The sequence below is a fragment of the Leuciscus leuciscus genome (genome assembly GCF_965113295.1).
Source record: "Leuciscus leuciscus genome assembly, chromosome: 20".
NCBI lineage: Eukaryota > Metazoa > Chordata > Actinopteri > Cypriniformes > Leuciscidae > Leuciscus > Leuciscus leuciscus.
This window is the reverse complement of record NC_138744.1, coordinates 30,623,482-30,767,660: the sequence shown is the minus strand read 5'-3', so window position 1 is coordinate 30,767,660 and position 144,179 is coordinate 30,623,482. Positions and strand designations below refer to the sequence as shown.

The following is a 144,179-nucleotide window of genomic DNA, read 5'->3' as shown; positions in this document are numbered from 1 at the left end:
AGTGTGTGACTGAGTGTCTGTGGTGCTTATAGGTACTATCTGACCACACAAAGAGCTTCTGTGTGCTGAAGGCCGTCCTGCGACCCTCTCGCCCGTCCCTGGCCTTGTGTTCTCGCTTTTCTTTCTATCTCCACACATTTGTCCTCACATAGTGAGTAGTAATCGTTCATTTAGCAGATGTTTGCATTAGGCCAATTCATCAGGTTCACACATGCAGAGTGAATATCTCGAAGAAGTGATGAGAAGGTGAGGATTTTTAGAAACTCTGATGTAGCTGTCTATTAACCAATGAGAAATTCTCATCCGTCATGCAAAGACTTTATCAGAGCTTTTCTAGTGTGTAACAGCCTGGACGGTACACTCACAGATTCAGCTCAGACAGAGCCTGATTAAACTCTGTCCTAATTCTAGTTATTCTGTGCATGCACAATTCCTTTGTCTACACACACACACAGACACAGACACAGACACACACCAGGACAGCATGGACTGTTCTAGTTGTGATGTCATCTCCTCTGTCACTACGAGAACATTCTCACCCCCTCATCTCCCAGCTTTGTGTGTGTGTGGTTATTCATAAAGTAAGATTTATGTCATGTCATGTATATAGATAAAATTAGTCTCTTCATTTCATTCATTTAAAAGTTTAATTATGTTCTGTCCATCCATCCATCCATGAGACTTGGAGATAAAATTAGTCTAAAGGTCATTTTATATTTATTTATGTATCAAAATCTGCTAATAATGGAACTGTAATAATGGAACAACTGTTTTAAAAAGTGATCTTTCACTATTATTTACAACAGGCATTTTCATGGCTTTAAATAAAAGATTTGTGTTATAAGAGACAATAAAAACAGCTTTGTGCATCAAAACCACTCCTTTCCTGGTAAAATTTAGATTTTCAAATCTCAATGAATTTGCGGCAGCTGAATGTCAGTCCCTGAGTCACGTCATTTATTTAAGCCACGAAATAAACCGTAAAATTAGCATAATGAAGCATCGAAACGTAACATACGCTATGCGATAGCTGTCTTGAAAATAAATATTTTTGATAATTTTGGAGCTTAGGTGTTGCCGACTTTATATTTTATTCTGAACTTCTCTTAATCGAACTTATAATCACTCAAATATCAAACATAGTTCACCCTTCACGCACATTATCACGTCCGTCAAAAACTTAGGCTGGCTGTCGGTTGGAATATTAGAGCTAAAAACAAGGATATAACACATTAATGGGCATCAGTCACTTCACTGAATACTTGCCAGCTAAGAAATAAATTATTATTATCTTACGATTCATCTGTTTTCAAATCCACATCATTTGAATATCAAGGCATCGACGTCTGTCAAAAAATAATGTGCACAATACATGGTATTTCTGTAGGTATTTCAATACCTATTAATGATTAATAGGTATTGAAATTATGTATACTCACATGCGTTATATATTATGCACATTATCGTCTCTGACAGAAATATATTTCTGTCAGAGACGATAATGTACATAATATATAACGCATGTGAGTATACATAAGTTTGATCAGGGAATGATCAGGGAACTGAGTGAAATACGTCACACTGCACGCTAAAGAGAATATACACCAATCCAGTTGAAAAACTTTGTTGGTTATATTTTGACTGACTTTTTTTAATGCACGAACTACGCATTCTGATTCTGACATTTCTGATTTGAATATTTTCAATAATTTTCTATTCTTGACTGAATTTGAATGGTTCACCGCAGGGGGCGATGATCTGTCAACCAATGAATCATGCGGATTCATCGAGATTGCCCCCAGCGGCGAGTCATTGAACAAGTGGCTATGGGGTTTCCCTGATCTCTGTTTAGTTTTATACATTTGTAGATATTTTAATCTGACATTAGTATAATTAAAAGGAAGAATAGTAGTTAATAGTCTCTTATTGGCCTGTTTAGCTGAGCCATTCATGGAATAAACGAAACAAACTATGAAAATTGATAAAAGAACACATTACACAGACGCTTGATATTTAATCTTAGTAGATGATTAGTTAATTGCATTTAATAGATTTTACTTTCAATAAAACATTTGCAGTGGGTTTGTAAAAGCTTTTTTTTTTAAATGTGTTTGGCCTGATTTTTTGTAACATTTACACTGTTCTCACCAGCGTGCGTTTCAAATGCTTTGAAACAGTGAATCATTTTGCGATTTGCGAAGCAATTGATTCAAAGCTTTGAAAAGCTTAATTTCTCCCATGACTACCATGCAGTCGTTCAATTTGACTCTTATATGCTGATGTAATATATTATAATCTTGATAGGGGATTTTTATAAAATGCTGTTTTATCTTCTCAGTTGTTTTAAAGTGTAATGTGCAGGATCGTTTAATAAATAAAGTAGGGATGCACCGAATCCAGATTTTTGGGGTTCGGCCGAATACCGAATCCACTGTTTAAGATTCGGCCGAATCCGAAACCTACTCGCATCCTTACTGCTTAGGGTCCTTGCCACCACGAGACAAATCGGCATTGCAAATTGAACATAAAGCTCGACTTGAATCGCCTTCTTTTGGTTGAAAGTACTGCCAAACAAAACTTTTTTTGCTTACGAGTTCCATTTTCAGATTCTTACAGCCTACTACATTCGAACGGTCCTATGTAAACACCTTCACGTAATCAACGGCCGTGTGACTTCGACCAGCGTAGTGCAAGTCTAGGGTTCGGTTTCGGTGGAAAATAAATCTAAGGTTCGGCCGAAACCGAACCCTGTCAAAAAGCCCAGGATTCGGCCGAATCCGAATCCGAATCCTGGATTCGGTGCATCCCTAAAATAAAGCAATCAAAAACACAGAGGGCACTGGGAAAAGGAACATTACATCAAACTACTGACAAAGTAACAAGGGAAACACCAGGGAAACAAGCTTAACAGGAAAACAAGGGGGAGTGGCTAATAGGAAACACCTGGAAAACTAATAATCAAGAAAGACTACAAACTGACTACAATATAGCACAGGAACCACTTCAACATAAAAGGACAGACACAGAGCACATGTGACACAAAGATTAAGGTAATTATCAAAGTTTGATTAAAAAAAATAATAATAATCATTTTCCAATAAAATATTATACATTTTTACATGATTTGTTACATTTAATGACCCCTTAGCAGATTTTGACTCTCATATATTTTTAGTGATTATTATTATTATTTTACATTTTGTAAAGTGCTGGGTTTTCTAAGATTACATTTGCATTTCAAATTCCAGCATTTGATTGTGATCTCAGACATTTGAGCCACTCATGGATGCTTACACACTCAACCAGGAGTACAGATGGCAATCTTGAGGAATGCAATTATTCCACTTCTGATTTACTGATTGTGGTTAGTTTGTTCTTCATAAAGTGTGATTTCATATGTGTAAAGGGAGATATAGAGATGAAATGAGTTTGAAGCTCATTTAGTTTACGTTTTAAGTGAAAGTGAACATATATTATTATTATCATTATTATTATTTGTTTCATATTCATCTTCTTTTTTTATTACATTTTGTAAAGTGTTTTTTTTTTTTTTTTTTTTTGGATCCTGCTGTAAATGTTTGTGCATCTAGTCTAAGTCACAAACGTTGCAGGGTGTTTCATCAGGATCTGTCAGTTTAAACTGCTCAAGGACAAGTTTGACAGAGCATTTGTGTCCTTTCATACTTCCACACACACACACACACACACACACACACACACACACACACACACACACACACACACACACACACACACACACACACACACACACACACACACACACACACACACACTCACATTAAAGTTGTCCCTTGCTTTATTTGGAATCTAGTCATCCTGCTACTAGAACATGAAGTCAGTGTCGTGTCACATAGCTGACAATCATTTTACCTCCAGAAGTTTCTCATTTGAATAAAGAGCCCTCTTCTGCTGCAGAGTGTGAACCGATAGATCACCCTGAGGAGTGTGTGTGTCCAAGCGTAGCGCCGGGGTGCAGAATCCTCTGAGATCACTGATGACGTTCCCTCATTCTTTCTGTTTACTATTGCTTGAACATCAGTGATTTTTATCAGCTGGTATCAGATGACACATTTGTAACATTTACCGTCAGCTTACTGCAGCCCAGTGGCATGCGAAAGACTCAAACTTGCAGGAATGTCATGGCAGGTCACACACACAGCTGCTGTCACCCGCTCATACACACTCACGCGCTCACTGACACACTCAACCCAGAGGACGGAGGGCAGTCGCTAGGAATTTAATGATTCCACTTCCGATTCCACTTAATAATCCATATTATAACATACAGAAAACTTTTGGTTCTGTTATTAAAAAACAACTAACACACCCCAAATGTTTGAAAGGCAGTACGTATACACACACACACACACACACACACACACACACACACACACACACACACACACACACACACACACACGCACACACACACAGCCGCACAAAAGTTTGAGCTCACGATGGCTGCATTTATTTGTTCAAAAGTACATTATTATTATTATTTAAAATAACTGTTTTCTGTTTGAATTTATTATTCAGTAATTTATTCCTGTAATGCAAAGCTGAATTTTCAGCATAATTTAGTGCTTTGAGTATGAGAAAGTTGCATTACAAATATATTTTTTTAATATTATTATGATTATCATTAGGCTACCCCAAATAATATTCTGATTTACTGCTCAAGAAACATTTCTGATTACTGTCAATGTTGAAAACTGACAGTTTTGCTTCTTCATATTTTTGTGGAAACTGATACATTTTTTGTCAGGATTCTTTGATAAATAGAAAGTTCTAATGAACAGCATTTATTTAAAATTGAAATATTTTGCAACTTTGTACTTGCAACTCTTTACTGTCACATTTGACCAGTTAAACCTATCACTGATAATAAAAGTGTTATGTTTTATAAAAACTACTTGAACTTTCGAACTTGTAGTGTACTTGGGAAATGTCGCTGGTGTTTACTAATATGTTGGTATTGTATCAGCACTAGTTTCAGCAAAAGCTCTGTATGTAATGGAGAGCAAGGTTTGCTGTCAAAAGTCCAAGAAAAAAAATCCTGCTTTCCATGATGTTTGCCTTTTTAACTAATAATAGGCCCTTTTATTGATCTCAGATGTGGATCCCAAAAGCTGTTCTCCACATGATCTTTAAATAACTCTGAAATGGGTTTCCCCTTCCCTATGATTGGCATGACGCCTCTCTCCTCCTCATGTAGGAGCTGCTTTTAGTTTGAGGAGCCTAATGTTTGTTTCTTTAACATGATTCTAGAAGAGTGCCCAGCTCTGTGCTTCCTGTAGTAGTTTATCTGAGGCCCAGTTTGGCAGAGCTTCAGAGGCAAAGCATTGTGGGTGAGGTCAGCAGGAAAAGAGCGCCAGCTCTCGACTGAACTCTGTAATTAATGCGTGTAAGCCTGATTACAGTGATTATTTTTGTTATTTCCCCAGCAGAAGGACCATCCATGCGTCAGCAACACACACTCCACAGGTTTCAGTGTCATAACAGGAATTGGAAAATGAACTTGCTGTGCTGCTCTCCTGTCCCATGCGGCGTCCTTGTGTGTTGAGTGTCATTACTTCTGACTACTTATAACTCTAATGTCTTCTGATTTGCAGTGTATCATACAGTGGCATTGCAGTGTGATTGCAGGACTCTGGAGAGTGAACCACAAATGTGTTATGCTGTAAATAACTATATTTCATGTTTGCTACCACACATAAATAGCAGCTTAGTCATTAGAGCTGTGAAATATTGTATGGTAATGTCTACTATTGCATTTTTAGAAGCCTTCTTTTGAAAATCGAATTAAATTCCTGAATTTTAAGGAAAGACACTACAGGAAAACCCAATGTTTTTTTCATGCGCTGGTCAATTGTGATAATTTTGGGCTATTCTGCTTCTGTAGCATGCACTCTAAATAACACTGGGTTAAAAACAACCCAATTTGGGTTGTTTTCAACCCAAGGGCTGGGTAAATATAGGACAGAACACATTGGGTTAATTTTACTCAGCAAGTTGGGTTGTTTATTTAACCCAGCATAATTGGTTCATTCACTTGTACTATAGTTCCTCTTTGTTTTTTGTTTTTTTACTTCATACATTAATTAATGTTTACGGATTAACTTAAATCCTCTAAAAAAAAAAAAAAAAAACTCCACACAACCACTGGTTTGCATGATATTTCCTTTATTTTTTATCATATTTTACAGTATAGCATATTTTATATAGTTTTGAACACATATTGCATACATTTAAGCTTGTTTAACAAATATTAGAAGTCAAAATTAAACATTTAGAAGTAATCGACCAGACTCTGTTGTCCCGTTTCCACCATAATGGCGCTGGATCTCGTGTCGGCACTTGCATCATGTTTAGCGGGGGAACTTCTAACTTCAGACCGACCGATGCCCTGCGTTTCCCTCGCAGACGAAATATGCTGTGACTTACTCCACGACCTGAACATAGAACATATTTTAACTTTCTAAGCATCTATATTCTGTACCTTTTTTTTTTTATCATAAAATTTTATGCAAGGCATCAGGTGTTATCTTCATGCGAAAAGACAGATGCGACACTCGTTGACTCACATCAAGCCCTTGTATGTTGCTTTGCATAAAATTAAACGATATACACAACAATTACGAATTCACAGTATAGATACAAAAAATGTACACAAACCTGTAATTGTGTTGTTAAATCTGATCCAGGATCTGGGTAACACAAAAACTACCCAAACACTGGGTTGTTACGTCTGACCCAGGATCTGGGTTACACTAAAACTACACAGACACTGGGTTGTTACGTCTGACCTAGGAGCTGGGTTACACTAAAACTACACAGACACTGGGTTGTTACGTCTGACCCAGGAGCTGGGTTACACTAAATCTAACCAAACACTGAAGAAATATCCCCAAAAATGTACCCAAAAGGCTCAACCCAGGATTCGGGTAGAAAAAATAACCCAAGATTTTTTAGAGTGTGTCTTCTTTTAGACTAGTGGAAAGAAAACATCCAAAATACACATTTAAGTGTTTATTTTATTACACTTTATTTGTTTGTGTCTAGTTTTCAGTCCACTCTTACTTCCTGCACAAAACTGTGTGGGTTTGTAACATATTTGTATAATGCCAGCCAATGGTCTACATTGGCTGCCCATGAACAGTATTGGGGAAGTTACTTTGAAACTATTTTATAAGCTTCAAGCTACTCTTAAAGTAGTTAAAATACAGTCAAGCTACCCTTTTGAAAAAGTAGTTAGCTACACTACAAGTTACTAAACATTACAAAACGTAGCTAGCTACATTGAAACTACTTAGATTTTTTTTTTTTTTATAATAACATTGTACATTACAAATAACTGAATAATTGTTAATGGAGAAATGGAGAAAGACTTTGGGTTTAAAACAACGTAATGCAATACAATTGTGATTTCAAAGATTAGCCTATTGTTTTATTCAGTGATAACCTATATATATATATAACCTAATATATATCTCAAACTGAGTGTTTGTCAAAATCAAAGTGCAAAATTGCAACAAATGAAACCCCGCAAGAACAAAATATATGCAACTTAAATTGATATAAAGGAGTAGTAGAAAAAGTACGTTAAACTGTTAAATTTACTGTGAACGGAGCCACTCTGAGACATGAATCATGAGCTGCTTGCGTGAACTCACTGTGCTTCACTCTGAAACCCGCCGCAACAAACTAATCTACATACACATTTAAATAAATCATAGCTTTTGCAGTGTGATAAGCGCACTAAGCTGTATCGTGATTTTGTTTTCTGCTCGATTGACAGATGCTTTGCCAAAGCAATGGCCCAAAACACAACGTTAGTGATCTTTTAGGTTCAATGTGAAATTGTGGTGAGACAGATTAGTCTATGTACAAAATGTGAAACACTGATTCGTCATTGTAATTAAAACAATACAGAGTGCAAAACAGAGTGCAATAAAGCAGGATAATTCATCATTTATGTGATGAATTATAAATGTGCGTAAATCTCCTGTATGTGCGTCCTTATATTTGTGCTGGAAGTCTTGAAATCCTTCTAATATGCTGATTTGCTGCTCAAGAAACATTTACTTTTATTTTCAATGGCAAAAACAGTGGAAACCATTATCAATTTTTGTCAGGATTCTTTGATGAACAGAAAATTAAAAAGAACAGCATCTTTTGTAACGTTTTACATTTCTTTATCACTTTTAACTTAATGCATCCTTGCTGAATAGAAATATAAATTTCTTATAAACGCATTTGAACGGAAGTGTAATCTGAGAGAAGAACAAGGTCGTGTGGTGTAGCATCAACTTGTGTGCGTCGAGTAATGAATCATCAGAGGTGAAGATCATGAACTCTATCCTGGTAGAAGGTTTCATTGGCTGCGTCCGAAAGCTGATAGGGTAGGAAAGCATCAAGACACGTCCGAAATCAAATGTTAGCGTCAATTCCTGTCTCCTGAGATCACTTCATCTGATGGATTTTTGAATGCAGCATAGATGTATCCAGGCCCGGCTGGCGGCTGCAGGATGAAATGACTGAGGGCGCATGTGAAATTGTTAAGGGGGCTTAACTTTATACTGTCAATGAACAGTACACACTGATAACTTAAAAAGATAAGCAAGCGTAATTTATTATGCATATATTACCCTTTCACGTAAGGGCATAAGTAATGCCCTTAATGTTTCCATGGCGACGCGTCATATTTGTCACGTGACACACTGCAGCCACAATAACACTGTATGACAGATGTATCGCTTTTATTTCCTTTTTTATTCAAAATATTCACAAACTTGCCAATTCTCAAAAATGTGTATGTGAGTGTGTTTGGTCATTTAAAAACCTTTATAAATAATCTTGATCTTGATCTATAACATGAGATGGGCGCCACCATGTTTCTTTGCGCCGGAGTTCAGAGAATCCTGTGAGTCATCAGTTTCTCCCGCAAATACATGCAAGAAAGTGGCCGGTGAACTGTGAGAAGAATAGAGTAAACTTTATAGTTACTTCCACTATGTTTGCCTGATATGAAAAACACATGTCGGCAAATTATATTTGAATAGATTGTTATTGCTGCTTCCACTGACATCAGTGTGTATTTTACAAACTCCAAATGTATTGTTTTACTTGTGCTTATGCGTATTTAAATGTCTGAAACCTAAATCAGATCTGAGGGGGCAATATGCCCCCTTTTGCCCCCTTGTGGCGCCGGGCCTGGATGTATCCTTCCCTGCCTTTGATATCCCAGAATCCTGTGCTTTCTATTCTGTGACAGTTGTGCTAAAAAATAAAGATGGCGTCTGAAAGTTGTGGTTGGTGGTCCGTTAGTTTGTAAATGTACATTTTTGACCAACGTTTTCCACTTCTGATGTAATTTCTAGCGAGAAATTACTATTGTAGTGATTAAATATTTGCTTAGTTATCACCAAAGCTCTCTCTATTTTGCTGTAGATCATTAAACTGTTACACTGCCTCCGAAGTCTGTCTGAAATCAGTTTTGTACGCAAACGCTGCCTGCAAAGTCATTACCTGATGGGGCAACAAGTCACTGCCTTAGCTTTGGGACGCAGCCATTGTGTGCGTAAACTGGACCAGTGCCTGAAGAACTGTTGTTAAAGTGAGTTAAGCAGCTGTTTCTGTTGCCTTGTCATTGAACTTTCACTCAGAACTGTATTTAGATATCCGCAGTCAGCCATTTAAAGACAGTTTGTTGATATCCTTAATGTCATTGATGTCATTTGTTGTTTCTTCTGTCTGTCTTTATCACTGAGGATTTGACCTGTTCAGACTGAAAGACGATTAACACAGTCATTTGAACTGTGTGAGCACAGCCTCTAGTGGACTGTTTCCTCCATAACAGCAGCAAAACATGAGGGGAATCTTTTGATATTTCCACTCTTGCAAGCTGTAGTAAAGCATACAGGGTTTCCAGATGTCTGCGTGCGTCACAGTTTGAACTGATAAAGCCCCTGCTAATGTGGCACTTGCCCTTGACCTCGTCTCTAATTCCATGTTTGTGTTTTGAGGTGCTGACGTGAGATGCGAAACAAAGGAAACCTGTGAGTGTTCCTCTTTCCTCCATTCCCAGCATTCCTCAACAGGAAGAAATGGTCTTTCAGGGCCTGGGTTTCCCCAACACATGGTCATTAACATTCATGGGTTTTAAGTGGTTTGAACCCTTAGAAACCTACTGAGCTTAAATCTTCCACTTCCACATCTTGATGTCACAAGGTGAAGAATGTAGGGAATGTGCCACTTTTACAGATTGATTGCAATTATGAGTTTTGACACTTACAGAATATTTTTTTATAGTGCAATGAACTATAAGTAAAAAAAATATGGGCCCTATTTTAACGATCTAAGCGCATGGTCTAAAGCGCACGGCGCAAGTTCACTTAGGGCGTGTCCGAATCCACTTTTGCTAGTTTAACGACGGGAAAAATGGTCAGCGCTCCCGGCGCATGGTCTAAAAGGGTTGTCCCTATTCTCTTAATGAATTATGGGTGTGTTTTGGGATTTACGTGCATTAAACCAATCAGAGTCTCATCTCCCATTCCCTTTAAATGCCAGTTGCGCTCACGCCATGACAGATTCGCTATTTACATGACGGAATTTGATGGTGGAAAGACCAAACGCGTCTCCAGAGCGTTACACACTAATAATCTTTTACATTGTAATCCTTTTATTTTCAATATTTTTTATGTTTGTGTGCTGCTGTGCATCCCTGTGTGTGTAATAAGCAGAGTGTACACGCGTTGTGGATCCTCCTATAGGCACAAATTACTAACGCGCTCATTAAATAACAATACAAATATTGCACCATTGACTTTAGACCAGGTTTCAGTTGTAATTGGCCAACTCTGCAAGACGCCGTTCACATGTTGCGTCTAAAAACGTGTGGAAAGCGCGCCCGTGCCGCTGTTGCGTCTGTCGTTGCTATGCAACCATGAACTGCCGCGCTGTACAGCTACGATCAGAGCCATAGAGAGAGAGAGTTGCGACACTCTTTGATGTCGCCGCTATGGCTGTCACGTGGTTCATGTAAGCCCCAATAGTTCCAAAACGTACGCTGGCTGTCATGTTCTTCTATGGGACAGACAGCAGCGATTGCATTATTGAACGGTAAATATAAAATAAAACACACACCCAAGTACTTTTTCAGCTGTTATTGCATTATTGCATTTTGTTAATGTCAGTTTTGCATTTGGAGATAAGTTTTAAGCTATATTTTTGGAGGGAAAAGCTTAGTGTTCATGTTCGCATGGGTAGTAGCACTGGCTTTAGCGGCTCTAACTTAACTTTTCCATATCATTCATCTGATGATGGACGTCTCATGATATTTATTTGAGCACAACTGGGCTGTATTAGGCTATTGATTCCCGTGATTTTGCTTATAAATTTTGATTCAGCCATTAGCCTACCTTCATGATCACGCAAGAGGTCTGCCGTGGCGGTCCGTTCAGAATTCGCTTAGAAGCTATAGCTCACTTCTTCTGATGAAAGTGGCCACCCCCAGGACCACAACGTGAAACATGATCATGTTAAGACTAAGAATATTATTTTAAGATTAAGGCCATACACATTATCAAAACTATAACAGATTAAAAACGAATTTAAGCATGGCTGATACAAATGAAGGTTTTCAAATAAAATATTTTTTATTAAACAATGACAGACAACAAAAATGTGCTTGTGTGTGTGAACAAGAAAAACAAAAACCAGGGGCAGGTGATCCATGAAACAGACAGGACTGGTGATGGCCATAACAATCCTAAAGGTCCAGCATTGTTCTCACAAGCCGCTTCACTCAAGACAATAATAACATAATGAAAAGTTAGTATATCCCAAAAAATTAAATTAAATAAAAGTTGCTATAAAGGTGGTAGCGATTCATTACCGAACTCTTAGCTGACGAAGTCGCGCTAGCTAGCAGGCAGTGCTTGAAAATTGGCTGAAACAACCAACATAAAATATAAATAATTACGCTGTGCATGTACAAATGAAGACCAGTATAAGCATCGCAAAGGGCCTCTGATACAATATAGACAGTTGACAATTCAAAAGAGGTCGATATTTCGGCAACTTAACTCTGGAACAACTCGACGCGCAGCAATGTAAGTGAATGGTGTCCAACGCCCACATGACAGTGTTTGGAACTATTCCGATCTTCATATCCCGGAAGTAGGCGGTTAAAAGCGCCGCCATTATTTACAACGGAGGTCTATGGGAGTGTCGCAACTCTCTCTCTCTATGGCTCTGGCTACGATCAGCTGTTCGGCCGAGCTTTCGATGATGTTACGGAAAGGCCGACGCTGATTGGTTTTTGTCACATGACCTGCGGTGCGCTTGAGGCATTCTGAAAAGGTGAGATGTTTTCATCTCGCCGCGGCATCGGCGCGCCTGGAAAAACTAGTGCACCACGTTGCTTCCATTATGAGCGCGCTCGCCGCGCGCCTACATTTGAAATATAGACCTTGAGCGTGAAAAAGACGCGATATGTGAACGGCCCCTAGAAGCAGACGTCTGAAATGAAAGGCAAGAACGACTATTTATTTGGCTTTAGACTGTTACATGAAAATTTAAAAATGAAATGTCATAATTATAATGTTTTGAGAGTTTACTTATGTAATTGTTGCATTAGGCTATGAATTAATAAATGTTTATTGATAAGATCTAGCTATTTCATGTCTTTTCATTTACAGTAGCGTGAACCAAGAGTAGTCGAGTAACTCGAGTATTGTTTGATAAGAAATCGACTAGCAGAAATTAGTAGTCGTGCAACCCCTAGAAGAAACTGAAGTAGCACCATCTCTCTTTTCCATATTCTGAGTGTAACTGATTAACGTAGCAGGGGACTTGGTTCTATGCATCGCTTGTTTATTGGATGTTGAGGTGTGGGCGTGGCACTCAAAACTGGATGCAAATGAATGTTAGCTTGCAGGGGCAGGGTTTAAGAGCACTAAATGATGAAGATGTCTTCCATACGTTACCAGAGAAATCTGACATTTCACCGGGAGATTCAGTTATGACATTTGATTAAACAATTATGAGGTCAAAACATTATAAAGGGGACCTATTATGCCCTTCTTTCAAAGTCTTGATCTTTAATGTTCAAAAAACATAATTTTTCTCTTCCCAGTCTATCAGTAATGTTCTGTTTAGTCTCTATGAAGCTCCTCCTCCTGAAAAGCACAATGAGTTCTGATTGGTTGGCTCATGTGTTCGTTCCCGAAGAAAACTCGAGACTACAATGAGGCGTTTCAGGGAGTTCAGAAACAGTGACACTGATATAGAGAATTATAGAACCTTTGCAGTGACTTTGTGCTTTGTAACTTTGCAGAACTTTTACATTTTCAAACGGCAACATTACACATTAAAGAGAGCTGAAAATGTAAAAAAGCATAAGAGGTCCTCGTTAAAAAAAAGAAGCCTATGGATGGATCAATTGATCATAATAAGATCACAAGGTAACACGTATTTAGAAATCAAATATATCGGGTGAATTTACATTTCATGCTGACTTTAAAGAAAATGCTGATGGTGGAAAAATAAACAAGAATAGAGCTTTAAAATAGAAAACACATGAATATCCTGTCAGATCCTGAGGCAAAAGGTCCCAGTGCTCTCTCTCACACACACACACACACACACACACACACACACACACACACACACACACACACACACACACACACACACACACACACACACACACACACACACACACACACACACACACACACACACACACACACACACACACACACACGCCTCCTGTGCAGAGCTCGAATTGAGTCAAGTCTTATGGGGGGTCCCCAAGTTTTTTTTGGGCGGGGGGTTGGTTAGTCTCGCAATATACACTTTATACAAAATATACAGTATATTTGATCATAATATGCGTATATATACTATTTATTAAAAACGCTGGATAAAGAATTGTGTATATATATATAATTCTTCTTTTAAATTACTTACTAAAGTAATATGGATTTAGAGGGTGAAAATTTCTAACCTCCCAAACTCAAAATTTTCTAGTGACTGATAACATCTAAATTTTGCAATTGGCCCAAGTGAAATTCTGTAAATTAAATTTTATAATTTACAGATTTTCACTTGGGCCAATTGAAAAATTTAGATGTTATCAGTCACTAGAAAATTTTGAGTTAGGGAGGTTAGAATTTTTTTACAGTGTACTTAGTATATATATATATATAAACTAGTGGTGGGCCGTTATCGGCGTTAACGTGCTGCGTTAACGCGAGACTCTTATCGCGCGATAAAAAAAATATCGCCGTTAATCTATTCTCCAAGTTGGGTTGGGAGATGGCTCACAAGCTATGATGACGCAATCTACCCGCGGCCGCGAGGTAAACCCGGCTGCAACGCATATTCGTCGTCATCTTAAGTAAACACGGCTGAAAGTGAAAGCTGGTGAAAAAGATCGGTGCAACATCCATTATTTGGACTTGGTTCGGGTTTAAGCCGTCAGACGAGCAGCAGCAAACTATATACAGAGTGTGTGGGGTAACAGTTCGGTAAGTTAACACACAACTAATCCGTTCGACCACCTCAAATTCAAAACGAAACATGATATCACTGAATACCAGCGCGCGCGTATTATTCCCATTCCAATATATCTTAGTGGTGTAGCACATAATCTCGATTTTAAGAATCGTTGTTGTGTTTCTTTTTAACTGAAAAGACATCAGTTAGACAATACCTATTCTAATTTAAAATTTGGGGTTTCATAAGCTCCGAGCCATAATAAACATTAGACCTACTTAAGTCTCTGCAGCTAGTGTACTTAAATTTTATTTATCTGCAAAATTATGTTGTATACTTACAGTTTTGCACAATATATGTTCTCAAAACTACATACACCCTTTAAAAAAAAATACATTTAGCAGTTGTTTAGCATGGGTCTGTGTAATCTGTTCTGAAATGGTTTTATTATAATATACTGTATATCGTTATCGCAAGAGGCTGCAATGTATATCACAATATAGATTTTAGGCCATATCGCCCATCCCTAATTGATAGCCTATAGTAGTTGATAATAACATAGGCCTACCTAATGTTGCCTATGGACGGTAACAGTACAGTAGTAACCTTTTACAGTCTATGAGTAGAACAGCTTTCTCAAGCAGTTTGTGATGCATTTTGGAAACAGGAGATGAGCCCCTGGTCTAATGCGCCACCTGGCTTGAGAAACCCGTTCTCAAAGACTTACTTTTATAGTCATTATTTGGGTAGCACACATATTCTGGATGCCTTCGGCAGAATTCAAATGAGCCATTTTAATCTAGATTAATTTCAAAATTAATCTAGATTAATCTAGATTAAAAAAATTAATCTATGCCCACCTCTAATATAAACTCAGTCTCTTTTGCCACAACTGAAATGGAGAACTGAACATAACTATATATAATGTGTTACATAGAAATGTAGAAAACACGTTTCGGCCCAGATCCGGCCCACATCTGGCACTTGTGGAATGCGGATCTGACCCACATGCAGCGTGGAATGATGACAGTTGGGCGGCTCACTCCTGTTTGCCAGATCTGGGCCACAAGCAGGCCATAGCAATGCCACATGTCAGCCAAGAGCAAAGAAATAAACCAGAACTGGACCTTATCTGAGCCGCAAAACCTGTGTATATTAAATATGGAGTCATTTCAGCCTTAATAAGCCTGTTAACAAGCAGAATCACTGAAGGAAAGAAGAGAACAGAAAAAGAGTCGAGCAGAAACACAAGAACTACAACTGACTTCAGCCACAGTCTAAGATGAACTGAAGCGAAAAGGAGACATTAAATCTGTGAAGATCTCAGCAGAGGAGGATTAAACAACTCCACAAACAGCATCTTAGACTGTGGCTGAAGTCAGTTGTAGTTCTTGTGTTTCTGCTCGACTCTTTTTCTGTTCTCTTCTTTCCTTCAGTGATTCTGCTTGTTAACAGGCTTATTAAGGCTGAAATGACTCTATATTTAATATCAGACTTTGTGGCTCAGATAAGGTCCGTTTATCAATGACAGCCTTTAGATTTCGATTGTAAAACTAATTAAAATATAAACTAATGGTTTAAAAATGTGTTATTTATTAAGTGACCATGGTATAAGCGGGTTAATGCCCTGCGAGGTGTCCATTGTCAGGTATTAATGGACTTCGGCGGAGGCAACCGTCCGACGCGCATTAATACCTGACAATGGACACCTCGTCGGGCATTAACCCTTACTTATCCATCTTCATCGAGATCTCTAGCACTCCTGTAGAACCAGGAGGACTATTAATAATGAAAAATTAGTAACTTAAGCCTAAGTGTTTCCAATTTATGCAAGGAATACAAAAGCCCCGGCATGGAGTGGACAGATATAAAGTAGAAAGATATACAGAGAGAAACAATTACCCCTCAAAAAAGTCAGTAAGAAGCTTTCTTTTCCCGACTGGGAGTGGAGGTTTATTTTTCTCCATTTTTTAAAAAGCTAAAATTAGCTTCACCGGAGCGGCGCCAAACAAACAATCCTGTCAGTCAACGATGTCATGCGCGCGCACAGCGCTCTTTAGATGTGGGGCGGGGCGTTTACATTTTAAAGAGACAACTAGCTATAAACAAACTTAAAATAAATTATTGTAAATAATCAATTCACGAAATGTACTGTATCCATTGCATGCATTTAATCAGATTTGTCATTATTATTTTTACTAAAATAAAAATATCTGAGGGACCCCCCTAATTCTATTTTTTATTTCTTATGGGGGGTCCCTAATACCTTATGGGGGGTCCCGGATCCCCCCAGCCCCCCCTCAATTCGAGCACTGCTCCTGTGCCTTGAGTGCATGTGTATGGTCATTTCTCTTCTGTTCATCCAGTGCCTCATCTGCTCAGATATCAGTGTGTTCGCTTAGCTCTACTTCTGTTCGTCCATGGCCCATAGATAGACGTGGAGTCCAGAGCTCAAACAACAAGATCAGCAGAGTGTTTAGATGCGTTCGTGGATTGGGTGATCTCAGAAGGATGGCATGTGTTCAGGACATCCGTAGAGCTGCTTTTGGACAGACTGATGGGTTCCTCTCTGTGATCATGTACACCGACTCAAATAACCTCTGTTGGTGTCTGTGGCTCCTCTCATACATACAGGATTCATACATACATTCATTGCACATTATTCATAAAACACAAGCAGATTGAATTTCTAGGTAAATCACTCTACATCAATTATTGCATTCAAATCAGTAGGACAGTTTGTGCACAGATGGATTTGCTAATTCACACGTTTGTTCTGCTGGTTAGGGCTGCATGATTTGTGTGTGTGTGTGTGTGTTAATTTGCTGTGTCTATATGTGATTCACTCTGAACACAGGAAGTTCAGTCCTGGCCAGACTCATTGTCAGTACGTTTTGGCATTTTCCCAGATCATTAATCCTGGATAGGAGAGATTCTGTGTAGAGGAATGGACTTCATGAGTTACACTTCATCAATACATGATATATTTTATTCAAAGAGAGGAAAAACAAATGTTTGAAAACGACTTTGTGATGTGACAATGTTGTGTTTCAATACATTTAAACTCATATATGGGTAGTTCAAATGAAATAGCTCTCAAACTTTGTGTGCACATTATAATGCACTGTAAATACTTTTTGTTATTGGCCAATAACTGAGTTTTATTGAGTTTGAAGAGAACTATGCTGAGAATGTGTTTGTCTTTGTGGGATGTTTATTTTTGCAATGTCCAAGGGAGCAATCTTCAGAGATGAGCTCTGCTTTGAACCGCTGGAAAATGCTTTCTCTGATCTGCTTTTGGTCTCCAGGCCTAAAAAATGAATATAGTGAGTTTTATATAGACCTGTTATTTGAGAAACAGGTAATATAACCAATGACTGCATAAGGAGAGCACAAATTATTACTATTAATTATTTTAGACATGTTTTTTACATCAAATGTTTTATTGTTATTAAAGCCCTTTTTGAAATTATGATATATGTTACTTTAAGAATCTTTTCATTCAAGACTGCATACATATTAGTTTATTGACTTCATCTAATGTTCTGTTTTACTTAAAAAAAAGGACTACTAAAGAATGTTAATAAATAAGCTCAGTTGTATTTGCATTTAATATTTTTAATAAATTAATCAAACTTTCAGAGATTTATTGAAATGCAAGAGCTTTAAAGGTAATGTATCTTTTAAAATCCATAAAGTTTGGCATGTGTAAGAATTTTATATTTCTGAAAGAAGTCTCTTCTGCTCACCAAGGCTGCATTTATTTGATCGGGAAAAAAACTTTTTATTTTTATTTTTATATATATTGTGTAGTTTTATTACATTTTAAAATTAAGATTTTCTATTTGAATATGTAATTTATTCCTGTGATCAAAGCTGAATTTTCAGCATCATTACTCCAGTCTTCAGTGTCACATGATCCTTCAGAAATCATTCTAATATGATGATTTGCTGCTCAAGAATTATCCATGTTAAAAACATTCTTAATAAACCGTGATACATTATTATAATTTTTTTCAGGATTCTTTGATGAATAGAGAGTTCAAAAGAACAGCATTTATTTGAAATACATATCTGTTGTAACATTATACATGTCTTTACTGTCACTTTTGATTAAATGCATTCTTGCTGAATAATAATTAAAAAAATTCTTACTGACCCCAAACGGTAGTCTATGTAAAAACTGTGAGAAGGGACATTTTTATTTCATTCAAATTCTTTCAAATTTCCAGACGTGTTTGATTGATGAAGAGTTTTGAGTTCATAAACATGTATTAAGTGTTCTTCCTCTCATATATATATATATTTTTTTTTATATCAGCAGTTTGCTGTGGCAGTTTTTATAAAATGCTTACTTTTAGTTGTATAATTATTGTGAAGATCCATTTCTGTCCATACAGCTTGTTGCTCGTAGCTTTGATCACTAATATATGCGTGCAGCAGTGCAGGGATTGGCTGGGCCTTCATGAATATGAACGCTGGGATTGGGTCAGGCAGGATGCTCGCAGTTCAGGGATGAGTTTGGTAGAGGGATGGGCGGCACACGGACAGATTCCAGCGCAGGGAGAGAGAGAGTGGGTGTGAGACCATATGAGTGTGAGGAAGAGGAGGAATAAGACCAGAGGCCGACCGCATGACCTCAAGCCAAAAGACTGAAGAAAAAGACAGAGAGAGAGAACTTTGTCATCTGGCAGCAGGTGCTCGAGGACAGACAGAGACAGGGAACAGGGACACCTGAAAAATTCACCATCCAGTCATGACGTCCAGATCCATTCAGCGTGAGATTGCAGCTCTGAAAGGTACAACCACTCCAGTCTGATAATAGTAAACTTTGCTCTGTTCTTTTCTGAGTCTGAAACTCTTCAGTCTGAAGTCTTTTTCTAGGAGAATAGTGAAAGTAGATTGGGAGGTTAAGTGAAGGTTTAATTCTAAAGTACACTTAATTTGCTGTCAGGTACTGTGCTGAATAGTTCCATGTTAATGCTGTGAAAGATAAGCAAGAGAAAATGTTGTCATTGTTTTGGCTGTGCAGGGAGGGGCGTCCGGCTGTGGCATTGTTTTCAGAGCGACACGGAAGTTCAGACAGACTGTGCTTCTCAATATGTGTGTTTGTGTGGCTCAACTTGACTATATATTGTGGACAAAACTTTCTCCAGAGATCAACTAATTATGACCGCTATAGAGCCCTTAAAGGGTCATGGTGATGGTAAAAAAGTGGGAGGAACAATTATATTTAAATGCTTTTGTGTAGACTTGCAAAATGTCTAGGGTCAAGACCTGCTAGAAATCAGGAATGGTGATATAATATTGTGCTTTTTCGTCTTCAAACCAAGACATTTTGGGTCTTCAGCCGACAAAGTTTAAATCTCGTCTGGCCAGCGTTCTTCTAATGTTTAAGCATTAGTTCAGTAGACGGAGAGTAGACGGTCTTTTGTGGCTGTTTGAATGCGTTTTCTACCTCTGGAAGTGGTTGAAAGTGGACAAGCTCAAAGCGTTTTAGACCCTGTTTACACCTGTATTTAGTGTCGTCCACTTGTGATTCGATCGACCAAAACGCTTCTTAATACCTGGTGTAAACAGGACCTCTGTATCTGAGGCACATGTACAAATGCCATTCAGTGGCCGACACAGTGCGATGACATTGCAAGGTGCGCCCCAGCGTATAAGAAGAGTGCCTGAGAACCCGTCTTCAGATTTGTATTGTCTGACGGATGGCAGTGCGACACAGTATTTCGTTCCCTTCTCAGGGAAGCAGGGCGGGGCCGAGAGCCGTGAGAACGGTGCAAGACCAGTGCCACGATTGTTAATAAGCGTCATCTGCACGCCACACCGGTCTCGAGTGTCTCACAGAGGAGCTCCACAGAGGAGCCATACTGATGCTATGGGGCCACCATACCAACTATGCCAAGTTCTCAAACTAACAACCTAAGCACTGAGCTCTAAGGCCTTGTCGTCCCTGAGCCATTAAAGTGTCAGTGGGCAAACGTTAGCCTTGCAACACATTGTTCCTATAACAGTGTTAGGAAGGTCTTGAAGCTTCTGTACTCACAAAAAGGAGAGTCTCGACCCCTTAGAGCAGAGCCACCAGTAAATAGACAAAGCCTCAGTTAAGCCCATGACCTGCATCTAACAATATAAGCAATGAGGAGCATAACCTCACTTAATGTCCAAACCTGGAGGAAGTGACTGAGAAGAGAGTATAATGACTGTTATTCAGTCGACTCAAGTCAACTGTCCAGATCTACTTCTAAAATATTTAATCAGGAAGCCGAACAGCAGGCTTCTCAGTCTATAGTAAAGCAAACTCACCTTACTTTTCAGGGTAAAGAGTTGGCCCAAGCTCAGTTTAGCTCACAAATGCAAAGCTTAACCTGATGCCTGTCATCCCCTACTTTTTCCCCCTCTAAAAACAACATCTTGTACCCCAACACACTCCTCAGAAGTAAAGAAGAAGGAAAGGAAGAAGAAGAAAAAGAAAGAAAAAGGGGGCAGCGGCCCAGATCTGTTTGTGTGACTTCTCTATTACAGTTCTGCTTAACTCCCAGTTCCTCTGAAGGAGAGCTAGCTAAAATATTAACTGTTTTCAACATTAATAATAATAATTAGAATGTTACCTTAGGCCCAAATCAGCATATTAGAATGATTTCTGAAGGATCATGTGACACTGAAGACTAATGATGTAATGATGCTGAAAATTCAGCTTTGATCACAGGAATAATGGCATTTTAAAATATATTCAAATAGAAAACAGTGAGCATAAGAGACATTTGTAAAAAAATAAAAATACATTTTTCCAAACTTTTGACAGGTTCTGTCATGGTTTGTTTCACATTGTAAATGTCCTGTCAGAGCTTATACATGCTCAGGGTTAGCAGGTTGGATTGATATTGTCACAAATGCAGGCATTCACCTCCCTTTGGAGTGTGTGAGGATTTTCACGATATTTGCCTCATCCCACAAGCTTACGTGAAAAAGATTTATCACCCGTTTGGTTTATTCTCGTCACAGAGAACAGCCAGAATCAGGTTGCGTGAAACCATCGTGTCACAGTGAAACTTTCAGTTTTCTCCCAGCAGACATTCATTATAGACCGTCTGTGAATACTCGACCCTTACTGTGAATGTCTTCTTGCATATTAAGTCACGTCATATTGCTAAGTTTAACCATGACCGCACATTCCACATGCTTAGAAGTCAACAATGTGCCTTTCTCACTGCCTACGGATATGGATTTCAACCTGAGCGTTAGGACCTCTTGATGGGGAGCAGTGAAGGCTTGGTGAAGACAAAATTAAATATGCAAAATAGGGAAAGTTTAGACCGGCCCACTCAGATGTGTTCACCAATCCTGCGTCTTACAAAAGGCATCTTACAAAATGTTGGCAGAAAGCCTATTTCACTCAATATTTATGCTACTGTTCAATAGTAAAAAAAAAAAAAAAAGAAATTAATACTTTTATTCAGCAAAGAAACTTTTAAATTCTGCAAATGTGTCATTTATAAGGTTGAAAAGGGTTTCTATTTTAAATAAATGCAAAGAACCCTGAAAAAAAATGTATCATGGTTTCCACCCAAATATGAAGCAGCACAACTGTTTTCAACATTGATAATCCATCCATCCATCTTCTTCCGCTTATCCGGGGCCGGGTCGCGGGGGCAGCAGTCTAAGCAGGGATGCCCAGACTTCCCTCTCCCTAGACACTTCCTCCAGGTCCTCCGGGGGAACACCGAGGCGTTCCCAGGCCAGTCGGGAGACATAGTCCCTCCAGCTAGGTCTTCCCCGGGGCCTCCTCCCAGTGGGACATGCCTGGTCTGGTCCTGGTCTGATGGGGCCAGCATGACAACATCATCCGCAAAGAGCAGAGATGATAATACGAAATGTTTCTTGAGCAGTAAATCAGCATATTCGAATGATTTCTGGAGGAATAAATTACGTTAAAATATATTCACATAGAAAACAGTGATTTAAATTGTAATATTTCGCAATATTACGGTTTTACTGAATTGTTGATCAAATAAATGCAACTTTGTTGAGCATAAGAGACTTTTTGCAAAAAACGGTTAGATGGCACACTAGCGTAGATTGATTACAGAAGAAAAACGTATGGATCTCTATGGATATTGAGCTGAAGATATTTATAGGTCAACTATTTTATTTCCGAACCCTCAGTAACATATCTACAGTGATGTCTATAAAGTTTCATAGGGTGTTGCTATTTCTCGCACCTCGCACACACTGGTCAGTCACGTTTCTCGTCATTGGCACTGACGCACACTGCCAGATATAGCAGGGGCTCTTAGACCAGGAGGGAATCCCAGGGCTTTCCTGTAAGTATGCACTGGGAAGTCCACATTCTTCCACTTCCCGTTCAGCTTTCCCTTCATTGGCAGTGCACAGCACTGTTTTCCACTCGGATGAAGCCCACAAGGATGATTGCATTCATGTGGTGTGCCAAAAGATGTATTATGCTCAGCCTAATTGCTTAACAATGCATTGTTTTTCCATCTGAGTCGTCAGACAAAGTCTAATTGTAATTGGGCTTTAAATGGCGCTTTAACCCTATTGACAAACTAAAAGATCTGAAATTAAATTCTTATGAATGAAATATGTAGATCATACTGAATGTCAGCTTGCTTTTTTTCCTCAAGATAGGGATTCATTAAGTCCACGTCATTGTTCCAACCACACAACTTTGCAATGCCATTTGCAAATGTTCGTTGGAACAATGGTATCGGGATACACCGACTCGTTGAACTATGCTGATAACGACGGAACTTGAAACCATAGTTGTCTAACTGTGCTTTTGGGAGAAACACCCGTTTATTTCATTCTCTATGAAGCCCCTCGTTCTGAAAAACACAATGTTCTCTGATTGGTCGGCTGGATCAGCGTGTTGAGATTGGTGAACTCTTTCCAGCGTGTTAGGGAAATGTCCCGTCCCTTGCCATAAACACCAGTTTCAACACACTACTAATGCAACTCAACCAGGTGCGCCCTCCTTTTTTGCTGCCTTGGTGAGGAATTATTTAAATGAGGAATACTGTGACGTGTTCGTTCCCGAAGAAAACTCAAGACTACAATGGAGGCGTTTCAGGGAGTTCAGAAACACTGACACTGATATAGAGAATAGCTACCTTTGGAGAGACTTTGTGCTTTGTAACTTTGCAGAGCCTTTTCATGCTCAAACAGAAACATTACACTAAGAAAGCTGAAAATGTTAAAAAGCATAATACCAAGTCCAGAATGATGCTTATATCATTAGGGTTTAACAGGGCCGTTTTCTCCAAACCCTGACTCCTTTGTTGATCAGTCATTCTGGTGTTCTTGGAACTGAAGCACAAAACCTCTCTTCTTGGTAAACAAGTAATGAGGTAGTGCAGGCTCTCTTGGACAGACGCTGTACCTGTGGTTAGTATTCAGTGGGTATGAGTTGGCAGGCTGTACTTGGCACCAAAGGTTGTGCAAGTAGTCATGCCAGCTTCAAATGGCACACAAATTAACATCAGTATGTCTTTATTTGTTCTCTTGTCCAGTGGCCTAGTTGAGTCTGAGTTTCCTCGTTTGTTGTTACTCTGGTGCAGACCCTTTAGTTCCAGATTGAGATGAATTTTAAACCTTTCATAAATTATTTAATATTATACTCAGCCCGGAGAACACATGCTGTTCTAACCAGGTGTGACGCAATTAAACAAGTGATAATAGCTGAAAAGAATTTAACCAGCCACAAACACAACAAACAATGAACGACAGGATGTTTTATTAGTTAATTCGATTTTTTGTTGCATCACTGGACAACCATTTTTCTTTTTTCTTTTGAATAAGTGTTGATACAGTTTAACCTGTCAGTAAGAACTAACGAGCCAGAAACCATTAAATTGTAGTGGTTTCCAGTTAAAACACCGCCCTCTTCTGCTCAAACACTGCACATTCCCAGCAGCAGCAGTGTTAGAAAGCTCAGTATTCCTTCATACGTGTGTATGAGCATGTGCCTTTGTGTGTGTTTAGTCTGTTGACTCTGAGCTCAAAGAGGTTCATAACAAAGGCAGGAAGACAGCATGGAGTCCATGTGAAGATTTACAGATGTGTTTACTTGTGTGGAATCTGTACTTTCGAGATGAAAGACCGACCGTTGTGTTCGCAGCGTCAGAGGCCGTTGGACTCTCGTACCTTTCTTTGGTTTCTTCAAAAATAAGCAGCACAACTATTTTCAACGTTGATAATAATCAGAGAGTTTCTTAAGCAGCAAATCATCATATTAGAATGATTTCTGAAGGATCATGTGACACTGAAGACTGGAGTAATGATGCTGTATTAAAATTATATTAACATAGAAAACAGTGTTTCACAATATCACTGTTTTAACTGTATTTTTCATCAAATAAATGCAGCCCTGGTGAATGTAAGAGACTTCTTTCAAAAGTTACAAAATTACACTGACATTTTCAGTCTTGTTCAAAGGAAATGTTCTCCTCAAAATGAAAATTCTGTCATCATTCCAATTTTTTTCACTTGCATTGAAAAGAGCTGTTAAGAAATTAAGCAGAACTTCTCTTGTAAAAACGTTTTGGAAGGCAATTTGAGCTATTCCTTTAAAGTGCTATATCAGTGTTTTCTTGACACCTTTAAATTTAGGCTATGGTGTCAAAGTTCACTTACTTTTAACCTTATTGTGAGCCTTCTAAATATTTGTTGTAAGGATACAGTTGAATATGTCAGTTTTAATATGCTATTGTTAATGTGACCTCTGTAAATAAATCACACTAATATATACAGACACAACAACACATTTCTTACACATTTGATCAGCAATGCTCTAGAGAGTCATTCATTTTTTACTGAGTTGGTAATCTGTAGTAAACTGCTTATTCATGAGTGATGTAATTCTTAGATTATAGCTCTAAATTCAGGCAAAGTAATAATTAAAGCTGCATTAAACAAGTACTTTGTGAAAAGAGCCACTGTTTTTAAGTGTGAAGGGAATCAGAGCAGTGTTTTAAGTTAACTGGTGAGTTTGAACTGCTTTAGTCTTGTTTTCACCCCTTTCTCATTGTTTCCGGATGGTCATTGGATGGGACCATTAAAGTGTCTGGCTGTGCTCCAGTGGTGCAGGCTGGGAATTAATGAAGCAGAGAGACATCTTAAAATATGAGCTTTCCATCAGGCCCTCTTAATTTTTTTTTTGAACATGTACATGAATCTAACAGCTAGTTTCTCATTCACTCACCCATGACCGCAGGGATTAAAGTTCTGCGTCACTACAATATATTTCCATCAACTGGTTTGCAGAGAGGCATGAATGAGATCAGTGCAGATCAGGGTCAGAAATGAACGGGCTTGGGGCAAAAACGCCACCAAAATGCCCCCTAAATTCAAGATAGAGGGACAAAAAATTTACCCATTAACAATTAAACTGAATCGATGACTGTCGCGCTTAAAGTGCAATGTGAAATTTACATTTAGATCTGCTCACGTTGCATCAACGATTTTTTTGCGGCATTGACTTACAAGCAATCACACGCGTTTCTGTTGAGCGGATGAATGCAGTGGCCAGTCAGAGGCATTTGAAAAGTGTTGATAAGCTGATAAGTGTTAAGACATTAACTTAAAACATTGTTTTTAACAAGATTATTAAAAAAACTTACTGAAAAGTTAGGTAGATGGTGATTATTTGTATGATTAAAAAGTGTCAAGCGTTGCAAAAAGTATGTTTAATAGATTGAAAACAGCCCTGAAATTATGCAAACTTGCTGTTCTAAAACATCGTATTCCCTTGAAACGCTATTGGTGTCAACCATTGATGGTTAAAGGAATATGCTGAAAAGTTTTCAGCCGTAAGAATGGTTGTTTTTTGTGATTGTGTGCTGTTATTTATTTGTTCAGATTGGTGAGGCCACACATGCTGTAGTTCGGATCAGTGTTTTGTGTGTGGTTGTTCAGTGTTACTGCATTAGTCACTCTGTTGATGAGACAGATCCGTCTGGATTCTCAGCGGCAGACGCCATTAATCACCAGCATATCTATTTTTCAATACTACATTACTGATGATGTGAAGGTGAAAAACTATTTTAATAAGTATTTTATCTTAATCATGGCATTGCTTTGTTTAAAAGAAAAGAAAGAGAAGTTTTAATAACATTTCATGTTTTGATGTTATTTATGGGATAACTTGATCATTCAAATACACAGTTAAGATGTTTAAAATATCATTAAACATGATCAGTTAATAAAAACATATTAGTGTATATGTTTTTATTAACTGATTTTTATATATATATATATATTCTAATATATCCCATTCAAAGTTTTTTGATCAAATGTTTTTTTTTTTACTGTAATATTGGGAAATATTATTACATTTAAAATAGCTGTTTTCTATGTGAATATATTTTAAAATGTAATTTATTCCTGTGATCAAAGCTGAATTTTCAGCATCATTACTCCAGTCTTCAGTGTCACATGATCCTTCAGAAATAATTTGAATATGATGATTTACTGCTCAAGAAATATTTCGTATTATTATCAATGTTAAACACAGTTGTGCCGCTTCTTATTCATGTGGATTCTTCGATGAATAGAAAGTTCAAAAGAACAGCATTTATTTGAAATAGAAACCTTTTGTAACATTATATCTTTACTGTATTAATTTCTTTAAAATATAAAGTTTAATGTAACTGAAGCAGCATCTGTGATGTCAAGTCAGCTTTATTTATATAGTGCTTTTTACAATACAAATTGTTTCAAAGCAGCTTTACAGTGATAACAGGAAAATAATGCAACAGTTTGTTTCGGCTGTACAGCAGATCTAGAAGAGAATAGCATCATGGTCCAGCTGAAGTAAGTTCAGAAATGGTTAATTTTTGTTGTAAAAAAAAGTTATTAATTTAGTTCATTTATATATATATATATATATATATATATATATATATATATATATATATATAGCCGCTCTGGAGAAAACAGTGATGTCATCGTCCAGGGCCGGGTTTCCCGATAACGATGTATCTTAGCTCTTAAGAGCGCTTTCTACGTGCAAGGTTACGAACGCTCGCAGCAATTCCACGAGCGTTTCCCAAAAATGCACTTAACATGAACGCGCGAGAATGCGCTCTACGTGCTACTTAAGAGTCGCTGTCCATTCGTGAAGTGCTGAAACATAACCTTATATGGAACGTTTAACCTAATAATTGTCATCTGTTGTGGATTAGCAATCAAGACAAGTCTATATAAAGCACCTACAGGCGGAGGCACTGACAAAATAGCTAAAAAATAAAATAAAAAATAAAGATTCCTTTCAAAAAGATGAAATTAATGTCCTTTTAGAGGAGATAGAGTGAAACAAAGATGTAATTTTTAACAGATTAAAAGGATTTCTTTTATTTATTTTTTGTTCATTCTTTTAATTTTGATTAAAATTATTAGATTAAATTATTTCTATTTTTTGTTTTGTTTTCTGACCTTTTTAATTATTTAATTTATACATTAATTTAACCAACAACAAAAAAAGAGTAATAAAGTGTACAATAAAGTACAATCAAACCTTATATTATAATCACATTGCATTTGAATAAAGTTAAAGGTGTAATCTGTCGGTTGTCCTGCAGGTGTCCTCATAAATCTGTCTTCTTACGATGAACTTGGTGATGTACGATTACTTCAGAGCACTCGTAGATCTACGAAGATTTTCAAGTGCTACTTAAGCTACGATGCTTTTGGGAAACAGACCGTAATATTAAGATCAGTCGTACGATCGTTTTTACGATCAACTTAGGCTTACGATGCTTTTGGGAAACGCAGCCCTGCTCAGTTTAGTTCTCATATAATGGTGTGAGTGCAGGCAGATCAATAATATTGATGAATAATAAGTGTCCCCAACTAATCAAGCCAAAAGCCAAAGGCGACAGGAATGTTGTCGATTACCAACTGGAAATAATGTAGGCTTGTTTCTGGATCTGTAAAGACAAACCATGTTTACTGTAATGCACTAACTATAGGAGTCGTGGTAAATGTTAAAATCTCTTATTGCTTTCCCCGTGTGCTGTGGTATAGCATCCGATCTGCCTTCTGCATGTAACAGAAGCTGTTGGCTGAGCGCTGATTGTGATGGCAGTAAACTAGTGTTTATTGTTTTATTAAATGATTATGGCATCGGCAGTAAACCTCTCCATTCATTCCTCTGATAATGTTACTCAGTCACAGGTTTAATGATCTATTTTATAGTCTTTCTCCCTCACATCACCTGCGCTGTGTCTTAAATCAGCGATGTTAGGAAACCTTGTTAAACAGTCATTATTGTGTAATTATGTACTGATGCAGAACTGCGTGTAATGGCTCTCAGATATCATTTCTGGCTGTGTGTGAGATGGGATATGCGCTCTCCTTTAAACCAGTTAGATTTCAACAAAAGACGCAGCGCCGGACTGGGAGTTTATTGCTGTTTTGCTGATACACCCTCTTTTCTACAAAGAAACTCTCAGCCACTGGTAGTGTGGGAATATCTGCACTCACCTGAGCGGGAGGGGGGACGCTTTTCAACACACGAGACCGAGACGTGAGCGAGGAAAACCCTGCGTTCGACTAGCGCCAAACAAAAGTCATTAAAACACTGGAATACTGTTGCTGTAGGCAGTTCCTCTTCACCGCACGGCATGATGGACCTGTACTCCTCCAGTAAAGGTAGGAGATGAGTGTGTTCGGAGGAATAACAGATGGAGAGGGTGGATCTTAGAGAGCAGGTGTAAGACGTTCACTGGACAGTGAACTACAGAAGCTGATCATGTGAGAGTCGCGGTGAACTGGATTGGCTTTAGTTTCGAACGAATCCATTGTCAGAAGATACTTTCATTGACTAGACTAGCTACAGTACAGTAACTTACTGTAATTCGTCAACACTGTATACTTACAATAATATAAGTGTTAAATTGATATCTGTATATATTGGTTCAGTTTAAAGGGTTAAAAAAAAAAATAAATAAAATTAATGACATTTAAAATTCTAATTAGATAAGAACATGCAGGCATGACGGGATTTGTAGGGCTCCGGTTGGATAGATAGTGAGGTTATTGATTTTAGATTAAAAAGCTTCAACTCTAGTGTCTGAACTATTTCAACTTGTATTTAGGTCTGTTGACACCAATTGACTCTTGTAAGACATTTGCAAATAACACTTCATTTGAAGGTGACATAGTTACATTGAGTAATATTAATTAACTACATAGGGTTAGGGTTACACTGTAAAAAATTTGCTGTAGTTATGCAGCTGTTTGCCAGTAACTTACTGTAGATTTAAATTTATGTTATTTACTGGCAACAGTTTGTTCAAAGTTAAATGAACATTAAACATGAACAAGTCTTTGTCTTTACAGAATAAAATAATAAAATAAAAATCTAATGCAAAGCATTCTGGGAACCAGAAATCTTCATCAACCTTTTTCTGTTTTTTTTCCTTTAGATTTTGGTTCCCAGAATGCTTTGCATGAGGCTGTTATTTTAGTTTTATTCTGTAAAGATAAAGACTTGTTAATGTTTAATGTTCATTTAATTTTGAACAAATTGTTGCCAGTAAATAACATCAATTTAAATCTACAGTAAGTTACTGGCAAGTAGCTGCCAGTAATACTGTAATTTCTACAGATTTTTTCTAACAGTGTAGGGTTTGGTTTAGGCTTAGTGACTTGTAATTATGCATACTTTACAGTTATTACTATAGTAAGTACATGGAGTAACCTGTAACTAATTCACCTTAAAATAAAGTGTTATGCATTATGCATTCAACATCTTGTAACGTATTTTTGAGACTTTTTGTGCACATAATATAAACTGTTTAAAAGTACCTGAAAACAGTACACTGCCATTTAAGTATTTGCAGAAGTTTAGAAATTATATGATTTTTTTAAAACCCTTTTTTCATGTTTTTTAGTGTTGTTCATTTCTTTAAAACAATTGCATTTTAATAAATTAATTAGCCTAATTTGCTTTATTTTTGGTAACACTTTACAATACGGTTCAATGTGTTAATATGAACTAGAGAATATATGCAAAATATTTCTAAAGCGTGTATTAATCTTTACGAAATTAAGCAAGGTCTTGTACCACTCAGATGAACATTGGGTCAAAATGACCTGAACAGAGTATTGTTAAGTTCAACATTTACTAATACATTTATAGAATAAAAAAAAATGTATTTTTTAATATTGTTTAATAGACGTGAGCTAATATGAACTAACAATGTTAAAAAAAGGCTACATCTTATATTAATCCGTTTTTTGTAAAAAACCTTCTCTGTCCACACTAACATTTTCCAGAAGTTTCTTGTCCACCCTGAAATGTTGAAAAGTGCTACAACTCAATTTTACTGCATGCGTAAAATGTAATAAAAGCTCGCTGGGATGAAACCGAGAGACCAGATAAGATCTTACGATATTCTTCCACATGATCATTTTATTAGTGAAATATCTGTGCGTCAATCGCCGTTCCATACCTGGTCTAAACTGACGCAGGACAGCAACTGCGAGTACATTTTCTGTCATCTTTTCAGGAATGTAATATGATTGTACAGAGTAACATTTATCTTCAGCAACACTGAAAGTGAATAGCACATAGCAGGCACACACTGGTATAAACTTTGATATCTAAAATATGCGTCACATGACTATGCATGTTTCATTGTTTTCAAATACCTATTTTTTCATAGTCCAGACTACTACATGAAATAAACGTATTCAGATCAGTGTAGATGTATACTACTACTTGTATACTACTACTATAATACTTGAATACTGTAACAAATGCATGACTCATTATTAGTTAATGCATTATCTATCATTAACTAAAGGGATCTATTGTAATGATTTGGAGCGAATCATGAAGTAAAAGCATGACGTTTTTTTTTTGCTCACTACATTATGCTCATACTTAATATATGTGTGTAGTTTTGATGACTTTATCATTGTGTGTACAGTCTTTGACTGCTAGTGATCTCCAGTGATCCTTTAAAACAGGTGGACAGACTCATGCAGATATTAATGAAGAAGCACGCACGCATGCGCACACACACACACACACACACACACACACACACACACACACACACACACACACACACACACACACATGCCGCTTATAACAAAATGACCAGAGTCATTAGGATTAAATGACTGTCTGTTTTGTGGTTGTGTGGCATTTCTGAAATGAATCATCCATCCAAACACACTTCATGACTCTGATCAGTCTCGCTGAGTCTCTGTTACTGACTAAAGCTCTCTGTTCTGGAAATGACATCTCACTCCGAGCCCAGACCGCTCTGGCATTTACTGGATGTCATGTAAAGCTCGATGAGCTTATGGAAATACTCAGATGAAAGTTCTCTGAGCTCAATGCCAATGCCAGCTCACCGTTCAGAGAGCTTGCTCACATGTGTCCATCTGTGACCTTACACACACACACACACACACACACACACACACACATACATAAAGATCGTCTTCTGTCCACGGTGTGATTGGGGACAGAGATTCTGAGGGTGTTTGTGTTCATACTAATGTACATGAAGGAAGATTACAGTATGTAGAGGATAATGTACCGTCACAGACTGGGATTGAGGTCTGGTCTTTTATCACTTTGAGGGGTTTTATTTCTGGATAATGTCCCGCTGACTCTTTATCCTTCTTATTTCATGGCCAACAAAAGTAAATAAATAGACATGAAATATGAAGTGTAGACGATCTGTGAGAATACAGCAGATTTTATCTAGGCTTTTATCTAACATTGTTCTTATGATGTACATTAAATAAGCTCATATATTGTTTAGGATATGTTTGTAAAATATATTGTACTATTTTATGTACATACACTACTGCTTAAAATGTGTTTTTTATTAATACTTTTATTTAGTAAGGATGCAAATCAAAAGTGTTCTTTTAACTTTCCATTCATCAAAGAACCCTAAATAATAAAATGTAACACAGTTTCTACAAAAATATGAACCAGCACAACCGTTTTCAACATTGATAATAATCATAAATGTTTCTTGTGCATCAAATCATCATATTAGAATGATTTCTGAAGGATCATGTGACTCTGAAGACTGGAGTAATGATGCTGAAAATTCAGCTTTGATCACAGGAATAAATTACATTTAAAATAACATATAAAACAGTTATTTTAGATTTCAATACTACAGTATTTCACAATATTAGTGTTTTTACAGGATCCTTGATCAAATAAATGCAGCCTTGAGACTTCTTTCAAAAACATTTTTCAAATTCTTACTGACCAAAAACTTTTGTTAGCACTTTATTTTACAGTCCTGTTCCCCATGTGCACACTATGTACTTATTATAGTAATTACAATAACTGGGTAATAACTAGGTACTAACCTTGAACCTATACACCTAAACCTAACCTTAACCCATGTAGTTACCTTTATATTACAGTACTTTCTTAGGTAAGCACACGTAAGTGCATCTACTGTAAAATAACGGTAGTGTAAATGCATTAGGTGATTGTTTCTGACATGGTTAATCAGACATAGTTGATAAACTGTAATAGATATGAGTCTCTCTCTTCTGTGTGTTCAGTAACAGTCAGCACTCAGCAGGGGGCAGCGCTTCAACGCGCCGTGGTTGTAACACACACGCTGACATCGATATGAATGTTCTCTGAGGTCTGATGTGCTTTGAACACCTTGAACAAATGTCCTGCAAAGTTGATCTCAGTGTTTACTCTATTGTAACTAGAAGCAGTGTATCCACAGGCTGTAAACTAATGCCATTTGTCTTTGTGTGTTTGTATTTGCAGGTGAGTTGCAGTTTTCCCACATCTTACTGTCCTGAAGAGCTGTTTCAACACGCAGCAGAGTTGTAGATGTCTCTACCTCAAGTATTTCACACCATATCACACACCTCGACCCTCAAAAGCACTAAAAAACAGAAAGATTGAAATAGCGTTTCCTTGTAAAACATAGTCCAATAACCTCTCTAAAAATCCCAGTTTACAGTGCAGATGAATGTACTCCGCTGTATTAGGAAGTGCTTCAGGGTGTAAGCGAGTGTTGATGTAGACGACTGAGGGTGTGGTAGGGCTCTTTTTTTGTGGTGGATGTTGCTCTCTATATACAGGTTTAAGGCCTTTCAAACCCGGGTCATTATCGTCTCATCCTGCGGTCTAGGCTGCCATTAGCTTCTCTATCTTTCACTTCTTAGGGTGGAGTTTATTTTCATTGTTCTCTAAAGAAATCATACCTTTTTAACACTGCCTGTATTGTAATCTGAGAAGGCGGCGCACACAAATACACCCACACCCACACCCTTACACACTCTGTAGAAACTGTGTAACGTCATGCTCGGATTATGCTGTTACCATCACATAGCAGAAGCTATCATGTTTTCTTACTTTTTGTAGTGTGTTAGACATTTCATGTTTGTTCTTAGGCCATTTGTTTTGCTTGCATTATTGTTGATGACAAAATACTGCAATGATTAGAATGACAGTACAAATCATAATGAGCTTATTGTATTTGTTTGTATGCAACAGTACAGTTTACAAAGCAACTAGACACTTGTGATTCTATAGCACTGCTAAAAAAAAGCACACTTTGGTTGCTTAAAGTCGGCATGAAATGGAAGTTGCAATAGACTTTTCTTCCCTATTCTGCCATATATTCTTGCTTCTGGAACAAGAACAAATGTAGGGCTTGATTTTGTCCATTGGGAAGTGATTGTATGGTTGTGGTTTGCTATTGGTGGATCTCATGTGAGTGACAGGTTGCCCCGCCCTCATCATCAGAGAAGAGATGAGATGTCACTGCAAGAGGGAGAAGTTATTTTGATTAAAAGATTACTAGGGGACATGAATTTGAAAAAAGTTTTATAAGAAATACTGCAAGATTTATATGAATTGTACATTTTTATTTCATGGTGACTTAAAGTTAATCCTGGGTGACAAATACACCTGCAAATACAGTATTTCTACAGAAAATAGCTTGTTGTGTGTGTGTGTGTGATATGAAATCCAAAAAGACAAGGATCACTATAAAGACCAAAAACACTGAAAAATATATCACAAACAAATTGCGAAATAGCATATACTGCTCCCACTATATCTACAATATTGTTATATTGCAGCAATAAGCAGAGTGCCATTTTAAACTCAGCTTCTGTGTTTGGACAGGACGTGTCGCTATTTTATATCAGATGAAAACTGTGCTTTTAAAAGCCAAAATGTCAATATAAATGAAAGTATGTGGAAAGTATGCCCTGCCGAATATGACGCGCATGAAAGCACATCTGTGCAGCTTTCAGAAGTTTCTCGCTGTGCAGACAAACGCTTTATATCACATAACAATGGAGGGAGAAATGATCACAGACGTCCTGATGCGAAATATCAGTCATTGTGCTTTTATCTGTTGATGATTAGATGAGGTGTGTTCTGTGGGAATCAAAGGCTTCAGCAGAGCGCACCGCACCCACTCACATTTACACTGCTCAGGGTAACACAACATTTCCCAGGATGAGACTAAATCAAACACTTTTAATGAAAGTAATGCAATGTGCTTTATGAATTCTTAGGCTAGGTTACAGAGAGACCATAAAATACTCCACATTCTTCCACTTAGACAAGGTTTTATTCTAGAGGAGATTTGCCTGAAAAGGAGATAGATGTAATCAGTAACTGATATGAAATGGACTGCAACTATCAATAGTTTTCTTATCTGGTAATCTGATATGTTCTGGAGTGCTTCATTGAGATGATTGACGTGCTCATCTGCCCTGAAAACTGAAAACAGCTGGTGAGCACATGATATGTGAACATGTAAATTAAACCAACAGGTTTATAAGGTGAAATATCAATCAAATTATTCAAAATAAATCATAAAAAATACAAAATACAATTGTACATTTGTAGTCTAATCTCTAATAATCTCTAATCAAATAACTCACGTTATTGTAAGTATTGAGTAATACTATTGAACAACATGTTTTATGTGGTTCGTTTCAATCTTTTTTTTTTGTGCTATTGCAATTATATAAACATATACACTACTGTTCAAAAGTTTGGGGTTGGTAAGATTTTTATGTTTTTGAAAGCAGACTCGTATGCTCAAAAATACTGTAAAACAGGAATATTATGACACATTATTGGAATATAAATTTTAAAATACATTAAAAAAAGAAAAAGTGTAATTTATTAAAGCTGAATTTTCAGCATCATTACCCCAGTCTTCAGTGTCACATGATCCTTCAGAAATCATTATAATATGATGATTTGCTGCTCAAGAAACATTTCTGATAATTATCAATGTTGAAAACAGTTGTGCTGCTGCTTATTTTTGTGACATATTTTATTTAGGATTTTTTTGATGAATAGAGAGTTCAAAAGAACAGCATTTATTTGAAAGTATTCTTGTTGTATACTACACACTTAGTATACTAAATGTCAAATTTGCGATCTAAATAGCTGTATGAAAAAAATAAACATGTCTTTTTTTCACAGTTCATAACTGGCTGAGCAGTTAAACACCAGTTTGTCCAGGCTGACAGAGGGTGTTGTTCCAGAGCTTTTTGAGATATTTTTTAACCAAAAGTCATAAAGGGATGTGCTGTTTTCAGTTCCCCTGGGCACACGCAAGCAGAACAAAAACAATATGATGAATTCACATTAAAAGTGCAGACTGCCCAACTGCTAAGTTAACAGAACAGTGCCGTCCTGCGCTTCAGACAGACTCGTGCATACTAGAGGACAGCAGGGAGTGAAGATGCTGATAATGTCTGATTGTAAAATTATATGTTCATCATATTCCCACATGATGCTTTCTCAGGTTAATAAAACTTTATGTTCTTTGGAATAGAACTGCCCTGTAGAACCTTTAATGAGGATAGTTCATAAATCTGGATGCATGCTGGCATGACATGCTTAGTTTTATGAAGCGTTTATGCATGTGCCTGCTTTCGACATTTTTAGCAAGTTGGTAAGGAATGTGTTGGCTTGTCCGGATGCAAATGCACATTCAAGCACGGCGTCCCGTGTGAGTTTTGCTTTGCTGTTGCTGGGGTAACGCTGACCTAAGTCCAGGACAGACGGCGTATTTACCCACGACTGTGACTCATGTTCCCATGGCAACCACAGGCCTGGCTGACCACACCCTCGTGTGCTGTATAACCGTTCTTGCTGACTCACTGGACAAACATGTGGTTTGCTCTGTGTTTTCTGTTGGGATGTGTTGAGTGCGATGCTTTCACAAAGCACTTTCAGTTTTTTGTTTATTTGGAATTGTTTACTCAAGTGTTCCTTTTTTATAGCTTGATTAGACATTGACCAACAACCGTCAGGGTATAGAAACCATTGTTTAACTGTGGTATTATTTGCAAAACTATGGTAAACGCAGGTAAAAACATGGAGGACTCCTCAATATCATGGTTAGTATGCAAGTTCAGATTTATTCTACAAACATTTTCCTAAAGGATTATTCAGAATTTCCTAACCATATTTTTCGGAAGACTTGCAACTGCAGGAATTTTATTTCACAATGATTGTCATTAAAAACGACTAACATGTGCTGACAGGAATCTAAAGCATTTCAGATAGTGTTGTGGTAAAACACTTACAGATGTGTTTTTACTGGTAAAGAGGAACCTCAGTGTACCTCATTGTAATTCAGCATTGAAATCATTTAAATAACAGTTTTTCTGTCATGACAACTCTCTGAGTGTTTGGCATGGTAATGGATATGACAATGTTGATATGTGTGTTCTTGGCGCAATAGATCTGCTACACTGCTTCTGTACGGGACATTACATACACGAAATGCTGCTGCTGTACAATATAACATACATGAATTACCTGTAGCAGATCTATACAGGTGGAGCTGGGGACGGTGGAGGGTTTCTGAAAGCGCACTGAAACTGTATTTGAAGGTTGAGCTGTGAGCTCATTGGCTACTGATACAGCAGGAACCAATCAGCTGTGCCCTATAGATAATAATGTGATTCCAAGGAGATTAAAGGACCGATCAGTCTGCGCCATCAGAGTTTCATAACAGAACTTTGTATTAATTGTGGTGTTTCCATTGAGTTACCATTATCTAAGCTCTAAAATCTAATGTTTTATATAGTCTACTGACAGGATATTTATTTTTATCCTGTAAAGATTCTCTGCAGTGATAACCCTTTATAAAGACATGCTTCAATGGGTAAAAAATTATTGATAGGGCTCTGCAAATAATTTACAATGATTATGTGCCACATTCTTAGTTTTATGGTCTTTGTATTGTGTTTTGTATTATAAATCCAGTACACTTTTTATATGCCAAAAATGTAATATATTGAATGAATGTTTAGTAGTTTTCACTGAAAACTATGTATGTGCTCTTTTAAATAATCTCAATGTTGGCCAAAGTAATTGTGATTATGATTCCTGCCATAATCAAGCAGCCTTAATTTCAAATGTAAAAATGGGAAAAAACATTGCTAAATGCAAAAATAATAACTTGCACTCCACCATATAATCATAAATAGTTGGGATAGTACAGTTCACAGGCTTTTCAACTTTTAAAAGGGAGGAGAAAACACTTGCATCCAACCAAACTTTAATGTGGACAATATTAGTATTTGACCCACTATTTGTCCCGTGATGAGTTTGAATATTGTTGGGTGTATGCAATAGTAATATTGATGGATTTCATTAGTGATATTAAAGACGTTAAACAATTTTTGGACTGTGTTGGTTCGCCAATTGATTATAAAATCTGGGTTGTGAATAGACATGTGCCGGTATTCGGTAATGCGATAAATCGCGGTAATGAATATGCACGATATTGTTATCGCGGGCACTTCAAAATACCGTGAAAAATAATAGATCCGAATTTAGATTTTTAGAACGCGCATTATAGCTTATTTTCCATCAACCGCTTAAACAAGCACTGCCTATGCTGCGCGAAACACGTGCGCACTCTGATGTAAACAATCGCCACGTGTATAAGCATGCGGCCGGTGCGCACTTCTAGTCTAATGTAAACAGTCCTCACATGGAGAAGCAGCATGGTGGAAGGAGGAACGCCGCCGCCTACAGTCTATGGCCGCCGCCGATCTATCCGGATCCATCCCGCTTCTAAAAGCAGAGCTGCCAACTCGACGCATTCAGCGCGAGACTCCTCACACGCTCACGCCACACATCCGTTTTCTCACGCAGAGAAAAATCGCGGAGCAAAGAGGACACGAAGACCGTCAAACAAGACAGAGCAGGTTACTTTTGATATGAAACAGGAGAACAATTGTGTCACAGAACGTTACATTTAAACTATTTAATGACCAGCAGCATGTTAGATGACTAAAACATAAAGAGGAGTATTTTGCTGAATATGTGCACTGCACTTTTTTACATATTTATTATATTTTTACTTGTGTCATTACATAATTGTTATTATAATGAAAACCACATTATATTTGATTTAATTAGTTATTTGTAACCTTTAATAATACCAGCTGATAGGGCTCTATATGGTTACATAGCATTATGTGAGATATTTTTTTTCATGAGAAAAAAATAACATGTGGGCTATCTACTGTAGCCTTCCTAATATTTATCCAAAATAAGTCAATATTGAATCAAGATTTAAATCAAATCCCAAGTATTGAATTGAAATCGTTAAATTTGTGTTAAGCAATACAAACAGTAGCCTACCAGTCATTGTACCATGTAATCATTGTAACATGATGTTGTCACTAAACTTAATAAAATTCAGTTTAGTTACCAAATGTTTTGACAATCACAATTACACCTTGTGATGCAAGTTTTATTTAATTTTTTACATCCCCCCCCAAATCCATCTGTTTCTCATGTGCAATTAAAATATCGTGATAATACCGTATACCGTGATAAAAGATCACTCAATTAATCGCAGCATGAAAATGTGATACCGGCACATGCCTAGTTGTGAAGTAAAAACCAGTTGAGAACCACTGCCATGAACAACCTTTAAAATGAAAAAGCTTTGTAAAAATGTTCATAGTTAGCATTATAAACACCAATGTGCATAAATAACCCTAAAGACAATGATTTACTTCTCAAGATTCTGTTGAACAGGATTTACAAAATAATGCTCTCGGTGAAGACCAAGCAAACCACTTAAATTGACACAAAAGATTGGGGCAGTAGTAAATCAGCCCTCTGGGAGTGTGGTTGCTATGGGGAAGACACTCGTACCTGTAAGACCTTCTCTCTAATGATGCATATCGACAGTCCAAAACCCTCCTGCACACCCTATTATCTCAAACACTGTAGAGTTGATCTAGCCAGTAACTGTTTATTAGATTGAGACTCCAACATGGCTTGGAATTTTGTTTTAGTTAATGGTGATCAATCCCACCTCTTAAAAAACTTTTATTTGGTTGTGCTAGGCTATAACCTCTGAAACCCCAAAGTGCCTGCTCTCTTTCACAACACATCAATTAGTTGGTGTGGCAGAACAAGCCAGTGTTTGTGTGGAAGTAAGTGTTGCTGGATGGGACAGATGTATGGGAATCTGGGAGAACAGGACCGGGCAGAACAGGCCAGATTTATAGACTTTGTGTGTTTGTGGGCAGAACATGAAAAGAAGCTCTTGTTTCTTCAGTGCATTCCCCTGTCATTCTCCCCGATGTGCCCCCCTCTGTTCCTCTTGCCCCGTCCTGCACGCCACGGGGAGAATAGGTTTCAGATGGGGTGGTTCTGTCCACACGGGGAAGACGTTGTGGTGCGGTTAGACTGCTCACCCGGGCCTGTTCAAACATGCATTATCAGATGAGCCTGGACATGGGTGATATTCTGGGAGATCGGTTCTGGCGCAGCAGCAAGAAAGGTAGGTAATGGCCTTAGTGTAGTAGTGCATAGGTAGAGAGTGACATCATCACAATTTAAAGCAATTATGAGCTCTTTCTGTCCTGGAAAAATTGCAATCGGGTTTTTAAAAATAGAAATTAAAAATTCAATTTGCTATACTGCACTTTAGGTCAACATGGGATTGCAGCAGTGTGTTATTATTGTTTTCAAAAGAATGAAGGAAGATGACTCATTTCCAGAGACCAGAATAGCATTGGCGTTTGGCTTTTTCTACTTGGGCCAACACAGAACCACCTAGCAACCACGCAGAAATGTGCATAGCAGCACTGTGGCAACCACCCAAAACACACTAGCATTGTATCTGTGACTTTTGCACTGGCATACATTCTTATCTTTGATGAAAAGACCAGATTAGACCACTGTGAATTCCAATGCTGGTTTATACTGTGTAATACTGTTGATGGGCAAAAAATGTAGCCGATGGAGCTGATTCAATCTTTCTTGTGATGCTGGTTGACCAAGGAAGTCCTGCTAGTCTTTTGGAGTCAGAAAGTGTGCTGGTGACAAACCAGAGGTACGTTTTCTGTACAGTGGCGTAACTCGCAGCTGAACCACCATAGCATGATGCATCATTAGTGAAATGAACTAGCAAGTCATGACTGTTTCCTGAAACCGTAGTCGTTTGAAGTACGTTGGTCTGGTCACGTCGTTAATGATGTCACATGCAGTGATTCTTATTAGATCGCAATTAATGTAGATTATTGTAGTTCATTTACGTGAATATCAGAAAAGCCGGGGTTTTTTCACGTTAACATGCAGTATGTAAATGGTGTAATCTCGTATACTTGCAGTTCATTCATTCCCTTCTCACTATTTCTACTTCACTATTTTTGTTCCCTTTGTTTTGATTCATCATGGGTTCTCTATTATGTCATACTCCGGGGTTTCCTTTTGCATTTATGCCAATCAAAACACTCACCGTGCTCTCCCAGCTAATTAGGTGCTGAGACTTATATATCAGTGCAAAAATGCAATAAAAAGTCTGTAATCTAAAAATACTTTAAAGTTTATACAAACGTTTTGGCTCTTTGCCTTCGTCAGTGACACGTTTGTGTAATCTTTATCTCCTGTTTGTAATAAAGTATTTTTAGAGTGCAGACCTTTTTTGCACCTTTTCATTTATGCACATGCACACTCTTTAAAAAACTGTGCTGATTGCTGACATGCATCTTTAGCTTGCTTATTGTGCCCAAGATCGTGATCTATTTAAGTCCACACGTCATATTAACAAGTAACTACTCTTGTAACCACAGGTCGAGAGCTGTAGCTCAAGCAACACAAGTTTGCAACACTGTTTGCGAATGTTTGTTGGAACTACAGCTTTGGGAAAGGCAGAATCTTTTAAATATGTTGGTGACGACAGAGCGACAGAACTGGAAATAGTACAATCCATAGGCTTTTTGGCTTTTAATACGGAGGAGAAAATGCTTGCGTCCAATCAAACACTACATTATTTTGGTGTAAATTCATCTCTTACTTGAAAATGGGGAATATGACCCACTGTTTTTTCCATCATGCATTTTTATATCCAACAAAATCTTTCATACAATGCTGGTTGACAAAGGAAGTCTTGCTTAAGTCGTTTGTTAGAGTCAGAATTTGTGCTGGTGCTAGTTCCTTCTCAGTGGTGTACTAACATTAATGACCATTAATGTTCAAGTTGGTCTTAAGTTGTCTATCCCGAGTTTTTTTAATAAAGCTGGATCTTTGCCTCTCCCACACTAATTTGACTCTTGAACGCCGATTCCTCTCCTACTGTGCTCCCAAAGGGGCAGCTGGGAAATCAGGGCTGTTTCATATTCCCAACAACCTCAATTGTGAGATTTCCTCTGGAGCTGTTTACTGCTCACAAAGCATTCCTTCATTTTACTTCCACGCTATCATGTTCCAACTCCAAACCTGTGTTTCATTAGTAGATATGTAACAGAGAATTAGATTGGACTGTTGAAAATGTGGACTATAACAACAGCGAATAAATCGTTTTTTGACATTATCCTTGTTTGAGTAAAAAGATCTGTTGGGGTTTATATTCCCGCCACCTTCCACTGTACGTTTGAGCAGCGTTCAGGACGTGCGCTGAAGCTTTGGGTGTTGGCCAGAAGGTTGACTGTGCTCAGCGAGGGCTAATCTGAGACGTTGTGTTTCTTTCCACTTAGGAAATGGACAAGAAGGAGCGATCCATGACTCATGCTGTGGAGAACACAAGGGAGACTTGTCATTTTTGCCATGTTACATAATTTTACTACTTTTCCATAGACACGTGTAGCCAAAGAGAGAAAGACTTGCACTGCTTCAGACGTCAGAGCTGTTCTGAATGTGCGCCTCACTTAAATGTGAAGAAATTTTAAAGATCGTACTCCCAAAAAGTAGATCTGAGCATTGTTGTAACTTTTCATTAGGCATTCCTAAAACAATGTGGCTCTGTTTGAGAAAGCGAGGAATAAATTTGGAGAAGATCACTGCAGTAATTTGCTTCTCATTCATTCAGGTAAAAACTGCTGGTTTTACAAACTTTAGGTCCCAACACTAGTGTCTTGTAGCTGCCAGAATCAAATTCAAGAGTGTTTGTGGCTCAGTCCATTATGTTTCAAAGACAGACATAGTGGCTGGTTTACAGTACATGTTGAGCACTATCAAATCAATTTTATTGATTGATATCAATTATTTATAAAGCACAATAAAAACAACAGTAGTTGACCACTGTGCTGTACAAAATCTTGCTAAAAAGACATACAATTAAATATAAACAGCAATGGAGGAGAGTATCAAACTACTACTTAACACTACTGTTACTTTAGCTCAGAGCTCATTGTGGGGTGAAATGTATTCCGGGCAGTTCTTGACAGTTTTTAGCTGGTTTTGTGAGGTTGTTTTCACAAATTACCTGTAAATGCATTTGTCATTAACATAAAATGTTCTTTTCGCGACTCTACAGAATACAAGCAGTTTGGTGAATTGGTGGATGGAACAAAATGTCTTTGGGAGAAAAGCTAATTTGCAACTGAAAAATTTGCCAGCATCTCACAAATATTTATGAGCTGCATATATTGGAAACAGCTCTTTGGCTTGAAAAAGGTTTTGCAGGGAAAAACATTTACTGGTTTTTACTCTTGTTTAGTCCATACGCCTCTCAAAGCATTTTGGCTTATTTTTTCATGTCAACCTGAATCTTTTGGTTTTAGAAGAAATATCAGTAATGTTCAGAGCTCTTCTCTCTTACATGCTGGTGAAATTAGTTTGTCTTTGTTTTAGGTTTTTTAACATTCAAGCAGGTGAGTATATGGAGTATGGTCTATTTAGGGACGTTTACTAAGGTAAGCATCATTCTTATTAGTGTATGCCTCATTGAGCGCCAAATGACTCTTGGTCACAAGTGAGATTGGTTGTTTTGAGTGTTGCAAATGGGAGTATAAGTACAACAGGAAATTAATAGACGGTATGATAAGAAATGCTTGACCTCAGCTGTGTTAATGGGTTGGCGATTGTTCAACATAGACACATTTGGGGCAATTTTTCCAAACACTGTAATGATGTTTACTTCCTTAAGATCATATGATAAGCTTCAGAACCACATTGCAGTTATTGACAGACACAGTGTTTGTCCTAACCAGACGCAATAAGATTCCAGCAAACAATTTGTCTGTCCACACCAGATGCAATGCGACTGAGACATGACTAAATCAATCCAAAATCACAGCCAATCAGAATAGCGTGTGGGCGGAGCTTTCTCTGCAAGCGCACTGCACTCGCAACAAAATGGATAAGCACTTAATCCAACAAATAAATAGTACACCATTGTCATATGATTAAAAATACATACTGAGTGACTGAAACAATCATAGAATATACTTGTTTGTTCACAGTTTGAACTTTCTTGGGTTCCTTTCATTTGTTTTAAAAATCTGAGGTGAATTATCCATTGTCGCTTTCAGTACGGCTATAAAGGTCACTCAAAATTATATTGAAACTCGCATTAAAAGGTATAGACAAAAACTCTGATTATCATGGAAAAGATACCCTTTATCGAGTCAGGACATGGTGTTAGGATCATATTTGACCTCTCCAGATGCATCAGAATCCTTGATTCCCTCCATATAAGGTTCCTGATCAGCTGAGAACAGCAGGAGATTGAGTTTCCTCTGGGTTGTGAACAGGTGCTGAAGGTTAGAGGTGACACCATGTCTTCTGACGGGATAGGCCGCACTGGTGTCGGCACTTTTTCACTTGGCACAGCTGAATCCCTGTCCCCAACTCCACTTGGGCTAAGAGCATGAACTTTTAAAAGTCTAAATGTATTATCTGCTTCCTAATTATAATGTGTCTAACTTAAAGGGATAGTTCACCCAAAAATAAAAATTGGCATCATTTATTCACCCTCAAGTTGTTCTAAACCTGTATGAGTTTTTATTTTGTTGAACACAAACAAAGATATTTTTGAAGAATGTGTGTAACCAATCAGTTGATGGGCCTTCCATAAAATAAAATAAAAATACTATGGGAGTCAACGGGGACTAGAAACTTTTTAACATTCTTCAAAATATCTTTGAAAACCAAAGAGACTCATGCAGGTTTAAGAGTGAATAAAAGATGAAAGAATTTCTATTTTTAGGTGATTTAACCCTTCAATACATTTGAAGGATGATCTATTTATATATTATTTTACTAACTATTATCTTTTTTTTTCTCTCGTTCATTCTCTGTTTTAACTTGTTTTAGAGACTAAATGAAAAAGAAAAATTATTTGTTGACTTTGTTGTTAGCAGATATGTGGTGTGATATAGATAAGGATATGGATAGTGTAGTGTGTACTTTAGAGAGGCTGTTAATAGTAGGTTTGTGTTCTTTGTTCTCAGGTTGATTTGCATTCTGCATCATTATTGCAAATCATATTCAACTGTTCATTCAGCAGATCTGAAAGAGTATTCAGTTTAGATTCTTCAGAAGATGATCTGAATATAAATCATAAACATCCATGCAACAAAGATAAGGCTTCCGAAGCCCTGAAGTGACTGACAAATTCTATATAAATTCTGACAAATTCAGATCTGATTTCATTCACGTCTCATCAGAATTTGCATCTCTTTTAAGACTGTAAGTGACTTGGAAGAAGTCGTTGGAAAGTTGAAAATGAAATTTAATGAGTATATTTAAAAAAAGTCTTTAATTATATCCCAGCTGAGCTGACAGGTCTCTGTTGCCTCGGACACATGCAAAACTGACTTCTGGGTCATGTCGACCTTTGTCAGCAGGCTGAGGGAGGAAGGCACGTGTTTCTGAGCCCTAGTGAACACTTTACAGTGGGAAGAGAGCCAGATAATATCTATTCTGGGCAAACTGGGATCACTCACAAAGAGCTGAAGTGATCCAAATGGAGAGCTGGATTCTTCAATAAATTATATTAGGTGACCTCGAATTCATTCTCCAGCCTCTTTATCACTTATCTTCATTTCATGTACAGTATCCGGTTTTTCTAAACTGTTACACATTTTGAAATCAGTCACATGTGAATGTGAGCTCTAAGCACCTCTAATGACTCACATGGGAATAATTGAGGAACAAATAATGATCAGTGAATCACCACTGCTTATTCAGTATGAAGAAATTTTACTTCTGGAGGATCTTTTTTTTTTTTTTTTTTTTTTTTTTTTAAATTAGAGTAGAGGTTATGGTTAATATTTGTATGTGTATTTACTAACTCTCTCTGATTACCCAAAGATTGTTTTATAACAGTCTTCAACTAATGAAGCCTTACAAACAAACTTTTTTTGTCCAAATGGAAACAAGTTCTGAAATGTATACAATTTTGTGTTGTTGTAAAATGGAGTACATCTTTCATTTCATAGCTTAAAGTGTTTATAAAACCATTACATTTTTTGCTGAGCCTGTCTGACAGATTTTTTTACAAACAGCCAAGCAAGAAAACATATAGAAATCCTTTATTGCTCTTTCTAGGTCTGTTTTATGTTCAAATTATTATTAGCTATTAGTTAATCAAATTTTAAATAACTCACTACAGGTTAATTGTTTGGTATTGGTAAGGCTTAGGGTTATGTTTTTTTAGTTTTTTTTTAAGAAGTCTCTTGTGCTCACCAAGGCTGCATTTATTTGATCAAAAATATATAAGCAGAACAAAACTGTAATATTGTGAAATATTATTATAATGTTAAATAAATGTTAATTGAAATCAATGTTTTAAAAGTAGTTAGACAATAGAGCAAAACATTTTAATAGGAATCTTTTGTATATTATAAATTACTTTTACTTTCACTTAATCAATCATCTTTGCTGAATAGAATTAATTAAAAAAAATTAAAAATTAAATCCCACTGACCCCAAAATTTTGAACGGTAGTGTAAGTAAAAAAATAATAATCTCCATAATAATTAATAACAATTGAACTTTATAATGAACCAAATATAAATTATAAACATAAATTCTAATAAAAAAGTAGTTTCAGACACAGCCATTGGCTTTAATGAGTGTATATTAATCAATCACATCATATGCACTGCCTATTCCCAGACTGCATTCATCTGTGCTGATTATGACAGAGAGGTTGTTCTTAGTTAAGTGTGCTGTGATGTCCTGCACAGCTGCCCACAAGTTATTTTCATGGCGTTGGAGCGACGTGAAAGAGGATATTTGAGTTTCCCGGAACTGACACACTGTCTGACTGTTTCCATGGCAATTAAAACAAAAACATTTTCCGTTTGAGGTATGAGGGGGTGTGCATGGCATATCCCTACCATTTATTCCAACCAGATATACTCAGAAAACTGGTAATTGCAGTGGTCATTAAGAAGCATATTCAGTTTTTCCAGAAGGCATTAGAGACAATCAGTGCAACTCTACACTCTCACTGCTTCTGCTCTCTGTCTCTGCATCTGTCTGTGTCTATCCCTGTCCTACTCCCTCAAAATCAGACACCATGTTCATGGTTCCTTTGAAAGGTTAGCAGCAAAGCATGGTTCTTTATATAGTAGACTCTCTCATAGGAAACTCAAATTCAACAGCTATATTGAGATTGAGATATATAGAGCCCTAGATGAATTCTTTATCCGTTCTTTCAAACTGTTGCATCACATCATTGTACTGCCAACAGTGCTTGTAAAAACGTGCTTAGTGTAATGCTACGGTCTTTTATCATCTTTTAACTCCATAATTAAAGATGGATTTTGCTGTATAGAAATATACAAATGTATCAGTATGCAAAACATCATCCAGCTACTCATTTGAAATTAGCTTCAGTTTAAAACTAGCTAAACAGTAACATGTGTTCTTCTGCCTGCTTATTTTTTCTGCATGTGATTGCGCTTATAATAACATGCTTTTAGTGTACTTTTCCACTTGAGTCCCTGCTGTCTCGTACTTTCTTCCTGTGCAGTATCTGCACTGATTCATCAGTTAAGTCAGCCATTCATGTTCAAATGTTCTTTGTCAACCTATTAATCACAAAACCAAAGTTCTTGCTGTAAGGCATTTTCTGAGGAATTCAAGTGTCTCTAGGGAAAAAGGAGTGCCCCGACACACGATCTGAAGTGTGTAAACCCTGATTGCCTAAGGTAGGTGTTAATAACTGTATCTTTCACCTATTGGATGACTTACGTGAAGGGTGTCTCCTTTTCTCAAACCTAGCTTCTCATTGACCAATCTACTCTCTGAGATGGTCCAACATACCCCGGGGGTGTGTAACATGTGCTGTGCACCATTGTGGGTGGTTCCTAGACCGTGTAGCACATATGCTTCAATGAGACATAGGTGTGCTGAAGGAGCACTTCTTCTTTTCTTCCATTTTTAGAGATCTATTTTTGCTTCCTACACTTTTGGCAATTATCTTCGCAAGTGTTTACATCAAGCCATTCACAACTGCTAAGAGTCTGCCGACCAGGCAGTTTGATTTTAGCAGTTTCTTCCTTGCTCAAGCGAGGTAGGAGGGGCCGACTGGATCATAGTACTCTCTCTCTTTCTCTTTTACACACACCCCCTCTCATTGCAGCTCTGCCAGTTCGGACTATGCTCACTTCCAAGGAAGGCTGAGTGAAGGAGAGAACAGTTTTCCTTTTCTAAGTTTTTCCTTTGCCTCTGAGAAAGTTTGAGAAGAAAGAAGAAACCCTTTTGATGAGGAAGAAGTTAGCTAAACAACAACGAACAGACAGGTTGTATTTATTTTTAGTGTCTTTTTTGATTGAATTGGCAGCACGTGGCAGCAGGCTCTGCCTCAGGACCCTGGAGAGTGAGGTCATTCAGTGATTTGTTCTTCTTTGGCAAAGCTCTTCCTGTTTACTCAGACGCTGCAAGACTAAGGAAGCACAATGGTTGCTGGAATGGTAATGCCCCTTGACAACCTGAAGGCCATCTATGAGCGTCTGTTTCGGGATGGCGTCATGGTGGCCAAGAAAGACAAGCGCCCTCAGACCATGCACCCTGAGATTCCTGGTGTGGCAAACCTGCAGGTGATTAGAGCCATGGGCTCGCTGAAATCCAGGGGATATGTAAGGGAGACCTTTACGTGGAAGCATTTCTACTGGTACCTTACTAATACAGGGATTGTATACTTGCGTGATTACCTACATCTGCCTCCAGAGATTGTGCCCACTCCTCTACAGAGAGTACGACGGCCAGCTGCCACTCTGGCCATCGCCCGCAAGGCGGAACGGGTTCAATCTGTTGAGGGGCCAACTTCTTATGTTCCCAAACCCGGCAAAATGGGTGCAGAAAAACAAGAGGCTCTGATGGATCGACAGGGGTACCGTCGCAAAATAATGAGCATGGATGAACCTGAAATTACTGAATCCAATGACAGAACACCAAGATTTAGAGGTCGCCCAGTGGCTAGCAGTCAGATCAAACCCAAAGGATCATGGGAATCCAAAGAGCAGCCAATGCTTTCTGATACTCGTGATTACACCAAAGAGATGGAACCAAGTGCTAGGAGGAAGGTTGCTATGCATTCAGTCTCTCATATGCCTTCTAATGAAACTCGCCATGCTAAGCCAGTTGAACAGGAAAAGATGGTGGAATGCACCAAGACAGGATTCATTCAGAAACCGCAAAAGGCTCATTTGAGCTCAGATTCGTCAACCCTGGGGGCAACAGCAGTGGAATCCTCTTTGATTTATGTCCATAGTGAAGTAGCCAAAGAAAAGCCAAAAGAAGAAGTGCCTATCAAGGTCTCTCATGAAACAACATCCACAGCAACTGACAACAGCAAAACTGCCTGGGATGCTCGTCGTCCTACTCCCTCAAAACCGAAGGTGGAGAAAACACAGAAAACCCTTGTGATGAAAAATATGCAGGATGTGTCAACTGTTTCATCAGCAGAGGGAACAATTGCAGTGGAATCCACTGTGTTTTCTGTCCATACTGAAGCAGTCAAAGAAAAGCCCAAGGAAGAGGTGTTTATGAAGGTCTCCCAGAAAACCACGTCCACTGTAATAGTTGATAGAAAAACAGCTAAGGATGTTCCTCAACATACTCCTTCAAAACCCAAGGTGGCTCAAACACAGAAAACTATTGTGGCCAAAAATGTGCTGGATGTTTCAAATGTTTCATCAACAATGGGCACAATAGCAGATGAATCCTCTGTGTCTTCTGTCCCTACTGAAGCGGCAAAAGAAAAGCCCATGGAAGAGGGGTTTATTAAGGTCTCTAAGAAAACCACATCCACAGTAGCAGATAATAGCAAAATGGGTAAAGATGCTCTTCATCCTATTACATCAGAACCAAATGTGGAGAAAACACAGAAAACACTGGTGACAAAAAATGTACAGGATGTGTCAACTGTTTCATCAGCAGTGGAGAAAAATGCAGTGAAGTCCTCTGTGCTTTCTGTTTCTACTGAAACACTCAAAGAAATACCAAAGGAAGAAGTCTGTATCATTGTCTCACAGGAAACCACATTCAAAGGTGATAACAAAATAGATGAGGATGCTCCTGGTCCTACTCTCTCAAAACCGAAAGTGGAGAAAACAAAGAAAACCTTTGTGACCAAAAATGTGCAAGATGGCACGATTGTTTCAACAGCAGTAGAGACAATTACAGTGAAATCCTCTGTCTCTTCAGTTTCTAATGAAACAGTCAAAGAAAAGCCCAAGGAAGAACTATTTGTCAGTGTCTCTCAAGACACCACATCCAAAGGTGATAGCAAAGAGGAAAAGGATGCTCCACATCATACTCCATCAAAACCAAAACTAGAGAAAAAGCAGAAAGCCACAAAGACCAAAAATGTGCAGGATATAGCAACTGTTTCATCAACAGTGGAGGCAACAGCAGTGGACTCCCCTGTATTTTCTGTCGCTGATGAAGCAGTTAACGACGAGGCCAAAAAAGAGGCATTTACAAAGGTCCCTCAAGAAACCACATTTACAGTAACTGACGATATCAAAATGGCTAAGGATGTTCCTTGTCCTACTCCATCAAAATCAAAAGGGGAGAAAACAAAGAAATCCAAAAAGACCAAAAATGTGCACGATATACCAACCATGATGTCAACAGTGGAGGCAACAGCTGTGGAATCCTCCATATTGTCTGTCTGTACTGAAGCAGTCAACAAAGAGCCTAAAAAAGAAGTGTGCTTTAATGTTTCTCATGAAACCACATCCACAATTGGTAGCAAAATGGATAAGGATGCTCCTTGTCCTACTCCATCAAAACCAAAAGTGGAGAAAACGCAGAAAACCACAAAGGAAAAAAATGTGCAAGAACAACCAATCAAGAACGAAAAAGCAGATGAGACCTCCATTGCACCACATCATGTGACTGGTGCTAATGTGGATGAGGTGAAGTCAAATACCTCTGTTAGCTCTCAGGTGCCTGTCAAATCTCTAGAATCAGCAATGCCACTTCTGCAGAAGAAAGAAGAAAATTCAGCAATACAAATTGCTGAAAAGAAGTCAGAGATTAATCTACCACTGCATACTTTTGAGCTTTCTGTAGAGGAGAGTGTCAGTAAGTCAGCCGTCACGGCAGTGCCACCCACAGCATCTAGTACTGTTCAAATGACTGATAAGCAACAGAGAGTACTTGTTTCCCAAAAAACAAAGGAAACCCAAGATGCATCTAAACATGACAACACTAGTCCTTTAAAAGTTCATGAAAAGGTGGAGATTCCTGATGCTATTTCTACTGCTGAGGTTAAGGCAGAGGTTAAAGGTCCCAAACCTGACCTCAGCCCTAAATCTCAGTCCCTATCTAAAGGGGCTGAAGTGACGATTACCACAGCTGTCTCCAGCAAGACTTCAGAAGTAGTTGTGCAAACTTTGAAATCAAACATAGACACACCAAAACAAATTGATTCTGTTCAACAAAAGTCATCACCAGCAAAACAGACTGAGGAACCTGCAATCACAGAAGAGGCCAAAGTTGCAAAAGACAGTTATACAGAGGATGCCTCAAAGCCTTTAAAAGGAAAGAAGAAAAAGCAGAAATCTTCTAACAAAACTCCTGCTGTAAAACAGGTCCCTCCACCTATAGCTGAGACAAAAGTGACAGAGGTAAAGACAACAGCCCAGGATGCAGGTCAGGTTGAGGGTCCTGAGCAAGTTGCAACAAATGACTCTGCAAAGACATCCCCTGAAGGAATGCACGATGTGGATAGCATGAAGCCAACAGCTGTACAGAATGAGGCCCCGGATCACAAAGGGGAGGTGGAGCCTGCTCAGCCCTTGGCTGAAAAACGGGAGGTTCTGAGAGGAAAAACATCCTCCTCGCAGAGACAGTGGGAAGCACCGGCAGCCTCAGCGTCAGCAGCTACAGCAGACTCGGCCCAGCTCACCCCCCTCCCTAAACAAGGGGAACCTCCCAGCGTTGCACAACACACGGCTGCTCCTGACACACAGCAGAGCTCAGAGAAGCAGAACAGGTTTTTGGCTAGCAAGGCCCCCACACAGCCTGTCATCACTGGACCCCTTCCTGCCAACGAGATCACCTGCGACGTGCAAAAGCAGTCCACAGACGACGCCATGCGGAAGAAGATTGTTGTGGTCGAGGAAGTGATTGAAGTGCAACAGATTGCCAGTCCTGTTGCGGGACAACCTGCTGCACCCTCACTGACAGAGGTTGCAGGAGATGATTTGGACTATGATGTCTTGGAAGAACTGGCCATAGAGCGTGGCCTCCTGCCGGATGAAGAGACTTGGGATCATTCACTACAAGAGCCAGAAGGCAAATCCTTCCCCAACTTCATTGAAGGTATGAGTCCTTTTTCAGTTCTATCACTCTATATTTCAAATGTGCTTTGATGTCAGTAGCACTGCTCCGGTTTCCATCCGTATTTGCTCTGTGGGAGGTTCAAGGTGACTGTTGTGCTGTTATTAGACTGTTGGACATGCTTTTTTTGAGTGGTGTGTAACTTTATATGCATGATATTTGAGTGAATGATGCCTGAGCTTAATATTTATTGAATAAAACACAAGTACATTTATAGGTTTTCAAGATTTGTGCAGAGAAGCTTATTCTTCTTCAATGCAATGCGTTCAGTTTAAAATGAAATTAGCTTGTATACAGATATGGACAGTATCAACAACTCTAGAACCTCTTTCAAAATGTTTTGTCTATGCAACAATGCACATCTTTTTGTAGCTGTATTTATTCAACATTCCTGGTTTATCGCTGTTTCTTTCCACAGGCACAAATCTGGGCATATTTGCTTCCAGTTATTTCGAGAAATTAACCTCTCACAGTGATTCACACCACACCCACACCCAAAACATCAAATTATGCATGCAATGTTTTGCAACCACCCTTTTGCCGTGCAACATTTTGGGGCTAGCCAGTGATTTTGTTGCAAGTTTTCCTTCTTCAAGGGGAATACCAGACTGCTGGTAATGAGTAGTTAAGCAGCACTGTGTTTCTGACAATACAATGTTTGGAGTCAGTTCTCCACTCCCTGCTGCCAAACACAACCCATATCGTTTTTCTGTTCTTGGAGTAGAAAAAGAGTCATTAAACAACAAAATCAATGCTGTGTTTAGAGGATCCTGTGTGCCACTCTTGCAGGAAGCACGTGTGTTTGGTTGTTTCCTCTAGATTGTCTCGGTTTCCAGTGGTCAACTGGTAGCTGGTGACTTCTGCTTTGCCGCTTTGTGTATTATGTAATGGAATGCCACAGAGTAGATGGAGTTGTCCATCCCAAATTCCACCTTTGTCTTTCTCCCCATTGCTCTGGAATGTGTGCTGCAGTTGCCTTTGTTGTTGTTTATATGGCTGTGCATTTCAGTTGATGCTTGTACACTTTAAATGCAAAGACATTTAATGGAACCATTGATTTGTTTCATTTTATTTACTGGAACAATCTACTATTGTAGATTTCTCACAGTAAATAGTTAAGTTTTGCACAATCTAATGGGTGTGTTTAGTAGGTGAATCACAGAGGAAAGATCCAAAAACAATTAGCCTTTTGTTTGAAGGATTTTGTTAGTCACTTCATCATGACAGGTCTTTTAGGAATCCACAGCTCCTGAATTCCAACCAAACACAATTGGATTTGAAAAAGGAAAAAGCATTTATACAATATTATGCTCAGACTAACTAACTCAAGTCAGATGTGCTTGAGGTTACATGAGAGATCTCTGTAATTTTATGCTGCCCCCTACTGTATCTCTAAAGACCTGTCTATAGAAAATAACCTCTTCCCCTGTAACACTTTCAGATGAAACTTTTTAATAGGAGCTCAGTCACTTTGTTGTTTAGTGAAATTTTAGCCTACAGCTAGGACAGAAAGTATTTATTGTGCCTTGCACCTTTTTGTTCTTCTGTAATGGTCTAGAAGCAATACTTTATTCATTAGCAATCCTTCAGTCATATGCTGGACATGAAGCATGAAGTTTGAGACTGTTCTCTGTTCAAGCAGAAATGTGTTGTGCAAGTTTGTATTTCTGTCCGCCTCCACCATGAATTCCTGCATGTTTTTGATGTTGTGACAGGCGCTCTGTGATGTTCTCAATGCCATGTGATTGTGGTGCAGTCCATGAGTCATCCAGTGAATTCAGAGAGCCAAATGAATCTGACCTTTTAGAAGTCTTATCAGACACATTCAATGGCTCTCTGGTGTTGTGATATCCATAACTGGCCCTCCGCCTCTTGTGAAATGAGAGCTTTTGTAAGGATGAGTCCATGTTCTGGGTATAGAGGAAATTCAGGCTAGTTGACATACTTTTTACTCCATTGATTTATTTTTTGGTAACATTATGTCCCTGTAGTTGTTAGCTATGTTATAATAATAAACCCATGAAACTATATTACTACTTCAATTTTCTGAATTTGGAAAACTAAGCGAGTGCTCTGATAAAAAGCCTTGTCTTTTGCCTTGACCAGTTTTTCCGGTGAAAAAAGTAGCTGTCTCAGATCTCATCATGCCTCAATAAACCACCTGTGCTTCTACTGACAGTAATATAAAAGATTTATGACACATTCCTCTGAAATAGCAGTTGTTTTGATATCACATGAGTCTTTTCTGTCTACAAGGTTAAAATGTCCCCAGGTGAATCAATAATGACACACAAGAACTCATATTTGAATTCTCTTCCAGGAACTGATTTTCCTCGATGCTTTATCTGTAAACTGGCTGATACACTGTTTTTAAAGTTAAACAAAACGGATTATTGAAAGACTGAAAAAGTATTTTCTTGTAAAACATACTGTTCCAGTCTTTCAGCTTCAAAATTTCACGTTTAATTCAATGTGTTACTTGCCGTTGCATTGAAACAGTTATCACTCGCCGCCAGTAAATTTCACAAATAATTACAAAGTAAATCCAACACCATTTTTTTTTTTTTCAGTGTACAACAGGGATCACTGACTTTATGCTACTGACACCTACAGGTGTGGATGCAGTATCAGTGGAAAGCAACTTTGTTTGTGTGTTGATGCAAGTGCAGGATATTTGCAGGCGCATTTACATTTAATTTATGTGTGTAATTTAAGTGTCTGATAATAAGGTCCTATCGAATTAAAGTATTTAATTGGTCATTAGATCTCTGACCCGCATGAGGAATAAAACTTCAAGGCTTCTGATGTGAGTAATCTTCACGTGAGTGTACATCCGTTTAAATATATTTGTCAAAAAAGTTGACGCACTCATATTTAGACCTATTGTAATGTGTTAAACAGCCTCAGTGGAGTCAGACTTGGACTGATTACTAGATTTGCTCAGTCAATGATTATCTTATTTTACAAATATAGTTCCCATGCCAAGTCCTGCAAATTAGATGCCTTTAAATACTACATTTAATCACGGTCATAAGGGCTTTAAACATGAAAATGAAATCAACACTCTGTCAACGCCATAATTCACAATGACACATGCTAATTTCAGTGGATTGCTGTGTAAAACTCTACTATATTTAGCATATGTCTGGCTCCATGGGTGGTCTCTAAAGAGTCATGATATGGCACAAGAGAGAGGCTGAGATTTCCAGTCATGCCAGGCTTTTCCTATTACCACATTCCATATTTCAATGGAAAAAATAAGAATCCTGGCGCTCGTGTGCTTGGGAAGGTCTCTGGATTGAAAATGTTAAAACAGAGTCCAGCATTGTGTAATATATTCGAGAAGGAATGGAGCTGTTTGGTCTATAGAAACTGGATTTATTTTATTTATTTATTTACATTTTTGCATTTGGTAGATGCTTTTGTCTGAAGCGACTTACATTGCATTCAAGGTATAAAAAGAGGACTTCTTATGGAAATAAAAGAATATACTTAAGTGTAAACTGAATAAATTTTTTTCTGACACTTAATTGCATGTTATTTACAATCAAATAAAAATGTATAGTTATATTAAAGAGATTATACTTTCATGACTATGTTTCTTAACACATTTAAGTTCACTTTTAAATCATTATGTTTAATAATCATGCTTTAAAAAAGTATACTTATTTGGATGTTACTAACATACTAAAGCACAAGTAAAGTACTTGATTATAGTGTTATTCAATATTACAGTTAATGTTAATATATATATTTGAATATACTAAATTGCAACTTCAGCTTTACTAATGTGTAATTAAAATATATTGAAATAGGCCATATCCTTTATTTAACCTTTATTTAGCCAGGCAAGTCACTTAAGAACAGAATTCGTATTTACAACAACAGCCTGGCACAATATAAGTTCCAATAGAAATGACACTAAAGTATATTTTAGTTCACCATAAATGCTTGTCAGTACATTCAAAGTACATACAAAGATTTACTTAAGTCCTACTTAAGTGGGCCAAGTTAAACTAATTGCATTTAAGTAAGTTTCAGAACATTTAATACAATTAAGCACACTTCTATTTCATTTTGTGCCAATTATTCCTCACAAACTTAATGAAACGGGAGTCTTGGTGTCTAACTGCAGTTGGGAAGGTAAAGCTGAGACTGTGATGCAATATCATAAAATAACTCTATGATCATCCAGGAACAAGCTGGCCGCCACGGGTTTCATCACTTTCTAACTGTGCCAGTGTGAGCAACTTGTCCGGCATGATATTTATATCCACGGTGAGCTGTTTTACCCTGCCCCACTCACAGTGCCCCACTCGCCCCCCCACCCCGACCCCCTCAGCCCCCGCCCACCTAATTGCAAAGCCACCGGGAGCAAGGCTGACATATCCTAACAGCAGGCATGGCCCGTCAAAAATAAGAAAGGCACAGTGCCGACCAAACAAACGGAGACTCTTTTCTTTGACTTTATTGGCACGCTCTTGCTCTGGTTGTCTGCCGTTGCTGCTCCACAAACTTCATGAAGATCATACCTGGTAGGTCAGATGACCAAGATTGTGTGTCTTTTTCTATATGTTTGATTGCGCGTGTGGTCGATGTGTGAGAGGAAACGTTCTGTGTTGACATACGCAGATGCTTCCTCTAAATTCTATTCCATATTTAAAAACTCTCACACTTCAGTTATCTGTGATGTGATTTAGTTTTGGATGATTTTTTTTTTTTTTTTTTTTTTTTGTCCCACATTGGATGTGGTGTGAGTGCTCTCATCTTCCTCCAGCTTACCTGTAGGAGTTAGCGTTCGCCAGGTCAGACGGACGGATATATCGCGGTAAAGAGGGTGGGCGGGCAGAAAAACAGGTCGAGAAATTCTCTGTCTCTACATGGGAATGCGAGGTGTCCCATATATGCGCTATTTTTGAGAGCTGTAAAAAAGCTTCCACCTGTTTTGCAGTCTTGGAGCAGACTTCTCCCACGCGTAATAACAGAGCGTCTGATACAGCGGAAATGTAGCGGAACTCCAGCGTTGCTTTGGTTTCAAAACATAATAGTTAATAGTGAAGAATTGTTCAATCAATGTGTTTAGCTTTGTGGCCAGCATCTATGACATGACTTGTTTGTAAAAACAAAAACAAAAGTGTGTATGTTAATGGACTTACTATGGAACTGCTTTCCATTGTAACTGTCTTCAATCAACAGCATACAAGTGTTATTTTAGTATTATTTATTTGCTATTATGTACTAATATTTTTTGGTAATTTAGACTAATTACTATAACTTTACATGTACAACTACCAACCATTAAAGTATTAATAGACTGTCTGCTTAATATCTTCTAACACTTTATTTTGATGCTTCCCAACAGACATTCTACTGACTATAAGTAACTTTGCAAGTGCGTCGTCAACTTATTCTACTAACCCGAACCCTAATGTAACAGGCTACTAATACTCTAATGAGAGTTAGTTGACATGCAGTTGCAAAGTTGCTTAAAGTTAGTAGAATATTTAAAGTGGACCATTAAAATAGTGTAACCATATTTTTTTATTTTTATATCTTTCAGTTTTCATTTTAAATGTAGTTATTTTATTTGCTTTTGTCATTTTTGTGTTTTTATTTCTGTTTACACTTAAAAATGCTGGGTTGTTTCAATACATTTTTGAGTCAAATATGGACAATTTAATTACAACATTTAAAGCAATGGTTGGGTTTGTCGATATTTTACTCAAACATGGGTTGAAACAACCCAGCATTTTTTTAAATGTAGCTGTCATTTTTTTATTTCATTTTTATGTATTTTATTTTAGTACTTCAACTTGAACGTCAAGTTAAAAAATTTCGGGAAAGTGTTTTTGAAGTTTAAGTTTTCCATGTAATATTTATAATTTATAAACTTTTTTCATCTGTATAACAGCTGCTGTCAGTAGACCTTAAAATCAACATAATTTACAACCCAAGTGGGCATTACATACCAGAATGGATCCAAATGGCTAGAGGGGGGTGAAAAATAAATAATTGGTGATGTCAACAAAAAGGCACAGTGGTTCAAGAGGTGGAGATTACAGAACTGATTTTTGAATCGCATTCACTGATGAATTGTTCAAAATAAGACCAGAAACATGCGTTAAAGAACCCATAAGACCTTCGTTCATCTTCGGAACACAAATAAAGTTATTTTTAATGAAATCTGTGAGATTTCTGTCCCTCCATTGACAGCTACACAACTGAAACTTTGACACTTCAAAAAGTTAAGCAGTTTCAGTTGAGCTTCTGTTTATGTTCTCTGATCAGTGTTTATATGCGAATAAAAGACTAAATTCAGTCTGTTCATCATATAAAGCGATCGAGTCTCTTCAGAAAATTTGGACTAAACCGCTCAATTCATATGGATTAGTTTTACAATCTCTTTATTAACTTTTTGAAGCGTCAGAGTTTCAGTTGTGTAGCTGTCAATGGCAGGAACGAAATCTCTCAATTTCATAAAAAAAATCTTCATTTGTGTTCAGAAGATGAACGAAAGTCTTACGGGTTTGGACATTAATGACATTCTTTTTTGGGTGAACTATCCCTTTAAGAAAGGAAATAGAGTTTTGATTTTGACTTTTAATTTAGACTGAACCTGGATTAGTTATGAATATTTGTGTTTTTAAATTGCCAGTTGGTTAGTTGTTTTAAAGTGTAATATGGGTGTAAAGTGTAAAGTTTCGTTACCCTTGGATTGATGAAATTCTTTAACTAGTTTGTCTGGTTAGAGAGTCTGGTTGTGTCTTCTGATTTCAAACTCAACCAGTTCTGCAAAGCCTGGTGTCATGTTAAATGTTCAAACAAAACTGGTTTACCAACTTTTCAGTCTAACATTAATTCTAATTTGATGTGATTTTAAAACCGGTTCACACTTTTAGAGTTGAAAGACATCTGTAGTCGGCCTCGTTCCAAAACAAATTTCCCTTCGGGGACAATAAAGTATATCTTAAGTAGTGAATGAAAAACATTGTGAATGTTTGCGCAGTGAAGTTTCATCTGCTCCAGGTGTTTCCAGCATTAAAGATGACATGGGAAGGGCAGTGACAAAGGATAGAAGAAGACAAGATAATATAGTAGAGGAAACTCCCTTCAGAAGGAAGGAAGGAGAAATGACTAACTCGATCCCCTTTGACTCCACGTTTGGCTGAGAGACTGGTGTCTTTTTTTAAATGTCTGGCCTCAGCCCTAACTCGGGAACACACCCCACGTCGCCCCATTCCCTCCACCTGTTCCCGCTGCCGGCCTCGTCCAGGGTTATCCCAGGTTTATCCCAGCCCTAATGCCACTGAGCCCCTCAGAGTCCGCTCTCCCCACACTGGTGCTTTTCCTGCACATTGCCTCTCTCTTTGCAGTCTGGCGTTTGAGGCAAAACAGAGGTGAAGGTAAGAGATTTAAATGAGAAGATCTGGGATGTTCTCGAGTTCTGCGCTTGTTTTATCTTGTCTCCTCTTCTCTTGCTCTGCCAGGGCATTGTAGGCAGTAAGATTAACCCTTTAAATCCAGTAATAGAGGGCGTCAGATAATGGGAAAGGGGAGTGGTTATTGGATTCATTTTGCTTTGTCAAAAGCTTGCAGCGTATCATATGGATAGTCATGCATATATATTTTATTTTTATTTTTTTATTTAAAGTGATATATTTTCAAAATAATGTGCCAAACCTGAAAGAGGTTATTTTTTTTTCATGTATTAAATTAACATTAAATATATGTTGTGGTAATGATACATTGGTAAAGGAAATGAGGTTGAGGATTTCAGCAATGATAATAAATATACTTTCTATTTTTTATCTATTCTTTGTACCAGAATAACAACTGGCCTCATCATATTGGCCTTATTTATTTTGCATTACACTTCCATCTACTAAAAAAAAACAATAATACTTCATGAAGCAGTGATTGCTGGTCCAAAAAGGTTATTTCTGCAAGAAAATAGGAATAAATATTAGAAAAGTCCTCTAAAAAAATTGCAGGACAATGTTAAGTTGCACTTTAAAAATATACTTGCATCCTCTGTAGTTTCAGTCTAACGTAGATGTTGGGCTGACCTTCACACAGGTCTTAAATCTCATGATGTCCTACATGTGAAGGTCTGAAACCTCTCAAATGTTAATGTCTCTTGGAGAAAGATGACTTGGGAAGTATTTAGAAAGGTCATACTTTCTTTCACACCTTCATAACTCGCCTCTCAAACATGTCTGATCAGGGCCATGCATCTCTTTCAGCCTGTAGAACGTGAGAGGTGAGTTTACAGTTGAAGATTGCACTGATAAGCATACATTTAGACATATGTTAGACAAGTTTATAAAGAAACCGGTCCAAAGTTGTTGCTTTTGAGATCTGCATTGGAAAATAGTAGAATAACACTTATTAAAGTATAGTCAAAGAGTTGGACACTTGTTTGTTAGCAGGGCATGGAGGAGACTTTCAGATGAGATAGATCAGTATATCAGATCAGATAGATCAGTATATCAGATCAGATAGATCAGTATATCAGATCAGATAGATCAGTATATCAGATGAGATAGGTCAGTATTTCAGATGAGATAGGTCAATACTGACCTCAGATCAGTATTTGAGTCCCAGTGTTTGTAAATAAGGATCTGTTTTCCAGAATGATCCATGTGTTGTTGTGACGGAGATGACCTCTGCTAGCGGTTGGCTGGTGTTCTCTGTCACTGTCACTCTTCCTCCCCTCCTCCTTCAGGATCTTGTTTGTTTGATCATAAACCTTGTATGGGCAGAATTTATTCCAGATGATTACTTTATTGCTTTGTTCATCCTGTGTCCATTGTGCATTCTGTAAGGAGAGAATGAAGTGACGTATTATATTCTGGTTAATTCTGGGGAAGGGTGTGTTTGTGTTTATGAGAGGTTCTGATCTCATTCCAACCTTTTCTCTGTGAGCTTAACCCTTTATGCTTCTATATTTCTACTGTGCTATTAACCAGACCTGTCATATGGAGGAGAAATGTGCAAACAAACAAACAAACAAACAAACAAACAAACAGGTGCAGTAATGATGCAGGTGCCAATGCAAAATAAATAAAGGATTGCATAAAACAACTACTGTGAAGTTAGTTGATTGAGTGATTGATTGATTGATTGATTGATTGATTGGAAGATGCATTAATAATGCAGGTGCCAATACAAAATAAATAAATAATTGCATAAAATAACAAATTATTTATTTATTTATTTATTTTGTTTATAAGGTTGCTGTAATAATGTGGGTGCCAATACAAAATAAATAAGGGATTGCATAAAATAAAAAAATTCCTATATTTATCCTATCCTATCCATTTTTTATTTTATTACATCTTTTATTTTTGTCGTTGATACCTGCAATATTACTTCACCTTATTATAAATAAGTAAATAAATAAATGTACAAAATTACATTTATTTTTATTTTATGCAATCCTTTGCCTAATTCACCTGCCAATACAAAATAAAGGATTGCAAAAAATAAATATTTATTTATTTATGTATTTTGTGCATTAATAATGAAGGTGTCAATACAAAATAAAGAATTGCATAAAATAAAATCGCAGTTTATTCATTTATTTATTTATAATGTGCAGTATTAATGCAGGTGCCGATACAAAGTAAAGGATTTCATAAAGTAAATAAAAAAAAGCTAAATCTCTTTATTTATTTACTTAATTATTTATAATAAGGTAAAGTAATATTGCAGATATCAACGACAAAAATAAAAGATGTCATAAAATAAAAAAAAATAAAAAACAAATTCAAAATGATTTCTGTAGTATTAAAATATTGTATCTGTAGTTTAATTGTCTGGTAATAAAAAACATTAAATACATATTTCCATGTTCTTTAATTGAAAAATTGTATAAGCACACTGTAAACAGATCGTGTGAAAGTAACAGCAGTGAGAGAATTGTTGGAGGGACTTAAAGGTATAGCGGAGGATGTTTTACTTCCTGGGTAGTCTAAACTATTGGTCCTCCTAATTGTCAATCATTCTGGTGAATCAATCAAACTTTTCAAAAAGTGGAGAGGGCGGGTCTTATCTAAAATTTGGAAAGATCCTCCGCTATACCTTTAATAATGTTCTATAAATCCTGTAGTGATGGAATAAATCTGCTCATATTCATTGAAAGAATCGGGGAATATGTGAACACTTCTGCAAGGCTGTAGTATCACTATAATTCACAAATTTGAATGGCAAATTACATCAAAACTTTGAATAACAAATGGAAGTCCAGAGGCTCAGATTTTCCATGTGTTCAGTGAATAAATAAAAGAACATCAGAAACTTTTCTGTATATATTTCCAAGTCAAATTCATAATACTATAGGAGAGCTCCCAGATGTCTTGTGAAAAATGGCCCCGTCAGAACTTATAACTGCCATAATGGAAAGTTCCAGACCCGTGATGTGAACAGCACATATGTTTGCATGACTGTATTGTTCAGGGAGCAGCAGGGCATTAAGAGCGTATTTCAGGACCCGTGAAGTGCACTTGATTTATGATCTTTTTATACCAGAGGGATGCTTTTGCTTTCGTTTGACCGTTACTTTTAGCCCTTCGCTCGTAACTCAGATTTCATAACACACTGTGGTACAGCTTCATGGTTATACACAAGTCAAAAATGACTTAAGATGTAATTTCAGATGCAAAGATTAGATTAGCGGTTATTGTCATTCCAGCCAACTTAATGTTGTTTCACTTCACAAAAATCACAGGAACATTTTAAGGACACACAGTGAGTAATACAAATATTTCCCTGTAAACAATATACCTAGAAGTTAAGTACCAAACAAAGAAAAAATAAGTACAAAGCAGCTCTACAGAAGACAGTTGTCATTATTCAGATCAATTTAGTTCAGTGTCAGTGTTACAAAGTTCGATTGTGAAGCAAATTCAAGCTATAAAGCAGCTCTACAGAAGATAACCGTATAAGTTCCGATTGGATAAGCAGTGTTTGGAGAGTTTTCTCGCACTTCTCAAGAACATCTCTTTGAAAATGTCCTGAATCTTTTATATTTTCAAAGTTTCATGACATTTCTGTTAGTGTGCTAGGCTTCATTTAAAGATAGATGAGCCAGGCAGCGATGCTATTAGTTAACAGAGGCCTTTATGCTTCATTATTGCCCGCGACTGAGGTCATGGGAAGCGTGGGAAATCATTAAGAATGACTGCAGGAGACCCGGCGACGTCTCAGGATGTTTTACGCTTTATAGCTGTTGCAGTGAAGGAATGATTTACCAGAGAAGTTATGGAGAACGAGTTCACTCCTTGTACAGCAGGATGTGTTGTGTTGGTAAGTGACTCAAACACGTCTCTCTCAGGATTTTCACTTAATCACATCAGTGCTATGTGTTTTAATTCACATCCTCGACTGTTATGTAATGTCTGGCTGGTTTAGTTATCACAATCCTGCTGATGAGATTATAAATCAGTTAAATCCCTTCACTTTGGCAGTCTGGTGCCAGTTTGTTATGCAATATGATAGCTTGTTCTCTCACCGCGCACGGGTCTACCTCAGTACATGCGGAAAAACACACACTTTCTTTTACTTGTATGATACATGTAATCTAATTCTTGTGAAATTATTCTACAAAGAGTTGATTAATAAGTATTATTTTCACTTAAAGAAAGGTGAGTTATGTTCAGAATAGCATACTACTCTTACTGCACTATTTATAATAATAAAAATAAATAATTAAAAATAATTTGGTACAGAATGCAAAGTCTCTGAATGCAATTAAAAATGCATAATAACTTCTTTCTAAAATAACTAAATGCCACTTACATGCAATGTGTCTCGGTTGAAAATGTAGCACACTGCTGTTTGAAAACAACTTATACTTCAATGCATTGAGTAAGCAGAAAGCTGATATTGTATTGCAAATACACTCTTGAAAAAAAATGAATGTAGTATTTTTTTTTTATTTTTTATTTTTTTATTTTTTTTTGCAGTGATGCCATAGAAGAATTTTTTTTGGATTCCCCAAAGAAGCTTTCAGTATAGCTAAACAGTTCTTAAAATATTTTTTCCCCGTAGTATAAATTACATTTTGAAACATTTTACACTATTAAGAAAACTTTTGTGTAATCGAAAGGTTCCATGGATGTTGAAGGTTCTTCATGGAACCATAGATACCAATAAAGAGTGTAAAGATTATCTATATAATGTAAACAATTTTTGCCATTTTGATAAACTCTGTCCGAATCAAAGTGATCCATAACCCCACCCTTAAAAAACACGGCAGACAATCAGATGTCTGCAAAACTGAACATGCAAAATGATTGATTTATCAAGCGGAGAGTGTTTCTGATGGCGGATAAGAAAAAATGGCGGCTCATTTGGTTGAGTTTTGCTGTTTGCTGTGAGTTCTGTCACAGTCACGCCCTTTTCAGTGACATCTGTCAGGAAGTATAAGCTATGCGTGGTATTTCACAAAAAGGTATAGCTGAAATACTACACCCCCTTTATATGCACAATGAATGTGTTTTCCTCTTGTGAATACTGTGTTTTGTCGCCATCTAGTGTTAAGTATCAGTTGAATACTTCATTGTTATAACTTTGTCACTGAAGGTGTGATACTTAAGGCATAAAACAGGACAAAAGCTTCATTAAAGTCACTCTCTGTAAGTCTGTAACACTTGTCAGGATAAACAGAGGGTGGAGTGGTTTGGGGTTTAGTGGAAATTTGGGGTTTAGCCAAGACATCTGTGGATGTGTGGCCTATCATGTATGTCCCTGATAAATATTGGACTCTGATACACTTATCTTCACATCGCCTTCACTTTTACTGAAGCTAATACTGAAATGTCCCACTGGCATTTATTTTCTCCCTCAAATGCACATTGTATTAGCAACAATAATCAACTGGTATTTAGTCAAATGGAAAAGCTCATAAAAACCGGGGCTTTACATAGAAAATTCCCCCCATTTGTATCTGTTGCTCAGCAACAAGTTTAGATTTTGTTGTAAACTGCTGGTGTGTGGTTGGAGGGGAATTTAGAAATAGTGTAATCTAGCAGAATGTATTCCTTCCGTCTTTTTGTACTTATTCTGGTTTTGTGAAGTCAGCCCTTCCTTTAAAATGACTTGCGATCCGACTATAAATACAGACATGAGTAAGTGTGTGTTGTTCTGATCTGCTGCCATGGCTACTGTGTGTGTGTTTGGTCAACTCTTCTCAGATGTCTGCATTTCTGCACCATCAGCATCTCAGATGAAAGCAAGTTATTATTATGTCACTTAGGCAATGCTGTCAAAAGCAGAAGTCTATAGTTTTCAGCTGATCTCATTCAGGTCATTGACACGGCGTGTGCGTCATGTTTACCTTTTAAAGATCACACTTCTCTCAGCTGTTCACATATCTGAGCTATTGTAAAGTTTTATGATTATGTCCTAATTATTGGCCAGAAGAGGGAGACATTTATTTAATAAGTCAATTTGAAAACATGGTCATTATTTCATGTCTATCTGTAACGTGGATGCTGCAGACAAAAGAGGCGTTGGATCCAAGTGCAGTGAACATTTATTAACACAAGACAACTGAAGTAAATTCAGTCACGAGAGAACAGAAAGCTGCAGCAAACACACACACAATACAACCATTAATTGGCAACACTAGACAAAGAACATGGAAAACACAAGGGCAAACAAGCTTAACAAGTAACAAGACACACCTGGGGGAGACTAATCAACAGGGAAAACTACAAACATGGCCACAGGACACATGAGTAACCACAGAAACGAAAAGAACATAAAAACATTTCAAAATAAAAGTCCATACAAAACAGGCACAACACCGAGATCACGACATCCTTGTATTGTTCAACCCGTCGAGGTTGATGTGAGATTTAAAAAGTAATTAGTAATAAATAATCCAATACTTTTAAGCGAGAGTAATAGTACAGTAATCTAATTAAACTGTTGAAGATGTAATTAGTAGCAAGTCATTTTAGAGTAACTTCCCCAACACTGATTTTTATACATGGAAAAACACTAGCAAAAATCACTTTATTTTGTACAATTTCTCAAACTCAAACTCTTGACAGTGCAAGAATGTAACCACCATAACTTCAGTAGAAGAAGTTGTTTCAGAGGAAAGTATTTACACAATGATTAAAGATTATGAAGAAAAACATTTCTTAATTTTTGATATAACTTGGGCTGATAAATTGTTTACCAGTAAGACCAGGAATGTGCATTAAGAAAGTAAATTGAATTTTGATTTCATGAGGACTTTGATACGCGTCTTATATTACGCTTTTGAAGTTCCTGTCATCATTTTGAAGAGAGGCTGTGAGTGAGCTTGGCAGGTCCGTCTGTTTTCCACTCCGGCTGAAACTAGTGCAGAAGGTCTAATAGGTTATTTTAGACCTCAGCTGCTGCTGTTGATGTTCTGTTTTGAATCTCCAGCTAAACAGAGATTTCCCCAAATCCAGTTTTGACTATCACATCAGAACTTGATTCCAGGATTTATATAAGCACAGATATTAATGCTCCATGCAGTTTTGCAATTGCAATATTAATGCTCCTTAGCTCTGGGAATTATGAGCAAATGGAAAGCCACATAATGAAGGTAAATCGACAAAAACTCTCATAAAGGAAAAGTAAAAGCATCTTATGGAGAGGCAAAAAAGAGCTCAGGTGTCCATTTTGTTCTCGTTGGGAAGGACAGGGTGTGTTCGTGATTCGGGTGAAATCAAAGCAGATGTGCGGATTCCACATTCCTCTCTCTCTGGGCGTGACAGACATCCCTGTACACGCTCTCACACGCAGGAGGAGGAGAGACGGATCCGGAGGGAACGACTTGTGGATGGGATTGGGAGGCACTTTCACGGCTAATGTGGTTTGGTTACACCTAACACGGGAATGTGAGGAGTCAATCTCATTACCTTTAAAGACAACTTTAAGTCTGACTCTTTGCTTTTATACACACTCAACTTTGCCTCTACCTAAATGGATTTTGATATCTTAAATGTGCTATTTGTAGAATACAGAAACCTTTGTTATTAGTGACACCGGTGGCCGTTATGTGAACTGCAGCAGCAACATATTGCTTGTGCTCTCACTCGTTCACACGTAATGTACAAGAGACTGAATGTAATTCAGTCTCCCCGATATACTCACAGTGAAGTTCTTTTTCAAACTTTGCTTAGAAATAAAAAGAAGTTGGAAATACCTTTACAGTGATATACTGTTAATGAACATCCAGATGTCGTCCACGCTGCTGAGAGAGACGTTTAGATGAATATGTAAATATGTGCTGCATCTTTCCTCTCAATAACAGAATAAACACAACAAACATGACAGCGGTGAGAAAACATCAGTTAAGAAAGCATCTGGATATATTGAGGCAATTCAAATTACACTGTTATGAAAGTGTGATTATAAAGTATATTTGAGACTATAGACGGTATAGATCTGGCTATGAGACTTTAGTTTGAAATGATCCTTTTTGTTTGCATGACACATTGATATTACAGTACAGAATGGCTCTTTCGGCATTATCCTGAACATTGTATATCATTCGTTTCATGTGTCATTGAACAGAAGAGAAGTTCTCAGGAGCACGAGTAACCGTTACGCCCTTTTGATTTTCCTGGCAAAAACTTACAGAGACCTTTACATAAAAATGTGTTTAAAGGCTTTCAGCTTATAGGAAGTCAGGCAAGGTCTTGTATTTTAAGTTTTGTTACAAGTTGTTCACACATTGGCAGTGAAAAGCGATTATTACTGATAATCCTTACATATAACCCCTTTTAAATATATCACACGCAAAAACAGTCCGTCAATGATTTTCACTAGAAATGCTGTGCATTTTAAGATTGCATCTATATATTTACATTATTTTAATCTACACTGAAATCACCTGTCTGTACATTTTCAGAGTACACCATCATTTTCTACTTGATTGACACTTTTTATTATTTAAATCACACTGTTCCGTTGTACAAAATATATGTTCTGAAAAAAAAAGGTGTAGTATTTACTAAGTAACATTTAAATGTGAAATTTAGAAGTAGCAAGACTAAAATTGTGTTTTCTTGTAAAAGTGTACTCCGATTTTTGCAACCTGCAAAAATATATATTTTTTTACAGTATAGATATTGTTGCACAATACTGTTTATACAGTGTGATATCACAGTATGATATGCACTCCAGACCTCTTTAAAGATCATATCTTTAACCCTTATCATCTGGGCAAAGATATTCTGGGAATATTCTGAGATCTAAGATCCGGGTCACGGCACCAGAAAATGCTTTTCAGTTCCACCGTTGACAAACAAAAGACTCTTGCCTGCATCTTCTATCTAACCCCAGATCCAGAGACGTTTTGCATGCGAGCATGTGGTTCATGGAAAGATCTGAGGTTTATGTGAGGTTAAAAGATGAATACTTGATATTGATTCAAAAAGTCAAGTTTTTTGCTTGTGTGAAGGTTCGGTCTTGTGTAGACTTGACAATTGGAAAATAAAGTCTGATGTAGCTTTGGCCAAGAACCAAGCATAGTTTTCACAACTGTTTTTGTCGTATAGGTGTGAGTTCATTTGAAACACTGAATATATGTGTGTGCTCAAGGATATCACCTTTTGAAAATCACATGTCTCAAACAAAGCTCTTGAAAATCTTCAAAATGTTTGTTTTTATAACACCATGTATTTTAACTCGTATCTTGAGGCTAGGTCTTCTTCAGAAGTGCTGACTGTTAAGCCAGCCAATCAGATCTCAGTTTTCATCCAGCTCTTGTCTTTTTTTTGTGTGTGGATTATGCATCAGCTGGTCTGTGAATGAAACTAGCTGTGGAAAGCTGCTGATACTACCTTCCTTACAGTTTATCTCATTAACATATACTGTAAGTTGAATCAATGCCTCTAATAATGATACATGTGAATGGATAAGTAGATCTATTATAAATTGATCATTCAAAATGCCAAAAGCCAAATTAAATTGAATGAAAAAAAAATTAAGTCTCTTCTGTATTTCTAAAAAACTGCTATATTGTGAAATATTATTACAATTTAAAATAAATGTTTATTATTGTAATATATTTTAAAATGTAATTTATTCCTGTGATCAAAGCTGAATTTTCAGCATCATTACTCCAGTCTTCAGTGTCACATGATCCTTCAGAAATCATTGTAATATGATGATTTTCTGCTCAAGAAACATTTCTGATTATTATCAATGTTGAAAAAAGTTGTGATGGAAACAGTGATATTTTTTCCGGGATTCATTGATTTATAGAAAGTAAAACAAAAAATTATAATAAAAAAAGCATTTATTTGAAATATAAATCTTTTGTAACATTTTAAATGTCCTTACAGACACGTTTGTTCAATTTAATGGGTATATAAAAAATATTACATATTAACATAAAAGAGGTTATGAATGCTATTAAAGGTGTTGGTAGATTTTTATGCCACACCTTCATACCTTTTTCTGTATCAACAGACATACATCTATAAAATGAAGGCGTCAGCTTCCTCATCAGCTAAAGGATATGTCAGATATATCGTAAAATAATCTCTCCTGCAAACTCTGTCAAGTTCAGGCTGTTAGACTCACTGGCGAGCCTCAACAGGTTATCAAATCTCAGAGCTTCTCAAAGTTTATGGTGTGGGTCTGTTCAGATGATCGGCACACTGCCACTTCTGCTCCCAAGGATTTATTCAAATGAACAACGTTTCGACCCAAAGTGTCTTCGTCAGGCCAGGTCTGTTCAGATGATGAGCATGTGATGAACGCCCCGTCCTCATCTTCATCTTCAGAGCTATTGGTTTATATCTGTATGAGCCCTTCCCCTGCATGGACAAAACTGTCACTCATCACCTATTGCATAAATCTTAATCTTTCTACACTTATCAACCCATTCTTTGGTGATGCACAACATGCAAGTGCAGCATGTTCACATAAACACACACCCATGCAAACAAGAAATGATTCTTTTAAAGAATTTTCATCTTATTTCTAGCCGTTCATTTTGCAGCCTCTGGTTATGTATTTTTCTGGGGTTGGTTCAGATTCAGTAATGTTAATCTCCAGCGTGTGTAGACGTGAGCGGCCCATCCCAGAGCCTCACCCTGTCTTATTGGCAGCACACACTCTTAGTTAGTCATACTTGCCAACCGCACAGGTATGTTACAGTGGTTAATCATTAAAGAGGCGCATATGTGTGTGTGTGTGTGTGTGTGTGTGTGTGTGTGTGTGTGTGTGTGTGTGTGTGTGTGTGGAGTGATATCTGTAGGCATGAGTGTGATTGTGTAACTTCTGTTCCTATAATGTCTCTACACACTCATTTAGTGCTCAGTGTAAGGTAGTTACACAACTCGTCACACTCTCCATTTCCTGTTGCATTACTCTTTAGAGATTGTGATGCTATAGTGTGACTGTTTGGAGAGGGTGTGGGATTCTATGAGGCATGCGGACAGACACACCTTCCCACTCACTTTCCCTGATTCCACCCCTTCTCCACAAACATGACCATTCAGGGATTAGGCGGAGCCAAACATAACCCGAAGTGCCCTGCACCCATGTCTCACAGGAGTCAGAACCTGTAGCCTACTGACATCATTTACTGGAGACAGAAAAATGGACAGCAGAAATTAACGGGAACATTGCTGCAACGTTCTATTTGGATAAGTGAGGAAGCTTGTAAAGAGCAGAGATTTGTGGCTGACAGAACTGTGTGTTTGGCTGTAAGCGTGACGTAGAGGACATGAGTACGCAACAGAGACGGAGGGAGTACTCGACCGACAGCCTGGACGGGGACAGGAGGGAGAGGATCCCCTCGGATGACTTGTATTATCAGGGAATGCTGAAATCCTTGGACGGCAGGAAAGGTACTCGGGACAGCTGTCTGATACACCTGCTCATGTGGGAAGAGACTTTTCTTTGTTGTACAAAATTATTAGGGTATGATCTTAGACAATTAGAGAAGCACGTCATGGTCATTGAAGCAAAGATCATCTTCTTAATCAGTATTTTCATCTTGGTTTTAAAACACAGATATTTTTAGAAGTGAAATGACTGACGCCTAAATCAAATACGATTTAGTATTATACGATTTGCCAACAGGGTTAACTTTTTTTTTTTTATTACTGTTTAAAAAACAAACATTACTCAAGTCTTAATACCTAAAAAATTATCTTATTTTACTGCATTAACTAATGTAGTCTGATATTACTGTATATCTCATTATGTAATTCTGAAGGTTTTATTAAAGCAGTAAACAGCCTGAGGTTTATCACTTGCCTTATAATGTTTGCAATCTGCTCAAGTGCCTTGCTTACAGTCGTTCTTGTCATTGTCAGTAATTTGTGCAGTAAAAAGTGTCATACAGCAGGCGTTTCAGACCTAAAGCTGTCTCTCCTGACCAAGGCCATTGTGTCAATATTTTTATAGATGGCATATATTTAGCAGTATAAAGATGTGTTAATTGGGTCTGAGACAGCGTTCCCTGTTGTCCTGTCTCCTGATCACCTGACTCACACAGTATGTAATCAGCAAACCGACACAATGCATTTTTTTCACTATAGGTATACATATCACTGCATAAAATATAAGTGAGTACATTTGAATTTTATAGGTAAAATATAGTGAATTCTCTTGTCTCCTTACACATTCCAGAGGACAGGCTTAATCACAAGGGCGTTGGTTTAAACATAAGCGCTGTAACGTTATACATGTCAAGGCAAAGAATGGTGTTCAAAGGGCAAAGATCTGTTGAAGACCCGGTACTGGGGGTCATAATGATCCATACCATCGCCCACAGAAAGATTCTTCAAACACTAAAAGGGAAGTCTTGCATTAGAGGTCAAGGTTTATTGCCTCCACCCATGATAGTCACCATGGTTATATTATTTCATAATATGCTCATCATACTCCACCCAGCAGAAACAGAAGTTCTGCGGGAGCGTCTGAATCAGCTGTTCCCTCAATGCACAACAATAGATAGGAGAGTCATGCCGTTGCCCAGCAAACATCTTCCACTCCTATGTCATATTATGCATTCAGCTGTCCCGTTGCACAAAATTGCTCCAATTATTAGCGTAATTAGACTGAAGTGTTGGGCTTCGACTCAACATCATGTATTCAGGGATGTACTGTTGTACTTTTCTTGATACGTGATTCATATCCTGTTAACTGTCAGTGTCCCGGTAGATGGACACGTCCAACACATTTTTTTTATTTCCTTTATCACATGTTTTAGTAATAATCATACATTAGGTATTATCCAAAAGTTTTAACACTCACAATCCTGACATCCTATTTTGAAATTGGACTTTGCATTACCATAGGTATCTTCAATCAGATTTGAGGGACAAGTTTACGGTTTATGTCAAGTTTAGGCTTACAGCCAGGGTTAGGTGCTTCTACATCAGTGTTATTCGCCATCATTTCCCTCTGAATTTAGGGATAACTCACGGATAGGGTTAGGTTAGGGTAGGACTGTATTTGCAAACAGGAATGTTGTTCCAGGATGTCTTAAGTGGCAAAATCACGGTAAATGATCGCTTACAGTCTTTCAGTCCTTGCATCCTCAAAGCAAGATCCATCATCCCCATCATTCAAAATATGGATGGTCCTGTGCGCCTCATGAGAAGTGATGTCCATCGGTCCAGGTTTGGGCTCTTCGGGCCATAGAGCGTTCTTCTCAATCCTACATGCCATTAGAGAAATCGTAGCTGAGATGATCTTGCACTTGCTCCCAGATTGAGGTGTATTAGAAAGACTATATCAAAGACTACCAGAAAATCATTGTTTTTTTATTCTTATACATGGCATTTTGTGCATTTTTACACTTCATATTTGGTGGCCTTAACTATCTATCTATCTATTAGCATGTAATATGGATTTACTGTGCAACTACATGTTGTTTCCACATTTACTGCCAATGAGTTTAAGGTACGGTTAGGTTTAGATGTAAATGTAGGGTTAGGATTATAGGGGTTAGAGGTTTTAAGGTAAGGGTTGGGTTATGGTTATGGTTATGGTTATGGTTATAAGAGGTAAAGTCTACTAAAGTCAGTGTTACTACAAATGCAAAGTACTTTAAATGTAATTAAGATGCACCAACATGTAAAGTATATAATAATTATATAGGTAGCACTATTTATTTACATGTACTTATTATAGTAATTATAATAACTGTATTATAACTAGGTAGCTTATTAACCCTAAACCTAACCTTAGCCCATGTAGTTACCTTATATTACCAGTAGTAATGTAAGTACACGTACTGTACAATAAAGTGCAACTATTATGTGTTTTAGGCCACCTAATGTGTGACTAACTTTACCAACTAACACACCAATTAACCGTAAATGTGAGCATGTCATTTTAAAATGCAGTAATGTTCTCCAGTAATGATTACAGATGCCTGTGTTGGTCATTTGTATGAGACAGCAGTATGGATCATGTTCTCTTGTGTTTAATGCTGCTGAAGGAACATGATTCTGCAGGCTGTAGGTGTGTCTGTGTCTGTGGTGACGCACACTGAAGATTAAAGCTATTCTGCCGTCATGCTCAAATTTCCCAGCCTGAGGTCTTAAATACAATACATGTTCTTCTCTCCGAACCTGTGCTTCGTCTTTGCATGACAATGGATCTGTCTAAACTCCTCCTGCAGTCATTACTCCCCAGCTTTACCCAGACCTGCAGTCATTACTCCCCAGCTTTACCCAGACCTGCAGTCATTACTCCCCAGCTTTACCCAGACCTGCAGTCATTACTCCCCAGCTTTACCCAGACCTGCAGTCATTACTCCCCAGCTTTACCCAGACCTGCAGTCATTACTCCCCAGCTTTACCCAGACCTGCAGTCATTACTCCCCAACTTTACCCAGACCTGCAGTCATTACTCCCCAGCTTTACCCAGACCTGCAGTCATTACTCCCCAGCTTTACCCAGACCTGCAGTCATTACTCCCCAGCTTTACCCAGACCTGCAGTCATTACTCCCCAACTTTACCCAGACCTGCAGTCATTACTCCCCAGCTTTACCCAGACCTGCAGTCATTACTCCCCAGCTTTACCCAGACCTGCAGTCATTACTCCCCAGCTTTACCCAGACCTGCAGTCATTACTCCCCAACTTTACCCAGACCTGCAGTCATTACTCCCCAGCTTTACCCAGACCTGCAGTCATTACTCCCCAACTTTACCCAGACCTGCAGTCATTACTCCCCAGCTTTACCCAGACCTGCAGTCATTACTCCCCAACTTTACCCAGACCTGCAGTCATTACTCCCCAGCTTTACCCAGACCTGCAGTCATTACTCCCCAGCTTTACCCAGACCTGCAGTCATTACTCCCCAGCTTTACCCAGACCTGCAGTCATTACTCCCCAACTTTACCCAGACCTGCAGTCATTACTCCCCAGCTTTACCCAGACCTGCAGTCATTACTCCCCAGCTTTACCCAGACCTGCAGTCATTACTCCCCAACTTTACCCAGACCTGCAGTCATTACTCCCCAGCTTTACCCAGACCTGCAGTCATTACTCCCCAGCTTTACCCAGACCTGCAGTCATTACTCCCCAGCTTTACCCAGACCTGCAGTCATTACTCCCCAACTTTACCCAGACCTGCAGTCATTACTCCCCAGCTTTACCCAGACCTGCAGTCATTACTCCCCAGCTTTACCCAGACCTGCAGTCATTACTCCCCAACTTTACCCAGACCTGCAGTCATTACTCCCCAACTTTACCCAGACCTGCAGTCATTACTCCCCAGCTTTACCCAGACCTGCAGTCATTACTCCCCAACTTTACCCAGACCTGCAGTCATTACTCCCCAACTTTACCCAGACCTGCAGTCATTACTCCCCAACTTTACCCAGACCTGCAGTCATTACTGCAACTTCCATTTGTGTTTGGAACATTCAGTGCATCAGTGTTTTGGTGTGGTCGTGATACTCAAACCAACAGAGACAGTGTTACACTTTTCATGGAAAAGAACCCACGAATGGCTTATTTATAAACACTGCTGTAGTGTGTTAAATGTTCTTTTTTCTTTATCTTTTGCAGATGAACGGGACAGAGTGCAGAAGAAGACTTTCACAAAATGGGTGAACAAACACTTGATAAAGGTACATTTATGTTTATTAATCTGTTAAGATTTGGTAAAGTTTGATTAGAATATCTAATCACTTAAACTGACAAATCCAATGCAATTTACAAAACAATACAAGTATCATACGAAGATTCAGTCCTCCTGAAGTGACCTGCGCGGTTTAGGGCCAGATTTACTAACTGCTCCAACACAAACCCTCTTTTGGCATTACAAATAACTGTCAGGATTTACTAAAGACACGCAGTGAAAAATTTGCTCTGAAAAGGCTGGACAGGGATATTTTTACACGTGCATTTCTAGAAGTTTCCCTTAATGGGAAGAGAGTATTTAAATGAATCACGCAAGGTGATTTACTAAGGTTTTGGCCGTATGTTTGGGGGCCTGAAAACGCAAACTGTTAGAAACGGGTTTCAAAGTGCAAGTTTTTGAAAATGATACCATTATCGTCTCTGTGTAAACTACAAAAACACAAATTTGTGGAAACGGTGACGTCATGCGCATATGTATTACGTATATCTTGTTCACACAGGTTATAAATCTGGTCTAAAATGTCTTGTACTTAAGCTGAAAAGTGGTGCACTTGAAAAGCCAAACAAAAGATAATAAGTATGTAAGACTGGACAAGAATGGAGGTTATTGGCACTCTTACAAATCAGTCAAGCCTATTTATTCACTGTAGATGATGGAAAAAAAGAGACCACTTCAGAACAAAAGAGTTAGAGATATAAGACAAACCTGCATGTTAAGAACATCTGGATTCATTTAGCAACTGGCATATCATATTCAGGGTATAAACACTCGTCAGGCCGGCCAACAGTAGCACATGTGCTGCACAGATGTAAACCCTTCATCTGTGATTAAACAAAAGCCTTATTCAGATGGGACTGTTTTCTCTGAGGAGGACAAGGAACATTTATCATTTTAATCCCATTTGAATGAAAACATGTTTTCCCCTCACAACTCTTAAAGGCTAATTTTGTGTCCTGACAAATCTGCTCCAATCTGAGTAGTAATATCTGTCATTGTGTAATATTATTTTTGATAATGCTTTCATTATTGATTTTGGTGTTTTGTCCACGTTTCTAAAATGAAATAACAGTTTTATATACTGTATGTTTATAATAATTATATACACGCTTGTAATTATTTCACATATAAAACTCACTCTTCATGCAACTCAAGTGTTTTTATGATGTGTGTCCAATAATCCTGTAATTTTACTTGGGAGCACTGTACAAATATTTAAATCATTTATATTTAACAGAAAGATTAAGTCTGCCTTGTTTTCACTCTTTATACTGTACCATCAAATATAAGCCGTTATTTTACGAGTCAAACTGTGTTATACACTGACACATTTATATTTGCTGACTGAATGTTTGAGTTTGACCTTGACGAACACTGATTGCTCAGTTTGTTTCTGTCATCAGTTGTTCTGTAGCTCTTATTGCTTTGTGCTGACTGAGCTGAGTATGTGTGAGGGAAAGATGGGCAATGGCCGAATAATGGGGATAGACAGTACAACGAGACTTATTACTGTGTGATACACCCTGTTGTTGGTGGTGATTTTCCAATGTATGAATTTAACACAGACTGTGATATAATACATTTTATCTTATTATTTGTGTGTGAGCTTCTGCTAGTGGACATGTTGGGTAATATAGACTGACATCAACAGAGACCTCTAGTGGCTCAGTATGATATCTATCTATCTATCTATCTATCTATCTATCTATCTATCTATCTATCTATCTATCTATCTATCTATCTGTCGTTTTATCATTCTATCTATAGTTCTATCATTCTGTTTGTCTAAATTTAATCAAACATGAATCATATAGGTTTTGAAAGGAGAAAGTAGAGTACAGTAAATGTTCAGTTTTGGCTGAACGACTCCATTATGAGCTGTTGTTAAGTTTCAGCATCAGCCTTTAAATCATATTAATCTTAATTTTGTCGTTCATTTTCAACCTTCACTTCTTTCTTCCATTTCTAATCAACTCTCACTCTCTCTGCCCTCTACTCTGCCCCTCATCATCGCGTCCTTTCTCTTTTCCTCTCCTGCTCCATTCACTCGTCCAGCACTCGAGAGCTGAGGTAGGTTCATCTGTCAGCGTGTCCCAGCAGGCCTTGCTCTCTCACATGCATGTACAGTATTTCTGTCCTCCTTTAGGCTCTAGACCTGGGCTCTCATGAAGAATGTAGATTGCCGCTTACACTTATAGAGCTTGAAAAGATTTTAGTCTCATACTGTACAGCAAAAGAAATCCAAAGCCTGCCTCTTTACGCCAATTTGTCATTGTACTTTGATTTGGATTTTGTTCTTTGAAAGCAGTTGTTACTAACTTTTGAAATAGTGCTGAAGATAGGCTTTGCTGTATAATGCTAGTAAAATGAATAGTTCATTCCAAAATCCTGTCATCGAAAACTCGAACATGTTCATTTTCCATTCCACATATTATTTGAACTGGTGTGTCACATTTGGTTGATGCCAAATTCATCTTTTTTTTTTTCTTTTTTTTTATGATAATGTTTTTCTATTTCTCTTATCTCTTTTTTTTATCTTAATGAGGAAGAGATTTCACAGTAGTTTCAACAGATAATCTCATTAATGAATGATTTTAAATGTAATCTTTTCATCTTCTGGAGTACTTGTTTTATTTTGATACTTTTTTGATTCTTTCATCCTTATTGGAGCTTGACATGTTTATTTGCCAATGTAAAAAATTTTTTTTTAAATAAATATTAATTAATAAAAATTAAAATAAAATAAAAATTGTTGCAACGACGTGAGGATGAATAAATAATCACAGGATTGTCACTTTTCCATGAGCTGTTCCTTAATTCCTTTAGAGAGTTCAGTGTTTTGCAGCAGTGCATGTTGGGTGGAGCTGCATGAGAAATACCTGAGGAAGCCAGTCTCTCATTTCAGCCAAAGAAAAAAGTTCTGTATGTTTTTTTTGTCATTCAAGTGAAGATCTGACCCAATGAGGTTTTATACAGCATCTGTATGTATGACTTGCTTGATTTAAAAACAAACAAAGAAAAAAGCTTCAGAATTTAATTGACACTGTCACTCAATAAATCATTTGTCGGATATTTTTTGACGTGAGGCAGGTGTGCCGCCCTTCTGCCTGGAGCCGATGCATTGCCCCGTCCTGTACTTGCAAAGCAAAGCATTTATCCTTTTAACAAGAGACATACATGCTTGCATTTAGAAGTTGTTGTCCATCTTAAAGGGATAGTTCACCCAAAAAGGAAAATTCTGTCATCATTTATTCACCCTCAAGTTGTTCCAAACATGTATGAGATTCTTTCTTCTGCTGAACACAAAAGAAGATCGAGTGAAGAATGTCAGTAACCAAACAGTTGACATTGACTTCAATTGTATTTTTTTCCCCAAACTAGTATGGAAGTCAGTGGGTCCCATCAACTCTTTGGTTACTCATATTTTTCAATATACTGTATCTTCTTTTGTGTTTAGCGGTTGCGTATTATACAAGTGGATAGGGATTTATACTGCCAAGCTCCAAAAATAACAAAAAAGTACCACAACAATTTTGTAAGTGAATTGGAATAAACAGTATGTGACTGAGTTGTATTTTTGAACATTGGCATCACCATATACTTTCCTTGAATGAAAAAAAAAAGCGCAGTTCATGTGGAAGGATAAACAATGACAATTTTGTCAACAAAATGACCAAAAAAGGGGAAATTCTAGGTGCGTGATTTTGTCCCCTAAACCAATTAAGTGCGAACCTGGAGATAATTTCATTGCTCAACTCAATCATGCAGTAACCTGTTTTTGGTATGTGGTGTTTGTTTCAGCTTTATGTAGGCAGTCAGAACTGGGATTGCTTGAGCAATAAATTATTTTGAATCTTTTCTTTAAAAAAGTACATTTGCGCTGCACTAATGATGCATTCTAAGCTGTTTTCTTACTGCAGGGATGATGTGATTTTTAATGTGATTCTCATAAAACCATCTTTGCTTTTTCTCCATCCACAGACTCAGCGTCATGTGAATGACCTGTACGAAGATCTCCGAGATGGACACAACCTGATCTCCCTTCTGGAGGTCCTCTCCGGGGAGACGCTGGTGAGTGTTACAGATTGTCTTGCACTGATTTCTATGGCCCTGTCCCAATTGGAACCCTAAGCCTTCGCAGTCTTCCTCCGAATCCACACTTGTGTGACAGTACGCCGCTTTGACTGTCGGATAGAAGTCTGCTGCGGCGCTCGCTCCAGTGCAGGCTCGGTGAAAGTCGCAAAGGGGAACTGAAAATGACAAATGGGACACCCTGGAGGGCCACTGCCCTGCAGAGTTTAGTTTCAACCTTAATCAAACACACTTGAACAAGCTAGTTAAGTTACTAGAAAATTGTAGATAGGTGGTTTGATCTAAACTCTGCAGGACAGTGGCCTGGATTTGTGAAACCCTGCCCTACGGTCTTGTAGCCACTGTAAACCCACAAGACCGCAAGTGCACATGAAGTGCCATTTGGGACAGGAACTATGTAGGGCCTATGCTTCTGCTAATGCAGCACAGCCAAACAAGAGAAAACCCATCACTTCTCCCATTCAGTTTCCAACCTTCCCACCTTCAAACATCCAACCTTGCCCTCAGCCTTCAAACCAATCCAAAGTCCTGATTCAGACCTCCAGGTCAAGGAAGACCTGAACACCCCACCATATTTATGGGTGATGCCTTGGAATACGTCTTCAAATTCGAAAGATGTTATGTTGAATCACATCCAAAACACTGGGTTCAGATTCAAAAATCTTGACATCATCCCATCATACTGCTTAATTTCTTGGCTTTAGCTAAGACATTAACTTCACTCTCTGGCTTTTCTTTTTTTCCCCTGTGTGGCACCTCTTTGACTCTTTCTCTGCCTATCATTCTATCTTCCTATGACACTGACCCACCATCTCTTTGCTGACCTTTGCCCTTTGACCTCTGTCTGCTCTCTTTGCACTTCTCTTGCTGGGTCAAGACGAGGGAGAGGGACGTTGTGCGGAGCGTACGGTTGGTGAGTGATGTAGATGCTTCATTGGCATGGGTCACTCACTGTGGCTGGCTTGCGCATGTCACTTCCGCCAGTCTTGTTATAGTCATGTTTTCATTTACTTCCTTTGAGGTTTCAAGCTATGTTTGTCAATGCTAAGTTTCTCAACTGATTAAAATAAAGAGCTAAATGTTAAAAGACTTCATTAAGAATTGTAAATGTGTTTGGGGAAAAAACATTGCGTCTTAATAAAGCATGTTTTTTCTTTTAATCTGAGGGACTTTTATTTAGAAGTTTCACTGGTAGGAATAACATTATAGTATAGTTGCCCTTTTTCAGTTCCACTTGCGCATGACTGAGGCTGTTTCTCTTTATGACATCATCTCTCTGAACCTCGTCATAGTTTGGGTGTGTGACTGCAAATTATATCTAAGTAACTACCCTGACTATTAGCAAAATGCCTATAATTGATCATTAGTGCTGAACAACTTTTTACGCAAGACATATTTACAGTCTGGTCTGGACTACAGTTTAAAACTAGTTTAAGGTGTTCAGGTCATAAAACGGTGTCTGCATAAAAGGGTGTGTCAGATGGTGAGTCAGATGTTTAAAGATGGTAAAGATGTTTTGGGTTGTTTTCTATAATACAAGCATTTTTAGAATTCATCCACAATAGTTAACCACACTACATCCCTGAAGTCACATGACCATCACTTCTGTCATATACTGTAGTCTTGAAGACCCCATGAAATGACTTGCAGTTTTTCAGTTATCTGTGTTGATATATTTCCTACTGAAACAGAAAGTTGGGGTGGGGCATATCAAAGTTGGTATTGTTTATGTTGAACTGGAAGATAAAGATGGTATATCATCAATACAGATTTAGTTTTAAGTACACTTACATTTAAATGTCATAAATGCTAGCAGACGTGGACTTAAAGATTTGATTTCATGGGGTTTTGTCTTTTGTATTTTCTTAGTGTTCATATATGAGGTAACACTTTATTTTGATGGTCCACTTTAGACATTATGCTAACTATAAGTAACTTTGCCACTTCATGTCAACTACCAGTCATTAGAGTATTAGTAGCTAATACTAGCACTTTATTTTGATGCTCCCCCAACAGACATACTACATGTCAGATTATTATACTTAGCCGAACCCTAACCTAACAGTCTACTAATATACTCTAATGAGAGTTAGTTGACATGTAGTTGCAAAGTTAGCCTGATAGTCTAAAGTGGACCATCAAAGTAAACTGTAACCATATACATTAGCTTCATAAAAAGGTTCTCCACGTTTTTCACTCTTCCTTCATTTCGACCTTCAAAAGAAGCTTGGATGCGGAAGGACACGCCTCAGTCTCATCCTTTGTGTTATGAGTCTTAACCGGCTTCTGTCTGTCTCCTCAGCCTCGTGAGAGAGGACGCATGCGATTCCATAAACTACAGAATGTGCAGATAGCACTGGATTTCCTCAGACGCCGGCAGGTACGAGAGCAACTCATCTTTCAAACTAAATTAAAACGATAGTTTATTCCAAAATGAAACTTTTGTCCTCATTTACTCAACCTCTTTTGTTTCCAAACCTGTATTTTCTTTTTTTTCGTGGCTTGCCAAAGGTGATGTTTAGCAGAATGTCCAAGCTGCACCCTTACATAAAGTGAAAGTTAATTGGGACCAGATTCTGGTCACAGCAGAATTGAACATCAAAGCATTACAAAAAGCCAACATGTGCATCATCAGTCATGGTAATGATTAACTTTCATAGTGTGGAAAAGAGTAGCATGGACATTCTGCTATAAATCACTCATTGTGTTTCACAGGAAAAAAAGTAAGTCATACAAGGTTTATTTTTAGGTGGACAGTATTTACGCATGCTTACAATGGTGTTTTGTTAGACAATCTCTCACATTAAACTTGAACTCAAATGTGAATTGATGTTCTTCTCTGGAAATCACAGGTCAAGCTGGTGAATATCAGGAATGATGATATTGCCGACGGAAACCCAAAGCTGACATTGGGTCTCATATGGACCATCATCCTTCACTTCCAGGTCTCCTTTTCTGTCAGTGTTAAGTTCCCATACCATTTACCTCCTCCTCCTCCTCCTGGTCTCCAAATCTGGGTCAATCATCAGTTCACTTGGGTCATAATTATTTTACACCTTCCAATCAAATATAATTGGGGTCAAAAATGTTTTGCTTCAAACCAGTATCTGCCTCAAGCAATAAAATAAGTTTCTCTTGTTTTATAATATATCCAATATGATCCGACCACAATACTTTTAGTATGCAAAATGAAGATTTTGTAAATGAATCTGTTCAGTGTCTTGGGCAACATGAGGAATTGAAAGTCTCTGATCTAATCTAATTTCATAATCTAATATCCAGGCAATTTTTTAGACCTAATTATGTGAATCTGTTGTTCAACGTGTTTAATTACAATCACACCCTGATTTATATTCCACCTCAATCAAAAAAAAAAAAAAAAAACAGTCATGTTACAGCTTCAGGAGTCTGACGCAAATTCAGACGATTATGCTGCTTGGGTACGTCCAGCTTTTGAGAGAGTCCTTGAATTTCCTTGGATAGAAGAAATAAGTTGTCAGGACTTCTGGCTTGTCCAGAAGAGGCAGAGAGGTTTATGTGTAGGGGTGGAGTATGGACTTATGCCCACTTCCCCATGAACTAAAAGAGCTTTCTCTTTGTGGAGCTAGCCTGACCAAGAAGAGTCAGACCAGGGTTTTAGATGGTGCCATGTGCTTATATTCAATCCTGATTGACATTAAACACTATTTATTGATTGTTTAATGTAGTCTATACTATGTCATTTTTATTAGGGGCACCAGATTCTTTAAGAGATGTGGTTAATTTCCTCAAATTGAGATAAAATATCTCTAGTTTAAGCCTGTGTTTCAACTCGCTTCCTCAGCTCCTCCATCTTGTTCTATTCAGTTTCCCTAGATTCTCAACAGAATCATGCAGATTACATCAAACAAATAAAAACACGTGTTGTTTTTAGAGATTTTAGCTCATTTTTAAATGAATTGTTAGGGCAGGTGAAACTCATGAACCCAGGACTGTCCTGTGTAAAGTAGGACATCTGGTCACCATAATTTGTAAAAATGTTAGCCTTAAAACAGTGTTTGTGATTAACTAAGGCCGCATTTACTTTATGGTTCAAGTTAATTCAGATTTCTTTCTCCCATATGGCACATATGACCAATGAACGTATAAGTAGGAAGAAAGCACATGGATTCCGATATTCTCTGATTGGTTTCAGGCCTCATTCACATATATGTGGAAGTAAATCTGATATGAACTGAATACGAGCATTTGCATCTGCCATGTAAATGGACAGATCGGATATTCCCGTCAATGCTAGTTGTACGCCATTGAAAAAGTGACGGTGGAGAATTACGTCAACTCAGACGGACATCCAACCGCGATCACATGACCAATGGTTTGCTGACCTTTTAAAGATGGTGCAGAACGCAAAAGCTTGTTTTATCATCACGGCATTTTTACTTCCTTTTCGGCCTAAGCTTTTCCGGATCAGTGCATCTATCTTATTTTAGCGAAATGATTCTTTCAAATGGTTTGTTTTGGAACTAATTAATTGAAACCTGATTCACAGAATCATCACTGTTGCCAGAAGTATAGCATTTTGGACTTTTTGCAGGCAAATACATATCTAGATTAATGCATTTATAAACTATATATTTAGTTTATAAATGTATGCTTTCAAGCTTATTTTTTTGAGATCCTCATTGTTTTGTGGCAGATACTGTTGTTTAGCTACTTCAAACTGTGAATTCACAAGGTAATTGGATTTCCTTTAATGAGCTGGGTTGTTTTTGCTACACGTTCATGCAGTGAGTATGACGACGGGTCTCAGAAGGGTCTTAGGAGGTCAATGGTATTTAGTGGGAATGCATTTGCATGACTAAGATTTGTGTGAGAAATCAACCACTTTAATTATTTATTGATAATTATACAATAAACATATTGCTACCGCTGCTGCATGTCGCTAAATCCATGAAACTCATTTTCTTCTGGGCTGGTAGATTTCAGATATCCAGGTGAACGGTCAGTCAGATGATATGTCAGCGAAGGAAAAGCTGCTCCTCTGGTCTCAGCGTATGGTGGAGGGTTATCACGGTATCCGCTGCGATAACTTCACCACTAGCTGGAGGGACGGAAAACTCTTCAACGCAGTTATACACAAACATGAGTAAGTGCCTCTTTATCAAAGCTCAAGATTAAGATGGAATGTGTGCTTATATAGTTAGTTGCTCCAAGTCTGAAGTTGTTCAATAATAGTCACGTGATTCATTCTCTTTTTAGGTTACACTTTATTTCAAATAGTTCCCTTTAGACATTCTACTAACTATAAGTAACTTTGCAACTACATGTCAACTAACTCTCATTTGAGTATTAGTAGACTATAATAGACTGTTAGGTGTTAGGGTTAGAGTTTGTAGTATTAGTTTACAATGTTGCAAAGTTACTTACAGTTAGTAGTGGACCATGAAAATAAAGTGTTACCTTGATTTCCTGATATTTTCTTAAAATATTTATCCTCAGTCTTTTTGCAACACAAAGTACGTTTTTCTCTGATTCATTAGTCGCTATAAGGAAAAAGAAGAACAACAAAGTGCAGTAAATGATAAAACTATTTGCACTACAAACCAGTGTGTTTATCATTATGATGATGAATTAAAATAACATGATAACAAATGCCAGTTTGCAATATAAATTAGCATAACAGACTATTTTTGTATGGGTAAAATAAGTGGAAGCGGATGACCCGCTTTTACGTTAAGAATAAGTTGGATAGATACTCAAAATGACAGCCTTCTATTGGATGTTGGAATATAGAAATGTGTTAATCAGGTTCTTTCCTGACTCAACATTGAGCTTCACTCTTGACCAAACTTGTACTTGATGCCAAGGAGTGAAATATTCTGTCCTGAAGCGCATATTTTCGTCAAGATAAACCACCTGAGCGTAGACATGTCAAATCAGCGTTGTGCACACGACTGTCACCTCACTTTATCAGTCCTTGAAGTTCAAACATATAAATATTTAAATTCTTCTAAACATACTTTTCTTCCGATGAACACAAAAGAAAATATTATGCAGAATTTCTGATCTGCTCTTTTCCATTAAACAAGAGATGCTCGAAGCTACAGTATAATGATAAGATTTATGGAAATGGAAATGAGATTTGAGAACTATGGAAGAAATTACATAATTTAAGTCTGTTCCTCACACAAAAATAGCATTTGACATCAGAAGGCTTGAAATATAGTGCACAAGAGTTTGGCAACCCATGGTCTGGTTTCGTCGTATGGAAAAGCTCAGCATGTACATTCTTGAAAATGTTTCCTTTTGTGTTCCACGTGGTTTGGAACGATATGAACATCAATTATACAATGAAATACATGATAGAGTGTTTTGCAAAAAGGAAACAAAGCCACGCAGATCCAGGCCAAGTGAAAACAGTTTTTCTGTAATGAGGGTGTGTCCCGTACACAGACGCAAGGACAAAAGAGAGCAGGGAGAGACTGAATAAGAAAGCAGTGCTAATAGAAGTGTACAATGAAGGCAGTTTTACAGAGAAAGTTGAAACGATAAATGCTGTGAGGTGTGGTGCCTGTTGGAGCAGAGACAGGCCTCGCCGCAGGGCACCTTTCCCGAAACATGGACATGTACCTGCAAAGCTTGGGTACGCCCCACTGACCCTCACATGAACAGGGAGGATTTGATGCTTTTGTGAGCCAGGAACACCCATTGGAGTTGTAGGATCTGCCTCCTTTCAGAAACAGGGAAGAGACTTTTACAGGCACCACCTGCAGACAAACAACAACGATCAAACTTCAGCTTGGTTTCTTTTTTGGAGCTCTTTGGTAGCAAATGGATTGGAGAAAAAGAAGAATAACTAATACCAGAAGGGTTCATTATATTTGATATTTGATAATTTGAGAAATATTTCGTTGGAATTGCTTTGTGTGGACGCATTGAGGACACGATGATGCTGAACATGAAGAGGCGCCTGTCCTTTAAGAAGCGTCGGACCGGCTCCAGCAGTACCGTGGCTTCTGCGAGCGACTCGGAGGACCGTGTGATCATGCTGTGCGAGGATATCCCCTCCGAAAGCTCCCTGGACTCTGGCCGGGGCTCCCAGAGTCCAGGCGCTCGCTCCAGCGGGGACTCTCAGACGGGATATGAGCCAGACTGGAGCTCAGAGAGGGACCTGAGGCAGATCAACGGAGGCTTCGGGATGGACGATCGGACTGTGGTGGCAGACTCTCATTACCACACTGGAGAATCCTATTCCATGCCTTACACCATACATGCCGCACAGATGACCGGGTGCTTGCTTCATTTCTGGCTCTCTATAGATTTATGGTGTAGAAACTAAAGGTTTTAATGTTTTAAGAATCTTTTGGTGTAAGTGTATAGATTTGTTCTCTCTCTGTTGTTTCGAGCCACTCCCATCTCTGGGTATTCATGGCATGTCAGTTATGGCTCCATCCCTCAGGAGACAGATGTTATTTTGGATTTATGGAGCAGGTGGTCAAATTACCTGTGCTTTGAGCCTAGTATTTATTCTAGTATTTATGACTTATTCTTTACTTCAAATCCACTAACTCCAAAATGTTATCATTCTCGTATAATATTTGGTAACACTTAATCTTAATTAATGTTAATTACAACTTTTAATAATAAAGTATTTAAATCAAATCTTATATCTTGGACTATTATTTAATGACCTAAGTTAACATGAAATAACAATGAACAGTTAATAAATGTAAACAAAAATAAATATTGTAACAAATGTATTGCTCATTGTTAGTTAGTTAGTGCATTAACTTACTGTAACTAATGGGACCTTAGTGTAAAGTGTAAAAAAAAAAAAAAAAAAAAATTCTGTATTGGATTGCAAGTCTTGAGTTTTCTTCTGGGAAGGAACACAATGTTCCTTATTTAAATAATTCCCATCAAATGGATACGCAAAAAAGAGCCGGGGCCTGTTTGAGTTAGTTGTGTGTGAAAGTTGCGATTATGGAAATTTCCAAAACGCGCTCAAAGCGGTTGAACAATCCCAACACACTGGTCCAGCCGACCAATCAGAGCACTCCTTCTTTTCAGAAGGAGGGGCTTCATAGAAACAGGAACTAAACAGAGCGTTACTGACCGACTGTGAAGAGTGGTGCTGCAATAATATCAAATATGTGAAAAATAATGTGTTTTGGAACATTCAAACATGAAAACCTACTCTAGCAGACCCCAAAAACAAAATCAAGACTTTGTAAAAGAGCATAATAGGTCCTCTAAACTTTTTCTGCTGCATTTATTTCACACTTACTGACTGATTCTCATGGGTTTGTTCCTCTTCATTTCACCAGGCCCAGGCTTATCGACATGTCGAAAGTATACCACCTATCCAACCTGGAGAACCTGGAACAGGCATTTTCAGTGGCAGAGCAAAAACTTGGGGTCACACGACTGCTTGACCCAGAAGGTAATGTTAAATCAAGTGGTATAACCTGGTATTGAAGAAAGTTATTAGATATTAACACCCAGTCTTGAAGCTAAATCCTGATTAAAGGGTTAGTTCACCCAAAAATGAAAATTCTGTCAGTAATTACTCACCCTCATGTTGTTCCAACCGCGTAAGACCTTCGTTCATCTTCGGAACACAAATTAAGATATTTTTGATGAAATCTGAGAGCTGATCACTTCTCCGTAGGCTGCTAGGTGGCCCAAACTTGCTGGCCCAGAAAAGTTATTAAAGAGATCGTTAATATAGTCCAAGTGACTACAGTGGCTCAATCTTAAGTATATCAAGCGACGAGAATACTTTTTGTGCGCAAAAACAAACAAAAATAACGACTTTATTCCACTATTCATTTCCTTCTCTCTGGGCCTCGTAGTGTTTTTGCGCAGCGCGTCTGTGTTACACGTCACCACGTAGGCTCACTATTGGCCGACGCTGGTCATGTGTGTGACGCGCAGTGCAAAAACACTACGTGAACCAACTAGAGGCCCAGAGAGAAGGAAATGAATAGTGGAATAAAGTCGTTATTTTTGTTTGTTTTTGTGCACAAAAAGTATTCTCGTCGCTTGATATACTTAAGATTGAGCCACTGTAGTCACTTGGACTATATTAACGATCTCTTTAATAACTTTTCTGGGCCAGCAAGTTTGGGCCACCTAGCAGCCTACGGAGAAGTGATCAACTCTCAGATTTCATCAAAAATATCTTAATTTGTGTTCCGAAGATGAACGAAGGTCTTACGCGGTTGGAACAACATGAGGGTGAGTAATTACTGACAGAATTTTCATTTTTGGGTGAACTAACCCTTTAAGTGTATTCAATATAGGTTTGCATTTTTAAATTAGTTTTAATTGTAATATTGGTTTCAAATTTTTCCTATAGCCTACATTTCAATTTAGTTTTAGCTATTTTCATTAATGGTTTTGTTAGTTTTAGTTTAGTTTTTATTTTGTGAACACATTTCTGTTTTCTATTTCTATGTTTTTATATATTTAGTTTCAGTTTTAGTTTTATAGTTAGTAATTATAGTTTTGCAGAGTTAAGACAACACTTCCCGTGTGGACCAAAGCTAAATAATTAATTTCAGCTTTTAATGTTTGCACAGTTTACAGTTAACGCTTGTGCTAACCACTTCATAATAAAAATAAAATAATTGTTTGAGATTGAAAAATAACCAAACAAATGCAACTTTAAAGTATTAAATAAAGTTAAAAATTATTCATTCATACTTCCTGTTAAACATGCCTAGTTTACTTTTTTTTTTTCAGATCTACAATGTATCAGTGAAACTACTGGTAAATCTAGAAACAGTTCAAGTCCGTTCAAGCCAGTGTGATTAAATAATGAAGTGTAAATGCAGCGTGTGTGTGTGTAGTTGTGGAGAAATGTGTCCACATGGATAGTAATATAAATTTTTTGTAAAAACAGAGACAGTAACAGCACTTTTCAGCCTGTCACCATCATGCAAACATGACATCTCAAACATACAGTAGTAGTTCTTCACAGGTTTTCGCGTTGCACTGCTTTTCAATTGTTTTCTATGTAAACATGCTTTTGACGGACGTGTTTGGCTGTTGCACCCACGTCTCGCGCATGAAACAACATTCTAAAAACACAGCGCTCAACTTTAAAGCTCATTCCATTGTCCGAGTGAATTAGTAGACGCTTAGGACTTAATCGCTCAGCCCTATGCTTCAGCTCACACGCATGAAGCGCCATCTACTGGTATTTCCCTAAACAGCCACAGGATAAGAGCTTATTAATTACGAACATGATTATTTATATTTGCTAATTATTATTTTATTTCAGTTCGTTTTTCAGTAACTGTTGTTAGTTTCGTTTCGTTTTAGTTTTTCATATATTTTGAAGGTTTCAGTTTATGAAAATGTTTTTTTTTACCAATAGTTTTAGTCTTCGTTTCAGTTTTCGTTTACGAAAATAACCTTTGTTCAATGCCACAACACCGTAGGTTGATGAGTTGTGAATCCCACAATGATCTTTCATTGAGTTTAGGATCCCATGACCTTTGACATTTGAAAACCTTGAGAAGTGTCAAAAGTTTGTGAACCCTTTAACTTTACATGGATTTTTGTATAAATTGGTCACCATAAAATCAAAATTTTGTAACAATTATTTTTTTTTTTTGGGGAATATTGCATTGTTCATTATAAATAATTTATCTGCGCACATCCTTATTTAAAAAAAGAATAATAATGTGCCCTCATAATCTCCCGCTTAAAGGACAAGTTCGGTATTTTACACTTAAAGCCCTGTTTACAGATCGTATCTGATGAAATAGAACGGTTAAGATTAAAATTTGGACACATGCTGCTGTCCCGAGAATTTTAGGTTTATTTCGCTTCCCCCCCCCCCACCCCCACAATGGTTGTCTATATGCACTGGAAGATTCCGTCCTAAAAACACATTAAACTTTCGTTTACAAAGACGTGAAACTCACCGAGTGGTCAGGGGGTGTTCACTGATATGTTCCATCAAAAATCGCTGAAAAAGATGCATTCCAACAGGTTTTATCGTAGTTTTTGTCCAACTCCATTGACTTGTATAGGACGTGCTGTGAGACCGCAGCACCTTTACGGTATTACTCCGCCGCTTCTTCTTCTGCTTCTTCTGTGTATTCAATGAAATGCCTGTGGTTTGCTTGCAATTGGCAAAGGTGCATTATCGCCACCAACTGGGCTGGAGTGTCTATTATTCAAGCTCTCAACGGAAGAATCACGGGTGTGACGCGTTTGGCAAAATAGGTCCACAAAAGCGAAATAAACCTAAAATTCTCGGGACAGGAGCATGTGTCCAAATTTTTATCTTAACCGTTCTATTTCATCAGATACGATCTGTAAACAGGGCTTTAAGTGTAAAATACCGAACTTGTCCTTTAACATAAGATTGAAATGAAAACAATCAAACGGCCTAATCAATTCCTGATGGACAAAATCAAGTCACAATAGAGAAATACTACAGTCTGCTTAAACAAATGACACACAAACAATCACACATTTTCATGTCACACACCGAATGAAACAATGAATTCTAACTGATCTACAATACTTTTCATTGCAGATGTGGATGTGCCTCATCCTGATGAGAAGTCCATAATCACCTATGTGTCCTCCCTGTACGATGCTATGCCACGAGTTCCAGACGTCCAGGACGGCGGCAAAGCCAGAGTGAGTTTTCCCCTCATCATTTTAAGATGACGTAATTGCCGCTTAACAAACCAGTTCCAGACATAGGCTGTCAGCACATAGTCCAGTTAATATGCAGTCAAACCAAATCTAATAAAACTAATGATGCATTTTTATGAATGAGGTTTCTTAAGGCTTCCTGCCCTTGCCCATTCCCACGCTACTGCTAAATAACATCAGCATGACGAGAGGTTCTCCAAAAACTGTCCACATCACTATTTTCCAAGTCTTGTGTCTTGGTTTACACAGCAATGGCATAGAATAACCGCAATCGTATGATTATTATATTTTATAACATTTATATTATATTGTATGAATCTTTCAGTGATCAGATGAAAATAACCATTATTTCTTAGTGTGAAGAACTTCTAAAAAATCGAAAGAACCCTTTTCCACTATAATGAACCTTTTGTGCAATGGCAAGGTTCCATGGATGTTAAAGGTTCTTGGTGAAACCAGATGTCAACCTTTAGTTTTAAAGGAAAACGCCAACTTTTTGGGACTTTTATTCACCGTATCCCCCAGAGTTAGATAAGTCCATACATACCCTTTTCATCTCTGTGCGTGCCGTAACTCTGTCTGACGCACCCACCGCTAGCCTAGCTTAGCACAAAGACTGGAGGTAAACGGCTCCAGCTAGCACACTGCTCCCAATAAGTGACAAAATAACGCCAACATTCTCCTACTTACATGTTGTGATTTGTATAGTCACAGCGTGTACAAATAACAAGGTCACATGAGACACAGCCATCTTCTAACCGTATACATACTGGGAACTATATTCTCAGAAGGTGAAGCACTGCTACTTCTCCGGAGTGATTTACTCCAACTCTGAGCGAACTCTCTGCTCCTCACCACGGGGTTTCTCAGGCGCTGCGAGCAAATCATTCCGCCCAAGTAGCAGTGCTATCTTTGGGTCATCTTTGAACCTCTCTCACTGTACAACGTAGGACCACCGTTTACGAGCCACGACTACAGAAATCGCCACGATTGGTCATCTTTCGTCTGGGACAGCCCAAAATTGTACAATGTGCACTGGGCATTAATATAGATAGAAGGTTTAGGAAATATTCTGTAAACTTCAAGAGGTAATAAACTTTGTGTTATCTGGATTTGGATCCAGTTGCTGTCAAATGCAATTTATTTGATTCCTCCTTAACACCATCAGAATCTATCATGAGAAAGAGGATTAAATGATCTGTGTGAGCTGTGTCACAGACTATCAATCAACCTATCAGGATCAGCTATTTTGCTCCTTTGATTCCTCCCTCCCTTCATATGCTGCTATCAGACAAGGCTACGCTTGTTGACTCCTAATTGAGTGAATGTGATAATTGACTTAGCACAGGGGCAAAAGAGCGTTCCTGTTCTCCCCTGAATAGTGTTTTTCCTCTCGCTTGCAGGAGCTGGAGCTGCGCTGGCAGGAATACTACGAGCTGATCACCGTTCTATACCAATGGATCAGACATCACATTACCATCTTTGAGGAGAGGAAGTTTCCCAGCAGCTATGAGGAGATTGAGGTGAGGAACGCTAATATAAAGTCTGCTGTTGTGTGGTCTGGGTTGCTACTAGTTACTATCTAGTTATGGAAAGAATTGCAGTCTTCATTATCTCTTGTGAGATCCACATTGTCTGGGTTTTCTATAGAATTACCTGGGTTAAAAGATCAGCTCGGTCACCAGCATATGCTGTGATCTGCATTCTGGACACCATTCTTGACTGGTTTAACCAGCAATAATTACTTTCCTTGGTCAACCAGAAAGTGGTTGAAGTTTTGCTGCTAATATTTAGATCAGCACCAATGCAGCACTAAATATGATAAACGAGTCTTGACCAGCATATGAATTTACACTGGTCTAAGCTAGTCTCTTCAGCAGGGAGGGTAACTTGTTTAGGGTCATGTAAAGAGAATACACACAGGGATACAAAACCAGTGTTGGGAAGTAACTAACTTTAGTAATGAATGATTCAATTAGGGATTCCGCTAACTTTACTACATTTTTAATTAGCGTGAAAGTAGCTTTATGGGGAAGAAATTTATTTTATGTGGCATTTCCTAGTTTCAAAGAAACATTTGAGTCACTGTGCTTTCTTTCTTTATGCAAAACATTTTGTTCCATGATATCTCAATTTGTTTGTGCCTTAGGGTGTGTCTATTTTTTTTATTTTTTTTTGCATTTAGTATCTATCTATCTATCTATCTATCTATCTATCTATCTATCTATCTATCTATCTATCTATCCATCCATCCATTTCCATCTATCCATCCATTCCATACATAGCCTCCTCAATCCCACACTGTTTTAAAAGAAAGGGTTCTGTAAGGTGCTTCATATAGATAACCTTTTTTTCATCATGGGACCATTTTATGCAATTAGTTTTAATTAATTTTGTTTTACTTCATTTCTCATTTTAATTCAGTTTTATGAATTAAACAGGTTGCAAACATTTTATCACTAGAATAATAATTAAATAACCATTAAGCCTGAAAGTAGTATGCAATCATTTATGACATTTGTCCTTGTATAGTACCTTTTTGGCATAAAGTCTTCTTTAAAATTAAGTCAAGAACCCTAGGGCTCTATATTAAACCACTTTGAACCTTTTGTCTAAGAGTGCAAACACTGTCAGTAACCTGGGTTGAACTCTATCCTGTTGGAAGAAATCCTTCTCTGAAGTGGATGAGTCATGTCATATGACACCACATCATGAAGAGCAGGCGTTCAGTCTTTGAACGTCTTTGTTTGAGTTTGTATGGCTCTGTCTCTTCAGGGTGGGGCGGCTGTGTAATGGGTATATCATCTTAGTCTGAGGGAACAAACCTATATTACCAGCTTTGAGAAACAATCCTCAGTCATGTCAGTCCATGCCAGATGAATAACAAAGATTTTTTAACAAAGCCACTTTTAACAAATGCTTACTGAACCATTCAAATGGACCTGCTTAGGATGATCAAGGTCAAACTGTGTCTTGCACAATTTGTACTATATGAATATTCCAGCATCTGTGGCAAGCTCTTTATGTGTTTGTTTATTGATTTGCTTGTGTAATTATATTGTAGATTCTATGGCGTCAGTTTCTGAAATATAAAGAAACCGAGCTGCCCGCCAGAGAGTCAGACAAGAGCCGCTCCAAACACCTCTACCAGTCCTTTGAGGTTTGTGCACAGGATTTCACAATTCATAATACTACAGTCTTGGAGATTTAAATGTAACATGAGATGTCAAAATAATTGTTAACACTTTGTTTCAATAGCCCACTTCACACTTTCTACTGACTATAAGTTACTTTGCAACTCCATGTCAACTAACTCTCATTAGACTAGAGTATTAGTAGACTGTCTATTAATATCTGCTAACACTTTATTTTAATGCTCCCAACAGAGATTCAACTGTCTATAAGTTACATTACAACTACATGTCAACTTATTCTACTAACCTGAACTCTAACCGAACAGTCAACTAATACTCTGAGAGTTAGTTGACATGTAGTTGCAGAGTTGCTTACAGTTAGTAGAATGTCTCGAAATAAAGTGAAATTTAGTTGACCAATGAATCATGTGAAAGTGTTTAATTTCTGTATATCGATATGTTACTTCTGTCCTAATATGATGTTCTGCAAATTTCCCACAGAGTGCGGTTCACGCTGGTCAGGTTAAGGTCCCTCCTGGTTATCACCCCATTGATGTTGAGAAGGAATGGGGGCGTCTTCATGTGGCCATTCTGGAGAGAGAGAGACTGCTCAGAATCGAGTTTGAGAGGTGAGGAACATGTCTGAAAACACAGACCTCTCAGTCTGCCGTCTTAGTTTTGTTGTAGCTTTGTCTCGTGGTCATTGTGAATATGGGAATATAATGGGTGCGTAATGGAATGACTGTTGCTGACTGGAATAGAACAGCCTACCAGTCCAAAATCTGACATACATCAGCCATTATAACACACAATGAAGTACGTGCTAGACTAATAAGAGCTGCTTGAGAATGATACATTTCTACCGGATCTCAATGTGGCCCCTCAACATATTTAAGCAGCACTTTGAATTTCGTTGCACTTGATACTAAATATCAAATCTAAAAAAGTGGCACTGGCAGACAAAGCTTTTGTCTTCACTCTTCTTCATCTTTTTTTGTTTAAATCATTTAAACTTCCCAGTGAAGTGAAGCAGTATAGCAAGATTACTGATTTTTAATGTAAGTGAGAATGTAAAGGAATGTTGCGCTTTTGATCTGGAGTAAATGAGATTAAATGAAACTGTTATTAATATCAGTCATCTAGAAGGAGAGGGAGTATCATCTAAAACAGGACACATCCCCTGTCACAAGACAATGTTGCTTCTTGCTGGACAAGAGTAATGTGCAGCACACAGATCCTTTATGGACTGGACTGTGGAATCGCTGACCAAAAACTTTTTCCTGGCTGTGGTTTGCTCTGTCCGAGTCCCATGACAGGATTATAACAAGAAAAACATGTTTTTATGCATTTCGGAGAAAGTCTTGGATTGTAAAAAATGGCCTTTATGACTGACACTTATCGGTTAGAGTATTTGCTTCATCGCGGAAAACTGTGAGTTTCTTAAATTACTTTTAACCAACTCACATCCAGGTTATTTTTAGTGGTTGGAGTAAGTGATTTCCTATCATATTATTCTCATTTGTATTATTTTAGTTTCAAAACGAATATTGTTTTACAGACAGAATATGTTCTGACATGTATATTTTTATGCATTGAAAATCCTATCCCTTATTTCCAGTCGAATGTGTGATAGTCCTGCGTACACCAGACCTTTGACTCTTCGCCATAACGTCTGGTCCCGATTTGCAGCTTATTCTGGTCAAAAACGATCAATTTAGAAAATGTAATTATTTGTATGCAAATTCTGATCATTTCCAGGTTAGAACGTCTCCAACAGATTGTCATTAAAGTGCAGATGGAATCAGGCATGTGTGAGGAACAAATCAACCAGACTGAGTCTCTGCTGCAGACGGTGAGAGCGTAGATCTGTTGAATCTTTTAAAACGCTGTTATTATTTGGTCAAATTTGAAGTTGCTGTAAAGGCTGTGACTGTGTGTGATAGTGTCTCTGTTGTCGCAGGATATTCGTCTCCTGAATGCGGGGAAACCAGCGCAGCACACAGTAGAGGTGGAGAGAGATCTGGACAAAGCCGATGGCATGATCCGTCTCCTCTTTAATGACGTTCAGCTTCTCAAAGATGGGCGTCACCTGCAGGCGGAGCAGATGTATCGCAGGTGAGTTCATCCGATGTTTCTTAGCATTACCCTAGTGGAAAACCTTCTTCCAGTAGCCTGTGGTGCATCAACTGGATTCGAAAGTGAATTCTTTCAAATCCGATTTGAAAATCAATCTACATATGTAAATATGACAAATTATGGCCTGGTTTCAAAGACAGGGCTTAGATTAAGCCAGGATTCGGCCTAAGTTCAATTTGGACATTTAAGTAAACCTTTTATAAACATGCCTTAAAAAAACATTACTGGTGTGCATCTTGAGACACCGAGGCACTGACATATTTTAAGACATGCCTGTTCAAGTTGCTTTCAGGTAAAACAGCGCAAACGTGCATTTTAGGGAATAGGCTTAAACCTTGTCTATGAAACCTGGGGCTTGTATAATCAGACTCACTGCTAAACCTCTTTAAGTCAAGGAAAAAGAATGACTTGCGATTTTCTTTTCTCAGGGTCTACCGCTTACACGAGCGCTTGGTGAACTTGCGCAGTGACTACAATCTAAGGCTCAAGTCCAGCGTCAGTACTACTACTCACGTCACCATGACCCAGAGGTCTACGCAACGCGTGCGACCCGAGCTGGATGAGGTCACTCTTCGCTACGCACAGGACCTGTTAGCCTGGGTGGAGGAGAACCAGCGCAGGATCGATTCCTCCGAGTGGGGCGATGATCTTCCGTCTGTGGAGTCTCATCTGGGCAGCCACAGAGGTCTTCACCAAACCATTGAGGACTTCAAGGCTAAGATTGAGCGAGCACGAGCAGATGAGGTACTTGTTTTTTCAGGGGTTTTTCATTAACTCAAAACTCCGCTAAGCATTTTTTTTTTTATTGTCAGCCACCGCCAGCCTAAAAAAATAACTGTTTGAGTAAAAAGCTGAGAAAAATTCATTTTTGTCTAAGACTACATCCTGATCGGATTTAGAACGATGATCGAAACACAGATGGAGTAGATTCGAGTCCATCAACACCCCCAAAGCGTCACAGTCCTGTAGCTCGTCCTGGGTCGACATTTCATTCAGTAACATTAGGCAGTTTTGATGTATATGCTGTTTAATGTAAATGATTGCGTTATTTTACATATGCATCTGCTTACATATGCTATTGCTTGTTTCTGCCTCTTTTTCGCCTGTGTTTTGATCCTGAGGTTTTGTGTCATAGCGCCCCCTACCGTATAACAGTGAAAACACGGAAAGCCGGAAATCTCTCTCAATGGTGGGACAGAGTTAATAACAAATTATGCAACTATTGAAAGTATATATGCTATATAGCTAATCTCAACTGCTTGATTGTTTATATTGTCGCACAGCTCTCTCTATATAAAGTTGGATACATAAGTCTAACTTTATCCACATACATACAGTATACTCGCATAGGGAGATATATACTATATAGCAAATCTCAGCTGCTTGATTGTTTATATCATCACAAAATGTAAACTATATTATCGCACAGCTCTTTATATACAGTTGAATTTATAAGTTGGTCCAACTACATCTGCATACACACAGTATACTCATGAAGTCGTATCTTTTTAGAATGGCTTTTAGAACTGATTGAATGAACAGGATTTAATTTTGTTTGTATGACTGTATGTAATTGCTTTTGTTGTATTATCTATGCTGGTAAGCACTTTGGTCAACGGCAGTTGTTTTAAATGTGCTATAGAAATAAAATGTGTATTTTATTGTATTGTATTGTAAAGCAATATATACTAGCAAATCTGAGCCACGTAATTGTTTATATCATCTCAAAATGTAAACTATATTATCACACAAAAAATATATTAAAAGTTAAATATATCTACAGTGTATTCACATAAAGCGATATATAGCCTACTTTGTAGCAAATAATGGCTGTGCAATTATTTTTCGCCCAGCTCTAATCTGCTAAATGTGGCTATAAGGCAAGGTATATTATTAACATTAATATCAAGATTTACTGTAAAGCTGCTTTGAAACAATGTGTGTTGTAACTTGCAATTGGACTAAACAAATTGACAATTTTACCTCTTTTATATGTTTTAGAACCAACTCTCGCCTGCTAGTAAAGGCACATACAGAGAATATCTGGGCAAACTGGATCTGCAGTACAACAAACTGCTGGTGAGCGTTCTGACCAGTAGCTATTAAAAATCATTAAGCCGGTGCACTTCCGTGTAAGCATATACTGTATTTTTCTTCTCTCTAGAACTCCTCCAAGTCCCGTATGAGAAATCTTGACCATCTATATAACTTTGTCAGTGCCGCCACCAAGGAACTGATGTGGCTTAATGACAAAGAGGAAGAGGAGATCAATTACGACTGGAGTGAACACAACACCAACATGGGTGCAAAGAAAGAGAACTACTCAGTAAGTGTAGCCCAATAAAAGCATTTTATAAACCCGTTTACTTGTTTAGGGTTAGGATTAAGGGGAGATTTTTGACTTTGATTGGTTGAGAAATGGGTTTTTCCAGGACTTGTTGCTTATTGTAGTTGGGTGTGTAAATGGAGAATATTTTACAGTTTGAAGTGCTGCTTCATGGTCTAATTAATTCCCCAGGGACTCATGCGTGAACTGGAACTTAGGGAGAAGAAGGTCAATGACATCAAGACCACTGGAGACAGACTCATTAAAGACGGCCATCCAGGCAAGAAGACTGTTGAGGTACGGCATGAACTACACTTCTTATCTTATCTTATTCATATTTCTAATATGCTTCAATACTTAAAACTGCAGTGTACCAAAGGTGGTCTCACAAAAGACGGTTCAAAACGTTTCTAAGGAAGCTGATTTTTGGAAGAAAACTGTCTGACTCTGAGATTGCAAACAGGAACATAGTGTATTAGCAACACATTAGCTGTTTGATAGGGCCAATCATATCAATTACCATTATGTGTCCGACGTTGTAAAGAGAAACGCATTACCATTCTGATACATCGACTTGTAGACGAACCTGTAAAATTCACTCTTCACTCTTTCACTCTTAAACCAGTATGCCGTTGTGCAGCGTAAAGTTGAACTGGTGTGAGTAAGTGGAGGCGGAGACTAATTTTAATATAATTCGCGTATACTAAATGAACCAAGGGTGTAGAGTTATATTTAAGCTATTTTAGGGCATGAAGAAATATGCCACTTTGATTATCAAAGATGAGTTTTAAGGGATATAATTATTGACTGCAGGGAACAACAAAAAAACGTACTGACCCCAAACATCTGGATGCTAGTGTACAGTATGTTGTATTTGTTACATGTGTGTTGTGTTGGTGATCTTCAGGCCTTCACCGCAGCTCTGCAGACCCAGTGGAGCTGGATCCTTCAAGTCTGCTGTTGCATTGAAACTCATCTCAGAGAGAACACTGCATACTTTCAGGTACGGCATCATCAAATGCCCGTCCAATATAATGTAACCATGTTCTTTACCACAGCAAATCTCTGCTGGTCAACCATGTATAAGCAGTATCCTTCTCTTTCTCTACCTCCCATGTCCGTTTTACCAATAGTTCTTTGCTGATGTAAGAGATGCTGAGGAGAGGATGAAGAAGATGCAGGAGACCATGAAGAAGAAGTACATGTGTGACCGCACCGTCACTTCCACTCGTTTGGAGGATTTACTCCAAGATGCTGTTGTGAGTTTTACAGTAGTAGATGGCTTATAGGGTAACACTTTAGATTAGGGAGCACATACAGTATTCACTATTAACTATGAGTTTTCCTCTCAATAAACTCCTAATTACTGCTAATTGATAGTAAGGTAGTTGTAGTAAGTTTAGGTATTGGGTAGGGTTAAGGGATGTAGAATATGGTCATGCAGAATAAGGCATTAATATGTGCTTTATAAGTACTAATAAACAGCCAATATGCTAGTAATATGCATGCTAAGCATCTAGTTAATAGTGAATAGTGTTCCCTAATCTAATGCTGGTATTTGTTTAGCAGGTGTACAGTTATTGGTAGTGATCTTTTACTGCAAACATTTACAAGAGATCTTATCATGTACTGTAATATTGCAACCCTGACAATGATTTATTTGCTTAAAAGACATCTACGCAGACACATTCACTTGAATTGTCATCATTTGACAACATCAAGTAGTGTTTTATTTCACATTGGTAATACTTTACAATAAGTTCTCATTTGTTAACATTGTATTAACTCACATGAACTAACAATGAGTAATGTATTCTACAGCATTTATTAACCTTTGTGAATGTTAGTTAATTAACTTGTTTATGTTAGTTCACACATTAATGTTAACAGATTCAGCATTTGATCTTAATAGTGTATTAGTAAATGTTGAGATTAACACTAAGATTACTAAATCCTATTGAAGTATTGTTCATTGTTAATTCATGTTAACTAATGTAGTTAACTAATGATAACAAATGAAACCTTATTGTAAAGTTTTGCCAACATTTCCTGTATACAACGGTATACAATGAAAGAAAGAAATCAAATTGAGAAGCTTTGAAGTAATAGCGTTTCACCACAGGAGGAAAGAGAGCAGCTGAACGAGTTTAAGACTGACATCGCCGGCCTGAACAAGAGAGCCAAATCTGTGATCCAGCTGAAGCCACGGGACCCCACCACCTCCGTCAGAGGAAAACTGCCCATCCAGGCCGTGTGTGACTTCAAACAGATGGAGGTAGACATAGTCACGTTCGCGCACACTCAGCCTGTGTTTTGTGCTGCATGCTTAAATCCCTGTTTCCTGTAACAGATCACGATGCACAAGGGCGACGAGTGTGCGCTCATCAATAACTCCCAGCCCTTCCAGTGGAAGATTCTGCACCGCTCGGGCAATGAGGCCGTTGTCCCGTCCGTCTGCTTCCTCGTGCCGCCCGTCAACAAGGACGCTGTCGAGAGTGTCTCCAGGTGTGTTTACTTGCATGTCATGTGACCATCAACTGTCATCAGAGAACCATGAACATGCGAATGTATCATTCAATTATTAAAAATATTAACTTGAAATTTCAGAGAGATACACTACCAGTCAAAAGTTTTGGATCGGTAACATTTTTTGTTTTTAAAAGAAGTCTCCTCTGCTCACCAGGGCTGCATTTATTTGATTAAAAATACAAACAATAAAAAAACAGTAATATCGTTACATATTATGACAATTTAAAATAACAGTTTTCTAGTTGAATATATTTTAAAATGTAATTTATTCCTTTGATTAAAGCTGAATTTTCAGCATCATTACTCCAGTCTTCAGTGTCACATGATCCTTCAGAAATCATTCTAATATGCGGATTTGATGCTCAAAAAACATTCATTATTATTATGACACTGACACTGAAGACTGGAGTAATGATGCTGAAAATTCAGCTTTGATCACAGAAATAAATGACACTTTACTATATATTCACATAGAAAACTGTAATAATATTTCACAATATTACTGTTTTTTTTTGTTGTTGTATTTTTTTATCAAATAAATGCAGCGTTGGTGAGCAAAAGAGACTTCTTTTAAAAACATAAAAAATCTTGCCGATCCCAAACTTTTGACTGGTAGTGTACTTTGAGTAAATCTTTTGCGCCAAAGAGGTTCAGCTGTAAAAAAAAGTTTGGTAACCCTTGCCTTTCGAAAAATATGTATCTCATAAGGATGCGTAAATTTGATTCCTACTGTTCATCATATTGTGACTGTTCCTCTGATGCCTAAAAATGCTGTCTAGTTTGGCAGCTCACTAAATTTAGAACAGCTCCTGTACATTTCTCTTTCCTTAGTGGACAGTATGACCTAAAACATATTGACTAATGTTTGTGTGTGTTATGTTGATGTTTCTCACAGTCTGGAGTCCGGTCACCAGCAGACACTGGTTCTCTGGCAGAAACTACACGCTGACCTCAGGAGTCTGCTGTCCTGGCAATACCTGATGAAAGACATCCATCTCATCCGCTCATGGAACATCACTATGGTCTGTTCTCTGCTTTATTCATGGCATTTAGTCACGTCTTGATGTTTGAGCCAGATAAGGGATGGATGATGAAATGTATTTGTGAAACTTAGTTAATGTGCTGGCTTGATATTTCCCTCTAGCATATGTAAAAGAAAAAATGTGTGCTCACATCAGAATCTTATATCACGATATTAGTAATTTTATCACAATGTTGTAATTTTTGCTTTAAATAGTTTTTACAATTAAATGACGTAAATTACACACACCCATATTGAAAACACGAAGCTGTTATTTTTTATTAAGTAACTAGAATGTTTGGGGTGTGAGTGTTTGCAGTTTACATTATTGAACAAAATGTTCAAGTATCATCAAGTTGTTTAACACAGACCTTATTTTACTCATAAATAAAAAAATACAAAAAAGCATTATTAAAACTAAAAGGAAACCAGTGGCAAATTAGTCTTGCAGGATTTGATGTCAGCTTTATTGCACTTGAACAAAATCACTTGTTTTTTAAACCACAAGGCTGAAAAACACATTCAAATGATTAGCTTTCGTTACGGCACAGCATGTAAACACGAGTCTAAAATCTCTACCGGTTAATCATGTCTACGTGTAAATCTCCCAGCCATAGTTCTACAGTAAACAAGATGGGATTTTTACCTTTAACTTGATTTGTTTTTCAGTTGGAGATCCACTGAGTTATATTTAGGAAACTAAACAAGGAGAATTGCTTTATTGAATAACAGGCCTTCAAGGACCCTCCTAAACAAATTAAAGAGAAGAGAAGTCGTCATTTGACTGTTTTAACATCTCAGAATAAGTTTGCTGTAGATTGTCAATTTTAGACAAAAGACAAAATGAAGATTATTGTTATCCCGTCGTAGCATTAATCACGGGAAAGATTCAAATATAATAATTTGGAATTTGAAAGAAGCTAAGTGTTTATATGTTTGTCCACTTATGTTTCAGTTCAAGACGATGAGGTCAGACGAGTACCAGCTGATTTTGAGGAACCTTCAGCTGCACTATCAGGACTTTCTCAAAGACAGCAAGGACTCAAAGATTTTCGATTCAAATGACAACGTGCAGATCGAAAGGGACTATAAGGAGACCACACAGTATTTCGACAAACTGCTCCGCACCCTGGAGAAAGGTACAGACTTCACCTCGCAATAAACATTAAGCCCCTGACAAAGCCCAATATGCACCACCAAACAGTTTTGAAAAATGAGGGGGATATTTTCACGGATGTTGGGTAACTGTTAAATTCACGTTACAGGAGCAGCTGTCAGAGCACAGGGTGAGTCTTGTGCTCCTGCTGACAGTCATGAGCAAAGTTTGGTTATCATGGATGAGCTGCTTTATTAATGAAAAACGTGTTGTGTCAGCTTTTGTCATTGTTTCGTTCCTGTGGTTTAGCTAACTGCGCATCTCTACAGAGTGTGCATGTGTTAAAAACTCAATATAGTAGCATAATACAGAGGAAAAACGTACACTGGTCAAAAGATGAATTTCTGACTCTGCATTGTTAATATATTTGTAGTTTGGATGACATTTAATAAGGGGAATCCAATGAAATGTGTTGGATTTCCAACATGGAATCCTAAAATCAAAATAAAGAAACAGAGGGACGGATTTACTAAAAGAGGGCAAATTAGCATGAGAGTGCAATCCTAAAAAAGCTCCGATGTGAGTGTAAAGTTCTGCTCGTGATCTACTGACGACCCGCAAATTAAAGAACACAGATCCAGCCGGATCATTTCCATAATGACCAACACAATCTACCAAGTGCAGCGAAAATTAGCGTCTGGTTTAAGCTATGCTTTTCTTGGACGGCAAATAATGGCGCAAATACCAGTAAATTGACGAGCGCAAACCTTAATAAATCACCTTGCAAGATTCATTTAAATACTCTCCTACTTTTGAAATGGAAACTCCTACAAATGCATGTGCATTAAGGTCAGCCGCAAAAAATAACTGTCGACACCTTTTCAGTGCTAATTTTTCACTGTGTGTCTTTAGTAAATCCTGACAAGAGGTTTTGTGCTTGTTGGCAGAGGCTATTTACACTTACTCCGCCCACATTGTATGATTGATCCACAGAAAATTGCAAAAGAATCCACCTTTTTCCATATATGCACCTATTTTTTCCATATCAGCTCAGTGAGGTGTTTATTTTAAATAAAAATTGAAGAAAATATTTGAAAAGTGGAAATAAAGTGCCTACTGGATATTTAATAGCGGGAATAAAGTGTTTATCTGTAGGGTTATAGGTAGGGGTATCGTCCTAATAAGGCAGCATCCATTTATGCTTTTAATAAATATAACCATGTACATTGAATATATATATACTGTTTTAAAGTACAATACATTGTGGTGCAAATAGTATCTGCCACTATTTGCACTAAGTATAAATAGCATCTAACGACTATTTACACTTAGTGCAAAGAAAACACTGCTATTTTCACTTAGTGTAAATAGCATCTATATATATTTGCACTTAGTGTAAATAGCATTTAACATAAATAAATAAGGGTCACACTTTAGATTAGGATCCAATTCTCACTATTGACTAACTATTAATTGTAACTTTTGCCTCAATAAACTCATAATTACTGCTTATTAATAGTTAATAAGGTAGTTGTTAAGTTTAGGTATTGGGTGGGATTAAGGGATGTAGAATATGGTCATGCAGAATAAGGCATTAATATGTGCTTTATAAGTATAATAAACAGCCAATAAATTAGTAATATGCATGCTAATAAGCAACTAGTTAATAGCGAGAATTGGATCCTAAACTAAAGTTACCGAAATATAAAATTATATTTTGCTTAAAGTTTTCATGCTAGTTAACTCTAAAAAACTAACTATAACTAAAAAAAAGTTTTTTATATTTTTTTATTACACATTTACACAAGTTTTTTGTACTTTTAAATTTGTGATGATTTAAATACAAAAATATTAATACAATAATATTTTTTTAATAATATATTTTACTGTAATATTAAGCTGTAAAAGAGACTGAAATAGGCTTTATTTTCTTCATGCATAGTATTATATATATATATATATATATATATATATATATATATATATATATATATATATAGGTTCTTTTCTTTTGATTTTGGAATGCCATTTGTACCACTAACACTGAAGGAATGTGTGTGACATGAATGTTGGCTGCAGTGCACAAATAAAGGGAGAGATAAACTGTTGTTTATTTAGAAAACAGTAATAACAAATCTTTTATCTTCACAGGTGAGCAGGATGAATCCACAAGCAAGTCGTACATCACCCAAATAAAAAACCTGCGCCTGCAGATCGAAGATTGTGAGTCTCGCACAGTGGCTCGTATCCGACAACCCGCGGGTAAAGACCCACTCAAAGACTGCATTCAGAAGACTGCAGAACAGAAGGTACGACCGTCTTATTTTATTCTTATTGTAATGCATCCAAATGTTTTGTAGCTCATTTATTATTATTTTAAACGACAAATCTTATTACCATACTGCAGAATAAATTAAAGACAAATATTAAAACAATATGAAGGTATATGAGAGTAATGAGAATGAGATTTTTTTCTCTTGAAAAATTATTTATAATAATTGAATACACTTGCAAATTATTTGCTTGATAATGGTGTGAAATATGACTCGGACCATGTTCTTTGTCATATTTAACAAAATGGATCAGATGTTCTGAGAGTTTCTGTTTCTGGCTCAAACAGAAAGTGCACGTGGAGTTGGAAGGTATTAAGACGAACCTGGATAAAGTGTCCCAGAAAGCTGAGGAGGTCCTGGCGTCCCCGGAGCAGTCCAGCACCCCCGTCCTGCGCTCAGAGCTGGACATTACCCTGCAGAAGATGGACCAAACCTACACCCTGTCCTCAGTGTACCTGCAGAAGTAAGGACCACTCGCACATAAGCAGTATTTGGTGTTGCACAACATATCCATTGTTCAGAATACAAGTCTCAAGGATGCTGCTTTTCATTCATGTTTTGTCTCTAATTACCAGTGTGTACACTACCTGTCAAATATTTGAGATTTTATATATATATATATATATATATATATATATATATATATATATATATATATATATTAAGATTTTTCGAAAGAAGTCTCCTATGCAAAAACTGTTTTCAACACTCAAGAATTGTTTCTTGAGTAGCAAAACATCTTATTTGAATGATTACTGAAGGATCATGTGACACTGAAGACTGGAGTAATGATGCTGAAAATTCAGGGGAATAAATTACATTTTAAAATATATATTACAGTATATTCAAATCAATCAAATAAAATGCAGCCTTGGTGAGCAGAAGTGTCTTAATTATTTCAAACTTTTGACCGGTAGTGTATTATTATGTCCTAATTTAAAGGTATAGCAGAGGATCTTTCCAAATTTTAGATAAGACCCGCCCTCTCCACTTTTTGAAAAGTTTGATTGATTCACCAGAATGATTGACAATTAGGAGGACCAATAGTTTAGACTACCCACCAGGAAGTAAAACATCCTCCGCTATACCTTTAATTAGGCAAAAGATTAGATCATGGCATCTCTTTCCTTTGTAGACTTAAGACAATAGAAGTTGTGATCCGGAACACTCAAGGGGCAGAAAATGTCGTGAAGACATATGAGAATCGCCTGCGTGAGGTTCACACGGTTCCTACAAACGTCCAGGAGGTGGAGAACTACTGTTCCGAGCTCAAGGTAACATGGGATGAAATATTTAGTGTTCAATGAACGGACCCTTTGTTTTATATGACACTAGGTAAATCTTGTACTATTTATTTAATATATACAGTGATGGAGATGAGTGGTGCTCAACCTTTTTGATTGCAAGACTCCTGTCAACTACAAAATGCGGAGGACTGACAATCCTAGTTTCCGTAGATTAAATTTCAGGATTCCAATTTACATGATGTTTCCAGTTGTTTGTGATTTACTGGATAAGTAAGAATAAGAATAAGTTTTTACAATTTTCTACCCAAATATTTTAGAGCTTGGAATAACTACAAAATGTTTATTCATCATGGAATTTAAATATTGTATTTATTTACGTTTCTTAACTTTAGAAATCACACTTTAAAATTAATGTGAAAAATGAATTCTTTATATATCCCGATTTTACCGTTTTTGAGGGCGTGAATTAAAAATATTATAGAAATATATCGATTTTGTTTTAGATATTATAATGTTTGTTTTGTCTTATTTTAAATCAAGTAAGTCATTAAACCACTTTGGAAGTTTGCTGAGGCTACCTGGCGGGCCCCGAACCCTTGATGTAGAACTGCTGATCTAGATATGAATAGAAAAAAAGTTTAATTGTCTAAAATAGGATCAGGATTTAGTTTAGTGGACCATAAAGGTGAAATGTGACATTTCTTTGGCACCTCACTGAATAGCAAAAATAATGTCTGTGTTCAAACAGGTTTCCCAATCTGCCATTGTTTGGGCAAACAGATCATGTCATGTGTTGGACTGATTCTCAAACCAACAGATTATGTTTTGAAGAGCCACAGTGTTGCACTTTTTGGGGAAAATCAACTTTCAAATGACTTACTTAGAGATGACTCTGCAAATTAAACTGGAAACAAGAACATATAATTTTTTTTTTTTTAACGAGTTATACACCCAAAAATTTTAATTCTCTCATCATTTACCCACCCTCATGTCATTACAAACCTGTATGATTTTGGAAAATGAAAGAAGTTATTTTAAAAATTGTTGGTACCCAAATATTTCTTAGTGACTTCCATTATTTATAAATACAGCGGAAGTCAATGGGAACTGAAACTGTTTGGTTACCAACATTCTTCAAAATACTGGTTTGGAAAGACAAGATGGTGATTACATTTAACAGCATTTTCATTTTTGGGTGGATTATTGTTTGAGTCAAGACTTTTTGCCAAATGTTGGGATTTAATTGGTTATTTTCATGAAAAAGCTTACTGTATATACAATGTAGTTACATTAATTTTATTTTGGGATTAAGTCAACTTGTTCTTGTATGTTCAGAAAATGCGTGTGGAGGCAGAAACCCAGCGGCCCGTGTTTGATGATATGGAGTGTGAGCTGGCCAAGGCCACATCGGTCAGCCAGCAGATGTCTCGGATTCACACTGAACGGGACGCTGAGCTGGACCACTACAGACAGCTCCTGGGCAGCCTCCAGGACCGCTGGCGCGCCGTCTTCGCCCAGATCGAACTGCGTCATCGCGAGCTGGAGCAGCTTGGCCGGCAGCAGGGCTACTACAGGGAGAGCTACGACTGGCTCATCCGCTGGATCGCAGACGCCAAACAGCGGCAGGAGAAGATCCAGGCAGTGCCTATTACTGACAGCAAGACACTAAAAGAACAACTGGCACAGGAGAAGGTACTGAATGACACAAGCTTTCTGTAAAGGGCCTTTCAAACTGCTCTCTTTAAACCTCGGGTAACAGCCAGATTTAACACTGGGTTAAGCAATGCTTCACACTTGTTTAGAGTTTTATAGTGGGTTATCACAGTTTGTGGTATACAGTATTAAAAAAAGGCACACTATGTAAGATTTTTTGATTAAAATATCCAAAAACCACTAGAACATATTTAGCTTATTTAACATATTTAGAATATATTTAGCTGACTTGTGTACTAACATTATCCCAAAGGTTTCCAACGTTTAATATTCAAATGTTTAAATCTGCGATTTTAATCAGCGTAACGTCCCGTGTCATTGCACCGCCTGTCAATGTCGTCATATATCCATGTTACCCTCGATTTCTGGTTTTACTTCCGTAGAAACCATGGAAACACCAAAGACACTTTAATATATTATGTGTTTAATTAGACAGGTGAGCTACTGTTTAGATTCATTTATTGACAGAAAACTAATCATTGCTATACAGCTCAACACGGTTAGTCTTATTGTTTGAACCTGTTGTTTTCTTTATATACCGCGAATAACATCTTTGTACCCAAAAAGTAAATCAGACAGCACTATTTTGTGGCTTACATATCATAATCAGAAAGAGCTTTATTTGTAGTTACAGTAATACGGCATTTTCTCCACCATACAATGGTTTAAAATGAATTGCATGCCATTTAGCAACACAAGTCATCCAGCATTTATTAATTATTGATATTCTAATATCGATCTAGTTCACTGCAGTGTGCAACAAGAGTCTCATAGCATCCACTGAGCGAACACGCAGAGTAACGTTATAACTTTCAACACACTCAAATGTATTTTTAGTATTATATGATTATTTAAGTGATAAAACGTAACTGTAACAAAGTTAAAGTTCAGGGTAAAAGGAGGCGGACATTCAACGTAACTTTAATTATAAAATATGCATAAACAACAAAGTGAAGGGAGCGACAGCGGCCGACTGCAGCATATAAGCATGAGAAAAACAGCAACGTAAACTGTCCCAGGTCCTCACTCGTCCTTCACTGTAGTCATTCTTTCTTGTATCCTTCCGAAGCTCCTCCGTGAGACTCCAGACCAGTGTCTCTCATTAGCATTCGCTTCCCACGGCTCTCGGCTTCGCCCTGCTTCATACCACAGTAATGTTAGTAAAACTTTACTATATTAGCTCACCCATGAACATGGTTTCTGCCTATCTGAGTCCGGTCGGACATTTCCACTGGCTGTGGAGGTGAATACAACACCTCCCATGATTCCACGCTTTGTTATTGTTTTGAATAAGTGACCTCTATCTGTGAAATTTACATACAGTACTGTGCCTTTAAAAAAATTAAATAATAATCATTACCAGCCTCACCTTACCTCATTAGATATCTATTTGCTTTGTACAGTTGCAGTCACATCATAAACATCTGCTATGTTTAGTTTCAATGTCTAAGTGAAACTAAAAATGGCAATGGCCAGTGACATCAAATGCATTTATTGAGGTGACGAACATAGTATTATTTTTGTAGTATGTTTCAGAGAGTTAGCCTAAGTGTCAACATTTCCTCAGATGGACAAGCAGGTATTGAAATAGGTCACATGCTCTTTTGCATTTACCTCAGTGATATTAACCTCATAAATATGCAAATGATGCAGTGTTTACAAATGTACAGTGTGGCATCTTGAAATTTGAACAAAATTTGAGTAGTGTGAAATATGGAACAAGATCAATAATTTGTGAAGAGAATAAATCTCAGAAGAGAAGCTGCTGGAATATTAATTTCTGTGCATTAGTTCTCTGATACACATTGCAATAAATACATTTCTCTAATAGCTTTTTGTTAGCGTATTTAAAAGGTAGAAGTATAATATGCTGACTTTTTCCCCTCACAGAAACTGCTTGAAGAGATTGAGAAAAACAAAGAGAAAGTTGATGAGTGTCAGAAATATGCCAAAGCTTACATTGACACAATCAAGGTAAGAGAGAGTTATAGAGACATGTGTATGTACAATAAGTATCTTGTGCTTACAAATGCTGCATTTATTTGAATACAGCAAAACAATGTTATTGCGAAATTACCGTCATTAATTTCATCATTACCGGCATTACCGTTTTCTTTTTGAATATATTTTAAAATGTAATTTATTACTGTGATCAAAGCTGAAATTTCAGCATCATTACTCCTCATCAGCATCCTTCAGAAATCATTCCATTATACTGTGTCACTGTTTCCACAAAAATATGAAGCAGCAGAACTGGTTTTAACATACAAAAGGAAGTGTTATCCAAATCAGCATATTAAAATGATTTCTGAAGGATCATGTGACTCTGAAGACTGGAGTAATGATGCTGAAAAGTATAGATTTTTGTTTTTGTTGTTGGAGAGCTACAATCTTTTTTTTCTTCTTTTTTTTTCAGGATTATGAACTACAATTGGTTGCCTACAAAGCTCAGGTAGAACCTCTGACTGCTCCTTTGAAGAAAACCAAGATGGAGTCAGCCTCTGATAACATAATTCAAGAGGTTGGAAAACGCTCATAGATCAGTTCATACTAATTCATATCATTTGCATTATTTGATTACTCATGTTTGCGTAGATTACTATGGTGTTTTATCATTTTAAATGTGCAATTATGTTATCTTGTAAAATAGTACAGCCTACCTACTGATATCATCTGAATGATCAAAATGCTTTATCTTTTTCACCATAGTATGTAACTCTGAGAACTCGCTATAGTGAACTGATGACGCTGACCAGTCAGTACATCAAGTTCATCACAGACTCGCAGCGGCGCTTGGAGGACGAGGAGGTGCGTGACACCAAGGGACCCTATTCACACCAGTCTAACTCAACACACTAATATTAACCAACTCAACCAACCACTCATTAAAAAATCATCTAGATATACTTAATGTATGGGTGACTCGACATTTATTATGTCATTTTGGAAACAAAAGCTGTATGTGACAAACAGAAGTAAGTTACAGGTAGAATAAATTTGTCCTGTCCAAATTATGCCTAGCTAAAAAAAAACAAGCATTAAGAATCACATTACCTTTCAAGGACATTACCTATTATTACCTTTCAAGGACATTATCTGTACACATTGCTTTTACAAAAAGTTAGAAAAGCTTATGATTAATTTGCAGATACATTTTTTTATTTTTTTTTATTTTAAGTGTAAAGCTCCAACAATTACCAGCAGCTGTTTAGGTATTTTTACATATTTTAACAGAGCAGAATATGTTATATTTGAACGTCAGACAGTGTCTGATACACACTAGGGAAAGCAAGTTGTATGAGGCCAACTTTTCCTATATGCTTTTCTCTTTTCTCTCTACTGTATGTCTTTCAAACCCTAACCTTTGGTTTCTTTGCTTTTCCTAACTGCTTGCCAGTGCTTTGTCTTGATGATTGCTTGAACTTTTTTGGGCTCTAAAGAGGTAAAACTTTTCACTACGCTCTAGTAATTTCATACCCATATTCCAATATTCCTCTTCATGAATCTTCTGAATTTCCTCCCATCAAGCTTATATGATTTAGCCTTTCTCTGTAAATGTTATTGTACTTTTGTTCATTGTAGTTTTCTGATTCTCATTGCTACAGTAGTCAACATTTGAAGTGGAGCAAAACCTTTAATCAAAGTTTTACATGAATTTTGAACAATACCCGTTCTTGTCTTAGGACAACTTTGATTAACTTTTTTGATCCACTTCAAATGTTGACCACTGTATATTCTCTTAGCTATTGCAATTCTCATAGAGTCAGTGTAATTACATTTATTTGAGAATCAGATTCCTACTGCCCTTTTTTTACTTTTCAAAGTAATTTGAAATGTTTTTTTCTTTTCTTTTCTTACTAACCTCTGCTCTTTTTCTGTGGATCTGGACCTGCTTGTCTGCCTGAATCATTGCTTTTAACATCTATAACTTACTTTCCATTGCTAACAGTGGAGTACTTGCTTGCACTATTGGTATTTAGTTGTTCTGTTCATCTCACCATTTGGTCTGGCCACTAAATCAAGATACCTTAATGATGATATACCTTTAGAAAGTCAGGTTTTTTTGTTAACACTCTTAAAGCTGTATTAATTGTGTGCTCAGTTTTCATCCAGTCATCTAGTTTAAAACAACAGCATATTGATTGCATACCATTAGACAGTTTTTTCCTGAATCACTTTGTTTAACTGGAATGCAGTAAATAGTTTTCAGAGTGCTACCATAGCATGTCATGAGAGTGTAGTGTTTTAAAGCAATGTCTTGTGTCTCCATACATTAATTATATCATATTTGACTATTCATTTATTTTAACCCCATTTGTCATGTTTGCATCTAAACCTGTCTTCCTTTTGAGCTAAACAAAAACCTTAACACTAAAATAATTAGTTCACTGAAATAATGAAAAATTCTGTCATCATTTGCTCAAATGATATTTTGTTATTGCAAACCACGTCTTTCTTGCTTCCATGGAACAAAAAGGAGACTTTTCGATAATGATAGATTTTTTTTTATTTTTTTTAATCTTTTTTTTTATGCAATTACAAGGAATGGGATTTGAAGTTTTCAAACTTCAAAAGTGACGAAGCACGATGACAGTCGTCCATACAACTTCTGTGCTGTTTTCCAATTTTTCTGAAGATATACGTATATAATAGCTTCAGAAGACTTAGAATATAATGCAAGTCACATGGTCCACTATTATGATACTTTTGAGTGGCCAAGATATTCTTAAAAAAAATCACCTTTTGTGTTCCATGGAGGAAAGTAATAATATAATAATAATAATATAATAGAAAGTCACACAGGTTTGGAATAAAAGAGCTAATAAATGATGACAGCATTTTTATTTTTTGGTAAACTAAATCTTTTAACACCCTGTCATGCTTGATCCTGATCATAATTTTCTTTACCATTTACTTCCACTAATACAGAAAGCTGCTGAGAAACTTAAAGCAGAAGAGAGGAAAAAAATGGCTGAAATGCAGGCAGAGTTAGAGAAACAGAAGCAGCTAGCTGAAGCTCATGCCAAGGCCATTGCCAAAGCGGAGAAAGAGGCACAGGAGCTCAAGCTCATGATGCAAGAGGAGGTTAGCAAACGAGAGATTGTTGCTGTGGATGCTGAAAGGCAAAAGCAGAACATCCAGCTGGAGCTGCATGAGCTCAAAAACCTCTCCGAACAACAGATCAAATCAAAGAGTCAACAAGTGGAGGAGGCTCTGCAAAGCCGGTCCAAAATAGAGCAAGAGATCCACATCATAAGACTTCAGTTGGAAACTACAGTAAAGCAGAAGTCCACTGCAGAGGACGAGGTGAGGCAGCTTAGAGACAAGGCTGCAGAGGCGGAGAGACTTCGCAAAGTTGCTCAGGAGGAGGCTGAGAAACTTCGTAAGCAGGTCAATGAGGAGACCCAGAAGAAGCGGATGGCGGAGGAAGAGTTAAAGCTGAAGTCTGAAGCAGAGAAAGAGGCTGCCAGGCAGAAGCAGAAAGCCCTGGATGACCTTGAGAGGTTCAAGATGCAGGCTGAGGAGGCAGAGAGACACATGAAGCAGGCTGAGATTGAGAAAGAACGACAAATCAAGGTCGCTCAAGAAGTAGCTCAGAAAAGTGCCACTGCTGAACTGCAGAGCAAGCGCATGTCCTTTGTCGAGAAGACATCCAAACTCGAGGAGTCACTCCGAGAAAAGCACGGAACTGTCATTCAACTGCAGGAGGAGGCAGAACGCCTCAAAAAGCAACAGGAAGAGGCAGACAAGGCAAGGGAAGAGGCTGAGTGCGAGCTTGAAAAATGGAGGCAAAAAGCCAATGAAGCCCTTCGTCTAAGGCTCCAGGCAGAGGAAGAGGCCCACAAAAAGAGTCTTGCACAGGAAGAGGCCGAAAAACAGAAAGATGATGCTGAGCGCGAGGCCAAAAAACGGGCCAAAGCTGAAGAGTCTGCCCTGAAACAGAAAGACATGGCTGAGCAAGAACTTGAGCGGCAGAGGAAGATGGCAGAGAGCACAGCACAACAGAAGCTTTCAGCAGAGCATGAGCTGATCCGCTTAAAAGCTGATTTTGATCATGCCGAGCAACAGAGATCTCTGCTTGATGATGAACTGTACCGTCTTAAGAATGAGGTCAGTGCTGCAGAGCAGCAGCGGAAGCAGCTTGAAGATGAGCTTTCCAAAGTTAGAAGTGAAATGGACATACTTTTGCAGCTGAAATCTAAAGCTGAAAAGGATAGCATGTCTACCACTGAAAAGAGTAAACAACTCTTGGAAGCTGAAGCTGCTAAACTGAGGGATCTTGCAGATGAAGCAGCCAAGCTCCGTGCCATTGCTGAAGAGGCAAAGAGGCAGAGGCAAGTTGCTGAGGAGGAAGCTGCAAGGCAGAGAGCAGAAGCAGAGAGAATTCTCAAAGAGAAACTTACTGCCATTAATGAAGCCACTCGCTTGAAGACTGAAGCAGAGATAGCTCTTAAAGAAAAGGAGGCTGAAAATGAACGCTTGAGAAGGAATGCTGAGGTTGAGGCTTACCAGAGAAAGGCTCTTGAAGATCAGGCAAGCCAGCACAAGCAAGACATTGAGCAGAAGATCGACCAGCTCAAGAAATCCTCTGAAATGGAATTAGAAAGACAGAAATCAATTGTGGATGACACTCTTAAACAGAAAAGAATAGTTGAAGAGGAGATTCGTATCTTGAAACTTAATTTTGAGAAGGCTTCATCTGGCAAGCTTGATTTGGAGCTTGAACTGAATAAGCTGAAGAATATTGCTGAGGAAACACACCAAAGCAAACTACGAGCTGAGGAGGAAGCCGAGAAGCTACGTAAGCTTGCCCTTGAAGAAGAAAACAGAAGAAGGGAGGCTGAAGAAAAACTGAAAAAGATTACTGCGGCGGAACAGGAGGCAGCTCGACAGCGCCAAGTTGCCCAAGAAGAAGTGGAGCGTCTCAAAAAGAAAGCAGATGAGGCCAGAAAGCAGAGAGAAGATGCTGATAAAGAAGCTGAGAGGCAAATATATGCTGCCAACGAGGCTGCTCAGAAAGCAATTACAGCTGAACAGCAAGTTCAAAGTGTTCTTGTTCAGCAGAAAGAGGACAGCATGGTACATAAAAGGCTCAAGGAGGAGTTTGAGAAAGCCAAAAAGCTTGCCCAAGAAGCAGAAAAGGCCAAACAAAAGGCAGAGAAAGAGGCTGCCCTCCTCCGCCATCAAGCTGAAGATGCAGAGCGTCAGCGTCAGGCTGCCGAGGTTGAGGCAAACAATCAGGCCAAAGCCCAAGAAGAGGCTGAGAGGCTCAGAAAAGAGGCAGAGCTAGAGGCAGAAAAGCGAGCTCAGGCTGAGACAGCAGCGCTGAAGCAAAAACAGCTAGCTGATGAAGAGATGGCTAGGCACAAGAAACATGCAGAGCAGACACTTAAGCAGAAATCTCAGGTTGAGCAAGAGCTCACTAAAGTGAAACTGCGGTTGGATGAGACAGACAAACAGAAGACTCTCCTGGATGATGAGCTTCATCGCCTGAAGGACGAGGTTGGTGATGCTGTTAAACAGAAAGCCCAGGTAGAGGAGGAACTGTTCAAAGTCAAGATTCAAATGGAAGAGCTAATCAAACTTAAGCTCAGAATTGAAGAGGAGAATCAGCGTCTCATCCAGAAGGACAAAGACAATACTCAAACATTCTTGGCTGAGGAGGCTGAGAACATGAAAAAGCTTGCTGAGGAGGCTGCCAGGCTCAGCGTTGAGGCCCAGGAGGCTGCTCGCATGAGACATATTGCAGAGACTGACCTTGCAGAGCAGAGAGCACTTGCTGAAAAGATGCTTAAAGAAAAGATGCAAGCCATTCAGGAGGCGTCTAAACTTAGAGCAGAGGCAGAAATGCTACAGAGACAGAAAGACCTTGCTCAAGAGCAAGCCCAAAAGCTGCTTGAAGACAAACAAATGATGCAGCAACGGCTTGAGGAGGAAACTGAGGGCTTCCAAAAATCATTGGAGGCTGAACGCAGGAGACAGTTGGAGATAACAGCTGAGGCAGAGAAACTTAGACTTCAGGTTTCACAGCTCAGTGATGCACAGACTAGAGCTGAGAAGGAAGCCAAGAAATTCAAGAAGCAGGCAGATGAGATTAGTGCCCGACTTCATGAGACCGAGCTTTCCACCAAAGAGAAATTGACTGTTGTTCAAAAATTGGAAATACAAAGATTGAGCAGTAACAAAGAAGCAGATGACTTGCGCAAAGCCATTGCTGATCTTGAGAATGAGAAGGCAAAATTGAAAAAAGAGGCTGAAGAGTTACAGAAAAAGTCCAAAGAGGTATTGTGCTAAAGATGGCATAAATTGCAGCTTATGTCATTGTTAACCCTCTTTCTGAAAACTAACATTGCTTTTTTTTACAAATATCTTCCTTTATTTAATTATAATCCATAATGATTTCTCATTAATCTTAAAATTGACATTGAAAATGATTTGTCCGAATCTTTTTCAGCAATGTTTTAACGTTGTTCATGGTTTCTTCTTTTACAGATGGCGAATGCTCAGCAAGAACAAATTAAACAGGAGAAAACTATTCTTCAGCAGACATTTATGTCAGAAAAGGAGATGCTTTTGAAGAAGGAAAAACAAATTGAGGATGAAAAGAAGAGGTTAGAGAGCCAATTTGAAGAAGAGGTCAAAAAGTCAAAAGCCCTGAAAGATGAACAGGAACGTCAAAGAAAACAAATGGAGGACGAAAAGATGAAACTTAAGGCCACTATGGATTCTGCTCTGATGAAACAGAAAGAAGCTGAAAAAGAGATGCTCAACAAGCAGAAAGAGATGCAAGAACTTGAGAGGAAAAAGCTTGAACAAGAAAGAATGCTTGCTGAGGAAAACCAGCAACTGCGCGAGAAACTTCAGCAGCTTGAGGTTGCTCAGAAACTCACCCAAGAGATTCACATCCAGACCGAATACAAAAAAGTCCTCAATGGTCAAAGTATTTCTGATGAAGCTGACGGCCCAAATGGTTTCTCTGTATTATCTTTCGATGGGATTCGTGAGAAAGTACCTGCAAGTAGACTTTTTGACATAGGACTTTTAAGCAAAATGGATTATGATAAGCTCCAGAGTGGTGACACCACAATCCAAGATCTCAGCAAGACAGAAAAACTTAAAACCATTCTTAAGGGCAAGAACTGCATTGGTGGCCTGCTTGTTCATCCAAATCAAAAAATGCCCATCTATCAAGCCGTCAAGGAGAAGAAGATTGCTCCTGGGACAGGGCTAGTCCTGCTGGAGGCACAGGCCGCTTCTGGATACATAATTGACCCAATTAAAAACAAGAAACTCTCTGTCAATGAGGCAGTTAAAGAGGGTCTAATTGGACCTGAACTTCACAACAAGATGCTGTCTGCAGAGAGAGCTGTCACTGGTTACAAGGATCCATACACAGAGGCAAAGATCTCCCTCTTTGAAGCAATGAAGAAGGGTCTCATTGGGGAGGATCATGCCATCAGATTGCTTGAGGCTCAGATAGCAACAGGTGGAATTATTGATCCAGTCAACAGTCATCGTGTGCCAACTGAAATGGCCTATAAACAGGGTCAGTTTGATGCAGCCACCAATAAAATGCTACAAAATCCAACAGATGATGTCAAGGGATTCTATGATCCAAACACCCAAGAAAATCTGACCTACCACCAGCTAATAGAAAGGTGTGTCACTGATCCAGAAACAGGACTGCTTCTTTTGCCCATCTCTGAGGAGGCTGCTCTAAATGCCAGAATATTCACAGATGAGGAAACAAGGGATGTCTTTGACAAGACAACTGTGTCTGTGCCATTTGGAAGGTTTAAAGGAAAGACTGTGACCATCTGGGAAATTATAAACTCAGAGTACTTCACTGAGGACCAGAAAAAAGATCTTATCCGTCAATACAAAACTGGAAAAATTACAGTTGAAAAGATCATCAAAATTGTTCTAACTGTGGCAGAGGAAAAAGAGAAAAAGAATGAGCTTGCCTTCGAAGGCCTGAGAGCACCTGTACCTGCTACAAAACTTCTTGAATCCAAAGTTATTGACAAAGACCTATATAACAAGTTGCAGAAAGGACAACTGCTGGTAAAAGATGTGTCTGAGATGGAGCATGTGCGCAATGCCTTGAAAGGCACTAATTGCATTGCAGGAGTAATTATTGACTCAACCAAACAAACAATGTCCTTATATGATGCCATGAAAAGGGACATGATGAGACCTGGGCCTGCCCTTAATCTCTTGGAAGCACAAGCTGCTACAGGATATGTCGTAGATCCTATTAAAAACCAAAAACTTACAGTAGATGAGGCTGTAAAAGCAGGTGTTGTCGGTCCAGAGCTTCATGAAAAACTACTGTCTGCAGAGAGAGCTGTCACAGGCTACAAAGATCCTTACACTGGAAAAACAATTTCTCTGTTTGAGGCTATGAAGAAAGATCTGATCATGAAGGACCAGGGATTCCGGCTGCTTGACGCACAACTGGCAACCGGAGGCATCGTTGATCCTGTTCAAAGTCACCGTATTCCGCATGACATTGCCTGCATGAAGGGCAGTTTTGATGATGCAACCCAAAAGATTTTGGCCAGCCCAACTGATGATGTTAAAGGATACTTTGACCCAAACACTCAGGAATATGTCACTTATCTGCAGCTTTATAAAAGATGTGTCACTGACAAAAAGACTGGCCTTCAGCTTCTTCCTTTGTCTGAGCAAGCCATCAATGCCAAGGAGGAGTTGAAATATACTGATGACCAGACCAAAGACTCAATGACTCAGGCAACTGTTGAAGTTCAGAGTGGACATTTTAAAGGGAGAAAAGTTACCATATGGGAGCTCATTAACTCGGATTATCTCACTGAGGAGCAAAGACTTGACCTAATAAGGCAATACAGATCTGGGAAAATGACAATTGAGAAGATTACAAAGATTTTAATTGTAATTGTCACTGAGAAAGATACCAAGAAACAAGAAGAGGGGTACTTTAAGGGACTTAGGGCACCAGTTCCTGCCAAGTCATTATTTGACTCCAAAATCATTGACAAGTCTACCTATGATTTGCTGGAACAAGGTAAAAAGACTCCAAAAGAGGTAAGCAAAAACACCTCAGTCAACAAGTATCTCCAAGGCTCTGAGAGCATTGCTGGAGTTTATCTAGAGCCTACAAAAGAGAAAGTCAGCATCTACCAAGCAATGAGAAAGAAATTCCTCAGACAAAACACAGGTATCGCTTTGCTTGAAGCTCAAGCTGCCACAGGATTCATTGTGGATCCATCAAGAAATGAATGTCTTACTGTGGATGATGCAGTTAAAGCAGGCCTCGTTGGTCCGGAGCTTCATGAGAAACTTCTCTCTGCTGAAAAAGCTGTCACTGGATATAAAGACCCATTCACTGGCAATAAGATCTCCCTGTATCAAGCCATGGAGAAAGACCTTATCCTCAAAGAACATGCCATGCCACTCTTGGAGGCACAGTTGGCCGCAGGTGGAGTTATTGATCCAGTAAACAGTCATCGTATTCCTGTTGAAATTGCTGTTCAACGTGGCTATGTTACCAAACAGCTGGCCAGCAGCATTGCTGAAAGCAAGTACTTCTCTGACCCTGCATCTGATGAGAACATATCATACAAACAGTTAAAAGACAAGTGTATGGCAGATCCTGACACAGGTTTAAATCTACTAAAGCTCTCCAAACCACAGGCCCCAACAGTTGTGGAGAAGACATACCTTTACAGTGAAGAACAAACTCAGAGTGATCTAACCACTACCCAGGTTGATCTACCCATTGAAGGTCAGGGCTCTATGTCTCTCTGGGATGTCATGAATTCAAATCTACTTCCTGAGGAGCAAAGGGCTCAGCTTCTGGAAGAATATCGTTCTGGCAACATAACAAAGGAACGGATGATAATCATTATAATTGAGATTCTTGAGCAGAGAGAAATTATTAAAGGGGGGAACATCCAGACGGGCAGCACAAGAAGACGTCAAATTACTATTGAAGATCTCTACAATGCCCGCATCATTGACCTTGAGACCTACAACCTGTTGAAGAAAGAGAAAAAGACTATGCGCGATGTCATGGAGATGCAAAGTGTTAAGCAGTACTTGTATGGAACTGGCAGTGTTTCTGGTGTGGTGACTGATTCAAATTCCAAAATCAGCATTTATCAAGCAATGAAGAGAGAGATGATGAAGCCAGACATTGCAATTGGTCTCTTGGAGGCTCAAGCAGCCACTGGATTCATCATTGATCCTGTCAGGAATGAAATGCTCACTGTAGATGAAGCAGTGCGCAAAGGTGTAGTGGGCCCAGAAATTCATGATAAGCTCTTGTCTGCAGAGAGAGCAGTCACTGGCTATAAGGATCCATATAGTGGAAAGGTTGTCTCCCTCTTCCAAGCAATGAAAAAGGAGCTTGTGTCCGAGGACTATGCCCTAAGACTACTTGAAGCTCAAACGGCAACAGGTGGTATTATTGATCCAGAATATAACTTCCACCTGCCAACAGAGATTGCCACACAACGTGGATATATTAACAAAGAGACAAATGAAAAGCTGTCCGATGAGGTTAAAGGATACGTTGATCCATTAACGGATGAAAAGCTTTCATATGCTCAGCTTTTGAAAAGATGCAAGGTTGACAAAGATGGGCTATATCTGTTGTCTCTAGCAGACAGAAGGCTGCTCTTCAAAGGTCTCAGAAAAGAAATAACAATAGAGGAGTTATATCGCTCAAAAATCATTGATGAACAAACAGTCAGCGAACTTAATGAGGGGCTACTATCAGTGGAGGAGGTGAGCAAAAGATTGCGGAAATATCTTGAGGGCTCAAGCTGTATTGCTGGCGTGCATGTGGAGTCTACTAAAGACCGTCTTTCTATCTACCAAGCCATGAAAAAGAACATGATCAGGCCAGGTACTGCTTTTGAGTTGCTGGAAGCACAAGCAGCCACAGGTTATATCATTGACCCTATCAAGAACCTCAAGTTAACAGTAAATGAATCAGTTAAGATGGGAATTGTCGGCCCAGAGTTCAAAGACAAGCTCCTGTCTGCTGAGAGGGCTGTGACTGGCTATAGAGATCCTTATACAGGCAAAATGATCTCACTGTTCCAGGCAATGAAAAAGGGCCTGATTTTGAGAGACCATGGAATTCGTCTTCTTGAGGCCCAGATTGCTACTGGAGGAATTATTGACCCAGAGCAGAGTCACCGCTTGCCAGTCGAAGTTGCCTACAACCGAGGGTTTTTCGATGAGGAAATGAACGAGATCCTCAGTGACCCAACAGATGACACCAAGGGCTTCTTTGACCCGAACACTGAAGAAAATCTGACCTACCTGCAGCTGATGGAAAGATGTATTGTAGACCCAGACACAGGTCTTGTGCTCTTGCTTCTTAAAGAAAAGAAACGCGAGAAACAGTCTTCTACCAAATCCTCAGTTCGCAAACGCAGAGTTGTCATTGTAGATCCCGATTCAGGCAAAGAGATGTCTGTGTATGAAGCCTACCGCAAAGGGCTAATTGACCATCAGACTTACCTTGAACTTTCAGAGCAAGAGTGTGAATGGGAAGAAATCACAGTGACATCATCAGAAGGGGTTGAAAAGTCTATACTCATTGACCGAAGATCAGGTCGACAGTATGACATTGATGACGCTATTGCAAGAGGTCTTATTGACCAGAGTGCAATCGACCAGTACCGCTCCGGCACCCTTTCTATCACAGAATTTGCTGATATGTTATCTGGAAACATGAGTGGTTTTCGTTCCCGATCCTCTTCCTTTGGATCCACCTCCTCTTATCCAATGAGCCCCATACCTTCCATCAAAACTCCTGCAACTGTATGGAATGATCCATCTGAGGAGACAGGTCCTGTGGCTGGAATACTTGATACAGATAGCCTAGAAAAAGTTTCAGTCACTGAAGCCATGCGTAGGAACTTAGTGGATTCTATAACTGGCCAGAGACTGTTGGAGGCACAAGCTTGTACTGGTGGCATAATAGACCCATCTACTGGAGATAAATTCCCAGTTGCTGAAGCGACAGAGAAGGGTCTTATAGATAAGATAATGGTTGACAGACTCAACTTAGCCCAGAAAGCTTTCCATGGATTTGATGATCCTCGCACTAAAGTCAAAATGTCTGCTGCTCAGGCTCTCAAGAAAGGCTGGCTTTATTATGAGGCAGGACAGCGTTTCCTGGAGGTGCAGTATCTTACTGGTGGCCTTATTGAGCCAGAGGCTGAGGCACGTATCTCCTTAGAGGAGGCAATCAGGAAAGGTTCTATTGATGGTCGTACAGCCCAAAAGCTCAGAGATGTGAGTGCTTACACAAAATATCTTACATGTCCCAAAACCAAACTGAAGATCTCCTACAAAGATGCCATGGACAGAAGCATGGTTGAAGAGGGATCTGGCCTTAGGCTTCTGGAAGCTTCATCAACATCCAGTAAAGGTCTCTACAGTCCCTACAATGTCAGTGGTGCTGCATCTGCCTCTGGATCTCGGACTGGGTCCAGAACAGGCTCTAGGTCAGGTTCAAGAAGAGGCAGCATTGATGCTACTGGCTCTGGATTCAGCTTGAACTTCTCATCATCATCATATACTTCCTCCAATTACAACCGCAGATTTTAAAGCTGGACCCCACGTGGTCCTGTAGCTTTCATATCAATGCTGACGCTATACACTACAGTTACATAATACACAGAAATTAATTAGACAAAAAATAATGACTTTTTTTCCGCTTTGCATGTGTTTGGTATAGGAAAATGCATTCCAAAAACTACCAGTATAATTTTTTTCTGCAATGGTTAAATTTCCATTTTATGTAGTTTGGATGCTTACAAACTATTAATTACCTGGTTAGCTTTATTCATAGTTCAAGTTATTTCATTTAGGTATATTTCAGTTTATACAGACATGTTATGTATTTTGAAAGTGGTATTTTTATGTTCTTATTTTATACATAAATACAGCATCTAAATTCAGGAGATGTTAACATACTACAAGTTACTTTCAGCATTTTGGAGATTTTTCTAAAAATCCAACTCGGATTAGACTGTATTTAATGTTGCTTATATTGAGTCTATATTTCTACTTATTATTTTAGAAAATTCTTTTAATACTTCGGTTTATGGATAGTATACCAGAAAATATACCAAGTTTTACAAAAAAGAAATTGAGATTAACAAAGAGTGTGGTTATTTTTACATATTTGTATAGATTTAAAAGAGAGATATTAGAGCAAATAAAAGTTGCAGCTTGTTTCATGGAATGTAAAACAAAACACTATACCTATGCATAAACACTAAAGGAGGAGCAATCACCTTGTGCAACAAGCCAATATTCATGTCCCTTAAAACTGGAGCTTTCTGTTATGAAAGTCCATTTTTCATTTACTGGATCCAGTCCCTCTCCAAAGTCCTTTACAAAAGAACTCATTACTCCTGACAGTTAATGAGTCCTCAAGGCCCAGATTCACTGTCAGTCCTCCACTGATGTGTTATCCAATGAAGATTTCAGATGTCTCAGGTGTCTGATCCATTCCTCACTCATAACATCTGGACAGATCTGGATGAATGTATTGTAAGTTGAACTAAATGTACATTTATTGCAGCCGTCTTGTAATGACCACGCTGATTTTTCTAAATTCTTTGTATTGTCTCAAAGCCTTTCTTACTCTGTTCTATCACTGTGCTTTTTTAAACAGATATATGATGTTTCTGCTATCTTGAGCAGCTGCTTTAATGAACTGAATGCCATATGTTTGCTTTTCCTAAGGATTTATTGACAGCTTTCAGCCATATAATAGTTGTGCTTGTGTCATTTATAGTTTGTGTTTTGTCATGTTTTTCCCCCCACAGAGATCATCAGTTACTAGATATGGACTTGATGATGCCACACATTTGGTCTTGGATCACAAGATAAATGATGCTCATCAGCAGCCCACATCCTTAGACATCCAGGTAGTTTATTATATGTTCACATTCACTACCTCTCTATGAGGGTTTGTTTTTGCATTGTACCAAGTATATTTTAGTTTCCCTTCATTCACCTATTTTGTTGCGGTTTTTTTTGTCATTTTGTTGCTTCATAGTATATTTTTTTAATGTTTTTAGATCCTTACTGAGGGTTTCCTTCTTCCATTGCATCTGCCATTTGCATGAAGACACTAGAGGCTAGGGCTACCTTGAAGTTTGCCTTGGATATCACTGGGAGCTGGACTTTGGAGTTTACACAAAATAATTCAAAACAACAAAAGAATTGGATCCATTAATGTGGACTTTTTATGTAGAATCTTTCTACTGCCTACATTGTTTCTAGCACCAAAATATGTTTTAAAAATAAAACACTTGACTTAATGCATTAGATACACTACACATACCCTTGTGTTGCACATCTCCAGAAGATTACACATTTACATAATACAGATTGCATGATTGACTGAATGTATTTAGGCTCATTGGTTTTTGTTATTTACATTTCCTGTGACAAAAATTTGTTTTAGTCACTTGTTGCCTCCCATGTATTTCTTTGCTTGTTTTTATATTATTATACGGTTGTGACTTTTGAAAGTACTTGACTTTTTTTCTTTATATTTCTTTCTTTCTTTCCTTTTGTTGTTGTTGTTGATGTTGTATATGTAAAATATGTTTGCATGTTTCACTAACTTGCTATAAAACATGTTCTGAAAAGATGAAGAATAGAATTTTGAATTATTACCAATATATGGAAGATTATATATCAGCAAAAGATGTATGAAATACTACGTAACTGGTGGATGAACTATTTCTTTAAGAGATACTGGTAATAATAAAATGAGTTTTTAAAAATAACACAATACTTAAGTGTAAATAAATATATTTTGGAAAGATCAGTTCTCGTCTTGTAGAATTTGTGTTTTCATTAATTGTCATAATTCACCATGACATTCCAGCAAATAACTGCTAAATAAGTAATCTATAAGTAATCATGTATCAAAATACTTTTACAAAGAAAGCAATTGAAGAACAAAGATGAATAATCACTAGACTACTTAAACATAGAAGCAGGAAATATAATGCAGATGATGATACGAGATGATTAGAGAAACAGCCAGTATTCCGTGCATGGTGTCCTCTGGTGGTAGGGAAGTTGAATGACAGGCTCAGACGGCATTATGTTAAATCTGTAGGCTGAAAGACCGAACCCAGAGGGGGACACATTTATGGATGGACTGCCTTTCTGCCATTATGCTACCGACAGCCTCTCTGGTGTCCCTGCATTAACTGTGTCCGTGCCGTGCCTTTCTCCACATGATGACAGCTCTACGGTATGTTTTCAGATCAACAGAGAGGTAGAATAACACTCGTGAAGTAAATATAAGAAATATGTGCATGTAATAAGCGTGTGTTTGGTGTCCATCTGTTTCAGGAATCAGCTGCACCGAAGGGCAGACAACATGGGTAAACTAAACACAATGTTCATTTCCAATTTTATATTTTAATTTAATAATAAACCCCATATATTTTTAGGTCATGTCTATATTATTTATATTATATTATGGAAAACAAATATATATTTATATACATTGTATCAAATTATTAATTTAAATGTTAGTACTTAGTAGTTATAAAAAATGGGCTAGGCCAAAAATGGCTAAATATTTAGTGGTCTTCTAATGGTCTTTTCATAAATCACGGGTCAGGAAATTGCACAAATGCTGTAGATAAAGTAACTTAGCACAGAATAGCCTTCCCCTTTGTTTTCTTTAAATGTTTAAGCCGTGTGGGTAAATTTGCAGACAACTTTTTACAAGTTTTGTTTCACTCAATGTTGATGGCTTCAAACAGTTCATGAGTAGTTGAAAAATGTCTCCCAGTTCATCCAAATATTCACTATAGGGTTCAAATCATTACTCTGACCAGGCCAAAACTTGAGACTGATGGACTTGTTCTCAAGACACTTTTTGGTTGTCTTTGCAATTTTGGCAGTAGCATTGTCTTGTTGAAACATAACATCTGATCATTCCTCTTTAGGTAATAACGTGTCATTTGTGGCAATCAAGCCATTCTGCAATATTCTCCTGTACTCCAAAGCATTAAATGACTTTTCACAGTGAAGTAGCTCACCAATATCAGCAGCTAAAAAGGCTTCTCACACAATGACACAGTCTCTTCCTCCATGCTTCACTGTGGTAGAGATGCATATTATTATATTTCTCAGCAGATTTTCGAAGACAACGTTCTGGAGCATCACCATGCAACTCCTGTTTCATCCTTCCACACATAACTTCCCATGTTCTGACAAAAACTTTATTCTGCATTTAATGTTTGTTTTTTCTGAGACAGCAATAGCTATTTAAGTAGTACATTTGCTTAAATACTGCTAATTTCCTGACCAATTTCTGGGTAAGACAATTAAAAGCTTAGTGTTTAGCCATTTTGGGCTTGGCCTTTTTTCTCTCTTTTTTTGTCCATGCAGGACATGTATTCAAAATAATTTTTAATGTAATTACGTGTTAAGTGTTTAACCTCCAAATATTTCAGTTATAAAAAGAATGTAATGATGTTCAATTATCAACTTAATAGTCTATTATTACCAATAATAATATTAATGAACAGTTTATCAGAAAGAAATTACGTTCAATTTGTTTTATGCACTATATAGTAAGCTATACATATTTTAAACTTTACAAATATTAGGTGATCGTTGATAGAGACCCGATTTAATAAGGGAGGACCCGATTTGTTATGACATATGAGCAACTTTTATCTATTTACGGATATGACGTGACTCGGGCGAGTGATGTATGCGCACAATTTCCTGCAAAAACCATCCCTACAGGTCTAGAAAAAAAAAAAAAACACGTTTTGAAAGAAGGATTGATGATGTATTGACTCATTATTTAAAGGGGACCTATAATGCAAAATTCACTTTTATATTGTTTTTGAACATATAACCACTCTGTGTAGGGTACACAACCACCCTAGCTAGCCACCAACATACCTAGTGTCTCAAAATAAGCCGTTCAGGAATGTGCTCCAATGTGAAATCACATTTTAATAGGCCCCGCCCATGAATCTGCCCTATTAGCTTGGCTCCTCCCCTAAGTTCACTGTCCACATGTCCGCCATGTTTATCTCCTCGCCAGAGCATTTAACAGCAGCATTCAAGTAAGAAATGTATTCTTATTAAAGTTATTCAATCAAGAGCAGTGAGTGATTTTGTTTTTCTATTGTTGTTTGATTCATATTAACAGCATATAGCAGTAGGTATTGCTGTAAACTGCTGTCGCTTTAATACACACATCTAATATACACATGTGATTTCTTTACTTGCTGTTTACGTTCACAGACACAACAGACTGTGTTTGTGTACTTTGTGTGTTTTTGACATTACCTTGTGTGTATTTGACAGTTTAAGTGCAATAAGACGTGAAAGAGAAATTTGTTTAATACTCACGGGACACGCTGTCTGACAGTCAGCTTTCTATGTGCGGGCTTCGGGTGTGTGTGCTCAGAAAACCATGAGAAGTTTAAACTGATATTGCTTTAAAATGCATGCAAAAAAAAAAAAAAAAACTTTCATGATGATAGAGAATGTAGAGTATCCTGAATGACGCCATTCTTCCGCCTATCCTCGAGACCTAATATCAACAATGTCAGGTAACTGACTTAGGGGTTGGCTATATAACATCTGGATGAACCAACCACTTCCTCTTGCCTGGAACGCTCATCCTGAGTGACAAGGGATGGTGACTGTCATCGTTTGGTCTCATAAATCCATAGTTATAGACATAACTTACGACCACACTTAGACCATCAGCACGGTCTTGTCCTGACTTATACCAGCAGGGTCACGAAGGACTAGTATCTTTTCCCTCTCCTGGCACTTTAGCTACAGATAAAACAGCGGACCCCAAAGAATTTGGATTTGTTACATTAATCCTATAAAATCTTGGAGTAGGCCTACTCCATGAGGCTGCAGCACAGATGTCTGAGAGTACTACCACCTTGAGGGCCGCCCAGGAAGTAGCCATGCTTCTGGTAGAGTGAGCAACCAGATCACCAGGGATAGGTAGATTCTGGTTGGAATAAGCTTGTGACATTGTATCCACTATCCAATGAGATAATTGTTGCTTAGACATTTCTTGTCAAAGCATACGAGTAGTTAGCATCTGTGACTGCCACAACAGACGAGTGCGCTCAATGTATGTGTGCAATGCTCTAATAGGACATAGAGAAGAATTATCCAACCCTGTACCTTGTGAAGGAATGACGAGTTTGGCCAGAAAAAAACCCTGTTTTTTCCGCCTCCCATCTCAAGCACTCTTCACTGACTGATAAAGAGTGCAATTCAATAACTCTCTTGGCTGAACATATCGCCAGGAGGAAAATGTCTTACATGTCAAGAACTTGAGATCGACTTGTTCCAAAGGTTCAAAAGGTGCTTTGGCCAGTGAGTGTAAGACAATAGTAAGGTCCCAAGCAGGTGATCTCATACTCTCTCACTGGGCGTAAATGGTGTGCACCCTTAAGGAATTGAGACACCAAAGGGTGTTTGCTAATACTTACACCATCCACTAATGCGTGAAAGTGGGAGATGGCTGCAATGTAGACCTTTATGGTATTAATTCGTTACATTTATATAGCGCTTTTTCTGAGACCTCAAAGCGCTTTACATAGAAGGGGGGAATCTCCTCAACCACCACCAATGTGCAGCATCCACTTGGATGATGCGACGGCAGCCATATTGCGCCAGAACGCCCACCACACACCAACTTACTGGTGGAGAGGAGACAGTGATGAAGCCAATCAGTATATGAGGATGATTAGGAGGCCATGATAGACAGAGGCCAAGGGGCAAATTTGGCCAGGATGCCGGGGTTACACTGGGATTTTTTAATGACCACAGAGAGTCAGGACCTCGGTTTAACGTCTCATCCGAAGGACGGAAAAAAAGGTATTAACTGATATCCCTGAATCCAACAATGATTGAAGAAAACAAAAAACAAATTAATTTGCCACTTGCTAGAGTAGTTTACTCCACATAGAGGGTGCCTTAGAACTATTATTGTCCTTGTTACAAGCCTGGCTCAAAGCAAGCAACAGAGTAGGGAAAGACCACACGCGGAATAGCAATGTATATTAGATTTATTAAATAAATAGAATTTAACAGAATAAATTGTATACAGTCAGTAATGCAGTTGGCTTTGAAAAATAATAGTGTAAGCAATCAGTATAATGAGGTGCAGTGAATAAGCAAAACAAAGTCCTAAACGGTGCGGGAGAGATGGAACAGCGGCAGCCCTCCTCGGTCTCATCTGAAGCGTCTTTAAAGGCCTAAACCAGGAACTGATTAGCACAACTCCAAACACCTGCGCCCAGCTCACCTGTAGGAGACAGACGCAGCACACAGACAGGAGGAGGAGCCAGGCAAAAAGCCGTGACACCCCCCCCCCCTTACGACAGAGGCCTCTCAAAGAGAGACTCTGGAAAAAGTTTACACGCACACCTCCACCCAGCACCAAAACATCTCAAATAACTAACATACATATCCAAATTATGAATAAACATCAAATGTTAAAAATACTCAACTTTGTCTAGGGGTCATGGCTTGGACACTCCGCCCAAGCCTGCAAAGCAGATGCAAAGATGGTTACTTGAATCCAACAGGGCCGCCCCCTCCCTCCACTCCCCAGTAGTTCCAATTACCCTCCCTCAAACTCAAGGCTCCAGCAAGTCCCGGTACCTGGAAAGCCAAATTTTAAGGAGACGAGGCAGAGAAAGAGATAGGAGATAGGAGATACCAGAGAGAGAAACAGACAGGACAAGACACTGACTCATTCCGGCTCAGACGGGGCACGGGACAAGGCGTCAGCCATGATGTTATCCACACCCCGAATGTGCCGGATCAGTAGGCTATACGGTTGTAAAAATAACACCCAGCGCATAAGGCGCTGACTTGGGCTCTTTAGAGAATATAAGAACGTTAGTGGGTTGTGATCAGAATAAATGGTAACCGGAACAGCACCCCCACTTAAATAAACATCAAAGTGTTGTAATCCCCAGATTAAAGCTAGTGTTTCTTTCTCGATGGTCGAGTAATTTAACTGGTGACGGTTAAACTTTTTTGAGAAGAAACAAACTGGCCGATCTACGCCTTGCTCATCCCTCTGCAGGAGCACGGCCCCAGCACCCACGTGGCTAGCGTCGACCTGCATCTGGAATGACTGGTCCATGCGGGGAGCCATTAAAACAGGAGCAGATGTTAACAACAACTTCACATTATCAAATGCGGCCTGACAAATTTCGGTCCAATCAAATTTAACACGGGCCTTCAAAAGGTCGGTCAATGGGGCAACGACAGTGGAAAAGTTAGCACAGAAGCCACGATAATACCCCACCATTCCTAAAAAACGTCTGAGCTCAGGTTTGGTAGCTGGAACAGGGAAATTATCGATAGCCACCACCTTAGCGTGCACAGGCCTCACCTGGCCCTGCCCCACCACCTTCCCCAAATAAACAACTGTCGCCTGGGCAAACTCGCACTTAGCGAGATTCACCGTGAGACGAGCTTCAACTAGCCGTGTAAAAAGAGCCTGGATACGCTCAAGATGTTCAGACCACCCATCACTATACACAACCACATCGTCCAAATAAACCGCACAGCCCTGTAAACCAGAGACTACGCGGTTCATTAGTCGCTGAAATGTGGCGGGCGCATTTCGTAACCCAAAGCTCATCACAGAGTACGAATATAGGCCAGACGGCGTGATAAAGGCTGAAACCTCCTGAGCTCGAGGTGTCAAAGGAACTTGATAGTAGCCTTTAAGTAAATCAAATTTACTTACGAACCTGGCCGATCCTACCCGGTCAACACAGTCTTCAACCCTTGGAAGCGGAAAAGAATCTGGCTTTGTGATGTTATTTAGCTTCCTATAATCGGTACAAAATCTATACGTTCCATCAGGTTTACTAACTAGAATGCAAGGGGAAGCCCAACTGGAATAAGAGGGTTCTGCCAAACCATTATTCAAGAGATACTTCACCTCTGCCTCTAGATGCTGCTGTTTCTCGAGTGACACCCGATAAAACCTCTGCCTTATCGGCTCAGTGTCACCCACATCAATGTCGTGCTGGATCAAATGAGTGCATGACGGTGTGTCTGAAAACAAGGCAGGAAAGTTTAAAATCAACGACTCAACTTCTAATGCCCTCTCCTTAGACAAATGCCCAAGTAGTGTATCCAACTCAGACAACTTCTCGGAGTTCTTCAACCGAGGCTGAAGCACACAGTCGTCTGGGCTAACCACATCCTCATCACCACACGCTGCCACCATGTGGGGAGAGAAGCTAGATATCCCAGCACTTGCGGCCAAAGCAACTGACTTAACCTGATCACCAGTCTCCGCTGCCCCAGAAACCGGAGACCTACTGTAATAAGGTTTCAAAAGATTAATGTGACAGAGTTGCGTATTACGCCTGCGATCAGGAGTTGAAACTAGATAGTTCAGGTCTGACACCTGCCGAACAACCGTGTAAGGACCTGCATATTTAGCAAGAAAGGGAGAACCGGCTATCGGCAACAGTGCCAGAACCTGATCTCCAGGACTGAACTCTCTCAGCTCAGCCCGGCGGTCATACCAGCACTTCATTTTCTTCTGAGCCTTAGTCAGATTTTCTACAGCCATCTCACAAGCTAAGAACAATTTCCGGCGGAAGCCGTTCACATACTCCAACAAGTTAGTTGGACTTTCGGGACACTTCAGCTTATCCTGCAGAACAGCTAAAGGCCCACGAACTCTATGGCCGAACACCAAATCATTAGGTGAGAAACCTGTACTCTCCTGTGTTACCTCACGTGCTGCTAGCAACAACCATGGAAGCCCTTCCTCCCAGTCTTTACTGAGCTGAACACAGTAACCCCTAAGTAGTGACTTGAGCGTCTGGTGAAAACGCTCCAAAGAGCCTTGGCTCTGGGCGTGATAAGCACTACTAACCTGATGTTTAACATGCAGCTGCTCAAGCACTTCTGAAAACATACGTGATGTAAAATTGGAGCCTCTGTCACTCTGAATAATCTGTGGGATGCCAAAGATGGAGATAAACTGAGAGAGAGCCTTCACCACCGACTTGGTAGAAATTGTATGTAACGCATAGGCAGCGGGGTAACGGGTGGCCTGACACATCACAGTCAAAAGGTAAACACACCCTGACTTGGACGGAGGCAAAGGTCCAACACAGTCAATTAGCAAATACTCAAATGGGTTCCCTAAAGCTGGAATAGGGTAAAGTGGAGCGGGCTTGATCACCTGATTAGGCTTTCCAGTTAGCTGACATGTATGACAGGTCTTAATGAAGCATGCCACATCCTTCTTGAGGCAAGGCCAATAGAAGTACTTCATAAGTCTGTCATACGTCTTCCGCACACCCAAATGGCCCGCTATATCACCATGAGCCGTCTGTAGTATCAAGTTTCTAAACTTCACAGGCACTACTATCTGGAAAACAGGATCCTCAAACACCTCATTAATCTGAGGCATCCACTTACGAACCAACAACCCATCCTGAACAAAATAACCCCTCGCTGCACTATGTCGCTCCTCAACAGGCAAAACCTCAGCAAACAGTTCACTCAATGTTGAGTCCTCCTTCTGAGCTACAACAAAATCACTAAATGACAGAGAAGATGGCAAATCTGGCAAAACAATAGGCTGTAAATCAGGCTTACGATTTTTCTCTAAAACCTCAGTTCCAGAGGCACGGTTCATGGCACGTGTTACTGCACAGGCAGTAAACACCTCAGGTAAGCTCTGCAGGCTACTATCAGCACCTGATGGAATAGATGGAACACTCTTAACCACCACAGGTGGCGGCACATCACGCCAAACACGCTCCCCAGCCAAGTTATTACCCAAGATGAGATGTACACCATCTACAGGCAACGAATGGCGCACAGCAATGACAACCTCACCCTGAACCAGGTCTGACTGTAGCTCAACCTTATGCAGAGGAACAGTTACAACCTGCAACCCAATTCCCCTCACTAAAACATTACCAGTGCTGGACTCACTAGAAAGAGGCAAAACAGACTCTAGGAGAAAAGATTCACCGGCCCCCGTATCTCTAAGAATTTTAACTGGCACCTTAGCAGAACTGCCCACCAACGATACGAAACCATCTGTAATGAAGGAAGAGTAATCATTGACATCGGCTTCAATTACATCCGAACGGCGATACTGGCTAGATCCAACAAGGCTGTCAGCAGACAAGTTAGAGGAGGCCACACCCACTTCAGGGTTTGACCTAATCTCTGTATGGATGAACTCAGACCGTGCGCGCGCACCAGTAACGGCAAGAGCAACAGGTCTTGCCGCGCCAGGTTTGCTCCTCTGGCCCCTTTCTTTCAAGGCTGGACACTCGTTCTTCCAATGCCCCTTCTCAAAACAGTAACGACAAGCATCCGGATCTGCCTTGCCACGAGACTGTTCCTTGGCAAATGACTGACTGGTGGCAGTATTAGAAAATCCTGAACGTTCACTGAAACGTCCAAAGCGCTGCTCGCGGTAGCCCTTTCCTGGATTATATTCTTTAACATGTTGCCTGTGCGTTAAAACGTATTCATCAGATAAAACTGCGGCATCTGCTGCTATTTTTACCTTTCGCTCATTTATATATACTGCGATTCGATCAGGGAGGATGTTTCTAAATTGCTCTAAAACAATTAAATTACCCAACTCTTCAAAGGTAGAAACGCCTACTGCAGCACACCAACGATTGAAATGACAATTCAGTTCTCTTACTACCTCTGTATAAGTCTGCTTTTCTCCCTTCTTCCAATTTCGAAATCGCAGCCTATATGCTTCTGGAACTAACTCATATACTTTAAGCACAGCATCTTTCACGCTTTTATAAATCCTTCTTTCAGGCACCGACAAAGCAATAAACGCCTCCTGCGCTTTTCCAACTAAAACGCTCTGGAGTAACAACGTTCGTTCAGGATCACTCCAACCACGATCATCTGCCACACTTTCAAACAGTGAAAAGAACACATCCGGATCTTTCTCATTAAACCTTGGTAGCAATCTGGCCATATTAGAGATATCAGGGGTGCGCACTGGTCCAGTCGGGACATCCCCACCGGTATCACCTCTAATTTTCCCTTCTGCAATCAACCTAAGACGTTCTAAAGCAATTTCCCGATCACTTTTGATTTTATTATATTCTAGTTGGCGTTCAGCTTCTCTCTCTCTACGTTCAGCTTCTCTCTCTCTTTGTTGCATTTCTAACAGCTCTTTTTGTTGTTCAAAGGTAAGACCAAAATTACTGCGAGACTCACCCAAACTTACCCGTGGCGTTGAAGCACCTTCAGGCTCCAACTCATCCATTGAAGCAATTGATGGAAGAACTTTTCTTTCTGCCAATTTAGTTCTAACCGCCTGCCTTATCTGCGCCAATTTCGCATTTTTTTTCAAGCCCAATTCAAAATTATAATGTTCACTAACGTCACCCAACTGCTCCTTAGTCAACGTATCTAAAACCTGATCTGATGGAGCAGCGAAAAAAATATCTAAAGTATCCATTTATTTCCTCTGCCGTTTTGCTTTAACCCTTAAACCAAATTTTTAAATGAGCACATTCATCAATGTAAGTGCGGCCACCCCACTGCAGCTACAAGACAAAAAAAAACGGAGCTACCCTGCACACATCGATCCACTTCATGCATATCCCAAGAACAGAGATTTTTAATACACGATATCAGCGGCACCTTAACTTCCCCGACAAAATGCCGTTAAAGCAGGCATCCACGACTGTGCCCTCCGCCCAGGATATAGCACAAAAACAAAAAACTAAAATAACAAACAAGCGTTACGCGCTTAGCAGGGGTTCGCAAAGCTCCAATGGCTACACCATCAATTTGTTATAAATAATTTTTGTCTCGCAAACACAGCGAAGGCCCGCACTTACCCAACAATGAACCACCCGCAATACTTTAACCTGGATGTATTTAAACAACCCCAGGCACAAACAAACCAAATTATCTCTTTGTCTCCCGCACCGACTTAATGCAAAAAAAAATAAAAAATATCTCAACCTAATTAAACCGATCCGCGTGTGTCTTTCCCAGTAATTTACCATGCGTTAAAAGCCCAATCAAACTTACTGCGCCGGATCACCCTAGGATCCGAATACAGTCAACAAATTAGGCACGTTAATCAAAACGGCCTACAATATCAAGTGCGTTTAACAACGAACACTATTAAATACTCAAACTCAATTGAGAAATGCAAAAAAAAACGCATATTTACCGATCGATGGTTCAAAATCCCGGACGAGCCCCCAAATCTGTTACAAGCCTGGCTCAAAGCAAGCAACAGAGTAGGGAAAGACCACACGCGGAATAGCAATGTATATTAGATTTATTAAATAAATAGAATTTAACAGAATAAATTGTAAACAGTCAGTAATGCAGTTGGCTTTGAAAAATAATAGTGTAAGCAATCAGTATAATGAGGTGCAGTGAATAAGCAAAACAAAGTCCTAAACGGTGCGGGAGAGATGGAACAGCGGCAGCCCTCCTCGGTCTCATCTGAAGCGTCTTTAAAGGCCTAAACCAGGAACTGATTAGCACAACTCCAAACACCTGCGCCCAGCTCACCTGTAGGAGACAGACGCAGCACACAGACAGGAGGAGGAGCCAGGCAAAAAGCCGTGACATCCTCAATGCAGCTTCATCTAAGTCTTTAGAGAGGGGCTGAGCAAAGGCCATACCCACAGTCTCTGGTCTCGGGTGCCAGATTTGGCCCTCCACTTAAGAGAGATTGACTTTCTTCAGTAATGGCCAAGGGTGACCTTGGACCAAACGTACAAGGGCTGGAAACCAATGTTAATTTGGTCACTTTAGGGTGACTTTAGTAAAACTTAACATCACACTGCTCTGTATTGACAACTTTCCTCAAAGCAACCAAACCTATTGCCAAAGCATTTCCTAATTGGGCTGTCCCTTGGCACATTAACCGATCTGTCTTCTGACACTTTTTACCAGGACAATGAGGGTTGTCCTTAACCCTATCAGACCCCAAAGTGGTTAAGGCTGCAATCTCTCGCTCCACTGAAGGCATGTTCCCCATAATGCTCTCAGGGCGTAATTTTATTTAACGAACCGCCTATAACCTGCATTAAACCGGGGTGCAGCTTTTGGATGATTCCAGGCTTTCCTTAGCATCTGGGAATAATTCTCAGCCACAGGTATAGACACAGAAGGCTGTGTATGGGAAATGCTCACCCATACACCTTGTGTGGGGGCTGGAGCTGTAGCTTCTTCCTGAGTATCAAACCCCACGATCCTTGCCACATTTAAAATGTGAGAAAGAATGTCAGAATGCGGGCTACTTTCTGAACCTGGATTCATCTTCCTCATCATCTCAGCATTCCCCTCACTACCATAAAGGGAATTATTTGCAAGCAGTGATATGAATCATCCCTCTCTCCCTGATATGATGTAAACTCATCTCTATGGGAGGGTGCAGCAGGGAGTGCAGATGGTTGTGTGCTTACTGGAGAACTACTTGTTTCAAGCTTTACCAGCTAAGTCATGTAATGCTGCCAAAGTTTGTAACTGTGTGTCGTCCTTGGGCTCTTGGACTACCTTGGTCCTCTCCTGTTTATTCTGAGGCATGTCAGGACATGGAGGCCTGGTGGAATCATCAGGAGTAGGATTCCTCTTGCATTTGTGAGAATGTTTATTCACCAAGGAACTATTGGGAGTCACTTCTTTGCTACTACCAGTTGAATATCTGGCTCTCTGCACTCTTTTCTGCAAAGATAGCCCCATTGCACCTGCACAGGGGTTTACGATATTGTCCAATAAATGCTGCATACCCAAACAGGAAGGGCATTCCCAGTGCCCATCCCGTGGGTGTATACCAGTTTGGCAAAACCAAAATTTGAGTGACTCTTGACAACAAGCTATGTTTTCCCTTCCACTCAAAAATGAGCATTTACAACATGGTATAATAAATTATCTTTGGGCTATTTTGAGCTGAAACTTCACAGACACATTCTAGGGACACCTGAGACTTATATTACATCTTAGTATAATAGGTCCCCTTTAAATTTGGTTAATTTTGAACGAAAAACTGTTACATAGTGTACCTTTAATTATATATTCTATTGTATTCTATTCTAATTATGACACAGTAACAAGCATCTTGTCAAAATGTTATTTTATTTTGTGCTGAGTAATAAGAGGAACTGATTAAGTACAGACACTAGTAGACAGTCAACAAAACAGACAACAGTAGGCAGAAAAATATCCAAATAAAAAAACACTGTACACTACCAGTCAAACACGGGGACTCATCCACTCCTTCTTTATGGTTAAGATTTACATTTAAGAATAATGGATACTCTGAAGTACCACAAATGGAAGTCTGGGAATGATGTAGTGACCAAAACATGTGAAACGCATAGCTTATATTTAAACTCTGCTCACTCTGAACATTCATCTATCTACTTTCCACTGTATAAGTGAAGTGTAAATGTGTTCTCGTATTTTCTCTCATAGGATGGATTCAGAGGAGTGGAGTCAGTGGCAGAGTGAGTTCAGAGGGCAGATCAGGGCCTTGCGACACTGGCTCAAGGCCATGGAGATGAGACTGCCTCCATTGGATCCTGCTGTGAGTTTCACACATACACTGGGGTCAAGAACACTTCTGAAATTGCTTCTATTTTGAATTATTTTCTAATTGAATTGAAAACATGAAACATTCAAGTGAACGATTTGCATTCCTGATAATAAACCTGATGATCAAAATTTGAGTATGTTCAAAAATAAAATCTTGTGCTTGAGTCACATGATCACTGTTACTCATTCACTTGTATTTAAGTGCAAAACCAAAAATAACATTTCGGAATTTTTTTTCTTCATGAAATTCTAAAAATGTTTCTGTTTATGTCCACCATTTACCCACATTTCATGATCATTATTTCATTCTCTTCTGTTCCTCGTTATTCTACAGATTTTTATTTGAATATTGAATAATCTCAAGTTTCTTTTGTGCCACTATTGAGACCAGTTTTATTCGTCTCCACCCAGGGTTTTCACCCTTTTGTCTTGTGAAGTATAGCATCTCATTTCTCATGACATCATACTGTACGGGGTTGGACAGTAAAGTTCAGTGAAGTGGAGAGACATTTATGCCATGCTACCTGTGTTTTTAGATTTAAGACTACAAGATTAGACTAGGTTATAACTCCTTAAAACTAACACTAAGCATATAACTAAAAAAAGAATGTGTGAGAATATGGATATATAAGAACCAATCATTTTATTTTTATTTTTCATTTAACCTTTTTTTATGTATGAAATTTTCTTATCACATACGAAATCTTGTTTCTGCCCCCGAATAAAAAACAATTCCCCTCATTTCTCTACTTTTTTGTCGCAATTGCTAGTTTATATCTCACAATTCAAAGAAAAGAGTCAGAATTGCGAGTTATAACCTCACAATTGCAAAAAAAAAGTCCAAATTGCAATATATAAACTCACAATTGCAAGAAAAATGTCAGAATTGTGAGATAAAAAGTCGCTATTAACTTTTTTTAAAAAAAGTATTATTCCAGGAACAAGCTTCCATATACTGTATACTGTAACATGACCACCTGCAAAAAAAAAAAAAAAAAAAAAAAAACCTTGTTCCTGAGGACATCCGGAATATGGCAGACCTCTTTGTTCAGTGGTAATTGAGTGGGCAAGGGCCCTTTTTGATGGAAAAATCTCTGTGATGAGAATAAAGCTGATCAAAGGCGGTAATCTGATGCTTGTAACACACTGTCCCCATGGTGCTTGGGTAAGAATCCCTATCAAATATGCTCAAAGAATATGCTTGAGCTATAGCCATAAATCCCAGATCCCTGCGGGCGAGGAGAGAGAGAGAGAGAGAGAGAGAGAGAGAGAGGTGCACCTCCTCAGAGGAGAGCTCTTTTGTGTTAAGGCTGGTTGAGGAGAGTGGGGAGCAGGTTTGTGTTGGGGCCCCGTGCACACATGAGAGAGCACTCTGAAAGCACATTAGACTCAGATGAGACAGTGACGAACCGGAGAAAAACACAGGAATCTTACAGTGGGAGTTCTCTTATCTTTCCACAATAGAAAAGTTGTTACACTTGTCTCTCTGTTTTATCTCTTCACTGTCTCACTTACATCAACAGTAATTGAGCCGTCCACTGCCATTCCTCTGGTCTATTTTTATACTTAATGTCTACAGAGGAACACGAGCATCTTTTTTTTAAACTATTCTCTTCTTGCCTCTTCAAACCTTGCTGCCATGATGCTGGTTGCCAGGGTGTTGCTATGCAGTTGCTAAGGTGTTCTGATTGGGTTTTAGCATGACTAGCATGGGTTTTAGATATGACTCAGGTTCCTCCTTCAGTGTAAGTTATGGGATTATTGCAAGTATGTTGTTGGGATTTTTACCTGTTTTACTTTGTACGTGAAAATGGTGCGTCTGATCACTTATTAAAGTAACAGCTCATCTCTCCTTAATGAGAGACATGGTTTAAGGAATCTTTTATGTCTGGATCACAAATGCTGCCTAAAGGAGTTACCTTAAGTTTTAGCTGTCGGTACGAGTATGAATAATAGTAATAATGACACTTGTCTTAGCAAACAAAATTCTGAGATCTATAAATGTGAAGAATCATTGGTTACACTTTATTTTGATAGTCCACTTTAGACATTCTACTAACTATACAGTAAATAACTTTGCAACTGCATGTCAAGTAACTCTCATTAGAATATTAGTAGAGGTTTGGGATCAGGTTAGTAGAATACGTTTACGTAGTTGAAAAGTTACTTATAGTTAGTAGGATGTCTGAAGTAGACTATCAAAATAAAGTGTTACTGAATCTTTTTTCTGTGATTGTTACATTTCTATATAAAACAACAGATAATTACACTGCAATTTCACAATTATTGATCAGGGTAATGCAAGCAAATAAATAAAATAGAATTAAATGTAATTTAATTTTTTTATTAAATTAAATTAAATAGTGATGCACCAAAATTTCAGAAAACAAATATTTATATTTATAAAAAGGCCAAAATCATTGATTGACACAGTTTGTTTAATTCGCACTTCTCCAATGACGCATTTGACTACATATTAAGCTACATCAGGTAAACATGTCAGCTTTGTGGATGAGTGATAAAAAATTATGCTAAAATAGTCATATGTAAAATTTGTTCAGTTGAAAATTCGAGAGGCATCTTGCTTGCTGAAGAACTTTACAATGAAAGTTTTAGTTTATCACCTGAGTACACGACAGGCTGAAGAGCATAATGAGTTCAGGTACCCAGTCACTTTAATTTAATTGCAAAAACGTTATTTTCGGTTTTATTTTTCATCTAAATTGAAAATGTAACTTTGGTGTTTTGGTAAAAAAAGAAAAAATAGAAGGTGCATCACTACAAAAAAATGCATCCTCTTTGGTTTGATTCTTGCCCAGGGTCTCATTCATTGCTTCCTGCTAACGCTAAAGTCTTTGTGTGTCTGTGTCTCTCTTTATCCTGAGCCTGTGGCTAGATCTGCATCTCAAATGAGCCTCACACACATAACCTGCAAACAGAGCCGTGATGGAGCAGGGTGAAGGGTTACAGCACAGCGTGGTCTCCTTTTTCTCGTCTGTACGCTAACATCAGTTCCCCTCCTCCTCTAGAAACACACTGGCTCATCTAGAACTTCCGAAGGCAGAGCACTCTTGTACTTGCATAAAGAATTTTTTAAATGCAGGTTGATTGAAATTGGCAATTCAAGTTTAAGTAAGTTGTCAATTTAAGTAAATTTAAGTATTGATGTAAACTGACTACATAAACTACTTTGGACAAGTGCACAAACAATGTTAACATTCATACACCGTTGAAAGAAAATTTGTAACACTTAATAATAAGGTCCCATAAGTTAACGCTAGATTAACTACATTAATTAACATTAATTAACATTAATTAACATTAGCTAACAATGAACAATATATTAATTTATTCATCTTTGTTAATGTTAGTCAATAAAAATACAACTCATGTACATTAAACATTAATAACAGATACAACTTTAAAAAAAAAAATTCAATTCAAGTTACCAGTTGTAATTATGTTAAATGTTGTAATTAACATTAACTAAGACTGATAAATGATTTTGAACTATATTTTATTGCTAGTTTAATTTAACTAATACAAAGTTCTGTTGTGAAACTCAGGCTGATCGGTCCTTTCACTCAATCTTCTTGGAATCACATTAATCTCAATAGGGACAGCCGATTGGTTCCTGCTGTATCAGTAGCCAATGAGGTCGCTGCTCAACCTTCAAATACTTGGTCAGCTTTTGCTGTAGCAGTTTCAGTGCGCTTTCAGAAACCCTCCACTGTCCCCAGCTCCACCTGCATAGCTCTGCTACAGGTAATTCATGTATGTTATATTGTACAGCAGCAGCATGTCTTGCTTGCTCACAGCAGTGTATCATGTCTGTATTGTCAGTAGCAAGTCCTGTACTTACTCTGCAGCAGCATAGCAGATCTATTCTGCCAAGACCAAACATATCAACATTGTCACAAGCATTACCATGCCAAACACTCAGAGTTGTCTTGACCGAACTAATATTAACAAATAAAACCATATTTTGAAGTTCTGACAGAAAATGTCATTTCTTTGTTCATTATGAAATTATTATATTATTCATATTAGTGCATATCATCAATGTGAAATATCTGTCTATGAATAATCAATGCCTTAAAGGGACAGTTCATCTAAAAATGAAAATTCAGTCATCATTTACTGGCCCTTATTTCAAAATATCTTCTTTTGTGTTCCACAGAAGAGAGAAAGTCATACATGTTTCGAAGGACATGAGGGTGAGTAAATAAAAACAGAATTTTCTTTTTTTTTTCATTCTTTTTTTTTTTCAGGTGAACTATCCCTTTAAGGAAAATGTGTAGCCTACTTTTAATACAAACTACAATTGTTTGGTGTTGACATATGTAGTATGCTGTTATTTGAAGTAGTTTTACAATTTTGTCCTCTCATCATAGCAGGTTAAGATTGAGGGTACGTTTACACGACAATGTGGTCCAAAAAATTTAAATCTTTTTTCTTTTTGTACGTTTTTTTGCGTACAGATGACAATGTTGTCATAATGAGCTCCGTTCCCTCGGCCCATTGTCTAGACTCCTTCTCCTTGGCTCCACCTGGACCATCGACCTTGCTCGCTCAACCCTCCGGCTCCACCTTGTTTGGACGTCGCCTAGCTTATGCCACGGACTTTCGAGCCATCTGCTGAGCGCCATCTCTCCACCCCTATGGCTCTGTGTGGCTCCACCCTCCCTCCGGCTCCACCTCGGCCTTCAGTCCCTCCGGCTCCACCTTAGCCCTCTGGTACCCTGGTTCTACCTCAGGGGGTTCCATCTAAGGTTCCATCGTGGCCTCCGAATCCTGTATTCTCGTGCCTATACATCGGCTCTCTGTCTGCGCTCTGGGCTCCTTCTTCATCGGCTATGTCTCCATCCGTAGTCCCAATGGCCTCAACAAGAAGTTCTACACTTCTTATTATTATTATTATGGCTCCTCCCTCCCTCGACTCCACTGTGGGGCATCGTCTTGGCTGGACTCTGGATTTCCACCGGACTCCTTCCGCTCCTGTCTCCACCCTGGCTCCTCCCACCATCTTCACCACCCTGGTCTTGTCTCCTGTCATCGTCCCTGGCTCCCTATCCTCTGCCAGAGCCCCCGTCCTCCCTCCCTAGATGGACTCTTTACGGCGTGAGGACACACCTTTTGGGAGGGGGAGCTACTGTTACAGTTATGTTCTGTTTTGGCTATTTTTCTTTGTGTTTTGGTTCTGTCTCCCTTAATTGCCTGTCTGACCTAGTTTGCAGTTTGTTTGATTAGTCGTTCCATTCACCTGTTGTCTTGTTGATTATCTCATTAGTTCCTGTCTATTGATATCCTGAGTTCCTGTCTTTGTCCGTTGTTGTCTATGGTAATATAGTTGTGATTCAGTTTCCCTGAGCATTCCTGTAAGTGAGTTGGAATTAAAGACTATTCCTGTGATTTTCTTGTCTTCATGCATTTTATACTACAAACGTTTCGTGACAGTAGCAACTTTGTTTGTAGCTTGAGGCTTACTACCTTTTCAAAAGGGTAGCATTACTTTAGTCTTACTCACTACTTTA

General features: G+C 38.4%; 1 protein-coding gene and 2 long non-coding RNA genes across 3 annotated transcripts; 1 reads left to right on the top strand and 2 right to left on the bottom strand.

Annotated features, from left to right (window-relative positions):
- Positions 1-3,688: 3,688 nt before the first annotated feature.
- LOC309484268 lies at positions 3,689-5,692 on the bottom strand. Its single transcript, XR_014200803.1, has 2 exons — positions 4,735-5,692; positions 3,689-4,580 (listed from the first exon to the last, which is right to left on the bottom strand). It is a non-coding gene; the product is annotated as an uncharacterized lncRNA (long non-coding RNA).
- Positions 5,693-46,793: 41,101 nt separating this feature from the next.
- On the top strand, positions 46,794-125,851 carry plecb (plectin b). Its single transcript, XM_082150211.1, is given in 35 exon segments — positions 46,794-52,585; positions 75,639-75,700; positions 79,693-79,782; positions 82,106-82,183; positions 82,656-82,748; positions 84,762-84,928; positions 88,110-88,225; positions 91,340-91,446; positions 92,868-92,987; positions 94,529-94,624; positions 95,100-95,227; positions 96,357-96,450; positions 96,559-96,713; positions 97,163-97,478; positions 98,736-98,813; positions 98,899-99,060; positions 99,253-99,357; positions 99,968-100,063; positions 100,194-100,319; positions 101,183-101,335; positions 101,411-101,565; positions 102,485-102,611; positions 103,566-103,749; positions 105,858-106,015; positions 106,327-106,502; positions 107,175-107,313; positions 108,622-108,978; positions 110,890-110,973; positions 111,416-111,520; positions 111,709-111,807; positions 113,929-117,282; positions 117,493-123,603; positions 123,605-124,560; positions 124,839-124,940; positions 125,094-125,851. Coding segments are annotated over 33 exon segments (17,298 nt in total). The 5' UTR covers positions 46,794-48,708; the 3' UTR covers positions 123,635-124,560; positions 124,839-124,940; positions 125,094-125,851.
- LOC309484255 lies at positions 88,297-91,332 on the bottom strand. The gene is made up of 2 exons (XR_014200789.1): positions 91,148-91,332; positions 88,297-90,489 (listed from the first exon to the last, which is right to left on the bottom strand). It is a non-coding gene; the product is annotated as an uncharacterized lncRNA (long non-coding RNA).
- Positions 125,852-144,179: the final 18,328 nt, after the last annotated feature.